Genomic DNA, 134239 nt, shown 5'->3' with positions numbered 1-134239 from the left:
CAAGACACATGAATTAGTAAAGTTATCAAATGGTAGGAAAGCACTAAACGACAAGTAGGTATTCATGTTGAAGATTGAAGCTGAACCAAGTAAGATATGAGGCAAGAGTGGTGATGAAAGGTTTTGACCAGAAAGGACACTGATTTCAATGAGATCTTTTCTCCCGTGGTTAATCATCAGATATAATGACGACGACAGTACCAAAGGAGAAGCTTGAGCTATGTAGAGACTTGGCAATCATGGGTCCTATGTGAGCACTAAGTATGGGAGAGCCCTCCTCATGGTTTGAGGGCGTGGTTGTTGTGGGGTCCATCCCATGATGTGAACCCCACACCCACACACATAGCCCTAGAAATCCTATATCTAGAATAGGAAACAAAAAAATGAGATCTCCTAATTGAAAATGAAAAAGAGAGAATTTTGTGTGTAGGGGGAGAAGGAGAGAAGAAGAAAAACAAAAAAGTTTGTTTCCTTTTGTGTGTTCTCATGAGATTTGAAGACTCTTGATGCAGTTGCATATTAGACATCTATAACTTGTTGGAAGGCATATTTTGGGATTTTTAACAGAGAAAAATGATTTGTGAGATAACTATGCATCTCTCTATTCTTTGGTAGTTTCTCCATAGTTGTGATACCTTAAGTTTTGAGCAAGGAACATGAGAAGAAAAACAGTGTAATACTCTATTATTTTAGTGGGTCTCTCTTAGATTCATCTCGTAGCTTTTCCCTTCACACTAAAGGGTTTTTCATGCCAATTTGGTGTTGTGGTTTGATTTGTGGTTGATGCTTATTATCGTTTTTGCTTTCCAATTTTGATTCACACAAATACGAAAATGCCTTGCTTCCCAATGTAATCCCAGATGCAACCCAAGAGTGGGGTGAATTAAGGTTTTTACTCTTTAATCAAAGCTATTCTTTTCCAATTAAGGCTTTCGGGAGCCGCTTCTCCCCCTTGGCGACTTGTGCCTTTCTTTGAGGAGATAGAGGATAGAGCAAAAGGCTACTCCATGGTCTTTCAGCATATCCGGAGATCGGCCAATGGGGCAGCCGACTCCCTGGCTAAGAGCGGTGTTTCTCGGGCCGCTCTGGAGTGTTTTGACTACCTCCCCCCTTGAGTTATTGTCTTGCTATTTTCTTTTCTCATTGTTTCTACAGGACCATCTCGGTTATGCTTATTCATCTATATATACATATTCTGTTGCCCTCTTCAAAAAAAATAAAATAAAAGCAATAAGTAAATCAAAGTAAATATTACCGAGCACCACGAAGAAGCAGATGAGAAGAGATGGAGAGATACTGCACACATGATTTATAGTGGTTCGGTCTAAACCTAGGCATACATTCACTTTCACAAGGAATCCCCTCCCTGAGTCTCCACTAATCTTCTGACCTCTTTGTGGGTAGAGATCAAACCACTACAAGTCACCGACTATCTGCACACTGTTCTCTGCCCATCCTTTTTATCCAAGGGTTGATCCAGTGTCCCTCTCACAATACAAAGAATAGATGACACAAAGAGTAATATGCCTCTTCACAAGCAGATGAACGATCAAGATTTTTCTCAAAGATATACACATGAAACCCTATTCCAACCTGTCATATAATATGCAAGATTAATGGCACTTGAGAGAATATGAATATTCAAGCCTTCTTCAAAGATTTTCAGATGATGAGCATAATAACTTGAAGATAAGCAAATGGAGTCCCTCAAAGTGTTCTGAATGTATAATAAAGTTCAATTCTTGAACGTTATTGTGGGTGAGCTGAGAGTCCAATGCTCTAATTTATAGAGAAGTTAAGAATATCTTATTTTGCAAGGCCCAACGGGCAGAATATGAGATCTTTGGAAAGTGTAATTGCCATAATCATAAGGTCTTTGGTCGACCAAGTAGTGGCCGAACTTGCTTTGGGAAGCCTATCAAATAGAATCAATTTTTATATGTCATGGTAGACCAAGCATTTCTCTGGGTTGACCGACCACAAGAAGTTCAATCGATTTCTATGCTTTGCTTTGGTCGAGTAAGCATATATCTTGGTAGACCAAGCAAAGTTTCTAGAAGTTTAGTTAATAGATATAACTTCAATGTCATGGTCTACCAAACAGGCATATGGTTGACTAAGTAAAGTTTCTATAAATTTATTAATTAAGCTTCACATTCCTTTCCTTAGGTCTTTAGGGCACACCTTTGGTTGGCCAACCAAAGAGTTCTATGAGTTCCAATGAACACCACACCTAGCCCTAGGGTCAGCTTGAGTCTCTAGGTCCATTTAAATAAGATTAACCATTTAAAGTGTCATGGACTTGCTGATTATTGAGGGAATTGGTTTAACATTCTATTTAATTAAACCACTTACAATCTAAAGTGCTACAAGATCAATTCTTCATGGATCTGGCCTCAGGTTCAAGTTGTCTTCAAGTTTGATACTGGCTTTGGCTTTTCATCCAATTTCTAAGTAGTGAGCACCTTCTTTGACTTGTGTCTTTTGATCCTTTGAATTTGATATGCCATGAAATAACCATGACCATCACTATGGACTTAAACAAATTCACTTTGCAGATTAAAAGCATTAGTCCAACAATATAACATAGAAAATCAAATTTGGGTTGTTGATCAAGACATAGCTTTTCAGAGTACTTCTTGAACCCTGCTAACACCCAACATGTCGAATAGAAACAAGAAATAACTAATGACCAAAATGACTAGTTTTGCCATGGGAGATAAATGAATAGTAGTTTCTATTAGAACTATTCATTTTCCCATAGCCCCATAGCTTTTCAGAGTACTTCTTGAACCCTGCTAACACCCAAAGTGTCTCTAGTCTGCCGACTAGAGATCATTCTCTAGTCCGCCGACAAAAACACATGGGTCCCACATTTTTACGGTGATCTAAAGCATTCATTTAATAGGCCCCATCATAAATAGGGTGTCCACAAAAAATAAGCTTCATAGGATCATCTTAACCCTTCGATTTGTGGAGCTAAAAAATGGACAGATTTGTTGCGATTTATAGTCATCCATTTTAAGCTTCACAAATCGTAAGGTTGGGATGATCCTATGGAGCTGATTTTTTGTGGACACCTCTCTATGTCAGGGCTCATCAAATGAATGCTTTGCATCACCCAAATATGATGGGGTCCATGTGTTTTGAGTCGGTGGACTAGAGAATGATCTCTTCGGTACTAGAGACACTTTCCTCATTATTTTAATAATTTCTTTTTAAAATGACTAATTTTGCCCCCAATAATTTTGGGTGAAATTTTACTTTGTCTTGCCAATTTTTCTGATAGCCGCATCTTGAAAAAATCAGAGGGGTAATAGTCATGTTAATCATCCAAAGTTAAGGACAGGGTGAAAATTGCAACATATGTTGCTCTGTTTGGTTGCTGGGTTTTTTTTGTTCCCAGGATTTATGTGGGTAAAGGTTTAGTGGTCACATCAGCTTTTCTTGCTGACATCAGCAAAATCTTGTCTTGAAAAAGGTGTTCTCTCTTTCTCTCTCTACCCTCTCTCTCCACTCATCATAATATATTTCTCTAATTAATGCTTGTCGCCTCTTTTGTCTCCTACCTTTACCCACATAAATCCCAGGAAAAAAAAAAACCCGGCATCCAAACAGAGCAAGGAAACACCTCTCTCTGTCTCCCTCTCTCATCTGAATCCTTTACATAATCTAGAAAACCTTGGGGACTTTGAAAAAACAGTTTCTCTGCAGAGACAGCAACAGACACAATCCATCCACCACATCCCATTCAGCAGAGGAGAGACAATTGGTGAAGAGAGAAAGAGGGAAAGGAAAAAAAAAAAAAAAGACACCAAAACAACACAAAACAAAACCCAATTGAATACATAAAACAAGTAGATGAAGACGAATAACGTGGTTTCCAAGAATAGCTGAAAAAGCGCAGGGCGAAGATACTATCTTTGCACAATATTCCAAGAAAATCCCTGCACGGGTTCGTTGACTGCCTCTTAAGGCAAACGAAGTCTCCCACGTGAAAAGTCTCCCACACCAACGCATTTTGGAAACTCCGAGGCTTTGAAGAAAGAATACCAAGTTTCACAACTCGCATATTCAGACCCTTCTCTTCATTTTTTATTCCTTTCTACCTTCTAGGTAAATTTGAATAGGTCGTCGTCTATCTCAAGAAATTTCAAAGGGTCTGGTTTTTTATTAGTTAAGGATTGATGGGTTGTCCTCCTTTTTATACATTGACTCCATAGTCTTGTATTTTTTGGAGCCATTTGAATGTTATTGTCATTGGGTTCTAGTTTCACTTCATGAACACTGTTTCTTTTCTTCACAACGTTATTTCCCTTCATCTTAGGTATATTCTATTTGGGTTGAAGTCCATGTTGAGAAATATATTGTATTTTTTTGGGTATTTTTTTTGTATGGCTTGATGGGCTGTTTCTCCATTTTTATTTTCTGGATGCATTACAGGTTCTATAAAGGTTGTATTTACAATGATTAAGTGAACCATAATCTTTTGGGTTCTCTTTATTTCATTCTGAGGACAGGAAAAAAGAAAGAGGAATTTTAGACGACATTGGTAATGTCAGAATAAAGAAGGTAAGTTTCTTGCTTTTCCCCTCTCATTTTCATCGTTATATTCGTTGTATACCTCAACTTTTCTCTTGGGTTCTTTTCCCTTTTCTTTCTTCGAAGCTCTTTATGCGTGGATTACAGGTTCAGCGTAAAATCATTGGATTTTAGATTTTAGATTCTCATTTTATTTAGGAGAGGAAACAGAGGTCTTAGGGATGACAATGAATGACACAAAAAAGAAGGTATGTAATGTTTATGGCTAATTGGTTTCTAATTCTTGAAAAGTACTCATTACTTTTCTTTCTTTTCGACGAATTTTGGGGACCATTTCTTGCTTTGGTGGAAAGAGACATGTTGTTTATTACCTTATTGTCATAAATGTGTGATGTTATTTTCTAGCTAAAGAGAGTTTTCTATTGCTTTGTTTGATGCTGATTTCAGTGTTTTATTCCAAAAATCTTTGCCTCGAAAGCGAGGTGGAGAAAGGAAGCAGATGAAGATTCCACAGACTCCTCTGGTGAGTAATTAGCTACCTCATCTTCTTATTTATACATTTTGTATCCAAGAAAATTTCTATGGTATTTGGATACATGACAGTTTTTTATAGCTTTTGATCAAACCAGAGAAACCATTCTACTTATTTTCTTAATTTTACTGCGTGCCTGATTTCTGAAAAACTATTTATAGACATCGTTTTCTATTCATCGTGGAAAAGAAAATACTTCCTCTCATTTTTCTGAAAAGTAATCTAATGGATCATCATTTCTCATCATTTTTCTAAGAGTATTTAACAACAGACCTGTCTTCTAGAAGATAAGGACCCCTTTATATCTTTATCAATTTAGACAGAAAAAATAATAGCTTACCAAACTCATACGGACTTAATCAAATGACAAATGAAGAATGTTTTCCATATTGTCATACAAATGTAGCTGTGTTGTTGGTTTGTGGAATTGGTCCCAAGATCCTTCTTGAAGGGAAATTGCAGCCTATTTCCTCTACTCATATGCGTTGAGAGTAAAGAAACCAAACAAAAAAGGAACATACAGGTTGAAATAAAACAACCCATTTATAAAGAAAACAAAAAAGATTAAAAAATAAAGTAGAAGAAGACAATTTTAGGAATTTTCTTTAACTCAGACAGATTTATGGTTACCCTTTTAGTCTGTAACTTAGAATGCAAGAATGGTATTTTCTGTTTTGTTCATTTCACAAAAGTTAGATGAATTTCCTCTGTTTTTTTCCTTCTTTCTTATATATACAGCTAATTTCTTGGCGTTCGTTTCCTGTTAGAAATAGCAGTGGAATTTGAGAAAAGCCTTGCCATTGCAGCTTCCCTTAGAGAAAAATTTTTAGGTATAAGTTGAGAAATATCCTTCCATTCTTCTCTTTGTATTTTCTTCTTCGGTTTTTTCCCCTTGTTCTTAAAGCCTTTCGAAAATCTTATTTGCAGAAACACAGTCCACTTCAAGGCTTGAGAGTCTTAATTTCAGTGGCTTCAGATCTCCAATGACAAACATGTCGGACACGCAGGACTTCAGGTACCCTTTTTATGTTTCTATTGTTTAATACATCCTTGTTTAGTTTCTCCATTCATCAACCGTTCTTTTAATACCTATGTTTCATATGTGGGTTTCTTCTCTTTAATTTCCTTTCTCTAGGATATTTGTGGCCACATGGAATGTAGGAGGAAAGCCACCTCACAATCAGCTGAATCTTGGTGATTTTCTTAATGTTGAAGATCGATCAGACATTTATGTTTTAGGGTATGGATTTTTTCCTCAGATTTACTTCAGCTCATATCCACTTCGGTTTTTGAGTTTTAACATATATATAGTAGTCAATTCTGCAAATTATCAACCATCATTTTTTTTTTTGAAAGACGACTTTATTGAATTTTCCATCATTATTGGTTCATCATATTTTAAGTTTGTTGGTTTTCAATAAGTAGCTGTTCCTTTGAACTCATGTAAATAAAATTATTATTTCAATGAATTTGATACTGTAGCCTGGGTTTTTCTATGAAATGATTTTCTTCGCATTTTTCTTTTGGGTGAATTGCATCAGGTTTCAGGAAATAGTCCCTCTGAATGCTGGAAATGTGCTTGTTATAGAAGACAATGAACCAGCAGCAAAATGGCTCTCTCTAATCAATGAGGCCCTGAACCAACCGGTCGTGGTTGACACCCCTAACAACCTGAGTACCCCATCTGACTACAGCACCACTTTTTGCTCCCAAGCATCCAGCACAAACAAAATGGTTTCTAGAGACTCAAAGAATGTTACCAGTAAAATTTTCTCTCAGAAACCTTCTCTCAAGACTGTCAGTAAGAATTTCAGGACGGAGAAGGGAAGGCATCTCAAAACCTGTAACTGCACTTCTGAGGTGGAGAAGAAATATGGTAAGGACTCGTGTTTCAGATGCCAACATGTATGTGTCAGGGAAGAGGACTCTTCATCTGAGGAGAAAGAGGGTTCGAGCAGTTTAATGTTGACAGATATAGCTGCAGTTTCTAGTTCTAACCAGCTCAACTATAGTCTTATTGCCAGCAAACAGATGGTGGGGATATTTCTTACCATTTGGGTGAGGAAGGAGCTTGTTCAGCACATAGGCCATTTGAGGCTCTCTTGTGTTGGGCGTGGGATCATGGGTTATCTCGGAAACAAGGTGAGAATTTAATTGATCCATGCAATGATATAGGTTTAAAGCCAAAGAAGATGGGAACTTAATTTCACCCAGGCCATGTCTGGTTGCCTGGAAATTTTTTTTCATGATTAATCGGTGTCTCCAAGGGGTGAGAGAGGGGTAGGGCAGTGGGAGAAAGAGAGAAATTTGAGAGTGCATGATTGAAATGAGCCTGAGAAGTGGCTACAAATCAGGAAAAAGTCTATCTGATTTTGAGTAGAGTTTTTTGTTTCCTAATTTTTTGCCACTTCTCATCCCCAGAGACTAGTTTCCTGTTTTTTATTTCCTGATTTTTAGCCACTCCACCCTGATCTTCAATTCGAGACACCGATTTATCATGGAAAAAATCCATGGTAGCCTAACGTGCACCTACTCTGAAAGGGCTGAGTTGGCCCCCATGGTTTTCCCCAAAGATTGAATTTCTTGTGTCTCTAAGAATCACGGGGAACAGATTAGTTGTTTTTTGTTCAATGGTGAGGTTTAAGCTCCATCACCTCGCTGATGATTTATGGATTGTAGTCTTTTGGGCCTAAACCTGTCCATGCCTTCCGTTCCCTTTTCTTTCTCAAATATCCCATTGTCTATGCTTTGTCACCCTTGGATGCAAGAGGACCTAGGCACCTATATTTTGTTTGCTCCACGTACACAGAATTAAATTATACAAATCAAACTGTGATAGCATTTCTGCTATGGACATATCCATCATCTCAAAATGAGATATCAGTGCACCCCTAAACCCTTCAGTTGTTCTAATGGTTTTCCACCTTTAAAGTATATTCTTTGGACAATGCTTTCTTTTGTTGCAGGGTTGTATCTCCGTGAGCATGTCTTTGCATCAAACAAGCTTCTGCTTTGTATGCAGTCATCTGGCTTCAGGGGAGAAGGAAGGAGATGAGCTTAGGAGAAATTCTGATGTTACAGAGATTTTGAAGAACACTCAATTCCCAAAGATCTGCAAGATTCCTGGTGGGCGAATTCCGGAAAAAATTCTTGAACATGAGTGAGCATCTACATATGCATACATTAGAATTTCAAATGTCTAATTAATCTATATTTGAAGCCTTCAACTCTTTCTTAGCATCTGTCCCAATTTCTGTTTGTTTTTTTTTGTTTGATGCACCAGCCGGGTCATTTGGTTAGGGGACTTGAATTACCGTATCGCATTGAGCTACTCAGAAACGCGGAATCTTTTGGAGGACAATGACTGGGATACCCTGCTTGAAAAGGATCAGGTAACTGCTCTAGGTAGCTTTAGAAAATCATGGATTCTCAATGTTTGATGCGGCTAAAGCAAAATATTCTGCATAATTTTTTTTCTAGATTTCCACAAGTAGGCCTTAGTTACTATTCTCGAGCCCTCCTATAAATGATTTTTCAAAAATAAGGTGTCACAATTTCTATATCATACAAATCTCTGATATACTAATGATGATCACTTATCTGACACCTGTCCCCTTGTTTGAGTACTGCTCATGAGTTGGGACTTCCTATTCTAATCTACTATCAAATGAATCTCTAAAAACTAAAATAGAAGCAAAATGTTTACCATAGGGCTTTTATCTTTTCATAGCTAAAGATTGAAAGGGAAGCTGGGCGAGTCTTTAAGGGATGGAATGAGGGGAAGATCTACTTTGCACCGACATACAAGTACTCAAACAACTCAGATGCTTATGCTGGAGAGAATATAACATCTAAGAAGAAAAGAAGAACTCCAGCTTGGTATGTAGGCACTCTGTTTATTTTTGAAGACCCAAGAGACAATTTTACCCACACAATCTAGTGGTTGAACATTTACTACTACTTAAAGAAAAAATCTATTGCATTGTCAGGTGTGACAGAATACTGTGGCATGGCAATGGGATTTCCCAATTGTCTTACATCCGTGGCGAGTCGAGATTTTCTGATCACCGGCCAGTTTGTTCAGTTTTTGTAGTGGAGGTTGTAGTGCTTGATGGCAGATCAAGAAAGGGATTATCTCGCACCAACATGAAAGTTGAAGTGGAAGAGCTCCTACATACAACAAGTAGCTCTATGCCCTTAAAAGGCATGTATGTACATATATATACTTTTAGCATAGGGCACATTTGGCTACGAGGAATTCTTTTTCATGATAAATCGGTGTCTCCAAGTTGGAGCTTAGGGTGAAGTGGCTAAAAATCAGGAAACAGTAGATCCTATTTTGAGTAGAGTTTTCTGTTTCCTGATTTATAGCCACTTCCCACACTAGGAGACATTAGTTTCCTGTTTTTTGTTTCCTAAGTTTTAGCCACTTCACCCGCCCGACTCCTCTCTGACCACTTGTAGACACTGATTTTTCACGAAAAAAAAATAAATTCTTGCTAGCCAAACATGCCCATAATGTAGTTTCCTTTCTGTCTCTTTTTTCTGTTTTCTCCATCTATATTTACAAATGGACTGGCTCAAGAAATAATTTTCATTCTTTTACCTTGATTCAGGTATTAAAACCAATGAAATACGGACATGTGAAGGATATATCTGGAATTTTGTCAATTACGAACATCATTGCCTGCAGAGAAAGCTGTACATTTAAATTTCTCACATTGCTCACCAATGCCAGTATCACTAACAAATTATAAGTAAGCTTTCCTCTTCTGGAACCTTGATTTTCTTCGAATACTGAGAGGAATTATGAAATGCTTCTCATGTGATGCAACAAAGAAAAATGTGTATCTCTCCATCCCCGCCATCCATTTATGATTGAACAGCGGTTAGGTGTGAATCCAGCCACTCATTAAAGTAAAAATCTTTTATGTCATGTGCAATCAGCTGGTGGAACCCACATGTCACCATTGTTTGAGCATGACGGGAGGTGGGGATCAGTAAATTACACTGATTTTCAATTTGTTGATGAAATTGTGCTTCATATTTCTCATTTTCTAACCCATATTTATTTATTTCATTTGAGTAATTATCTTTAAATTTGTTCTTATGTATGCTGTTTCGCAGCTTGTCAAGGAAGACTCTAGAAGTGACACATTTTTTCCATTTTTTGAATTCGGCCATTGAGGGAGGACAAGCTGTAAGAGGAAATGATCTCATGAAATTTTCATTGCATCGAATGTAAATTTTCCTAGGGGATGTGTGTTTAAATGCCCAACATTGCTACCCAAAAATGTGAATGAATGCTCTATTGAACTTGAGAAGGCAGACATCTTTGATATTAACAAATGAGTAAAGAATCACTTGAAATACAATCATATGAATTGGAAGAGAAGGAGAACAAGTTAAGAGGCTTGGAGTTGGAAATAAAAAATAGTAAATCACTCTAACATTCTTCTCATTATTTCAAACACACAAACAAACCTACTGGCTTGAGTACATTTTAGTTACTGCACCAGTCATTGATACGTAAGTAAATATAATATGACTATTGAGTGGAGCATACCCGTGGATTTAGTGTCTTCTGTTTTTTTTCTTATTCTTCTTCAACACTTTTACATTGTATTAAAGTATGGTTCGACACAATCTGAATTTCTTACTAACCATTTGGAAGCTATGATGCGAATTATTTGATTTTGCTTCTTCCCTCCCTAATTATATGCTATACCAATCGAAACTTCCAAAATCTGACTTATCTCGTCCCCTTGCACTCGAATGCAAATCCCCTTTCCTTAAATTCAAATCTAAAATTTTATTACTGCATTTGAAACACTAAAACTTGGTCTTTTCTTTGTCAGAGCTCAAAATCTCTTCTACCATTTGACACCCTCAATTTTCACCCCATCACTTCTTTACTTCAAATATTTAAATCAGTTATTCCTCTCTTTTTCCCTCCATGCTTCTCACTCAACAAGTGCAAGTTTTCTTCTTTTTCAAAATCCAAGAAAAACCCAACTCTCTTTCCCAACCCTTTTATTTGAAAATTCATACAATCTCTTCTTGATCCATGTCTGTTTTTTCATGCCTTCCTTTGTCAATTCTTCATTCCCTTCTTCTTTCCCTATCATATCCCAAGTTGTACCTATATAGCTTAACAATGAAAACTTCCTCCTATGGAAAAGTTTGATTATACATATTTCTTGTGCTTTGGACCAATCCCTCACTGATGTGTCTGTGGTAAGGGTACATGAAAATGTCTCAGTGTTCAATTCCCACTGGAAGAGGTACCAAACATTCACCTCTATTGCTTTGGGCATATTTTCTCACTCTGAGGGACTATCTTGATATCTATGTGAAGAGGTTAGACTCCAAGAAAGTGGAATGAAAGAAAAAGCTAAGGCATTTGCTAGGGACCATGGCATTTCGCAGACCGGCTGTTGCATGAGAGAGCAGACGTGGCTGTTGCATGAGAGAGCAGACGTGTAGGAACACTTTTCAACAGATTTTGTTTTATTCATCTAATTCATCTGATGTGACTGCTCTATGATGCAACAGCCAGTCCGCAAGATGCCTTATGTGATGGGCTCTAGCAAGTATGAGACCTGATGTATCAAGGATTAGTTGATTATTACCTAAAGGGCAGCAATTGCACAATGGACAAATCACCCCAAGAAACACCCAATTTAGTAAGTTTGTTAGCTAAATCGTTAGTGCTTCTCAGAGAGTAAGAAAACCCATCTCCATATCTTTACACAAATCCACCACTAAATTGATAAAAGAGCAAGTCTCTACATACCCGGAGAAGAACCATCGCCCTCTCAATTTTCCATCCCTATGTGCAATTCCATCAGTAGCCATCACCTCAACATCTAACGAATCATACGATTAATTTAACCTAAATATGAAGCAATGATCCTAAAAAAGGCCCCTAGCAACCACTTGCTTGGGGCTACAAAAGGAGCAACCATCTGTAAGGTACCTAACCGATACGTCAAAGGGAGTAACCCTCTGTTAGGTACCTAACCAATACGTCAGATGCTTCTTTGCTGATGCATGCTATGCCAGGTCCTTTAAACCTGTCCTGTATAAGGTTGGGTCCCACCTAGTCCCATACTTAGGCAGGCCCCCACTGAAGGTTGTAGCATTCCACCAAGTTTATGCATCTGCCATCCTCAACGGCTACTCTCTGGTAACTTCACTTCGGCGGTAACTTCACTTCGGTGGATTTCACTCTGGCTTATTTACGAGGTAACCCTTTGCAAGTAATCCTCTCCACAAGTCGCCCATTCCGTGACTCTAACACGTGATGTTGTGTTAGGTACCTCACCAGTATATCAAAAGCTCCATGGAACGTGTTAGGCATAGCCCTTTAAACCTGTCCCACACCATGCTGAGTCCCACTTCCCCCCTAATCTTATACCTACACAGGCTCCCACTTAGGACCGTAACACCATCGGAGTTGAGCTTAATGACATTTGGAGAAGGAACCCATCTTACGAAAGTTTTTTTTTTTTGCTTGGGAGATCCTCCAAACACTAGGTTGTACCAATTACAAAGACTAGTATTAATTTAATATTCCCAAAACTCCTTCCTTAACATCACCCAACCGGCCATCCAAGACAATGATAAATGTTTCCCCTCCTCAAAAGTATGAGCATTCCTCAGCATTTCTCAGTCCATTGAAATGCCCACATAACCATTGGAGTGCCCATAACCGCAAAGGTAGCTATAACCCACACAAACTTGCCTAATGTGCCAAGACAACCACATCTCTATAATTCCATTAAACCACAAATCGAAGCTGGATGTATCCTACCATATCAAACCAGCTAAATCCAAGTTTCCATTTTGTAGTGGATAGTAAGATTCACCACCATTTCTTCCTTCAAACACATAACACAATGATTTGCAATGTTGAAATATCGGTGCGTCAGCCTCTCTCCACAAGTTCTCTAGTAGGTCCTAGATGTTACCTCGCTTGGAGAACTCTAAAAGGCTCTCAAGGATTCATATTCTCAACCACCTAAAGCACGCATTCTGCAAATTTAGAATTAGGTTTAGTGCAGCGGAATGTTATGGTCCTAAGTGGGGCCCATCTAAGTATGGGAGTAGGTGGGATTCTACCCAGTATGTGACAGGTATAAAGTGTCTTGCTTGATGCGGTCCATCAGCTTTAGAGCTTTTGGCGTATTGGTTATAAGGTACTTAACATTTGGTATCGGAGTAGCCACCACGTCCCGTGTTTGAGCCAAGGAAGGGGCGACCTGTGGAGAAGATTACCTGGTAAAAGCGCCAGAGTCAAAGCTGCAAGAGTGAAGTTGCCATAGAGAGAGCCGCCACGGAGCAGCCACCACGTCCTGGTAAAAGCGCCAGGATCAAAGCTGCAAGAGTGAAGTTGCCATAGAGAGAGCCGCCACGGAAGGGGCGGTATGTGAAAAGGGCTACCTAGAAAAAGGCAAGAGTGAGAGCCCTCACAGAGTGGGCCAGTAGGGGACAAGGTTAAAGGGCCTTGCCTAATTCATTCCATCAACTCTGAAGCTTTTGGCGTATTGGTAAGGTACCTAGCAAGTGCGATTAGCATTTCGTGATTTTTAAAATGCATCAACACACATTTTAAGATCACGTAATGGAGAAATTGTAGGGTGCTTGAGCATGAAGTCCACTGTAGGCAGTACGACAGAAGTGCTACTCTTGATATTTGATCCAATAACAGCCTCTTAAAAGTGGGCTGCTGTTGGATCAAATCTCAAGGGCGGTAACGCCCACATCGAGCTTCATGTTCAGCACCATATAAAATTTCCACATAATAAAGAAAAAACTATTTCATGATTTTTAGACTAAGAACTTTTGACATTCAAGATGGTTTGTGTATCAACCCTAGCCCTAAAATGAGTTGGAATATCTTGGAGTGCGTAATGTGTTTATTGTTTATTGTAGACCTAAAAGTTCCTGGTAGGGGTTAACACTGGACATCTCTTCCTGTACACAACCAGCATCAAACCTTTTCTTCATATATGAATTCAGGTGGCGTATCTTCGTCACTAGGGTAGTGAACCCTAAGCAAGCAGCATGGGTGCGACAAAAGGAGATGCACGTGTATCTTGCAAGATCACCAAGATCAACGGTCAAGTTCCTCGGACTACTCGGACCTCAGATCACCAATCTGACAATCAAGATCATTGATCAAGCTTACATTGAAGTAATAGATCTTTCGTACACCGATCATCCTAGATCACCCTGAGATCAGAAGATATCAGACAACGTCCAGATCAATAGCCCACATTGATCACTACCCTTCAAGGGTCCTAAATTAGTTTTATTTTCTTTATTAATTATTTTACTTGTTCGAAATTTCCTAATTTACTATTGATCCATAGAAGTCCTAGTTTTAGTAGGAGAGTTTTTGTTTTTGTGTTTGAGTTCCAATTAGAGTAGGACTTAGAGTTGAGTTATATTCGGAAAGAAGTTCACTTTGAATAGGATTCCTTTGCAAAGTCTATAAATAGACTTCATTGTAAATTTTACTTACAAGCTTTGATTAATAAAATTCAGTTTTTACTCGGTCCCTTGGAATCGTCCCGCCCGTATAACAAGCCACCTTCTGCTTGTAAATGTCCGCTCACGCACGCCATCTGCTGCTTGCCACGTTGCCACATTGCAAAAGTCTCGTTCTAGGTAAGTACTTTAGATCCCCTTCAATTATTATCAGCCCTATAGAATCCACCTTTGCCTAGTTTAGACGCTCAAAGGCCTACCCAGATAAGCCCTCCTTTCCCATCTTTTAAGTCAAAGCCCAGATCCTCTGCAACCGATAGCCTAAACCACAATAATCTGCCACCCTATTGTCAGTCATAAAACCTATTCTTTTACACTTTGTTTGAGCTGCTAACAGCCAACTTTACTCTTCTAGGTGTTCGTTCAGTTATAACCGAACCGAATAGACCGAAATTTGATAACCGAAATAATTTTGGTTATTTCGGTTATCAAATTTTAAAACCGAAACCGAACCGAAATTTCCATAAACCGAACCGATTAAATATTCGGTTAGTCGGTTATAACCGAATAACCGAATAACCGAATAGTGGGAGAAAAAGAGGAAAAAAAAAGCAAAATCTCGGTTCAGATCGGAGGGCTAGGATCATCCTATCGAAATGATTTTTTGAGCACAACCTAATTAAGTTGTTATCAATCAAATGGACGGTTTTGATCATCCTACGGAGTGACCATATAGCACTTTTTTTTGGAAAAATAATGGTTTTTATCCATAATTTCGGTTATTCGGTTAACCAATTTTTTTTTTGAGATAACCGAACCCGAACCCGAATAACCGAATTTCCAAAAAAAAAAAAACCGAAACCGAACCGAAAAGGGAAAAAACCGAACCAAACCGACCAAACCAATTCGGTTTGGTTCGGTTATTCGGTTATAACCGAATAATGAACACCCCTACTTCTACTCAGAGGTTGTTTTCTATTTACATTCCTGTCTCTTAGAAAGAGTCGAAAACTCCCAACAGTTTATCCTCTGTCGATTCTTCCTCTAAACTAAGCCACCCAAACATCCTTCCATTATTAACTCAAACCCCTTTTCCCACATTATATAGGCCTATAGAACCTATCAATTTTAATGCAAATTGCATCCATTAGCAGCCACCTCTTCCCCTTAGAATACCCTCTCTTCCCATGGCAAAACCCCCAACCCACAACCACTTAATCTAATCTTTAGGCAACCAAATCCCCTTCAACCCAAATCTTTCATTCCTTTAAACCCTAACAACTCTTCTTCAATAACCTAGTGACCAACTTCTTGAACTCATTCCCTCCCTTTTCCTTAGCTTTACCTTTCAATTTCCCTTTACTTCCATATCATATTCTGATGCATCTACGCTACAAGAATTTGGAATTCGAGCTCCCACAGCGCATATCCGCCCCTATGTCATTTGGTATCAGTGCCCAGGAAAACACGAATTTCTTCTTGTAATCTTGTGTTAGAAAAATAATCATCATCGAGCTATAGAGAAAGATCAAATCGCCAAGTTGTTGAAGATCATAAGTCATATGCAGGAACGACAACAGGCTAGTGATGAAAAACAAGGGGCTCGAGATGAAGAACAATGGGCTCAATATCAGCGGTTCGAAGTTCAAATCAACGCCCCTACTGAGCAAGTCAAGGCAAGGATTGACGGATTAGACCGGCATATTGAGAAACATAGTTTGAGGGAAGCTTTGTCTCTAGCTGTCATTGAAGATTTATAGATGCCAAAAGATCTCCTTGAGGATTCCCTCGATAAAGAAGATGAAATTGATGAGGATGCTGATGATGAGTTAAATAGAAGCCTGCTCACTCGTGAGGAAGATCTTACTCGAAAATGAACAAAGATCTGCCCAGCCTCGATGAATGCAAAATCGATTGATCCCGATCAAAGCGAAAGCTACTGCCTACCTTCGCCACCCAAGTTTGAAGAATACATTGATGGTACGAGTTCCAACATATTCAAGTGCCACCGCCTACTCACCCAAGCCTTAGTTAATGCCAGGTGGAAATATCTAATTTGTTGGTAAGCCCTCCAATTCGAAGTTGGAGTGAGAACGAACCACATTCGTCGTGCCAATTTTTACTCTCCCTACGATATTATCGAACTTGATCTGAACTAGTGGACAAGTTCTTTTCAAGAAGGGGGCATGATGCCAGTGCATCTTGCAAGATCACAAAGATCAATGGTCAAGATCGTCAGAACCTTGATCGGACTGCCCAGAACATTAGATCACAATTATGACAATCCAGATCATCAATCGGGCTTACATTGAAGTAAAAGAAGATCTTCTGCGCATTGGTCATCCCAGATCACCCTGAGATCAGAAGATATAAGACGACATCCAGATCAGTGGCCCACGTTGGTCACTACGCTTCAAGAGTCCTAAATTAATTTTATTTTCTTTATTAGTTATTTTATTTGTTAGAAATTTCCTAATTTACTATTGCTCTATAGAAGTGCCAGTTTTAGTAGGATAGTTTTTGTTTTTGTGCTTGAGTTGTAACTGGAGTAGGACTAAGCGTTTAAGTTGAATAAGGAAAGAAGCTTCACTTTGAATAGGATTCCTTTGCAAAGTCTATAAATAGAATTCATCGTAACTTTATTTTAACAAGCTTTGATTAACATAATTCAGTTTTTACTCAGTCCATTGGAATCGCCCCACCTGTAGAACAAGCCACCTGGTGCTAGTAATCGTCCGTTCACGCAAGCCATTTGCTGCTTGCCACGGTGCTGCGCCCCAAAAATCCCGTTTTACGTAAGTACTTAAGATTCCCTTCAATTCCTATCAGCCCTCTAGAATTGCACCCTTGCCTAGTTTAGCCGCTCAAAGGCCTACCCAAACACCCCCTCCTTTCCCACCTTTTAAGCTATAGCCCAGATCCTCTTTGCCTGAGTTGCTAACACCCAACATCACTCTTTTACTTGAGTCGCTAACTCCCAACAGTTTAGCTCCTTCGATTCATCCTCTAAACTAAGTCACCCAAACATCCTTCCATTATTATCTCAAACCATTTTCCTCCATTATATAGGCCCGTAGCACCTATTAATTTTAACGCAAATTGCATCCGTTAGCTCTTCCCCATAGAATAGCCTCTCATCCTATAGCTACCAGATCCTCTTCAACCCAAATGTTTCATTCCTTTAAACCCTAATAACTTTTTAACAGTGTAGTAACCAACTTCTTGGACCCATTCCATCCCTTTTCCTTAGCTTTACCTTCCAATTTTTCTTTACTTCCACATCCATATTTCGCTGCGTCTACCCTACAAGAATTTGGTATCCGAGCTCCTGTTTTCGCATACCCAGCCCGGGCTAAAAGGGTTGCGCATTGAACAGATCACAACGAGAGTTGGAGTAAATCTCTAGAAGGCTCATGAAAACAAAATAAAGCACATGCCCAAATAGTGTTTAACCGCAAGAATAAGTTTATGTATGAATTTGTTATATTTGTGTTATATTGTCTCAGTTTTTTAAAGAAAGTTCTTGGTTCAAGAATTAAGTTCACCGAGTAATAAACACGATACATCTACATTAAGTATAAGTTCAAGTCCAAAAGAAACACATGATGATGAATGGAATATTCCTCTGTCTTGATCAAAACAATCACTCCGTAATTTATTCACTTTCTTATAATTTTAAATTTATGGAGGATGGTTGACCTTTCTTGATTCTTAATAGAAAATTCATATTTTGAACTCAAAATTGGTATTTTGTCTTATCGTGGTATACAACCAATCTTGTTCCTTACGTTTTCCATTAGTGGATTACAATCACAAAATTTTGAACCTACCCTCTTTTGTATTTTTTTGATGAAATTTTAGTCCTGTATTGGAATGTAAGTGCCGTACCCTTGATCCAAAGGCGAGACAGGTGTCGAAGACCTGCAAGGCTAACCTTAAAAGCAGGGAAGGGATTCAATATCACATACCACTTGGCCATTTATCCAAAATAAATTTAGGCATTTAACAGAGTAACTAAATTCACTTCGTAAATAAGTAACTTAACCAATCACCACTCTCATGCTAGTAAAGTACTGTTCAACCATTATAGTCCTCCAAAATAAACCAAAACGAATTGTACTCAGGAAGAAATAAATTAGAACTCTGAATGAACTAATGTTTCTTCGAAGCTAGACTAGGGGGTGCTCTTTCAGGCCCCAGGCAAGTTAGGATTACAGATCCAAGAAAATATAAAATAACCACAGTGGTCTCGAAAGCAAGCAAGTAATATGATACTGCCCTAGTTGGGTCTGAGCATATGAAAAGAATGGTGGGATAAATTAAAATGTTGGAAGTGAAATCGAATTATAAAGTGTTGAGCATAAAAGCACATGTTCAGGAATCATATCTCTGCCTACTAAAGGTAATCAAAGCAAGGTTTAACAGAAATATAAATGTAGAAAACCATCATTATGCTTGGACAGAGAACAAAATATTGGAAGTTCATATTTGCTACGCATTAGATGAAACCAAAGCAGAGTTTTTCATCAGTATCTACTAAAAGGAATAGTCTCATGGGCATAGGCTTGAATCGCATCACAGAATTCACTGGGCACTGAAGTGCCAATTGACGCTCTTCAGGTCACCGGCAGCCATTGGTGTCGAAACTCATTCCTACACATTCAAGTCGATAAGGCCAACGTGTAAACCACATTGGTACGATCCACAGTTCCAACATTTATTCCTCATTTGTGGGGTCCAAATCAAATCTTAGCCTCGACGAGATGTTCCCAAATATCACACATCATTGTATTCCTAGACAGTCATAAAGAGATTGCAAATCACAACATATTAGCAATTGTCAGAAAAACACATGCTTAGAGGCTTATTAAAAATCGGTTTGTCACAAAACATAATTCCATGTATTCCTCACAATAATTGACCGGAGTTCACAAAACAAGTGGTATCAGTGAATCAAAGATTCTTGTAGGACAAGGAGTTAGAAACAATTTGGTGGAGCATGAATCACGGTGGATGAAATCTCAAAGCATGCTAGGACTAAGTTTATTGAATAATAGGCTACTGACAAAATTTCAGAAGAACAATTCTCAATACACAATACCATAAATCTGAAAAATCACCTCAGGTAGCTTTTGAGTAAAAACACTAAGGCAGTACTGCATTACTTACCTTGCACAATGTCCTAGGTCCCCACTTCAACTACATATCAAACGATCACTCCCATCATCAACATCATGTGTAGGAGATACGAATTGTAAATACCCAAAAATATCACCCTTATTAAAATTCGTCTCCCCCTTCAGTGAGGGGCGTTTTTGTCTTTGAGAGATTGACTTTGATTAGGGATCTAAAACATTTTATTCAGACCCAAGAGAAGAGTTTCATGGGGAAGGAGAGAGAGATCGTGTTTTGGGATCGGAAAGCGGGAATCGAGGTAAGAACTATGTTCTTGGTTGAATTTGTGTTCTTGGAAACTCTAAAACGAGGATTAAGAGATTAAAAAGATGTGATTGATGGTCAATATGATTTAGAATAAGAATTCTTTGACTGATCTCATGTTCCTTAGGATTTATATCGTTCTCAAACCTATCACTCGCCGATTCCGCGTTCTTCCCCAACTCGGTTGTGCTTGGTTATTTCGAGGTCATGGAACTGTCTTACCAAGTCTCACCGGAATGGAAATCCTGGTTCTCAGGGAGCGCGCTCAATTCTATTTCTCTGATTCCGGTTCCTGGCTCACATTCTCCTCAAATCTCATTTCCAGGAGTCCTATTCTGATAGGTGATTCCGTCTTCGCACTCTTTCATCATGCACTTTGGCATTGCCATTGGAAGCTTTATTACGCGGAATTTGGTAAGCCCAAGGGTTGGAATTGGTTGGGGAAGGAAGAGTGGGAAGGGGTGTTTGATATGTTGAATAGGCCGAGGCTGATTCGTGGAAGGAGGAATCAAATTCTAATGGTTGGGGGGATCAAGTCAAATTATTTTAATGATTTGGGCTCTGGGTTCTTGATTCTGAGGCTGGATTTGGATACTTTGGAATGGGATGAGATGGGGCAGATGCCGCAGGAAATGTTTAGGATTTTTCAGGGGTCTAGTAAGTTTAAGGTGTTTGGAGGAGACGGGCGGGTTTGTATTTCGGCGATGGGGGTGGGAAGATTGGCAATGTGGGAATGTTTGGAGGAGGGGAAAGGAGGGTGGAGATTGGTTTTTTCATTAACTGACCACAAGTAAAATTAGTTGATTACTTAAATTTATAGAAGGAAAGAAATATCTGTACCAATGCTATAGAGGCTTCCCCAATGGTTTTCATTGGTTTTGAACACGTTAAGCAAGTTTCGTTGGGCCATTTTTTGTTGTGTGTGTGCGCGCGCGCGCACGCGTGGGGTGGGTGGGGGGGGGGGGGGGGGGGGCGGCGGCGGACGGACGGACTCACACACTGGTCGAGCTGTGCGGTATCTATTTATGATAACTTATAACTTAGTTTTTAGAGGAATTCTAGACTCACAGGCGCCCTTGCAGAAAAAGGAGTGAAAGGGAAACCCCATTGGTCAATAGCTGTTTATGACAGTTATGATTGTGATATTCTGTGCCATCCTAAATGGCTATTGGCCAATAGGGGCGCCCTTCCACTTCTTTTTTTTGCAAGGGCGCGCCTGTGAGTCTAGCAGTCCTCTAGTTTTTATTTTTTTTACTACCCCTAAAAAGTCCCTTCACTTTATAGATAGTATCGATATGCAGTAGGTTCTGTTCTGAGAGCGGGTTTTCGATGATTTGAAATGCATTATGGTATCTCTTTGTTCCTTGCGTGCATGTGTGATATCAATCATCTCTTTCACCTTTAGTACTGCTTCATAAGTATTGTCTATGCAGGGAAGTTGCCATTCATAAAGCAAATGGCTTTGAAAATTTAATATTCTTTAGAATTGCTGCAATATTTTCAGTAGTCATTGATCAAAATTGAGTCACAAGACTGTCTGTCTTCTTTAGAAAGGCCAGTCATATCTATACTGCTATATATTCAAACTGGAAGTGTCTTTACCCCCTTTAGCTAGATTTTTGATGAAAGGAACGTTCTCAAGATCATTGAAAACCAGATCCCCAATATGTGGTTCAAATAAGTTCTTACTAATCAGGTTTTTTTTTTTTTTATCAATTTTACAGGATGAATTAACAATATTTGACCTGGAGGCATGCTTGCGGAGGCTCGATCGAGCTTGTTCTCAGTAATTATGGAATGACATGAGCCTGTACTCGTCATTTGCATTTATTAACTTAAAGTAAACTTGCCTTATTTTTATTTTGTTATTCAAAGAGGCCCTAAACTTTTATAAGAAAGCAAGGTAAAGGAATCTTTTGATAACGAAGGCCCTATTTGGACAATTTTTGATGAAAAATAATTCTTGGGGAAAATTTTCTTTCCATGATTTAGAGGGAAATGATATAATTTTGGTTAATTTAGAGGGATATTATCATAAATTGAAGGTCCCTCTAAGTAAAGATTGAATAGCGTTGGTTTAAGTTAATCTTTTTTGTATGCAATAGAAGTAGTGCCTAATATGATGTAGTGTTCAATTAAATAAATCATTGAAATTAGCATGGTTAGTTTATCTTATATGGTGTATTAGGTGGACATGCAAGTGTAGGGCCCACATATTTGGATGATCTAAATCATTGATCTGTTAGGCATTGATGTTGATAAGCAAAAGCATTCTCCAGAGGATGGTCATAACCCTCGGATCATGGGACGGTTTTATATTCTAATTTAAAGCTACACTATTCGAGGATATTTTTGGGGTACGGCTTATCTACACTGGGGTCCAATTTTAAAATGATCACATAACTAAGAAGTTACTTAATTAAACTGTTTCAATTGAGGGGTTATGAATGAGTACTTGATTCAAAATGCACATGCTTTTGTGAAAAAGTGTTATCATGCCTTTTCACTTTCCATTAAAGAAGGCCCAGAATTGTGTAGGATATACAGAGTTACTCTTTCTTGTTTCTTCAGGTTCCATCTAAGCTTGGCTTGGGCATGCTTGTTTGCTATTGGAATTGGGGTGCAAGAGTAGATAAATGGCTTGTGGTATTGTATCTTCGGGTCTTTATTTCTATGCAGCCACATGCATAAGTGGAGAAATAAGTCTTAAGAGATCAAACCTTAATTGGCTAAATCTTAAAACTTCAAACCTTAATTGGCTTGTCCTGCCCAATTTTCTCATATTATATTTTAATTTTCTTTCTTTCATCCAATCTATACTTCTGAGATTCCTAAAAACGACTATTTCTTAAAGGAAAAAAAACTCATCTTTGAGCAGTTATGATTTTATATCAAGACCTCTAATGACCCATTTATTGGATTGATCAGACGATTTCATGTGTCTCTTTCAAAAGGGCAGTAAGGCTCCCTTCAGATGCTTCACTTGACTGAGAAAGGAAACAAAAATGGTATGGCAAATGCAAAAGGAAATGAAATGAAAAAACTATGAGTGTTTTTTTTTATAGGAAAGTGTAGAGAAAATAAACATAAAATAGAAATAATGTGTTTAGTTGGGTCGAAAAGAAACATAAAAGTACACATACTTGACACAGCCATCATGTGGAGCCCACATATGATTATTTACTTATGATTCATTTCCGTATCAATCATGATATATGTAATAACTAGGACATCTATATGGGACCTACATATAATATAAACCCTAATGTTCCCAAAATCAGTGGGCACAACATATATTTTGCAACCAATATTTAAAGTGCGAAATGTACAACCACAAAAATAGCAAAAAAAGGATAGTATCAGCGACCCATGGTAGAAGCCATGCAATAAGTTTAGGTTGGTTACACACTTGTGCATGAAGGGGATCTACCGTTATGGCCCAACTCATTTAAGCATTAAGTTGTTTTTCTGCCTCTAGAATTTCAATGCTACAGCCCAAATATTTTGTTTTCCTTCCAGTGTTTTCAGTTCCATGAAAAATTCATTTGTACATTGCATGGCTACTACAACCATTCAAAAATAAAAATAAATAAAGATTGCATGGCTACTATTTGTAAAACTATTTCACTCTGCTTGCAAGGCTTTATCAACTCAATGAAATTTTCATGTACAACGTCCATTCACCATTTCAATTGTAGTTTTGTGTTTCTCCATAAACTGTGAAGGGTGGCACTTCTATAACTCAAAATCACCCATAAAAGAAGAAAAGAATAGCTTCATGACAAGCTATTAAGCTAGGGAAACTGACCAGAATCAGCAAAGTACATATTCATTTCCATCTTTGTGACACAACCAGCATATAAAGAGCCTCACAGTTCAGTATCTCTCATTCCCAATCACCTACTCAACCATACTAAGCTTGGTCAAGACTGAGAATTGCCAAACACCTGCAGGGTAGCTACACATTAGAGTCTGAAATAGTCTAAGAGGAACCATAATTTGATGGGATAAATAGTAGGTGCACACTCACCCCAGCTAAAATGTCTTTTGAAAGCTTAGGTTTGAGCTGGGCGGCATTCCCAACAACTGGTTGTGTCTGTGGAAAATGGCGAATTACTTTGGGTTGCTGCATAACAATCGTAGCACTGGGGTTGGAGTCGGAACCTGCGAAAGCTTTCTGCTTCTGCAGAATAATATAAGAGAGCCAAAATAGTACATGATTAACAAATGAAAAATTAGATCCTTATCTTGTGCGCATTTAGATGTATCGAATAATAATGTCAACAATTTCGATCTAATTAACATCCAAATCTCAAACCTCAAAAAAAATTATAGGAATCTGACAAATATCTTCTGAGGGCCTACAATTTAAAAGAATGGGATTTGTGGAGCTGTGGATTGTGTTAGCAAAACTTAATTAACAACAGACGCCCATGCAATAAAATGCACATTGCCGAAGAAAAGATAGAAGCAACTAACATCTAAAGAAAACTAAAGTTGGCTAGCTGCTATTCAAATGTTGCATTTATGCACTAAGATTGCAATGGAAAAGTTTAATTTGTGAGAGCAAAGACCCTGGGGATAGTTTTCTCGTGTCATGAGAAACAAACATCAAATTCAGGAGTAGCTATATAATCACATTAGATCCCTAAAAAGAACTAGAACTCATTATGGATAGAAACGGATGGGATATAATGAATGTCAATTTAAAATTTAAATTCATTCACTTGTTCTATAAGTTACATAGTGATAAATCACAAAACTCCATATAAATTGGAACATCCTTGAATATATAGGATGCTTCGAATTGCCTCCAATGATCAACAGGCAGACTTGCATGAACTGACAATGTTTACAGAGAAGGTAATGTCACGACATGTAATAGTCTGGTAGATAAGCCTTCCAACACGGTGAGAATATCCAGCAGGGTCCTCAAATAATTCTCCCTTGTCCTTTAATAATTTAATATTGGGATCCATAGGGGTGGCGATAGGCTTTGCCCCTAGCATACTTGTCTCTGAGATCAATAACATACTACATTTGTGATAAACTTATATCAAGCTTCGATCTCGCAACTTCAATACAAAGAAAGTAATATAATTCTCCCACATTTTTGGTTTGTACATGTTCTTGCAAGTACTTAATTGCATCCATTTTTCTTTGATTATTCATTGTAACTACAATGACATCCACATATAGCTAGGATCACAACATGACTTTCCTATTTCCATAGAAATAGTGACTTACATGAATACAATGAAACTCGTACTTGGTAATGACATGGCTAAATTTATCAAACCAAGCTTGAGGAAACTTTTTTAGATGATATATTGCCTTTCTTAGTTTACAAACCTTGCTTGATTATCCCTTAGTAATATACAAAGTAGATTGCTCAGTAAAACTTCTTTGTGTAAGTTACCATGACGAAAGATAATCTTGACGCCAAGTTATCAAGAGTGGCCAATCTTTATTCATTGCAATAAAGATAGAATTTAGCTTTGTAATTGGTGCAAAGGTCAATGAGTAGTCAATACCAAAGGTAAGTGAATAGCCTTTGCAACCAATCTGGCTTTCAGCCACTCAATTGTGCCATTTGATAAATACTCCTGTATAAATCCATCGATAACTAATTGCACGCTTCCAAGCAGGTAATTCAGAGAGTTCCCATGTATGATTTTAGGCTGGGTGTATTGTTGGCTTAGTCCCAAAATTGGATATTAGTGAAGAGTAAGGCTCCTATATAAAAGGGATTAGGAGACCACTGACAAGGATACTCTTTTATCTGCCAAATTGTTGTTCTCTTGTATTTTCACTTCAGAAAAAGTGAAAAACCATAAGCATTATTCCAAAATAAACAGTATGTTTAAGAATCACAGGTATCCATTATCTATAGCAAAATTACGTTGCGGCATTAAGTTGCAGTCATCTCCAAGGTGTGATTTGACCATTTAAATATCAATCCTCTGCACCATTGAAGAGCTCCCAATTCGTCCAAGTAATATCAGCCGAAGCATCTTCAACAAATAGAATATTCAGCTACACGTGCATACAATATTCATACTTTAGGGACACTTATGATATTTTTGCTTTATGTGCCCTACATTCTCTGGGATCAGGTTCTCTTTTGTCTAGACCAAATTCTCCATATGGCATGACCCAACAACATCCGAATACTTCTTTAGATTCTATCAGCACGAAGAATTCTTTTTAATGAAACACAAACTATTTGTATATATGATATTTATGAAGATTCACCAGCATGTTTACACAAAATCAGAGAGGATGACTTTGTATAACATTGTGTCGATGAAAAATTAATTGACAGCAATCATGCCTAATAACACTGTGTCGATGAAAAATTATACTCATACTAGAGTCTTTTCAATCTATACGAGTATAGTAATCTACTTTACATATCAGAAAGCCATCAAGACACAAGTTGTTGGCAATTAAGAGTTTCAACTAATTAATCTTCTAAAGTTTTGAAAAACTCAAATGCTCCGACTTTTTTGTAATCGATGATCTAAAACATGATTTCTAATCATAAGTTCTTATGAAGCATGAACTTATGACCTGTGTAGAGATAAATTCAAGGTCTAACAATTGCATACAAAATCCACTGACAAAAGCAAATATTTAACCCAAGAAAAAGTAGGCAAACATATACCTTTTTTGCTCGTTCTTTCATTGAACTCAGAGCACGAGACTGATCCACCTTCGAAAGGTAGAAATCACGCTCCCTCTTGGCAGGAGATATCTCTAGAGCCAGCTTTTGGTCTCGAGTGGCATTCTTGTAAGCTGAATTAGCAGTAACACAACTCAAAAAACAAGTGATTCTGCACTAAAGCATCACTGTCACTTGAAAATAAGAAATTTAGCATGTTGAAGTACCATTTCCTCAGTAAGATTGTCCCACTTGAATTTACTTAGGTACTTGATATTCCAAAGATCATAATAGAAAGATGATCTCTTCTTCCCACCTAACCATGAACAAAGCAGGCAAAGAACGTTCAGGTGATAATGAAACTTGAACTCCGTTCAAAATTAAAAAAAAAATGAAATAGAACGAGATAGCAAGTTTCAATCAGATATATCCCAGTCTCAAATGATAGTAATATATTCAGGGTGAACTCTGGCAATAACCAGAAAAGTAGAATGTTACATTAAGCAAACATAAAAACTGAAGAATCAATTATTAAAAGAAACAGCCAAGGTAATTATCAGAGTGCATGGAAATGTACTTATCACAGAAATAGCCTTTTGAATAATATAATAAGTTGATCAACAAGCATAGGATAATCTCTAAGAGTGCATTAGCAATCACATGAAAAGAGAAAGAGAGTAGAATGAAAAGGCGCATCATGAATAAATTGATTCACTCAAAGAAACAATCATTTCAAGATAGGAAAATAAAAAATGTACAAAATGAAAATGCAGAAAAGCACACATCCAAAACACAAATATCTTGTAAATAATATGGAGCAAATGGGGCCTACAGAAATGTAAAATAACCAAAAGGAAAATACAAGAAAAAAAAAATTAGGTCGGAAGTTTTTGCTGTGATCGGAGGTAGCTTGAATCATTGGCTTTGATACGAAATTGATGCAGCACCGTGAAGAAAAGTTGAGGAAAGGGGAGAGAAATAGATGAAAGTGGATAGAATTAGAAGAATAGGGGAAGAAGAGACGAAAACAACTAGAGGAATAAACGAATTTAGGGAGAGAAGAGAAGAAATCAGAAGAGAGAAGAAGAAAACCAGAATTAGAGGGAGAATAATCTTTATTCAATATCAATAATCATGAAAAAGTTACAAAATAAGATGTAAAGAGGCCTATAAATAGGCAATTAGCAACCTAAAGATAGAAACATACTAAAATAGGAATTCCTAAAAGACTAAACTTCCTAATTCTAAATAACATGGAAAATAAAATCCTAGAAAATCTAAAGGGCAAATATGCCTCTTATTTAGGCCTAAAATCAGCATCAGCCTATGATTCTTTCTAATCCATCTCTTCCCGGGACATCAACAAGCGACGTCTTCTTCTGCAATATACATTCAGCGACAACATGGATATTTTTCATCAAATTTCGGGAGTGCGCTTTAAATCATGGGATTCTATTTTCTTATGGGGAAAATTTTTTATTTTCTTAATGGGGAATTTCATTGTAATCAAACGTATGTTGATTTCAATCCACATACGTTTGAGGGGGCATGTTAGAATATGTAAGTTCCAACCATTGAATTTGGTGTAGATCTCACCGTTGGATCATCTTAATATACTAGGCAAGTTGGCTAGTAGAGGTAACCTAGATAGATTAGGAAACTAGATTTTATTAGTAATTAGGTTAGAATAATCTACACATATCTCCTTCCATAGTTATCTTAATTTATTTCTATATTTATCATATAAGTGCTCTTTATAAGCACACCTTGAGATTATTGTAGTGTACCCAAGAATAATATAAATTCTGTCAAATTTTACATGTACAACTGGAATCTATTTAGTATAAAAGGAAAGAAGTAAGTAATATTAACATAACAAATAACAACTTTCCAACAATGAAACTTATTTAAGCATTTCAAAGCAGGACTAAATCATATTCTCACCATGTGTCGATAAGATCCTGTACCTCCAATGAATGCGAACCTATAAAAATCCTAGACCTAAGACATTGAAACTGCAAACAGTTCCTTTTTTTTCCTATCCCCTAATCATGTACTCCTTCGGAACAGAATTTTAAAATAAAGTTTTAATATGAAGAGTATGAACCTGAAGAATCAATGCGCCCAAAGATCGACTCATAGCCCCTTATGTTCAGAATTACCACTAGGAAGTTTCCTACTCCGGCGGCATGCCCACCACTTTGTGCAATTCAGAATTCCAAGGGTGGTAGGTTCCAAGGAGACCCAAGTCTGAAATCTGCGTTGATGTCCAATGGTTGATCCATCATATTAGACTGATTGAAGATTTCATCTTGCAGCAGAGTATTATTGTTGATGAAGAAGTTGTCTTCTCCCAAGAAACTACCACCGATCAGGTTCCCTTAGCCGAAAAAGTTATCCATTTCAATAGTTGGCTGCATAGGAATTGGATCATTGATGAAATTTATGCTTTCAAAAGTGGAGCCCATACCTGACTGAAAATTATTGTCATTGAATGGGATGAGATTATTAATGGGTTCTTGCCCATTTGCTTGAATCCCCAATCCATCGAGATTTGTAGTAGGTTGATTCATGGGAGGCAGCGGCTGATACGCTTGAACCCTTGGATTGGGCTGGCCGAAAGGCATATTGAAAGTTGGCTGGTCTTCATGATTGATATTGAAGCTCGAAATTTCGATCCCCATAGAGTTGGAACCATACGGGCTTCTGAATTGATGGTTATTTCTTCAAATAACGTCATGAAAACCGACATTGTTGTTGTTGTAAGGGCATTGATCATACCCACGAGTATATTTTGTCTGATCAAGCATCATCTCCAGCCTATCCGACAGATTCCTCTTCCGACTGAAATCAGTTCCAGCTGCCAATTCAGCATTGGATATAGTAGGTGGAACAAGCCCAGTTCCCAAGTTTATAAGCGCACCATAAACAGTTGAGTTATCTTCAACATCGTATTCACTGCCACTGCTCAAAGTGTGAGTTCCATTGCTTGTATGGAGGAGGAGGAGGACAAAAATCTGGGTTGAGGTTGTTACACAACAATTCCTCTTGATTTACGACGGCCAACCATGTGGCGTTTTCCTTCGCTGACATCTTATCCTGCAGGCTTCTCGACTGCATCACCACATTGCGAATCTTCGCAATATCTGGCGCCAGATGCTTGAACATTGCCTTCAAGACACCTATCTTCCATGACTTTTTCAAGTCATGTGGCTTCCTGTAAGGTGGAGGACCTTGGTCTTCTTTAAGATCCAATTCTTGTCACCACTCCTCATTGCCTATTGGCAACCATGGAGGAGGAACCCCCCTCTCCATTGGAAACCTTCTCTGAGGAGGGTCGCAATGCTGCATCAGTGCTGATAAAAGAGAACCCAAAGTTTTGTCTGGCAAGCTCTACAAAGTTTGAGGAAAAACAGTAACCAATTTACTTTCTTCATTCATTCGGGGTATGCCAATCTTCGCAAGATACTTAGCAACTGCCGTAAGACCATTTTGATCAAACTTCACCTTTTCCTTCCACCATGCCCGTAGATTGTCCGAAGAACCACCCATTGGCTTTCCTTTCTGGGGGATGATTCCATATACAAAGCCTTGAGCTTTGCAAACATCCATCATTTTAAGCATATGTTTTAGTACTATGTCCTGAGCCCGGGACATCATCTTTCGGCGCGCCCTTTCTTGAGATTTCTCGTGGTTAGTTGAATCCACAATAACCTTCTTCCCTTTATTCTGATACTTGAGGCGTTGTAGTAGAATTTGATCTTTCTCAATTCTCTTCTCAAGTTCTTCTACTTCAATATCTTCTTCACTACTTTCGTTATCGCTCGCACGTGAGATGTCAACCTCATTCTCTGGTGACTTCTCGGAGTCCTCGGAAGGAAGAGATTCATTTTCAAGTAAGTGGTCAGGCTCCTCAGAAGGAAGAGATAGAAAATCATTATTCACAATATTCACAATTTCTTCGGTCATCTCCTTGATCCTACAAATTAAGATTTCAATCCCAAGTTCTCACTTTTGGGGTCTTTCGTTCTGTGAATCCACCTACAAGAAAAAGGCTCTTTAGTGGCGAAAATAGTCGTCACTAAATATCTCAATGTCGACACTAAAAGGTTTTAGCGGCGACAAAACCGTTGCCACTGAGTGGCCACTATAGATGTGTCACTAAAGGTAATAGTGATGACTTCAAAATATCACCACTAAATAGATATCTTTTAGTGATGACATTATTGTTGTCACTAAAAGTATATATATAATAGTGACAAAACTTGTCGCCACAAAATTGTGAAGAAGTCGTCACTAAAAACCTCTAGTCGCCACAAAAAAATGGTTGAAGAATATCTAAAACTCGCTTTTAGTGATGAGAATGGTAGTCACTAATTATTTACTATTAGTGACAACAAAATTGTAAAGCAGTTGTCATTAAAAGTCATACTGTCGCCACTAAAATAATGGCTTAAGAATCTAAAACATGTATTTAGTAACGATAAATGTTGTCACAAATTATTCAATATTAGTGACAACTTAAAGTTTGCCACTAATATTACAACACTTCAGTGACTGACTATTTCTATGCCACTAAAGCCTTTAATAATAATAACAATAATAATAATTTATCTATATTTATTAAATCTTTTTGTAAAACCTGTGAAATAGTTGTCACTCAACTAAAATATATACAAATTTTTGATTGAAATCACAAACAATTCAAAGCACACTAAATATTAATTGACATTAAAATATGTCTTCACATAACAGAAATATTCATTAAACAAAACAAGTTGTCCAGTACCAACACAAAAAAACAAAGTTCATACATAAACCTAAAAAAAAAAAAAATAGAAGCCCAAGTCCAAATTGCATGCAGTGAATCTCCACCCTCTAGGAAAGCTTTTTAACATAGGGACAAAGTAGCTCTATCAACTCCATCAATCAAAGTTCAACAAGTAGTCCTTTGGCATCCTCTTGAAATTCTGGTTGAACTATATAATTGCTTCAAGAGCAGCATCTATTCCTTTACTCATCTGTTACCAAGTAAAAAATAATATGATTACAAATGGAGCGAAAATTGTAAACAGTGATATTAGAACTCCAAAGAGACCTAACCAGCCAAAATTGTAAAAACTGATGTTCTTTCTTACAAAGTAAAGTTCGTAGGAATACAAACAGGTCTTTAAGAAATGTGCACATATTCATTCCGGAAAGTTATCAATGTTGGCAAGACAAATATGCACACATCATCATTATCAATGTAATTTAAAGATGGTAGCATTCGCATGAAAACACCACCAAAAGGTAATAATTTTGTAGCGGAGACCATCAGGATCTGATTTTCCACCTATGTTTTAAAGAAGAGCTGTTATTACTCTCACTACAGTTCAACTGGAAAAAATAATGTGATGCTAGTAGTCGTATTGCCCGTCTCTTTGGAGGCATCTAGTGAGGTTAAAGTTGTATGTCCCTGGTATATAATACTAGAAAGAGACCCCGTGATCTGCACGGGCCAACAAAGAAGAAGAAAAATACAGAGCAGAATCTATCTTCACGTCTGAAAAGCATAAAAACAGAAACACAAAGCAGACAAATAGCAAAAGAAAGGTAAACAACACTATAAGGGCTTCACACCAAGAGATTGGAAGGACTCCTGGCGTTATGATTTCTTATAAATTGAATGTCTCTAATTGAAGTTGTAGTAAGATGCCACCAGAGGACCTCCAAAAGCATCCATTAAAATTCCAAAACATTGTTACAGAATGTAAAGTCATTAGTGTTCCAAACATGAAGTCATTTGTGGCTAGAATCTGAAAATTTTTGCTTCTTGTAAGGCAATATATAATCCTTCCAATCATAAACATAAGGTAATAACAGTTATATATAATGCTTCCGATCATAAAAAGAGAAGAAGGTAAGAACAGTCATATTGTATCATAATCACATTCATATTATTTTCCCCTATCTTCTTAGAGTATCTGACAAAGACTAAACTCAATGAACATCAAAGAAGGTAGTCTCTTCAAAAAATTTGCCGCCCCATGTCATTTTGAATCTGGATCAACCCCACAGCATTTCACCTCCTACAACTAATGGTCTTTCTTCCTTTGAGAAATCAATCAACAAAGTAACCAAAAAGGCAGTGTATGAAAAAATCCTTTTCTACTGTATCGGTGCAAGAAATTTGGCCACAATGAAACCATATGCAAGCTAAATATCCCTCTTGATCGAGGTACACTGGAGAAGACAGATCAGCCCCCTAGAAACCCAGAAGAACCAATCCAAACACAAGATCATCAGAAGAATTCAAAGGAAGGTAGTCTCTTTAGAAACAAAACCTCAAATCCAGGCAAGAGTGTTGCCTCAACTCCTATTGTCACTATACCACAATCAACTTCAGAGAACCCGAGCCAGAGCCATCCAAATATCACCCCATTCCCCACCGCCTCAGCTAGAACCCCCTCCTCCTATGCTGGAACATGAGGGGAGTCAGAAACAGCCCCACGAGAAGGAGATTAAAAGCCATCTCCAAAATGCATCACCTCAGCTTCATTGTACTCATGGAGCCCTTCCTCAATGATCAAGAGATACAAGGATTATCAAGAATGCTCAAGCTAGAGAACACAAGGGCAAATCTAAATGGCTACTAAAATATCTGGCTCATGTGGAACAATATACTCTCAAAATAACCCAGATCTCTACAATTCCCCAAGCAATGTCAGTCGAGCTAATTCATGAGCAATCGGGGATCGGGGTTTATGCTACATTAGTCTATGCAAGTTGTTCCCTACAATTGTGAAAGAAGCTTGGTCCATGCAAGTGGTAGGCAACCCTCTCGAAGCTCTATCACTCAAATTGAAAAATACAAAAAAAATAAAATCCTGAAACCGTCGATCTTTCCAATCCAAGACAACCCAACTCAGATTCCCTTTCTGAAGCTAAGAACAGATTGAATGAACCTATCCTCTTCGAAGAAATTTTTTTGAGGCAAAAATCCAAAGAGAAATGGCTCTGGGAGGATGACCGAAATAGTAAATTCTTTCATGCCTCGATCCAACATCAAAGGAAAGTTGGTGGAATCAACAAAATAAGGCACAAAGGGATATGGATTACAGACAGAGACAAAATCAAAAACCTAGCTAGGGATTTCATACATATATATACACTGCGGTCTGCCCCAGGGCTGCTATACTTTCCGGGATAAAAAAATCAACAAAGTAACCAATCCAACAGGAATCAATATCCAAGTCGACAGATGACTAAAGCCCTAGACATTCCAGATATTTTTGTCATTTAAGATTGCTTCTTGGATGTAAAACATAAAAAGCATTAACTAATTCAAGGTAAATAAAACAAAACAAAAACCTTTGGGCACTTGGAAGTTGGCTCTGAACTGAAGGGTATATGTAATGGCTACTTTAAGTCAACATTTTCATTAAGTTAGTCTATTTTTGTCAATGTGGTTAGTAGTTCTCTCATTTTTGTAGGTGAAAAGATGCCAACTTTATCAATACTTAATATCTGTAAAAGGTAATGACGTTAGTGGTAAGAGAGAAAACCGATCAGAAGCTTCTTTCCATTCATAGTTGGATAGTAATATGTCTATTCAGAAATAAATGAAGGAATCCAGAGGTCGCTGAAATAAATATCTATTTGCGGGGTAAGAAACCTCGTGTGAGGCATGGGGCGACAAAGAAACTGCAAATGGAATAAAAACTATTTAGAGGGAAGACACTAATATAAGTACTGTTATAAAATTAAATTATAGAATTTTAAACAGGGGGGCTTTGAGAAACCAAGAGTGGATAGGCTTTGATAGTCATTGACAGCAAACTAATGTCCTCATTCGAGAACTCTTAACTGATCACTGATCCCCTGGCTGATGTAAAACACACAAGTGATGCTCATGTTATGCATTTTATGACTACTATACAAGTAAATTCATGCAAGGGGCACCAAGGAAGCATTTGTATATGTCTGTAATAATATGAAAGTGATTGTATTTATAAAAACAAACACATCTGGAGTTAAAAAAAATTGAATTCTAACTAATCACAAATTTTAACTTACCGCGAAGAAGGAGGTGCAGACTCAAACTTGAGCAGGACTGTGATGACAAAGAACACGAACTATTAACCCCCTGCAAAAAGAAATTTCACTCAGAAAATTTATAAAATGATGGAGCTTTTGCACATTTTTTGCTCAAGTGTTGACATTACAAGAGGCAACAAGACTTGAACAAATATTTTTCCTATAGATTGAAGAAAGAAAACGAGAATTCTCATGAATAAATTACTCATTTATTAATGTTGAATGCAGGACTTTAAAATGTTGCATGTGCTCTGCTTTATGATGTACTGCTGAATAAAAATATATTATTTGTAAATGGAAGGTTCTGATGAAGGCAATAGAAAATCAACGTTCCATCGCAATGTTCAAAAAACTAATAGTGACGGACTAGATTCTCTGCAAAAAGGTAGCCTTCAAAAAAATAAAAGCAATAAATCATCTACTCTCTTGTTTCTTGGATCTCTGAGAATGAGTAAAGAGAAACAGAATGTAAAGCCCTAAAATCAGTCCATCTAAGTCCATCATGCTGAGTCACCTGAACTTTATAACATTTGATTCAACAAACATTTATCAGGGCATAAAGGGCTAATGTACTATCAGTACACTGCCTAAATAATAAAGAATTTTATGTGTCTATTGAGAGTGACATCATGATCATACAATCTGAATAATTGGGGTTTAAATCGAGGTTGAATCGAGTTTACTAGCAAAACCTAACGCGACAACTCAGGGTCAACTTTTGGATCTTTTAAACCACTTGATAGACCTCCCATGATTTTAAAGGAGACAAACCGATATGGTATCGTCCAGATCACATGAAACAATGTAGACTTATCACTTTTATCACAAAATTGACTTCAATGAAGGAAATTCAATGCTGAATATGTGTTCCATTTCAATAAAATATTAGATATTGATTGGCATGTTCCTCGTAACAAACAATTTTGGATGGAGTGCAATAGATACCCCCTATGATGATTAACTTTCCAGTGGGGAGGTGATGCAGCTGGGAGCAAAAATTACAAAGTTGACAAGGGCTCGGAAGACCAAATTGGATGTGCTATTAATAGCTCAAGAACCAGAAAACTCAATCTAGGCTACTCAAGCAAAACTCTATTAATTCAGCTTGAGTAGCACGATTTGGGCACTAGTAGTCAAGCTTCCAAGATTTCAAGCACTAACAGCAACAAGGAAGACATGAAACAATTGTAACAATAGGCAAATTTGAGCAACAAAAATGAACCAGTGCAATAGCCAACTGGATAAGAGAGGATCAGAGTTACCCAAGTGAAGAGGTTGTGGGATGTCTGAACTAGCATCAAAGCAAATGCATCTCCTATAATCTCCCAAATGTATTCAAGCATGGGTATGCTTGAAGAATTTTGTCCCCTTTCAAATATTGTAGTTCAATCTTAGAATTATTTGACAAACAGTCACTCAAATTTGCTCATTTATCCCAACCATAGTAGCAGCAACAATAGGATGAAATTATGACTTTACAAACCACTGGCTTTGTGTTGACACCTTAATAATACCAACGACTTCTAGAAAATTCAGTTGCACATGGACTTCATTACAAGAGCAATATCTGATCCATCCCAACAACTCAAAGTGCTACTGCAACTGGTCTTTTTAGGACTAATATTATTTCATTAGTAGAGGCCTTCTCGATCAACTTAAGCTCTTGGATCTCCCTTTGCTGGTAGTAGTTGCTATTCCTGTTTGTGAGTGAAGATGTTGTCACGCCCTGAACCCATAATTTGAGGTAAGGCGCACGTGACAGCCGCCACACGCCCAAGGGGTCGCCCCTACAAGCATGCAAGGCTCCTTTACAATCAACTATTCTCAACATTCAAAGCGACTAATAATTGCGGAAATTTTAGTCTCAATTAAGGCTCAAAGGAAATACATATATAGGTCCATAAGTCTAAATCCAACAATACTTATTCGATAACAGTCACCTTAATAAAATAACAAAAGTCTCTAACTGGATTAATGAAAGAAAGCAAGAATCTCCTAAGCTCCAATCCAAGTGCCTGATCTCAGCAAGTCTACTGCCGCTCCTCTGTATCTGAAAATTATTAAACCATATAATGAGCTAACAGCCCAGCCGGTTTTCCAAATCTAAGCCAGCTAATAGGAAAACGAAAACAATGTTGTTGCGGAAAAGAAGTAACATTCCATAAAATTTAGCCAATGCAGAAATTGATAAGAAGCAAGAAAATCATTTCTACATAAGTTATATAAGAAAAATACATGCTTTTACAAAAACGGTTCCAACCACTCGGTTATGCAGTTTTCCATTTAGAAAAAAATACTTAACAGTCTTCTCTGTGGCCAATTTCCAACCTTATTGGCAAGTAGCGTAACCCAAGGCGAACACTCGTTCGCAGGACTCACAGGTCCTAAAGCGCGCAATGTCACAATATCAATAGCCAGAGGACTCCCTACTGGCCGCCCGAGATCAACCTTACAGGCAAATAAACTCGACCGGTCTACGTGATCACGTCCAGTGTACTCACCCACTGGCAGGTTGGGCACTAGATCCCCATCAGAGATCAACCTTACTGGCGGAATCCATTCCATACCAAGACTGTATACAAATATAGAGAGAAGCAATTTAATGTTTGCAATATCGTGCCATAAATTTTGTAGACGTTTCAAACCATGGGGGGCTCCCCCATTCAAATCCATTGAAACCATGTCATAAATAGAATGCTTTTCAATAGTGTTTCATGAATTTGAGTTTCCAAAATCATGTTAGTCACAAAGCTCTTTTTTTTTGTATAAATAAGAAAGCATGTTAAGACTAAAGCATTTCATGGATAATGACAATTCAACCATTTAGTATGACATGCTAAAAGATATCAGTGAGAAACCTTTCCAAAACAAGTTCCATATAATGGACTGTAATAAAAGCTTGCAACAAATCTAAGTATATGAAATATACGTAATACACTGACATAGGGTAGGATCACCTACCTTAAGCGCAATCTCCAAGAATTACTTTGCAAGGTCAAGATTGATGCAGGTCTAACCACTAGCTCAGTTAATACCCAAGTCTAGGGAAGGATCAACTTCTTTAAGGAATTCCGTCGAACACCCTATGTAGCATCAAATTCCAGTAAGGATTTTATTCTAGAAGATATCAACTAGTAAAAGTCATTTAGGCCTCGGATATGGTTCAAATATGATCACCGAAACCACTAAGCCCCATAGTTTATGATAAAAACCAAAGGTCAGACTAAGGAATTCAACTTCCTGGACATTTTAGTACCCATAGCTCAATTGGAGACATCATAACCAATGTTGGTTCTATTATTAGAGAACAGCCATAAGGCATAGCATGATGATCTGAACCGTCCAATTCATGCCTCGGGTAGCCAAATGCCTTATGGAGTGAAATTAATTCACTTTTGGTTCCATTTATGAAAACTTAATGATCAGCTATAGTGGAAATTGAGAGGGCTTTTACAATCAATTTGTATTGTCCAAAGAAGACATGTAAATTAAAATGCCGCCTTTAAACAATGGCTAGGGATTTGTTAATTTTTAAGACAAATTACATTTTTTGAAGCTAAGTCTCAAGATTAACAAAAAGATCCCCCCTAAAGCATAGAGAGATGAGAAAGAGGTTGGTGGATGAAATGAAACCTAGAGTTATCGGACTGTTGAGGTGGAATGTTACTCACCTCTCGCTGCAAAGACCAAGCAATAGTAGGCTTTTTCCCGGTTGAGAAGGGACGGTGACGACCAATTGTGGTCGTGATAAAGGTGACTACAGGTATGAGATAGAGGGTCCAAAGAAAGCAAGCTTCCTCTTGCAATTCCCACCAAAGAGAACACAGAACTGCCAAGGTATTTCAGAACCCCAAGAGAGGAGGCTAAACAATGCAAATGAATGGCGGACGGGGCTGAAACAACTAGCAATAGGGGCTGCTCGTATTGGATTAGAATCCAATAGCATTAAACTATAGGTGATGTTGTAGATGAGGGCACAACACAAGGTGGTTGCTGTCATTCAAGGAAGAGGGGAAAAATGATGCCTTGAAAGAGAACTAATCTAGTCTCTGATATTATCTTCAATTGAGAGAAAAGACCAACAATGGTCTCTTGTCCAAAGTCAATCCTCTTCATACATGCTAGGTGACTCATTTTTCCATAAGGCTTGATTTGTAAGAAAGGCAACTGCCTTGATCGACCATGCAACAATTAAATTTGATTTGGCAAAATTTCCTTCCTTGCATATGACAAAAAGGTAAGCAATTTAATTGGGTTAGGTAACTTGCCTTCCTTGCCCATGGCCAACCCAACACACCAATCCAAATTGCCTTGCTTGCCCACCATGCTATATTTAGTTAAGAAATTAATTGGCTATTCTTATGGCAACAAATCATGGCCATCCAAATTTCAAAGAAGGTACTAACGGATTTGGTCATCTCTCCTACTTTCCCTTTATAAACAAGATTGATATGGGAATATCATTCTTTACACTTTCCTTTAAGAACTTCTATTTAGGATCCTACAGTACCATACTAGTCCAATAATCATCATGGCCTTTAAAAATTACAACACTTCTAATTCAATTTCTAGTCACCGAAATTGAAATCCCTAATGAGCACACAAAAATCTTGTCCTTACTTTATTTATGGCATTTGTTTAAAAGCATAGCTACTTTTAATAAAACATGAGATACACGATTTGATAGTGACACCCATTAGAAAGCAAATAGCTAATTTGATAAGGACAACTATATATAAAAAAAAAATATTACTTGGAACCGGGTATTACAGATGTGACCCAGAAATTCAATGAATGAGGGCCAAACCTAAGCTGTATTGGTCATCAATTTCAGCACTAACATGCCAACAGGTCTCGGTTGTTGTTCAATAAGTCACCCAGACATCCAATTCTCACAAGCATTTAAGCAAGCACACATCACCAATACAACATGCAAATAGAGATTTCAAACTGAATTTCCAACCTAAATCAGAATTAGAAATCCCAATCAACCGTTCAGAGAAAGGCACAACTCACGGTTCATCTATTGTTGAACATGTAAAGCTCATACTCTCTTTCAATTGATGAAGATTGTTTCAACAAAAGTCAATCTAGATGAGCCAAAGTTATTTCCATGCACAAAATCTGAGCATTCTTCTTACAGATTGAGCTAAAACAAAAAGGAAGAACTCATTCAACCAAGAATATGGCAGCAAAGTATACGGTTGGAATTTGCTACCCTATATTTCCAAATGCTATCTACCTCAAAATAGAAATGAAGGTCTAAACAATAGGAACCCACCTTGAAATAGATCAAATGAGGACGAGGGTACATCATTTGTACTTTATCAAACTCTATTGAGCATTATATGCCAATGCGCATGTCCAAGGTAGAAGACACAAACCTAATAGTAGTTTAGACCTTAAAACAAACAGTCTTTGGCCATTTTGAAGTAAAACAGAGCTGAATAAAAGAGTCACAAGTTTTAATGGAGTGATGATCAATCCTCATTGACGAAGATGGAAATGGCTTTTATCCATGTTTAAAGGTTTCTCTAAGAGGTCTAACATTGTAAATGGAGGAGGGTTTTAAAATTATGCCAAAATCAATGAGATATCACCATCTTAGCTTTTGTGATGCAACATCTATTTTGACTACGATTTGTGAAGTTGATATCTCAGGAAGAAAATCAAACCAACTTCCCATAAATTCACATGACTCGAGTCCTTCTCTCATCTCCTTCCCCCGAGAGTAAGGTATGCGAGAAAACCGGCTATCTTAATTAGGACCTTGATCAATAAGAAGAGTTGAAGAGAGCAGCCAAAAAAGCAGCTTAATCAACACAATTTTGAGTCCAATAATCAGTTTTTTTTACTCAAAATCAATTTTCAAGAACGAACATGAACATGCAGCTCACCTAATGAAAGATCATGCTAGACTATGGGTCAATAGATTACATATGCATTATATGGAAGAAAAGAGACAAAGCATAAATTATTAGCTGAGAAAAAAAGAAGAAAAAATCAGAAGAAAAGTAAACAAACACAAATTCTTAACAGATGTGCAAAAGAAACGTTAAGATCACGGAGACCATGACCCAGAAACTAAAAAACTGTTTTCTAAGAAATCAACAAAGAAAGGCATAAACATATATAAAATCCACCTACATGGGCATTTGTTATCTCTTTTTCTTATTACTATTCCTCTATTTTCTTAACCCTTCAACTATGAAAAAACAGCTAAAGTTAAAAAATATATATATAGATCGAACCAGAAACCTAAGATAGACATTAATATCACAATCTACTAAAGTTTATCTTAGGAAGATATCTATGAAAAATATCAGAGAGATAAACCGAAAAAGAAAAAAAGGCCAAATGGGAAACTATTAATGTCTATCTTAGGTTTTGACGTAAATAGGTTGTGCGCAAAAATCATTTCAATAGGATGATCCCAACACTCTGACCTATAGATAAACTCATACAATGGAAACTTCTATAGATGGGAAGGCTAGGATCATCCTATGGAAATGATTCTTTGGGCATAAACTATTTTATTTTATGACCCATCACAGGACGGTTTGGATCATCCTATGGTGTGGTCCGTACCTTACCTTTTGAAAAATAAGGGACTGTAAGGGCTTACACCGTATAAAATCTCGTCATTCCCTATTTTTTATAGTCATATAACAGCCGTATACATTTGACCGCATCTAATGCGCCATATTTAGAAGTGGTTCTGAAGACAATTGCTGAATGTCCGCTGCTAATAGGTAGTTTTCTTGTGGTGTGGCCATATGAATGGACTGCCAGGCTATATGGTTTAACGATGCACCCAATGAATTCCAAAAATCATGAATGATATTTTCAACCATTATACTAGTTTTCCTATAGTTTATATTGGTCATGTATTGACCTTTTTTAACAAATATTGACAAGCATTTTAAACACCTTAACATGATTTTACAAAGGGCAGTGATAAATTCACCCCCTTCTATGATGAATTCACCCTGTATTTTTCAAAATGGGCTGTACAGCCTGTACCATAGGATCATACGGTCTACAGAAGTTTCCATAAAGTGAGTCACTCTTTAGTCTTTAGATCGGAGGGTTAGAATCATCTTATGGTAATATTTTTGGGACACAACCTATTTACGTTGTGGCTCATCAAATGAAGGTTTGGATCATCCTACGGTGTGGGCAAAAAATTAAAAATAAAAACAGCCAAAAAATGGGTGACCTGCGGGTCCAATCGGCCCGTACGGGTGGGGTCCAGGTTCAACAAATTGTGACCCCTAAAATTCCGGGTCTTTTTTTTTTACCCAAACCCCGTACGGATTGGGTGAAACTTGGCCTGGCCGACCCGTTTGCCAGGTCTATCTAATAAGATCTACTTAGTCTACTAATCTACAAATATACACTAAGTTTGCAAATGAAGATCGGTCTCTCCTAATAGATCTTGTACCTTTTCTTTCTTTTTTTCTTAAAGATGTCCATTTGGAATGGAATCAAGACAATATGTGTCACCTAGTGAGGGTCTACAAGACCAACATTTTTGTTTGTACATACATGCCCTGGTCTGAGACGTTAAAGTCATAGTCTTTCTCTTGTAATTGAACACACTACGCCACTGACATTGTTGAATGTAATCAATTGGTGATTCTTGTCTTAACCGTCCATTCATAGGCAATTTGATGATGGCTAGAATTTTCCAACTTATGAGATTTTGGGATTGTATGATATCCACGGTGGGGTCTATCATATTATTTAATCAAAATTGCAAGCCATTGCATAGGATTAGTGACACTGTATAAAGTGGCCACTAAATTAAATCTTTAGCGGCGACTAAAAAGTCTTGTCACTAATATCTAATTATTAGTGGCGAGCTATATTTCGCCACTGAAGAAAGACTTTTCATTAGTGGCGACTTATGAAAAGTCGTCACTGATACTAAACACGCCAACCTTTCCCATAAAAAAATTCCCCACCAACGACAAGATAGGAAGTCACCACTAATGTTTTAATTTTAGTGATGATTTTTATTTGTCGTCACTACGAACTTGTTATTTGTGGCAAACACCTCGTCGCCACTAAATTAAATCTTTAGTGGCGACTAAAAACTCTTGTCACTAAAATCTAATTATCAGTGGCGACTTATATTTCGTCACTGAAGAAAGACCATTATAGTGGCGACTTCTGAAAAGTCGTCACTGATACTATTGCCTCCAACATCTCCCGCAAAAATATTTCCCCGCCAATGGATAAAGTGACGAGATGTTTAGTGACAAGACAAATGTTGTCGCTATACTTAGGTAATTACGTAGGATTAGTGATGGGACATAAAGTCGCCAATAACGTATAAGCTTTTGTGGCAAAAACTTTTTAATTAGCAACAATATATGAAGTCGCCACTAATGTTTTAATTTTAGTGGCGACTTTTATTTGTCGTCACTAAAAACTTGTCATTACTGGCGAAATGCAGGTCGCCACTAATAATATTGCCACTAATGGCCCAATTTCTTGTAGATAGAGAGAGAGAGAGAGAATGAGATGGGGTGGACTGAGAGAGAATCTAGAGAGAGAAAGAAAGATGAATTTTCTCCCTTTTTTTAGATTTTTTGTTATTTTTTTCTTTTTGATTTTTTTTGTGGGGGGTGGCTGGGGAAAAGAGGGGGCTAATTAGTCTTTGCTAAATGGAAAGGGGTGCCTAGGGGAAGTAGGGGCTGTGATAAAAGTTCCTCTTCTTTTTTTTGTTGCTACTCACTCACGTGATAGATTGTCACGTCAAAATTAAACAAGAAAAAGAGGGGTGTCCAAGAAGGAAAGAGGGGGTGGGGGAATATACTTTTGCCTTCTACTTTGAGTAACTTGCTGAGCAAGTCACCTTTATTGTTAAAAGACTACAAATACAGCATCGTGTCCCCCTTTTTAGTAAGGGTTTTGTAACTTGCAGAGCTCCAACTGATATTGTAACTTCGTGGCTGAGACTTGGCTTGATGGCAATTCGCAGCTTGGTTGGAAGTTTTTGCTGTGATCGGAGGTTGTTTGAATCTTTTGGCTTTGATACCAAATTGATGCAGCACCATGAAGAAAAAATGAGGAAAGGGGATATAATTAGAAGCATAGGGGAAGAAGAGACGAAAATAAATAGAGGAATAAACGAATTAGAGGGAGGATAATCTTTATTCAATATCAATAATCATCAAAAAGTTACAAAATAAGATGTAAAGAGCCTTATAAATAGGCAATTAACAACCTAAAGATAAAAACGTACTAAAATAAAAATTCCAAAAAAACTACACTTCATAATTCTAAATAACATGGAAAATAAAATCCTAGAAAATCTAAAGGGCAAATATGCCTCTTATTTAGGCCTAAAATCTGCATTTGGCTATGATTCTTTCTGATCCATCTCTTCCCGGCACATCAACAAGCGACGTCTTCTTTGAGAATATACATTCAGCAACAACATGGATATTTGTCATCAAATTTCGCAAGTGCGCTTTAAATCATGGGATTCTATTTTCTTATGGGGAGAAAATTTTATTTTCTTATTGGGGAATTTCATTGTAATCAAATGTAAGTTGATTTTCAATCCGCATATGTTTGGGGGGGAATGTTAGAATATGTAAGTTCCAACCATTGAATTTGGTGTAGATCTCACCGTTGGATCATCTTATTATACTAGGCAAGTTAGCTAGTAGAGGTAACCTAGATAGATTAGGAAGCTAGATTTTATTAGTAATTAGGTTAGAATATTCTACACATATCTCCTTCCATAGTTATCTTAATTTATTTCTATATTTATCATATAAGTACTCTTTATAAGCACAGCTTGAGATTATTGTAGTGTATCCAAGAATAATAGAAATTCTCTTAAATTTTACATGTACAACTGGAATCTGTTCAGTATAAAAGGAAAAAAGTAACAGCTTTCCAACAATGAAACTTATTTATGCAATTCAAAGCAGGACTAAATCATATTCTCACCATGTGTCGATAAGATCCTGTACCTCCAATGAACGTGAACCTATAAAAATCCTAGTCCTAAGACATTGAAACTGCAAACAGTTCCTTTTTTTTTCCTATCCCCTAATCATGTACTCCTTCAGAACAAAAAATTAAAATAATGTTTTAATCTGAAGAGTATGCAACTGAATAATCAATGCGCCCAAAGATCGACTCATAGCCCCTTATATTCAGAATTACCACTAGGAAGTTTCCTACTCGGGCGGCATGCCCACCACTTTGTGCAAGTCAGAAAGTTCCAAGGGTTGAAGTTTTAAAGGAGACCCAAGTCTGAAGTCTGTGTTGATGTCCAATGGTTGATCCATCATATTAGACTGATTGAAGATTTCATCTGGCAGCAGAGAATTATTGTTGATGAAGAAGTTGTCTTCTCCCAAGAAACTACCATCGATCAGGTTCCCTTGGCCGAAAAAGTTATCCATTTCAATAGTTGGTTGCATAGGAATTGGATCATTGATGAAATTTATGCTTCCAGAAGTGGAGCCCATACCTGAGCAAAGATTATTGTCATTGAATGGGATGAGATTATCAATGGGTTCTTGCCCATTTGCTTGAATCCCCAATCCATCGAGATTTGTAGTAGGTTGATTCATGGGAGGCAGCGGCTGATACGCTTGAACCCTTGGATTGGGCTGGCCGAAAGGCATATTGAAAGTTGGCTGGTCTTCATGATTGATATTGAAGCTCGAAATTTCGATCCCCATAGAGTTGGAACCATACGGGCTTCTGAATTGATGGTTATTTCTTCAAATAACGTCATGAAAACCGACATTGTTGTTGTTGTAAGGGCATTGATCATACCCACGAGTATATTTTGTCTGATCAAGCATCATCTCCAGCCTATCCGACAGATTCCTCTTCCAACTGAAATCAGTTCCAGCTGCCAATTCAGCATTGGATATAGTAGGTGGAACAAGCCCAGTTCCCAAGTTTATAAGCCCACCATCAACAGTTGAGTTATCTTCAACATCGTATTCACCAACACTGCTCAAAGTGTGAGTTCCAGTGCTTGCAATGTATGGAGGAGGAGGAGGAGGACAAAAATATGGGTTGAGGTTATTACACAACAATTCCTCTTGATTTACGACGGCCAACCATGTGGCGTTTTCCTTCGCCGACATCTTATCCTGCAGGCTTCTCGACTGCATCACCACATTGCGAATCTTCGCCATGTTTGACGCCATATGCTTGAACACTGCCTTCAAGACACCTATCTTCCATGACTTTTTCAAGTCATGGGGCTTCCTGTAAGGTGGAGGGACTTGGTATTCTTTAAGATCCAATTCTTCCCACCACTCCTCATTGCCTGTTGGCAACCATGGAGGAGGAACCCCCCTCTCCAATGGAAACCTCCTCTGAGGAGGGTCGCAATGCTGCATCAGAGCTGATAAAAGAGAACCCAAAGTTTTGTCTGGCAAGCTCGGTAGAGTTTGAGGAAAAATAGTAACCAATTTATTTTCTTTATTCATTCGGGGTATGCCGATCTGTGCAAGATACTTAGCAACTGCCGCAGGACCGTTTTGATCAAACTTCACCTTTTCCTTCCACCATGCCCGTAGATTGTCCGAAGAAACACCCACTGGCTTTCCTTTCTGAGGGAAGATCCCATATACAAAGCCTTAAGCTTTGCAAACATCCATCATTTTAAGCATATATTTTAGTACTCTGTCCTGAGCCCGGGACATCTTCTTTCGGCGCGCCCTTTCTTGAGATTTCTCCTGGTTAGTTGAATCCACAATAACCTTCTTCCCTTTATTCTAATACTTGAGGCGTTGTAGCTTTATTTGATCTTTCTCAATTCTCTTCTCGAGTTCTACTTCGATATCTTCTTCACTACTTTCGTTATCGCTCGCACGTGAGATGTCAACCTCATTCTCTGGTGACTTCTCGGAGTCCTCGGAAGGAAGAGATTCATTTTTAAGTAAGTGCTCAAGCTCCTCAGAAGGAAGAGATAGAAAATCATTATTCACAATTTCTTCCTTCATCTCCATGATCCTACAAATTAAGGTTTCAATTAGGAGTGTTCACTATTCGGTAAAAACCGAAATAACCGACCAAACCGAATTTGGTCGGTTATTTCGGTTTTAGTTTTTTATGATTCGGTTCGGTTTCGGTTTATAATTTGTACCAATTTCGGTTTTCGGTTTCGGCTTCGGTGTTTGTCAAGAAAATTCGGTTCTACCCGATTAACCGAATAGTGGCTTTTGGTAAGATTCCATTTGCTCTTTTATTTGTCCTCTTTGGTCTTTGCACATTTGTTTTTAGTGAATTTAGAAATGCTTTTGCCTCTTGACAGCTTTTGACTTCTTGAGCACTAATGCCATTTTTTGAAAACCATGGGCTGGTTTTCACATCCTCCAACAAACTTATAACAATCCACTTGACTTGTAGTCTTTACCTCCATTACACTCCTCCATGGCTTCATTACAAAATTTTAACAAAATTATTTTGGGTGAAATTTCACTATGGTGCAGAGAAGGGATCTGAGCCACCTTCGCCTCCATGGTTTTGGGTGAGATATCACTATGGCTTGGGGCCACCTTCGTATTAGTGTAGAGAAGGGATATGAGCCACCTTTGTCTCCACCCGAGTGCTACCACCACTACCCCTTGCAAATCGGGCGCAATCCCACCTTCTCTGCACATTTTCCGACCACCATCTCCATTTTTCAGCCACTTTTGCGACCTTCTTCCCCGGGAACCCTTACCAGAATCCGACAAAATCCTCCACAGCCGCCATATTCCCTAGCCTCCATCTCCACTTCTGATTTTAATCTCCACCAAACCATCTTCTTCTCCATTCACCCTCCATCAAACCCACTTTGATTTTCAGTAAGAAGAAATACCCAATGACACAATCTAATGATTTTCAGTGATTTCGGTTTTCGGTTTCAGTTCGGTTCCTCACCTATCTGGTTTTGGTTTCAGTTCCAATTTTGGGTAACCGAAATATATTTGGTTTCAACTTTTTGGTTTTTTCGGTTCGGTTTTAACCGAATACGCAGCCCTAGTTTCAATCCCAAGTTCTCACTTTTGGGGTCTTTCGTTCTATGAATCCACCTCAATTCAGGTTCCCTCCTGCATACAGAAAACAAATTGTTTGGTAACCGCATTAATGTTTGGTAACCGCATTTGTGTTCCGAAGGACTCTATTTTGAAAAGAATGAAATTTTGAAGGAAGCGCACAGTTCGTGTTATTCTGTACACCTTGGAGGTACGAAAATATATAAGGATTTGAAATGAAACTTTTGGTGGAATAATATGAAAAGAGAAATAGCTCAGTATGTATCTCAGTGCCTAACTTGTTAGGTGATTAAGGAAGAACATCAGAGACCACCCGGAACACTGCAACCACTGCCCATCCCAGAATGGAAGTGGGAGGAGATTACGATGGACTTCTTGTCAGCTTTACCTCGTACTTCCTCACGCAATGATTCCGCTTGGGTAATTGTGGACAGATTGACAAAGACAACCATTTTATACTCCTCAGAACTGGCATGACACCAGAAAGGTTGGCCAGATTGTATGTTGATCAGATAGTGAAGTATCATGGTGTGCCTAAAGTCATTGTATCTGATAGAAACACCCGGTTTATGTCTCAGTTTTGGAATAGCTTACATTCGACAATGGGATCTTCCCTTAAGTTCAGTACAACTTTTCATCCTCAAACATATGGACAATCTGAAAGAACCATTCAAATTTTAAAAGATATGCTCAGGGCTTGTGTTATGAATTTGAAAGGATCTTGGGATGATCATTTTTCCTTGATTGAATTCTCTTACAATAATAGTTATCAGGCCAGTATCCATATGGTGCCTTTTGAGGCCCTCTTTGGGAGGAGATGTAGATCACCTATATGTTGGGATGATGTGGGTGAGAGAAGACTCTTAGGACCGGATTTGGTTCAACAAGCAGTGGATAAAATCCAATTGATTAGAGAGCATCTTTGCGAGGCACAAAGCAGACAAAAGAGTTATGCAGATGTCAAACGAAGATAATTAGAATTTCAGATCAGAGATAAGGAGCTTTTGAAAGTATCACCCACCAAGGGAGTGAAGAGGTTTAGGATTAGAGTAAAACTCACCCCAAGGTTTGTAGGACCTTATGAAATATTAGAAAAGATTGAAAATGTAGCTTATCGAGTGGCTATATCTCCATCATGATCTGGAGTGCACAATGTGTTTCATGTGTCTATGTTATGAAAGTATATATCAGATCCGAACCATGTGATTGAATTAGAACCTTTGAATCTAAGAGAAGATCTGTCATTTGAAGAACAACCTATCCGTATTGTGGATCGTAAGGACCAAGTTCTCAGGTGAAGGACTATTCCATATGTGAAAGTTCAGTCGCAGAATCACTCTGAACGTGAAGCCACCTCGGAGCTGGAGGAGAAAATGAGATCGAAATATCCGTTCCTATTTGAAAATTCAGGTACGTGATAAGTAAATTTCGAGGACAAAATTTTTGTAAGGAGGGTGGAATGTAAATACCCAAAATACCCTTCACAAAATTTCATTCCCCTTTATTTAAAAAGGGGCATTTTTTTCAGTTGCAATTTGGCTTTGATTAGGGCTTCTTAAGAAAGCCTATAAATATATCGTTTTCTGGCTAAAACAAACCTTAAACGTTTTGTTCAGCCCTAAAGAAAAAAATCAGAGAAAGAGAAGAAGACCGAGGAGATCGCGATTTCAAAGTCGAAGCCGCGAACCAAGGTAAGATCTATGTTCTTCGTAAGCTTCTGTATATTAGGAACCCTAACCGAAGGATTTTAGGGTTTATAAGAATTGATTTGGATGTTTGATTCCGCTAAGAAGATAAGGACTGATTTTGAATTCATTGGGATTAGTATCGTTCTCAATTCCAACGAACTCAAGATCAGGAAATTAGAGTTTTGGAGATTTGACTTAGAATCTTTAGCGATATTTTCCTAAATTGTATGTTTGAATTCGGAGAGTGAAATAGGGTTTGGCGGATTCCTCTTGTCGATACAAATCCATCGAATCCGACCTCGCGCAATTTGGAGTCCGAACGAATAAGATATGAAAATTTGAAGTTTTGATAAAATCAGAATAAATCTGGATTTTTTTGTCAAAAACCTAGCCACACTTCGGACGCCCGACTTAGGGTGTTCGGGCGCCAGAAGGGGCCATTCGGGCGTCCGGTCCGAGCGTCTGAATGTGAAGGGAATTGAAACCGAGAGTTGGATTTTTGGGAAAAGTCTCAGAGACGCCCGAAGGGGGCGTCCCAATGGGGTGTCCGAGAGTCCGAACCCTCCTGGAATTTGAAAATTTGTAGTTTTGGACTTCGATCCTTTGGCTTTTGGGTGACCTTTAGGGACCCTTATTTGTCATCTATGCTATGTTCAGATCAGGATATTTAAACCTAAAAGAATTAGGGAAGGAAACGAACATCATTGAGGTACGTAATAACGTACTACTTTGGGTATTTCATAAACCCTATATATTTGAATTGATACCGATTTTGGAACCCTGTATTGATACCTTTGAACTTCTAAAATAGCCTTAGGTCTAGCATGCCTATTTTTGCTTCACCTATTTAGTGTACCGTTACTATTCTGAACATTTGAAATAACTATTCTGAACTCTGAACCTTTTAAACTATCGGTTTGAACTTTGAATATTTAGAACTACTTGAATATGAATCTTTAGACCTATTTCTAGACACTTCTGTGGAGGCTTGGGTATTTTTGAAACCCTGCCATTTGGGGGTAGTACAATTGGCGATTCTGAAACCCACTGTGGGGGTAGTACACTGGAACTTTTGGCCCGTCAGTGGGATAAAACGTTGGCCCTGTCGACTTGTATCTGAACTTTGAAGAACTAGTTCTGACACCGTGGACTGTCGGTATTAGCAATAACATGTCTTCTGGCCAATGCCGATGATTCTGAAGTGTATTTGAATTTTGAAAACCTTTGACTTTGATCAGAACTTAGATATTGAATTGCTTTACTGCACCTTTAATTCAGAACCATATTTGACATGCACTTATATCTACTTTGTGCCTATTATTTCAGTTAAAACCTTAGTATTAAGTTTTGATTATGTTTATCTTACCCCTGTTGAGCCTTGGCATGCTTAGACATGTACTTAGAGTAGTGCTTTATTATGTACTGAGCTTTTCAGCTGACTGTGGTTATATAATATTTTTCAGGTCTTAACCCATGTGAGGTTTACGAGGAATAGGACGCTTAGCATTTGAACAGGATTTTGGCTTGGGGATCAGATTAGCTATTTTCAATTTATTAGGAGGTGAGTACTTTGATTAAGATGTAAAGACCTTCTTCTTTTTTTTGTTCTGACTAAGGGAGAGCTGAGATTTGATTTGATTTTATTGGGTCCGCATTAATTTAGACTTTAATATTTTAGTTACGAAATGCCAGGTTATTTCTGCTATTGCTATGTAGCCTTGTACATTTGCGGGGAATTGTCTTGCAAGTGTACGACGTTGTCATGTCCTACGCCCCAGGGTGGGGGTTTGGGGCGTGACATTTAGGTTATGGAAGAAGAAGGCTAAGTCAAAGAGATAAAGTTAATCAAATCAAAGAACAAAGCAGCAGAAATGTCAACAAGTTCCAATAGAAACAAACACATTTACAGAGATTTTCTGATTAGGGAGAGTAATTCATCTCTCACACTCAAGAAGCAAACATGTATGTATTGTTAGAATATGTAAGTTCCAACCATTGAATTTGGTGTAGATCTCACCGTTTGATCATCTTATTATACTAGGCAAGTTGGCTAGTTGACATAACCTAGATAGATTAGGAAACTAGATTTTATTAGTAATTAGGTTAGAATATTCTACACATATCCCCTTCCATAGTTATCTTAATTTGTTTCTATGGTTATCATGTAAGTGCTCTTTATAAGCACACCATGAGATTATTGTAGAGTATCCAAGAATAATAGAAATTTTCTCAAAATTTACATGGTATTAGAGCGGGTCGATCGGACCTAGCCTTGGTTACAACAAGAAGTAGCTTCATTCTACGGCGGGCGGCCGTGGCCGTCCGCCCGTTCTTAATCTCTATTTTTTTTTCTTGTTTTTTATTCGCGTACCACCTTGCCCTAGATCTAGTAGAAACCTCAAACCCATCTTCAGTTTCCTATTATTTGGGCCCCTAGAACTGCTCCAACCATAGCCTCTTGTTTTTTATCTCTTCTGAAAGAAGCAACAGACAATATATTCACCGTGGTCCATCCCCATCATCTTGCCATCTTGCTGAAGCAGCTGTTATCCCTTGTTCTCCTAATGGGTTCATGTTTTGTCACCCTTGGTGCCGGGTTTCTTTGTCCCGTCTTTCGACAACCTGCTCAACCGCTGCCTCTCCTCCCCGCAGATGAGACCTTGATGATATTTCTTCTATGTTTATCACCCACGTTGTTTGTGTAGTATTCCCGATCCTCGACATTGTTGCGGTCCTTGACGTCCTCGCTGCTTCGTCAAACCCTCTTCACCGAGAACCAATTAAGTGAGCCCATTTAGTGCCATTGAGAACCAGAGAATACCTTTGGGTTTGCCAAAGTAAAAGTGGCACTCCACTTACCAACCTTACCTTTTCAATGAAGCATTCATTCTCTTTAAACATGGGAAATGGTAATTGTGGACAAGGCAATAATGGCATGGCAAAGGATTGTAAAGAAAGGACAAATTTGAAACCCCTCATTTTCCTGCATGCACCACATCAACTTGTCCTAAGTTTTTCACATTGAGCTGTTGATATTGGCACCCCATTCATTTGATCCCCCAAATTTTAATATTCGCACCTCTTGAATAAAAATTCACAGTTCCTAATATTTTTCTCTTATTCTTGGATTTTTTCTTGTGTTATTTCAGTTGAGGTGCCTTAGGTTTTCCTTTAAAGTGCCCCTGGAAGAGTTTCATTTCCATGAGGAACGGTATGTAAAGCCGACCCATGATTTCTTGCCCATCGCTTGAGTCTTGTCTAGCCCATTGAGGCTATGATTTTTTCTGATCCATCTCTTCCCGGCACATCAACAAGCGACGTCTTCTTCGGCAATATACGTTCAGCAACAACATGGATATTTGTCATCAAATTCGGGAGTGCGCTTTAAATCATGGGATTCTATTTTCTTATGGGGAGAAAATTTTATTTTCTTATTGGGGAATTTCATTGTAATCAAACGTATATTGATTTTTAATGCACATACGTTTGAGGGGGCATGTTAGAATATGTAAGTCCCAACCATTGAATTTGGTGTAGATCTCACTGTTGGATCATCTTATTATACTAGGCAAGTTGGCTAGTAGAGGTAACCTAGATAGATTAGGAAACTAGATTTTATTTGTAATTAGGTTAGAATATTCTACACATATTTCCTTCCATAGTTATCTTAATTTATTTCTATGTTTATCATATAATTGCTCTTTATAAGCACACCTTGAGATTATTGTAGTGTATGTTGGGACAAATTGGTATTTTGGATGAACAAAATTGTTTAGAACAAAGGAAGAGAATAAGAGAGGAAGAGAAGTAGGCAAGACAAGCAAAAGGCTCTCTTAAAGACTTTATTTTCCCCAACTTTCTACTTTCGCAACGTATGGTGAGGTTGAATTTTTAATTCTTAACAGACTTATAGATCTAGTGGGGGTGGATAAAGTTGTTGCACCCTTGATAAGTCTGCCTATTCAAGTGTGGAAGTCAGGGTCGCTTCCTATGAACTAGACTGGTATAGTTCTAAAGTACTTGCGAAACGAGGTGAGCACATGACCTAAGTAAATAGAACGTGCGACCGCCACGTGAACCAATGCCCATGATATATTGCATTGTAACTGACCTATTATACTCCTATTGAGAAGATTAAGGTAATCATCCTCTTATCATATGGAGTGGTAGCAGTTCTGCTCGATATATTATTTTATTTTACATATTTTTTATATTTTAAAAATAGTGGGGGATTGTTGGATATTTTTAAAATATTTTATTTTGTAAAATAGAAAAATGAGATTTTACAAAGGGACACTTCTTTTTATGTGAAAAGGTATTTCTAATCAAAAGACACTTATGTTATGGAACGGTGTTGTTTTAAATGAAGGGGTTCATTTGAAAGGGTGCTTTGGTGTCTTTTTACCTTCTATAAAAGAAGACTTGGGATCTCATTTTTAATGAGTCTTTCTCCTCTTTATTCTTCCTATTTTCTTGTTATTTAAGGGCATACTGGTTGCTTTGAACTTGGGGTGCAACCCTTGTTCTTAGTGTAGGCATTGTATCCTCGGGACCTCAGAAATGAGATTTTGATAATAGTCATCTCAAATACTCTTATGAAATTTAATGCACCGAAAAGTATAGCCTCTCGCTAAACTTCTAACAAGACGTCACTTAGTAATCTCCTTTGAACTCTTAATGTGAAGAGTGATTGCATACCATTATGTATTTGAAAACTATCACCATTAGAGAGTAGGCTTTCACTCGGATATCTTAGTTACTGGTAATAATCCCACTTCCCTCGAGGTTTTCCATATTCTATCACTTGATTATTTCATCACTGAACAACACTTTAGTAAGAGGGTATATGGCCACTCCCCTTTCCTTACTAGTTTTTCGGATATGGATATGTATTTTAATTTTCTCATAGATAATATTGAATATTGATTTCACCAGCTTCTTGAGAAGATAAAACATTTCTTAAGAAATACAATTATCCAAGTTAAAACTTTACCTGTTTAGTAGCAATATATTGCCACTTACTCTGATTTCATGGATAATATAAGCCTATTGTTCATATTACAAATTTATCTTTTAGAGACACTAATTGTCACTACTATAATCTTATGAATAATAGCACAATAACTCATTGTTTCTTGAAATAAAATATCAAAGAAACTCATCCAGTCATACAACTAGACTCAAATTTATGCTCTTGGATATACTTGAATCCGAATCACATCTCTCATTTAGGATTTTGAACCTAGATCTCATCTTCTAGCATACAGATTTGCTCAAATCTATAGTCTCGCTTGCAATCTCGGATTTACTTCAAATCCAAAAAAAATAATCTCACAAAATAATTTCTCATTTCTGCATGCTATCTTCTCATAGTAGATATCTACTTAATAATATATTAAAGAAAGATTTTCTATATAGCATGCTATATTCATGATACACTATAATAATGTATTTCCAAAGAATTTAAATATTCACTTTATGATTGTATCAATCATATATTCACAATATAATTATCAAGTCAGGATAATCAAATCAAATCGCAATATCAAGAATATCAAGTATGAAGCATTATATCGACATTTTTTTTATCATATTCCATTATTTAAGTTGTATGGCATGCTTATAAATTAAAATTATAAAATAATCTTAATTACCCCCACATTTATGAGCGCTTAGTGGAAATGATTGATTAATCAATACTACCCCCCCACAATTAACGGAAAAAAATGTGTATTTAATGTCACACGATATAATTCGCAAATTATATTGTTTACTTAATCTCAAATTCATTGAGCATATTTAATTTATCACATAGATATCAGAGATATTTATTCATGAATTGAAATATCTAGTAATGCCCATGTTAAATAAAATGTTGAACAAGCTTAAAGACATGTGGGCTAAAATCTCAATATTCTTGGACCCATCATAATTCAATGAGTTAATGATCTCCTTATTCTAGATGAGTACACATGCATTCACAAATTAGTTATTTATACAAATTGTGAGTATTTATTTCTCGAAATAAATTACACAGTAAATAAGTGATTAGTTGTCATCCTAATATGTCAAAGATATTCAATTCTAGACTTGTGACCTTTGTTCAGATCACCGGATCCGATCATTTACACATGGCTTTCAATGTCACTCATACTTTAGGGTATGCATCAATATTTTACCATGGAAAAGTAAAAAAATTTATTCGTACCAAGCGAGGAAGGTAGCCAACAGTTTCACATAGAATGACTAAGCATATTAGAAAATAATTAAAGTGAACTAAGTAGTACACGATTACGCGTATGGGAGATCAAGGTCGTTGATCTACAGGCCAACAAAAGCCAACTCATAGTCTAGTTCCCATGTGTAAACCAGAAACGAATGTCTTTTCTGTAGGACAAAAAACAATGGTATAACTCAACGGATTTGAACCATTTACACATAACACCAATTGGGCCCAAAGGAAGTAGTAAATATCATATCAACCACCGTTACTTAGCATTTTTTTTTTAACTCTAAAGTGCAATGGGTATCCATGCATGGCTTTTAATCTTTAGTTGGGGCATACGTCTTAGTCCAAGTAATTATTCTATTTGGTTTGTCTAATATGGTTTATTCTCCTCCTTGAACGGCTGAACAAAAGTAGTTTTTTTTTTTTTTTTTAAAGAATAAGTAACTGTATAACTCCCTAATACACGGTTGGTACCTTTTCACACAGAGATTGATTTTCAACATTCACCTTTTTTTTTTAAGCTATTCTCTAACCGTTCCCTTTACTAGGTGCGACTGTTGGAGATAAAGAGGGAAATGTAATATCATCTTGGACGGTTTAAAATTCGGTTACGATCTCACAAGACAAGATTACTAACGTTTTTTTTTGCAAGTTTAATAATTTCACCCAGACAATTGTAGCCTACTCTGTTTGAAAGTAATCTCAACTTTCCTTGGTTTTTCTTCATCCTAATGAGGCCCACTATTCCACACTTCCACCTTGGGATCCCTGCAATTCAGCAAATCAATGGCTTCACTCCGACCATGGCAAAGCACGGCATCTATCAATGTCCCGGGATCCAAATTTTTTCTTCAAGCTATAAGGTTTTAGGCACCCTTTTAGAGCCATGGTTAACCAATGGATGGGAAAACAAATGTATGAAAGCATTCTACTCTCATTTGACAGAACTTTCTATATGATTTCAATCTTTAAAAACAATAACTGAAACGATGCTTCTCATAACTGTTCCTCGTATTTAAAAGACGCAATTCTTTTAGAAACAGGTTGATCTTAAACATCGGATTCTTCCAAACTTGGTTGAGAAACCCAATCAATTCCATATGTCACACTCTTTGCATGGACCATTGATCTGACGGGCCACAACTCGATCATGCGATCCACCTAGGCCGAATGAATGACCAACATCATCTCTGTTTTTGGAATGGGACCGACAAAAATTAAACTATTTTGTAGGATTATCTTTGTGAAACTCCTTGGTTAATCTCTTGGCATTATTTTACTTTTCTGAAATTATAATGACAGAGACTAAATTAAAAAAATTCTTTTGTTGTGTAGATCAGTTACACACATATCATCAAGATTCTGAAACACACCCCATGGGATATCTATCCATGCCTTTTTCTCTCTTGTTCTACAATTTCAGTTCATAGACAAGTGACACCTTGATATCAGAATAGGACAAACAGAGGAAAGCTATGGTTGAGAATGAGACAAGGGTCAGGAACTTCAATTTTATACAGTTAACTTTGTAACTGATTGTTAGTTTGAATGATTTAAACGAAAGGGTTACACAAGGATCACTATATAACTGACCCAAACTACCGTTATTAAACTACCATAAAGTGGTTGAAATGCCCCTTCCTAAAAGAGACAAGTTGTTCCTCATTTTTCACTGATCTCAACCATGCCATATATTGTATAGATCAGACACTAAATAGGTAAACTATGGAGAGAGATTTAAGAAGCCACTGAAACAATGGGCTTACAGGTATATTAATTTCAATGAAATTATTATGACTAATTGATGGGTTTGTCACTAACACTGTCAGGGAAATATTCTTCCACCAACTCCATTAGGAATTGAATCTCTTCCCTCTTTCTCGTTGATATAAGGGTTGCAAATTCTGAATTTCAAAAAACTATACGCATGCTAAAGTACAAATAGTATGTGTAAGAATGTATGCGTATCTCTTTCTTTGAATCCTACCAAAACAGAATTTGCCTTACTGTTTGACTTACTGTTTGGTCCTCATCAAACTAAATTTTGTAGCCGATCAAATCGATCTGCCTAATCACCTACTTGATCACGTTTGATGACGCCCACTTTACATTGATACTGACGATAGTACCCACCATATGGAGAAGAATTTAAAGTCTTTAAATTGTTGGGACAAATTGTTATTTTGGATGAACAAAATTGTTTAGAACAAAGGAAGAGAATAAGAGAGGAAGAGAAGTAGGAAAGGCAAGCAAAAGGCGTTCTCTTAAAGACTATTATTTCCCCACTTATGCAGGTGGCTACCATGGAGATAAGTCCTGAGGATACAATGCCTACACTAAGAACAAGGGCTGCACCGCAAGTTCAAAGCAACTAGTATGTGTAAGTGTTCGATACAATATGAACACCGGCAACAGATCTTAGCGATTCAACATTGAGAAAATCACATGTAACAATATGGAATAAATTGAAATGAGAAAAAGACATATCGGAAGCCATGAATCTTATTTTTCTTTCTCTTAAGGTTTCTCTTTGCTACACAATAGTCGGTGATGGGGACCGGTTTCCTTTCTCTTCAAGCGTGGATTCTCAAAGTTTGGAAACAAATTCGTTGTGTGCAAATAGGACCCAAGAGTACTTTTTATAAGCGTTTGTGGGAAGAGATGCGACTCCTCATCGCGCCGATCCCTCTCCCCAAACGTCTCTTTACGTTTATACCTTTTCACATAAAGTCTTTTCATTAATGACTTTTCACAAAAGTAATTAACTAACCAAATGATCTTGACCGTCGATCTTGCAAAAGCCACATCCACCGTTAGGATTATTTCCTAACATTCTCCCACTTGGCTAGCAAGATCTTTGAGCCAAACATAAGGATCATAACTTTAAATTAGTTTGATAATAAACCCAACATTCCGTTTAGCAAAAACTACCAACAATAAACCATGTAACCATTGGGTCACCAACTCTACCCAATAGCCTACCCCATGATTATATTATTAGTAATTCTTACTAACATGAATGTAAAAGCATACATGCATAAGATGTAAACATGGTCCAAAATAGTCTACAGACATTCTACCTCTTACTCACAATCCATTTACGTAATGTGCACAAAATGGAGCGGTAGAAAATAATATATATCAGAATCATAAAATAAAATGTGATCACAACAGTGTATCTCAATACCTAATGCAGACTCCCACTGTCATAGGCTATCAAAAGTGTCAACCAACCTTATGCGCGCTACATGCTCTCTGAAGAGCTTTGGTGACAAGCCCTCAGTCAAAGGATCTGCCAACATAAGTGCGGTGCTTATGTAATCTTCAGATACACACTGATTCTGAACTTCCTCACGACAATATGTCAATACATTGACCACATTACTTGATTTGTCGTTCTTGGAATTGTAAAACCGCAGCGGAATTGTCACAATACATTCCCAGTAACTTGTCGACTATCAACAAGATAAAACCCTGAGATAAAATTTCGCGACTTCAAGGCATAATACAAGGCCTTGAAGTACACAATAAACTCCGTACCCAAGGTGGAAGCAACTGAGTGTCAATTTGACATTCTTCCACGATTTAGGACTTTCTGCAAAATATATTAGAGCAGAACTCTAGGTGTTCCGACAACAGTCGGAATTAGATTAACCAATCACACTAGGGTTATCTCATTGACTTTATGTGAGCATTAAACCTTTAGTCCCTTACAGACAATATATAACCTTTTGGCAAATTTTCAATGATCCATACATAAATAACATTGGTACTTTCTAAATTTGCCCACCATATAGGTTATACACAGATAGGTGCAGATTTAAATATTCAATAGACCCCAATTGCGGAACTATTAGGGAACCTCTTTATCTACTCCTATAATAAATCGATCCTGGGACCTTGGAACTGACTGAATATATCACCCTTAACTATAGGAACACTACAAATTGAGTAATTTATCCATGTTCAATACTTAGGACTTTACCAAGATAGACTTTCTGCAATCTCAGCAATCCTCGAGTCCCAACTAGGTGAATCTAAACTCCTATTATGTAGGATGCTTCACCTGAATTCTTTTGTATGAATATCATTGAACATGGCTAAGTACTACTAGCAAGTAGTATACCATCAACACATAATACGAGGAAAATAATATTACTCCTCCGACCTTAAGATATATCCATTATCCTGTGACAATTCCTTAAAACTTAACATAGAGAATACTTGATGAAACTTTATGTACAATTGTCGAGAAGTCTGCTCTAAACCTTAAGCAGAATCTCTAAGTCTACAGACTATGTGCCTCTTTCCTTAGCCTCAAGGATTGTTCGGTAGTTGTCACCACCAAAACATCTATAATGTGGGTTGTTAACTTATATGTGTCTTTTAATGTTCCAATGAGCATTGGTACCACCTTATCTTGGATCACCAGTACCGGTACTACAATCTGGTTCTCCTTAAAGGTGATTTTACTAAAGACACTACACTCCCACTAAGGTCACCATCCTTTAGAAGTCTTGGCACATTTAATCCCGACAATATACGTACTATGGGTCAATCAACAGAACCTAAAACCCTTAAATACTTTAAGATAATCTATGAAATTGCAACTTATGGTCATAGAGCTTAATCACTATATTCGTGGGTTATAAACTTTTGCCTCATGTAAACAACCCAAAGTTGCATGTTTCCCAATTTCAGCTTCCTTATGACCTATAAATCTTAAAGGGTCTTAGGCACAGCCTTACTTGGATCACAAAATACATGGGTGTTTTAAGAGTTTTAACCCACAATCTTAGGCAACAGAGAGTTGCATAAATGACCCTTATTGTTTTGATCGTTTATGTCAAGTTAATTCTCGACTCTTACCTTATAGATCACAAACAAAAATAAGGCCTCTATTTCTGATTAGAGAGACACATTTAAATATGGCTAGAAAATTTAACCAAAAGGGTAACACCTTCCGCCACCAACTGTCAGAGTCCAAAGATCCAAGATGTCATTGTGAATGACCTTTAGTAGATCAATACTCTTGGTAACACCCTAAACCGATTAATCTTTGTATATTTCTCTTTCAATGTACCCCGTATCATTGTTTAAATCGGTAAAATCAAGTGAATCTAGAATTCTTCTTTTACCCAACTATCCTTAGATATGTGGTTAAAAAACCTAACCTACTGATTGGATAAATTCTTGTTCACGCGATTTCATTTATTTCTAACAATACTGATTATCTTATTCTAATGCAAGGTAGGCCAAGTCTGACCTTGAGAGAAGTGCAATCCAAGTCAATAAGGATTGCCCTGAAGAGAACCAAAATCACTAAATGGGAAATGGAAAACTAGAGAGAATCCATTATACTTCCAAACCTTGATTCATAGCCAAAGGAATCAAGTTTTTCTAGAATAAGATTTCTAGTTCATATGAAACCAAAATTTCAGAAAAGAGTGGCGAGTAATAATGGATTCAACAGCCACCTTTATTCTATTTCCCGATATAATGGTATACTCTCCTCTACTAAGCACCTAACTCGCACCAAGACCTCACATAGAATTCTAAATGTACAAATCTTTTTCCGGAGTACTTACGAAATAGAAATCATAATATACAAAGATATGGTATTAATTCCAGGCCATATCGAACTTAAGGGATCCATACTTTAAGTATGTGTCATTTATTATTCAAGATAATGGCACTTGATACAAAGTTCACTCTCTTTAATTGATAATGCTAAGACTAGTCTATATCTTCATGACTCTAATGCTGCCATTTAAAATAACCAAGAGGTGTGTCGAAAGTGAGCACAACCAAGGTTCTGAATCTAAAGCCTTTCAAAGTGTGCTCAAAACTACAACTTTGGTGAATATACTTTTGTGGATCCCTACCCGAGGGGGGTGGTCCCACTAGGGTGTGTGTTTTTATGATGATAGCGCCTTTGTCCATTGGATTTGAATATGATTGCTTTTTTCATAAATTTAAGATAAAAGTCCTAACTTCACGAAAGAAGCAACTGACCAGAGTCGCCACCTAGATTAGGGATCTAGGACCCATGATTAACTCTGTTAATTTGGTCTACGTTTTGAGTTCTGGGTAAGTTACCTGGTTACGAAGTCGGAAGGTGTACCGCACGAGGTGTACAGCACCGACCTTGCCTAACTTTTGAAAGCTTTAATTATTCAGGTTTAACTAAGGGGGTGAATGTGAATTTTATTTTAGAAATCTAAACATTACTAATGATTTAGCCGTTCACAGTTTAGACTCATGCGGGCCAGGAGTGCATCCTACATGCAACTACATGCCTATGTGCCTATGTGAATGTTTTTGACATTTTATGAGATTGGTGAGATTCGGTTTGAGTTGAATTAGATTGGTTGATTTGAGGTGAAGTGACCTATGCTATATGAACCTAGATCTAATGCAATGGACCTAAGTTGCATCTTAGTATTTCTGTGAGAATTTGGATCCAAGAATTCTATTGGGGAACCTAGAGTGCCATTTCTAAGTTTTTCAAGCCTAGAACCTAAAACTTAAGAATTTGGAGGTTTAGATTTTGAATTGAAGTTTTCCAATTTGATATAAGTTCTTAGATTCTTTTAAGATTCTTTTTTTTATTCCAAAGAGTTCCAAATTTAACAAAGTAATTAAGCATGCAAAAACCAAAGCAACACAACTAGCAAGATGGCTAAACATGTGATTTCTAAGCATATGATGAGGACAAATAATAAATAAAGAAATCTAAACATGCAATTAATCATGCGACTAAACAGAAGGAAACATCTAACATGCAAAACGGTTTAAGGAAAAGGAAAGGGTGAGAAGAGAATGGAAGAGATGAAGAAGGGTGTTGAAAATGAAAGAGACAGAAGAAAGGAGAGGAAAGGTACAGAAAGGTGCGGAAAGGTACGGAAAGGTGCGGAAAGGTGCGACTGAACTTGGGAGTGCCAAGTTGCCTACGTACCCCATGGTGAGGATCAAGCCACACGTAGTTCCGATGGAGTTTGGATCATGACTGGGATTGGGAATTGGGAATCAGGTTCAGGAATGAGATTTTTGAAAGAGATTTTTGAATTGGGAACGAGCCTCGAAGGAGCTAATCGCAGAGGAATCATCAATGAGTCAATAAAAAGGGATGAAGTTTTGGCTAATGGGTTTGGACATAAGGATGCAACTCGGTTGGGTTAAAGAAGAGGTAACTCAGTTAGGAAGGGTTGATTGGGTTAATGGTTAGGCTCAAGTGAGTTGGGGTTGAACAGGTTTAGGGGTTTAAGGCTGAACCGGGTTGGGCTGGGTTGAACCGATTCGTGGCTGAACTGGGTTGGGGTCGGGTTGCGGGTCCGAGTTGGGGCCGAACCGGGTTGGGTTTGGGTAAGCTTGGATTAGGCTGAATCGGGTAGTTCGGGTTGAGTGCGGATTGGGGTGCGGGTTGAGGCTTGGGTGAGGCGAACTAGATTGGGCGTGTCAACTTGGTTAAAGAGCTGCACCTTGATTGGATAGAGGATTGACTCACTTAAGTTGACTCAGTTGAGTTTGAGGGTTGGGTTTGCGGTTGAAATGGGTTTGGGTTCTGTTGGATAAAAAAATTAAGTGGAGATGGGATGGGGTATGTGCTGTATGGGCGGGAATGTGAATGTGAAGTCAAACGTGGTAACCGAATGGATTGTTAGGAGGATGGATTAGATGAATGCTTTTCTATGTAGGCTAAGGGTATGATAGCTATGAGACGTGAGATGGAGTAAATAACATGGATGGGGGAAGAGGTATATTATAGTCTATTGGGGATGGAATCATGTGAATGGGCATGGCACATGGTTAGCGGCTATGGGCATGATAACAAGGGTAGTGACTGTGTGTTAAAAGTATATGAGATGTGAGAGGATGGTATATGGGGTCTGATGCATGTAGAAATGGGGTGAGATGTGATGATGTAATGGATGGGGAAGGGATTGGGTTTAGCTAGCTGAGTGGACTATTAAGGCTTTGGGTCAGGGCCAAGTAGGCCATGGGTTTGGATCAAGGCCGATTTGTCCGTGGGTTTGGGTTAAGGATTGGGCTAGAGCTGGGCAGCTTGGGGTGCGGCTTGGATGCGGCTTTAGGGGTGTGGCTTTAGGCTACGGGTGGGGATGCGACCTTGGGTTACCGGATCCGGGTTGGATTGAGTTGGGTCCGGGTAAGGGCTGAACCTGGTCGGGTTGGGTTGAACCGGGTGAGTTGGGGCTGAACCGGATTGGGTTGAGTCGAACCGGGTAAAGGCTGATCCGGGTGGGTCGGAGCTGACCCTGGTTGAGTCGGGTGGGGTCCGGGCTGAACCAGAATGAGTCGGATTAGGTTTGGGTTAGATCCAGGTTGGGCCGGTTGGAGTGGAATCCGGTTTGGGTTGAATGAACTGTATGGGTTAAGGTCATGAGTTTGGGTCGGGTTGAGTTGGGTTGGACCGGGCTGGTCCGGGTGGTACGGTTCGGGTTGGATTGGTTAGGGGTGAACCCAAGTTGTGCTTGGGAGTGGGGCTGTTGGGCGATGAGGGAGGGGTAGAGCGCTGTTTGTGTGGGTGGGAGAGGGTGCGAGGGCTGTAGGTGTGAGGGTATAGGTAGGGGTAAGGGTTGGGCTGCGTGGGTAAGGGTCCAACTTGGGTTGTAAATTGGGGTGCGGCTTTGAGATATGGGTGCCGATATGGGTTGGGCAACATGGGTTTAAGCATTTATGGTTTGGACATGGCTGTTTCGGTGGGATAGGCTGGGATTGATTGACATGGCTGAATGAGCCATGAGTTAGGGAAGAGCACATAAGGCCGAGCGGGTCCTGGGAATCGAATGGGCCATAGGATGGTTGGAGGCAGAATCGGAAATTAGGCTATTGATCCGATTAGCTATGGGATGGTGGTGGGGTCGGGTTGTGGGTTTTGGGTTCGACTCAAGTTGCGCGTGGGTGAGTTGGGTTCGGGTTGGATTGGTTAGGGGTGAACCCAAGTTGTGTTTGGGAGTGGGGCTGTTGGGCGGTGAGGGAGGGGTAGAGCGCTGTTCGTATGGGTGGGAGAGGGTGAAAAGGGCTGTAGGTGTGAGGGTATAGGTGGGGGTAAGGGTTGGGCTGCATGGGTAAGGGTCTAACTTGGGTTGTAAATTGGGGTGCGGCTTTGAGATATGGGTGCCGATTTGGGTTGGGATAGCTAGGAGTACAAGTTGGGTTGGGTTTGATTAGGTTGGGTGGGGTTGGGTTGGGTTGAGTTGATTCGGTTGAGCCGGGTGTGGCTGGGTTTGACCAGACAAGTCTAGATGTGCTACATAGCACATGGGGCCTTTGGAGGGATACACACAGGGAACCGAATTGATATGTGCAGCAGCATGGTATGCATTTTGAAATAGATTTGGGTGACTCATAACCATGCCAAGCACATAGTTCAATTAATCATATATGCATCAGGGGTTTAGATCTTTCGGTTTTTAGCTGAGAGTGAGGATAAAAAAAGAATGACACTTTGATAAATGCTCCAAGTTCACCTTTTAATTACTTATGCTAATCTCTTCTTTTCCAATCAAATCTAGCAAGTCTTTTCAATTTTTCAATTATGAAAGTTTCGATTTTGGTTTTATAATCCTATATCGAAAATTCCAATATTGAAATCTAAGAGAAGGGCATGATTATCTTTTCTTCTTTTTTTAGGGACGAGACAAAAAACTAAATTTGGCCTACCTCTTCCGAAGTTTGATGGCGATCGTTTCTTTATTGGATTCCTTTGAAGACGATGATTCCTTGCTTTCGAAGTACTGTTCCGAAAATGAAGAAATGGAGAGATGGGGGCGGAGGTTTGGATGAATTTTAAGAGAGAGGGGGTATTGAGTTGAGGGAGAGGAGGGCGAATTTCTTAGGGAGAAAGAGAGAGGGAGTCTTGAGTTGTCTTGAGATGGAGCAATGGAGGGGTATTTATAGGTGAATGGGTGACCAAGGTTACTAAGTTAGGAGGAGAGGGAAAGGTAGGGTGGAGATTAGAACTTGAAGGTGAGAGACAATTTGATGGTATGGATGAAAAGCTCCTAGAATATTCCAACCCAATCTTTTGGAAACACCCATATATGAAGGAAAGAACGTCCAATTTTGGTGGGCTTGTGAAGAATAGAAAGAGTTTTAAATAGTGAAGATTGATTGCATTATTAAAGAAACAATTCATTGCATGCCATGTGTCATTGCAAATTTAGAATGAGAAAAGAAACGTCCAAATTTTAGAATATTTGGTTTCCAATAAAGTGTGGACATGTCCCCTTCTCAATTTTGGGCAATTACTTGAACTAGTAATATTATGACACTTGTTCTATTCCTAATTTGCAAAGATTTTCACCAAATCTTAAGGTATCCACACAATATTCAAAAATAGGGGAGAGGAAAATAATATACGTTTTCCCAAGCTTGGGAAAACGTGTGGTGAGAGGAGAGAGAATGTGAGGAGAGAGAACACTCGCGGAAACAGAAAAATATCGTTTTCCGGAGATTTTGGCATCCGATTTCGATAATTTTTTCACCTTTTGAATCCTTGATTTTTACTCTTTCGTTTAAGCCCAATATTGCCATACAAATTACAAATTTAAAATTTTCATCCAATGAGAGCCGTCGGTTTTTAACGGCGGACCATTTTTCCACCGTTTGATCAAATTGTCGATTCGATTGGACCAACCAACTCGATCAGCTTTGGATCGATGATCCCAGCCGTTAAACCACCAATTAATGAGTTTAAAATCTGTTGTTGATCATAGGATTGAATAATTTCTACGGCTCTCATTTTTTCGTATTGATCCGTGGTTTTCCGTATGTTTTTCCTCAATTGAGCTACTTAATGTCCGATCGGGATTGGGGCTGACCCCGATTAATTTAATTTTGACCAAATGATCTTAATTTATTGAGAAAACACCCAAATTAATCTCAACCCTTGATTTGATGACTCGATAAAAATCGGATCTCGGAGCAGAATTAGGGTTCGGCCTGTGAAGCGACCCTACCTAATTTAACCCCGATTGACGATCCATTGGGTTGGATTAGGGTTTCGGCAACTTCAAGTATATAAATACATAAGAGAGGGTCTCTTACAATATTCACTATACTCGGGCCACTAAACAAGGTATTTTTCCAATTTTTCGGGCCATATTTTGGACATTTCGGACATTTCGGACATTAGGAGGGAGATTGAGAGATTTAGAGAGAAAATTCCACGGATCAATATTTTAGACTATTGTTGGTTAATGTGTAGCAAAATGAGGGTGTCTACAGATGCCCCTCTTTGGCAAAGGTTAATTAGTAACCGCCTGCCAAAGCTAAGGAGACATTCTTATTTTGCGAAACTTTAACTGACAATAGTCACATTCAGATGGACGATGTGATGCAGCAATTTGTATTTCTATGGCAATTTTAATGAAACATTCCAAACAAAACAACCCGATACCCCCCCAATGTAATGCAATCCTAAATGCAGACTAATGCAGAATTTTGTGATTGTTTTTTTTTTTTTTTAATGCAACATGCTTTTCTATCCTAATGATGCAAGAAGCGTGGCTGAAGATTACGGATGATCGAAGAGATGATGATAGGTGTTGGTGGGTGTGAGTACAACTCAGGTCAGATTATGAGGTGCAGGTGGGTGCGGGCGCAACTCAGGTCAGATTTTGAGGTGCAGGTAGATGCAAGTGCAACTCAGGTCAGATTTTGAGATGCAGCTGGGTGCGGGTGCAACTCAGGTCAGATTTTGAGGTGCAGGTAGATGCAACTCAGGTCAGATTTTGAGGTGCAGCTGGGTGCGGGTGCAACTCAGGTCAGATTTTGAGGTGCAGGCGGGTGCGGGTGCAACTCAGTTCAGATTTTGGGGTGCAGGCGGGTGCGGGTGCAACTCAGGTCAAATTTTGAGGTGCAGGTAGATGCAAGTGCAACTCAGGTCAGATTTTGAAGTGCAGCTGGGTGTGGGTGCAACTCAGGTCAGATTTTGAGGTGCAGGTAGATGCAAGTGCAACTCAGGTCAGATTTTGAGGTGCAGGTAGGTGCAAGTGCAACTCAGGTCAGATTCTGAGGTGCAGCTGGGTGCGGGTGCAACTCAGGTCAGATTTTGAGGTGCAGGCGGGTGCGGGTGCAACTCAGGTCAGATTTTGAGGTGCAGCTGAATTAGTGAGATGGGAGTTAACGAAAATTTGATTTTCCTGTGAAATCGACCTATCTGCGGAAAAGGCCTGTCTGTTAATGAGACGAGGGCCAGCGGAACTGGGGGTCAACGAAACGGGAACCAAAGAGGATTGGCTTAGATGGCCTGGTGAAAATAGCTTGGATGTACTAAATCCTGAGAGTTCTTGCAATGACTGATTGTTTCTTGTTACTGCGGAAAAATGCACAAACGGATTTTACAAAAATTTTCGAAACAAACTTGGATTTTATTGAATTCTCTGTTGATGCAGGGGTACATTATTTCCAAGGAAACTACATCTAGAGTTCATTAAGTGAACCGGTATCATTTTTGGTTCTGCTGAATTGCTTGACTGTGAACTGCCCTGTCTGGATTGGGCTTTGATGGCCTTGCTGATTCTTCTTTCATGTATCTACCCTGTCTGGATTAGCTATTTTTAATTTCTTCTGAGACTCCCTCTCTTGGGTTGTAATGACTTATTGCATTGATTGGAGAAGATTGGTTCTTTTCTTCTTTTGTCGCAGCTTTGGGGGAAGAAGAATAAGGAAATAGATGTGCAAGTGCACTGAAGATGATTTTTAGAATTTTTTTACTGGAGTGCAACAAAAAAGGGGAGATGATTCGTGCTTCTGAGAATGATTTATACCTTTTTATTTGGCAGGTCAAGCCTTTCAAAGAAGAATTTATCCATAGATAAATATGTGTACTTAATTTGCTAGTTCAGTAATACCCCTCGGATTATTACTAACTCCTTTTGGATTGTTTGGTTTTGTTTCCCCTAGTTACAAGAATGCAGAGTTGGCTTGTTTGACCTATTTGGATTGGAGAGCTGTTTTGAGGTTTTGTCTTCTTCGATCTTATCTTACCATGACCAAATCGCCCTTCTGGGTTTTCGATTCGGCGGACCTCATGCCCTAGCTTTTGCCTGAACCGCCCTTTCGGGTTTTCGATTCAGCGGGCTTGCACCTTAATTTTTGCCTAAGCTGCCCTTTCGGGTTTTCAACTTAGCAGGTGAATGACCTTAATTTTTGCCTAGACTGCCCTTGCGGGTTTTCAATCTAGCAGGTCTGCAGACTCTCTTTTCTTTTTCTTTTTTTTTTTCTTTTTTTTTTTTTTTTTTTTTTTTTTTTTTAAGAACCTTAAGCTGTTCACCGGAAGGACTTTATGGGTTGGATGAGGTTTAACAAAGAAATGGCTTGAGGTTTGCAAATTTCGACCGAACCCGAACGAGCAGGTTGCCTACGTATCCTAGTGTAGGAATCAGGTCGCGCGTAGTTCAGGGCAGATGCCCCCCTAGTTTCAGGGTGTGAACGGAATTTTTTTAGGCTCAAATAGTTTGCAAAATGGGGTTTTTCTTTTGTTTTTTGGGGTCATAATTTCTGGGTTTTTGTTCGGCCAAAGGAGGCCTTCCGGTGTTCAAACGTAAAACCTTTTTAATTGATCAAGGTTTGTTGGTTCTACCATTATATCACCATTCTTATCTCGGAGTCTGACGGCTTTTCCAGGTAAGATTTAATCCACAATGTATGGTCCTGACCAATTCGGTTTGAACTTGCCCCTAGGGTCAGAGGTAGGTGCCCGGTTTGCTTTCAACACCAAATCCCCTTCCTCTAATTCTCTGATTTTAACTTTCTTGTTAAAGGCTCTTGCTATTCTGCGCTGGTAGCCTTGGGTGTGGTATAAGGCTTTGAGTCGCTTTTCATCCAACATGTTTAGCTCTTGATATCTGGCATTTACCCATTCTGTCTCGGGTAATTGACTTTCCATTAGTACTCGCAACGATGGTATGTGGATTTCAACTGGCAACACAGCTTCCATCCCATAGACCAGGGAATAAGGAGTAACTCCAGTAGAGGTTCGAATTGATGTTCTGTAGGCCCACAGAGCATATGGAAGCTTGTTAGACCAATCCTTGTAAGTTTCTGACATCTTGCTGATGATGGCCTTAATATTTTTATTTGCGGCTTCGACAGCTCCATTGGTTTGTGGCCTATAGGGTGAGGATTTGTGGTGCTTGATTTTGAACTCCTGGCAGAGAGTAATCACTTCTTTCTTAAAATGGGAGCCGTTATCTGAGATCAGCTCGTGTGGAACCCCATATCTGCAAATAATATTGGTTCTGATGAATTTGGCAACCGATGCTGATGACAGTGAAGCATATGAGGATGCCTCGACCCATTTAGTAAAGTAATCGATGGCTACAAGAATGTACTCGTGCCCATTTGAGGATTTCGGTGAAATTTTTCCAATAATATCAATGCCCCACATCGAGAATGGCCAAGGTGATGTGAGAGAATGTAATTCTGAGGGTGGTACATGGATAAGATTGGCATGTACTTGACATTTATAGCATTTCTTAACAAATGCAAAACAATCTGATTCCATTGTGGGCCAATAGTATCCAAGGCGCAAGATTTTTCTAGCAAGCATTTTTCCATTCATGTGCGGGCCACAAACACCTTCATGGGTTTCCTCAAGGATCTTAGCAGCTTGATCTTCTGTGATACACAAGAGTTGAATGCCATCAAAAGACCGACGATACAATTCATTTCCGCATATGACAAAATTGGAGGCTAATTTCTGTAGGGTTCTCCGTTCTTTGCTGGAGGCTTCGGCGGGATGCCCCTGGCCTGAGATAAAGTTTTTGATATCCGTAAACCAGGGTTGGCCATCCGGACATCTCGCCGCTATTTCTATAACATCACAATGAGCAGGAACCCACTGTTCTTGGATTGTTATCGGCCTCATCTTCTTTCCATCGGGTATGTCTATCATGGAGGCTAATGTGGCCAAAGCATCTGCAAATCGATTCTTTGTTCTTGGTAAGAAAGTAAATGTGATGTTTTTGAATTGATCCACAAGAACATCTAGGTATTCATGGTATGGGATGAGCCTATCCTCTCTGGTTTTCCACTTCCCTTTGGTTTGACAAATGATCAGCATCGAATCACCATATGCATCAAGCTCATCAATGCCAAGGGCTAACGCTGCTTCCAATCCCACGATACATGCCTCATACTCTGCCATGTTGTTGGTGCATTCGAATTGCAGCTTGACAGCGAGAGGGATATGTTCATTCCGGGGTGAAATGAGCAATGCCCCTACTCCTTGCCCCTTTTGGTTGGAAGCACCATCAAAGTATAAGGTCCACCTAGGTTCATAGCTCTCCTCCTCCATTGTCATAATTTGCTCATCTGGGAAGTCTGTTCTCAAGATACCAGTTTCCTTTATTGGGATCTTTGCTAATTGTTCAGCCACAGCCCTGCCTTTAATAGATTTCTGAGTGACATAGGTAATATCGAATTCCGAGAGCAACAATAACCATCTAGCGGTTCTCCCTGTTAGAGCAGGCTTTTCAAAAAGGTATTTCAAAGGATCCATTCGAGACAAAAGTATCACTCTCTGAGAGAGCAGGTAATGCCTAAGCCTTTGGGTGGCCCAGACAAGTGCTAGACATGTTTTTTCTAAAGAAGTGTACTTTTGCTCGTATTCCAACATTTTCTTGCTCAAATAATAGACGGCTCTTTCATGCTTGGTTTCAGGATCTTGTTGAGCAAGCATACAACCCATAGCTGTATCAGTGATTGACAGATATAGTAGCAAAGGTTGCCCTGAAATTACTGGTGCAAGCACAGGTGGTTCAGATAGGCATTGTTTAATTTTGTTAAAGGCCTCTTGACATTCTTCTGTCCATTCCTTAGATGCATTCTTCTTCAGCAACTTGAATATGGGTTCACAGGTGGAGGTTAGGTGAGCTACAAATCGGCTCAGAAATTGGATCCTTCCCAGAAAACCTCTAATTTCCTTTTCTGTCCTTGGAGGAGCCATTTCTTGGATTGCCTTAATCTTTTGAGGATCAACTTCTATCCCCCTCTGGCTGACTAGGAACCCCAACAATTTGCCGGACGTAACACCAAAAACACATTTACTTGGGTTGAGGCGAAGCCGGTATTTCAAGATTCTTTGGAAGAATTTTCTCAAATTCCCGAGGTGATCTTCCCTTTCTTTTGCTTTGACAATCATGTCATCCACATATACTTCCACCTCTTTATGAATCATATCATGCAACAGAGTGGTGGCGGCTCTTTGGTAAGTAGCTCCTGCATTTTTCAAGCCAAATGGCATCACCTTATAGCAGTAAGTGCCCCATTGTGTGATGAACGAGGTTTTGATCATGTCTTCGGGTGCCATCTTGATTTGATTATAGCCGGAAAAACCATCCATGAAGGAGAGTAAGGCATGGCCAGCAGTATTGTCGATCAAGACGTCGATATGGGGTAAGGGAAAGTCATCTTTAGGGCTTGCTTTGTTCAAATCCCTGAAGTCCACACACATTCGCACTCGGCCATCTTTCTTAGGGACTGGTACAATGTTTGCTAACCATTCAGGGTACTCCACCACTTGTAAGAATCCTGCGTCGAGCTGTTTTGTTACTTCTTCCTTAATTTTTAGAACCTATTCTGGCTTCATTCTCCTTAGTTTCTGCTTTTTTGGTTTTACCCCTGGTACCAATGGAAGCTTATGTTGGACGATTTCCTCGCTTATTCCTGGCATGTCCTCATAGGACCAAGCAAAGACTTCTTTGAACTCTTGCAGAAGGTTCACTAGTTCCTCACGCTCCATGGAAGTTAGTGTTTTCCCGATTCGTATTTCCTTAACTAGTGTTTCGGTACCAATATTTATCACTTCAGTTTCTTCTTTTAAAGGCTGGGCTCGGCGTTCCTCCTCTTGTTTAAGCAGTTGCTGTAACTCAAGGGGAGGTTCGTCGGCCTCCTCATCCGAGGAAGGTTGTTCACTTTGATTATTATCATTATCAGAAGCACAAATATCAGAAGAGGACACAAGAGGATACTGAGAAATAGATTTCATTGAAGCGAAAGCAAGTACATTCTTACTGAAATTATCCTGAACAGGCTCAGGATTCACAATGGAAGTAAAAGCAGAAATAGAAACATCAGAATTTTCAGAAATGACAAATGGATAAGGGAGAGGATCTGCACTCCAGTTGGAAAGGACACAATTAGCTGCGGCAATGAAGCTTTGAGGATTAGCATATGCAGAATCTTCTCCAATTGCTGCAATAATAAGACAATCTCCTGGGAAGAGAGAGTTCAGAAGGTTTGGAGCCAAGCAATCCTGCCAATCTTCCTGTGTATCTGTGGTCTTAGTTGGTTCTGCAAAGAGGGACCCCAAGAGTCCTGGAGTAAGGTAGTCCTGCCAATCGATAAGGGGTTCTGCAATGGTACTGATGAGAGGCTCTTTTGGTATTTCCAAGTCATAGAAGATTTCGATCCCACAAAGAATCCTTCCCGTGTCTGGCTCAAACCACGGCTCTGCAAACCCGTGGTATGGAGTGGTTTCTCCTTTTCTGGTAAAGTACCCGTTTAGAGACAATGAGTACGAAGGTATCGAGATCACACCCCCATTTCTGCGAATTTCATTTCTTCTCATCATTTTAGCTTTCATCTGGTTCTTCTCTTTGTTTGTAGGTTTATATCCCAAGCCAAAAGTTCCTTCCATAGGCTCAACATCAGGCCACGACACCATGCCCTGTTGGTGCCATCCCAATCCCATTCCAGGGAAAAATCCCTGCCTCTTCATCATTTTGGCGACTGAGGGGTTGAGGGTGCAAATGATCATGGGAAAAATTTCTTTTGCTGCTTCTTCACAAGTGATCTGTGCAATTTCCAAGGAAAAACCATTCAGCATGACATCTTTTCTGGTGATAAGGAGTGACTTTTCTTTTGAAATTTGGGTGACTTCCAAATCTTCATCACCTCTGACGGTGATTATCTTGTTGTTCTTGATGAATTTTAGCTTCTGGTGAAGGCTTGAAGCAATGACCCCCTCTTTGTGCAACCAAGGGCGGCCTAACAGCAGATTGAATGAGGTTTTTATATCAAGGACCATGAAGTCTACTTCGAAATTCTCACCCCCAACAAGGATTTCTGCGGTAAGAATCCCAATGACATTTCTTCGGGTGTTATCATAAGCCAGGATTCTTTGTTGGGAAGGAGTGAAATTCTCGGGTCCAAAACCCAACATGGTAGCTGTCTGGAGAGGGCAAACATTTAAGGCTGATCCATTATCAACTAGAACAGAGGGAATTCTCATGCCCTGGCAGACAATGGTAACATGGAGGGCATGAATGTGATCACGACCTTGAGGTGGCAAATCCTGATCGGTGAAGGTTATAGACTTGGGGGCACTAACCATGGCCACTAGGTCAGCCAATTGATCCGGAGATGTTTCAGTTGATACTTGTACCGCATTCAATTCTTTGAGCACTGCCTCTCTATGCTGACGGGAAACCGTCAGTAGGCCCCACACTGTGATGTGGGCCTGAGTTTTCTTCAATTGTTTGACAATCTCATCATTCTCTTCAGCAATTCTCTTTTGAACGTGATCCTCTACTACCTCCCTGGCCAAGGCTGCTGGGTTTTCATCTCGGAGCTCAGGCGGCTTGAATACCCTACCTCCCCTCGTAAAATGCTGGACCTCATCACATTGAAGCGCAAAAGGATCAAGGTTATCATATTGAAAGATCAGAGGGGATGGAGGTTCAGTTTTATGGGTTAGGACTATGGGTGCGACTTCTGGTTCATCGACTTCTTCCCAACGAAAGTAGTAAGGCTCAGGATTGGTATCAATGGCACATATTAGAGTTGATGGATCAAATTTAGGAACATCAAGGGTGATCATTCCCACTTGCGCGGGTGGGGGTAATGCATGGTTTGGGAGAGGGTTGTTGGTGATATTGGGTTTAGGAGGAAAAACTAGAAGATCATTTTCAAGCAAGTCTTGAATAACATGTTTAAGGGCTATACAACGATCTGTAGTGTGTCCGGGACCTTGGTGGTATTCGCAATGTTCACGGGGATTGTAGTTTTTTGGCAAAGGGTCGGGGGGAGGGCGAGGGGCGGGTAATGTGATTTTTTTCGCGGCCATGCATTGTTTTAGAACCGCGGAGGGGGGGGGCAGGTAAGGGAGTAAATTCTCTTTTTTGCCGAATAGGAGGTTTAGGAGGATCCTGGCTGTAATCGAAAACCATCGCTTTCTGGGTTTGGTTGGATGAGGAAACATTATTGACTTCTTTATTGGGAGGGAAGGGCTTCTTGAAGTCACTTTTTGCTTGAACAGTCCTGGCCAGAATTCCTTTGTTCATAGCATCGTCAATCTGGGTCCCAGCATTGATGAAGAGATCAAAAGTAGGGCAATACTGTAGTGTCATGTGTTGAAGCATTGAGGGGAGGAGGTTATTCAGCATGATCTTGCACTGCTCCTTTTCGGTAGGGCGGTCCATCATTGAGGCTGCCAACTTCCTCCATCTTTTCACAAAGGCGATAAATGTTTCCTTAGGCTCCTGCTTAGTTGCTTCCAGATCCCGGATAGTCACCTCAGACCCATCATCATATGAAAAGTGCTTAATGAATTGCTCGGTGATCTCATTCCAGCTCTTAACTTTCATCTTGTCTAAACCCAAATACCATTTACGTGCAACATCGGTTAGCGAGATAGGAAAGAGCTGGGCCATCTGTTCTGAATTCAAACCTTGGGACTGCGATCGTATGATGAACATTTGCACATGAGCAGTAGGAGAACCAGTACCATTGTATTTGTCAAAATCTGGAATTTGGAAATTCGGAGGTAGACGGACATGAGGGAACAATGTAAGATCATCTGGGTTGAAAGTGCTTAATTCTCGGCTCTTGATCCCTTTGACTTCTTGAAGTAGCAACTCAAATTTCTCAGCAAGGGACTTGTCTTCTGGGGTAGGGACTTGAGTGCGATCTCCCTCATCATATTGTTCTTGATCTTCGATAATCAGAGGAGACAGATTGGGTTGAGGGGAGACCTCAGATGCGGTTGCTGTAGACTTTCCTTTTGTTGTGGGAGTACCAAATTTTTCCTTCCATTGGTCTTTCATGATCTTATTCTCTTCACGAAGTAAGCTCATCTGACGGGTGAGTTCGATCAGCAATTCCTCAACACGAGGAGTCGGAAGGTTTCCAGTAGGTTCAGACATTGAGACAAGAGTGGGAGAAGATGGTGGTGAAATTCTCAAGAGACGAGCGGAAACTCGGGTCCAAGTTACTTTTGGATGATCAATGGTGAATGTAAGAACTCCTGACAAAGAAAATGTTGGAAGTTTAGACACGATAGTATTCCTTACTAAAACATGCATCGGCTAGAAGGACTAATTTTTACACACACATTTGAGGTTGAGAAATTTTCCATTGAAAAGATGGTCTTATTTATTTGAACATTGAAAGAATGTGACCAATAGATTGGTGAGGCATGATCTTCAAAGGGGATGCCCCTTGAAGGTAATGGCATTTTAGGGGTTTTAAGGATGTACTTGAAGAAGATGCCCCTAGTTCAGGGGAGATAAAAATCCTAAGCCAGAGTTATGAGATGAGTCCTTGAAATGGAATCCTGGTCTAAAGGATATCAATCTATGATCAATGCATCATTGATCAGTGAGAGATGGGACTTCCTAGATCTAAGAGCAATGAGATTATTATCCCAACCTCAAAGGCATTTTCTTTTTGTGCTTTACTTGGAGGGCACAATTCCTAACCCTTAATCTAGCGGAACCAAGTGGTTTGGTTCATGACTTTGTTCGTGTTCCTGAGACCGATCGTAGCCATTGGAAGATGGACTACGGCCTAATCTAGATACAGAAGGGTAGGATATCCTAATCTAGGCTCACACACACGTGAGGTACGCATGTTCGTGCTATATGCATGTGTGGGGTAATCTAGGGGTAAGGCCAAGAGTTCCCTTAGCGCGAATCCGTGTTCGATATACTCTACCGGTGTCCAGAGTAGTAGTACGTGAACCAACAGATCCGTTTACGCACCATAAAGGTACTAGGCTAAGGGTGGAATGCTTCTCTAACACAGAGGCACCGGGTCATGACCTCCCAGTCAACCATGCTAGATAACACTCCGGGTTCCTAAATAGGACGTGTGTGAATGTGATATGCAAGGGTATAGATGTAAGTGATGTAAGTGTGTGCAATTTGGGGATTCGTATCTAATGCCCTTAAGTCCTTTAATTAATTTTTGAAAGTTTAGGTGATGGATTATTTAAGTAAGCAAACAACCATTTTTTTGTTCTTTTTGTTTTTTGAATTTTTGAGTTTTTGAATTTTTTTTGTGTGTTTTGGTTCACATTTTCCCCCTTTAGTGATAACCTAAATGACTAAAGCTTTTAAAAGTTATGAAGTTAGGTAATTTCATCCCCAGCAGAGTCGCCAATCTGTGGATCCCTTCCCGAGGGGGGTGGTCCCACTAGGGTGTGTGTTTTTATGATGATAGCGCCTTTGTCCATTGGATTTGAATATGATTGCTTTTTTCATAAATTTAAGATAAAAGTCCTAACTTCACGAAAGAAGCAACTGACCAGAGTCGCCACCTAGATTAGGGATCTAGGACCCATGATTAACTCTGTTAATTTGGTCTACGTTTTGAGTTCTGGGTAAGTTACCTGGTTACGAAGTCGGAAGGTGTACCGCACGAGGTGTACAGCACCGACCTTGCCTAACTTTTGAAAGCTTTAATTATTCAGGTTTAACTAAGGGGGTGAATGTGAATTTTATTTTAGAAATCTAAACATTACTAATGATTTAGCCGTTCACAGTTTAGACTCATGCGGGCCAGGAGTGCATCCTACATGCAACTACATGCCTATGTGCCTATGTGAATGTTTTTGACATTTTATGAGATTGGTGAGATTCGGTTTGAGTTGAATTAGATTGGTTGATTTGAGGTGAAGTGACCTATGCTATATGAACCTAGATCTAATGCAATGGACCTAAGTTGCATCTTAGTATTTCTGTGAGAATTTGGATCCAAGAATTCTATTGGGGAACCTAGAGTGCCATTTCTAAGTTTTTCAAGCCTAGAACCTAAAACTTAAGAATTTGGAGGTTTAGATTTTGAATTGAAGTTTTCCAATTTGATATAAGTTCTTAGATTCTTTTAAGATTCTTTTTTTATTCCAAAGAGTTCCAAATTTAACAAAGTAATTAAGCATGCAAAAACCAAAGCAACACAACTAGCAAGATGGCTAAACATGTGATTTCTAAGCATATGATGAGGACAAATAATAAATAAAGAAATCTAAACATGCAATTAATCATGCGACTAAACAGAAGGAAACATCTAACATGCAAAACGGTTTAAGGAAAAGGAAAGGGTGAGAAGAGAATGGAAGAGATGAAGAAGGGTGTTGAAAATGAAAGAGACAGAAGAAAGGAGAGGAAAGGTACAGAAAGGTGCGGAAAGGTACGGAAAGGTGCGGAAAGGTGCGACTGAACTTGGGAGTGCCAAGTTGCCTACGTACCCCATGGTGAGGATCAAGCCACACGTAGTTCCGATGGAGTTTGGATCATGACTGGGATTGGGAATTGGGAATCAGGTTCAGGAATGAGATTTTTGAAAGAGATTTTTTAATTGGGAACGAGCCTCGAAGGAGCTAATCGCAGAGGAATCATCAATGAGTCAATAAAAAGGGATGAAGTTTTGGCTAATGGGTTTGGACATAAGGATGCAACTCGGTTGGGTTAAAGAAGAGGTAACTCAGTTAGGAAGGGTTGATTGGGTTAATGGTTAGGCTCAAGTGAGTTGGGGTTGAACAGGTTTAGGGGTTTAAGGCTGAACCGGGTTGGGCTGGGTTGAACCGATTCGTGGCTGAACTGGGTTGGGGTCGGGTTGCGGGTCCGAGTTGGGGCCGAACCGGGTTGGGTTTGGGTAAGCTTGGATTAGGCTGAATCGGGTAGTTCGGGTTGAGTGCGGATTGGGGTGCGGGTTGAGGCTTGGGTGAGGCGAACTAGATTGGGCGTGTCAACTTGGTTAAAGAGCTGCACCTTGATTGGATAGAGGATTGACTCACTTAAGTTGACTCAGTTGAGTTTGAGGGTTGGGTTTGCGGTTGAAATGGGTTTGGGTTCTGTTGGATAAAAAAATTAAGTGGAGATGGGATGGGGTATGTGCTGTATGGGCGGGAATGTGAATGTGAAGTCAAACGTGGTAACCGAATGGATTGTTAGGAGGATGGATTAGATGAATGCTTTTCTATGTAGGCTAAGGGTATGATAGCTATGAGACGTGAGATGGAGTAAATAACATGGATGGGGGAAGAGGTATATTATAGTCTATTGGGGATGGAATCATGTGAATGGGCATGGCACATGGTTAGCGGCTATGGGCATGATAACAAGGGTAGTGACTGTGTGTTAAAAGTATATGAGATGTGAGAGGATGGTATATGGGGTCTGATGCATGTAGAAATGGGGTGAGATGTGATGATGTAATGGATGGGGAAGGGATTGGGTTTAGCTAGCTGAGTGGACTATTAAGGCTTTGGGTCAGGGCCAAGTAGGCCATGGGTTTGGATCAAGGCCGATTTGTCCGTGGGTTTGGGTTAAGGATTGGGCTAGAGCTGGGCAGCTTGGGGTGCGGCTTGGATGCGGCTTTAGGGGTGTGGCTTTAGGCTACGGGTGGGGATGCGACCTTGGGTTACCGGATCCGGGTTGGATTGAGTTGGGTCCGGGTAAGGGCTGAACCTGGTCGGGTTGGGTTGAACCGGGTGAGTTGGGGCTGAACCGGATTGGGTTGAGTCGAACCGGGTAAAGGCTGATCCGGGTGGGTCGGAGCTGACCCTGGTTGAGTCGGGTGGGGTCCGGGCTGAACCAGAATGAGTCGGATTAGGTTTGGGTTAGATCCAGGTTGGGCCGGTTGGAGTGGAATCCGGTTTGGGTTGAATGAACTGTATGGGTTAAGGTCATGAGTTTGGGTCGGGTTGAGTTGGGTTGGACCGGGCTGGTCCGGGTGGTACGGTTCGGGTTGGATTGGTTAGGGGTGAACCCAAGTTGTGCTTGGGAGTGGGGCTGTTGGGCGATGAGGGAGGGGTAGAGCGCTGTTTGTGTGGGTGGGAGAGGGTGCGAGGGCTGTAGGTGTGAGGGTATAGGTAGGGGTAAGGGTTGGGCTGCGTGGGTAAGGGTCCAACTTGGGTTGTAAATTGGGGTGCGGCTTTGAGATATGGGTGCCGATATGGGTTGGGCAACATGGGTTTAAGCATTTATGGTTTGGACATGGCTGTTTCGGTGGGATAGGCTGGGATTGATTGACATGGCTGAATGAGCCATGAGTTAGGGAAGAGCACATAAGGCCGAGCGGGTCCTGGGAATCGAATGGGCCATAGGATGGTTGGAGGCAGAATCGGAAATTAGGCTATTGATCCGATTAGCTATGGGATGGTGGTGGGGTCGGGTTGTGGGTTTTGGGTTCGACTCAAGTTGCGCGTGGGTGAGTTGGGTTCGGGTTGGATTGGTTAGGGGTGAACCCAAGTTGTGTTTGGGAGTGGGGCTGTTGGGCGGTGAGGGAGGGGTAGAGCGCTGTTCGTATGGGTGGGAGAGGGTGAAAAGGGCTGTAGGTGTGAGGGTATAGGTGGGGGTAAGGGTTGGGCTGCATGGGTAAGGGTCTAACTTGGGTTGTAAATTGGGGTGCGGCTTTGAGATATGGGTGCCGATTTGGGTTGGGATAGCTAGGAGTACAAGTTGGGTTGGGTTTGATTAGGTTGGGTGGGGTTGGGTTGGGTTGAGTTGATTCGGTTGAGCCGGGTGTGGCTGGGTTTGACCAGACAAGTCTAGATGTGCTACATAGCACATGGGGCCTTTGGAGGGATACACACAGGGAACCGAATTGATATGTGCAGCAGCATGGTATGCATTTTGAAATAGATTTGGGTGACTCATAACCATGCCAAGCACATAGTTCAATTAATCATATATGCATCAGGGGTTTAGATCTTTCGGTTTTTAGCTGAGAGTGAGGATAAAAAAAGAATGACACTTTGATAAATGCTCCAAGTTCACCTTTTAATTACTTATGCTAATCTCTTCTTTTCCAATCAAATCTAGCAAGTCTTTTCAATTTTTCAATTATGAAAGTTTCGATTTTGGTTTTATAATCCTATATCGAAAATTCCAATATTGAAATCTAAGAGAAGGGCATGATTATCTTTTCTTCTTTTTTTAGGGACGAGACAAAAAACTAAATTTGGCCTACCTCTTCCGAAGTTTGATGGCGATCGTTTCTTTATTGGATTCCTTTGAAGACGATGATTCCTTGCTTTCGAAGTACTGTTCCGAAAATGAAGAAATGGAGAGATGGGGGCGGAGGTTTGGATGAATTTTAAGAGAGAGGGGGTATTGAGTTGAGGGAGAGGAGGGCGAATTTCTTAGGGAGAAAGAGAGAGGGAGTCTTGAGTTGTCTTGAGATGGAGCAATGGAGGGGTATTTATAGGTGAATGGGTGACCAAGGTTACTAAGTTAGGAGGAGAGGGAAAGGTAGGGTGGAGATTAGAACTTGAAGGTGAGAGACAATTTGATGGTATGGATGAAAAGCTCCTAGAATATTCCAACCCAATCTTTTGGAAACACCCATATATGAAGGAAAGAACGTCCAATTTTGGTGGGCTTGTGAAGAATAGAAAGAGTTTTAAATAGTGAAGATTGATTGCATTATTAAAGAAACAATTCATTGCATGCCATGTGTCATTGCAAATTTAGAATGAGAAAAGAAACGTCCAAATTTTAGAATATTTGGTTTCCAATAAAGTGTGGACATGTCCCCTTCTCAATTTTGGGCAATTACTTGAACTAGTAATATTATGACACTTGTTCTATTCCTAATTTGCAAAGATTTCCACCAAATCTTAAGGTATCCACACAATATTCAAAAATAGGGGAGAGGAAAATAATATACGTTTTCCCAAGCTTGGGAAAACGTGTGGTGAGAGGAGAGAGAATGTGAGGAGAGAGAACACTCGCGGAAACAGAAAAATATCGTTTTCCGGAGATTTTGGCATCCGATTTCGATAATTTTTTCACCTTTTGAATCCTTGATTTTTACTCTTTCGTTTAAGCCCAATATTGCCATACAAATTACAAATTTAAAATTTTCATCCAATGAGAGCCGTCGGTTTTTAACGGCGGACCATTTTTCCACCGTTTGATCAAATTGTCGATTCGATTGGACCAACCAACTCGATCAGCTTTGGATCGATGATCCCAGCCGTTAAACCACCAATTAATGAGTTTAAAATCTGTTGTTGATCATAGGATTGAATAATTTCTACGGCTCTCATTTTTTCGTATTGATCCGTGGTTTTCCGTATGTTTTTCCTCAATTGAGCTACTTAATGTCCGATCGGGATTGGGGCTGACCCCGATTAATTTAATTTTGACCAAATGATCTTAATTTATTGAGAAAACACCCAAATTAATCTCAACCCTTGATTTGATGACTCGATAAAAATCGGATCTCGGAGCAGAATTAGGGTTCGGCCTGTGAAGCGACCCTACCTAATTTAACCCCGATTGACGATCCATTGGGTTGGATTAGGGTTTCGGCAACTTCAAGTATATAAATACATAAGAGAGGGTCTCTTACAATATTCACTATACTCGGGCCACTAAACAAGGTATTTTTCCAATTTTTCGGGCCATATTTTGGACATTTCGGACATTTCGGACATTAGGAGGGAGATTGAGAGATTTAGAGAGAAAATTCCACGGATCAATATTTTAGACTATTGTTGGTTAATGTGTAGCAAAATGAGGGTGTCTACAACTTTAAGGTTATCAAAACACATCATAAGGGTATTTACAAGTGCTTCCAATGATCCTCTAAAATATTCACTAACTACATTCAAGAACTCCTTGGCATTTTCGAGTCTTAAAAATATCTCGAATTGCATAAAAAATGGATGTCTACCATTACTACTAGAGTGATACTAACATTGAACTCCCACTATTCATAAGCATCTTTTAGATGTGGGTTTAGTGAGCCTGTCATTCAATGATACATAGTCTAGACTTTTGTAGTCTTGAATTATGCAGATCTATTCCATCACTTGCTAAGGTTTCTGACCCACTAAAGTACTCAACATAATCGGTATCTAGAAAAGACACTAAGATACCAACAACTTCAATACAGACACAGACTTGCAGTTCCAAACATGCTCACTTCTTATAACACCTATTCAGTCCAGAAATGGAGTTTAATTAACTCAATCCACGATTTTAATCAATCCAACTGAAAAGAATGACTAAAATGTATAAAATCATGATGATAAATAAGTGTGCTTCTAATTAGATACCATATGTGCCATCGTGGGTCGTCCATTGGACCGTGCCATGATGCATAATTGGTTTCTAGTTTAGAAAACACAATACCATGATTATGAAGAGACACCGGTGTATCACCGTGGTCGTCCGTTGGGCCGTGCCACGGCACACAATTGGTTCTCACATACAATACTCAATCAATCTATCTTAAGGGAAAATTAGTTAGATTGCCCATAATCACAAAAAAAACAAAAAAATGTGACCCCGACGAAACATCAGACGTGTCATTGTGGGTCGTCCGTTGGGCCGTGCCACAACACACAAACGATTTTCAATTCAGGAAATCACAATACTGTGATTCTGGCGAGACACCAGGCGTGTCACCGTGGGCCATCCGTTGGGCCGTGCCACAGCACACAATTGGCTCTCCCATGAGACCAACTAGGGCCTGATAACCCTATACTTGAGGCGCACATCACCGTTGGGCAGAAGTATAACCCCAAACCAGATTACCCAGGCCTAGCCCTCTCACACCGCCTATTTGTGCAAAACAACAGTCATCCGTTGGGCTAAGTGTTGCTCTTGGACAAATAGTCGCAATTGAAAGTGGTTCATAGTCCATAAATGTGTCATTGTATGCGACACTGTTCTCAAAATTAACCACGTAACCTTAAGCGATTTCGTTTCACAGTTGGAATCGCAGTTCTTTGTTCATTCATTTAGTGACCAATCATAACAAGATATAGTTCAATTTCAACTAAAAATAATGAACAACGTAATAAACTTGTGTATACAAAACCAACTTTCAAGTTCCATGATCAAACATAGTTCAATGTTTTAGGATTTGAAAATACATACTATCAGTTTATTATAACCATAAGCTTGGATTTTAAGCATATCTGGCATGAATTACTGTGCATTCAAGTTAAAAGTTTAGTCCCATATATGATTTCAACTAATCATTTTAACCCTTAAGTTATATGCAAAACATAAAGCATATAAACAACATATAGGGGTGCTTAAGTTAAGAATTAGAAACCAAAGGTGTTCATTGACTGAGTTTTAATCATTAAACAACATCAAAACTTTACATAACTGGGTCTCCATGGCATTTAGTTAATTCTTCAAGAGTTTGAAATCAAAATTAAACTCAAGGCCCACTTTAAAAAACCCAAAAGTTATAAAATTATACTGGAATTTTAAAATCCAGACTCCGAACACCAAAATAGACCTTGGAAACGGGTTCATAATGGTCTAAAACCATAGGAATGGTCTAACCCAAGTCCAAAACCCCAAAATATTTGACTTAAAATCAAACTTACAAAACCAAAAGTCTTGATTTTACACTGTAACTATATCATACAGTGCTTAAATACCAAAAATGACCTCAAAAATAGGTCCAGAACGGTCTGTAACCTTAGGAACCAATCTAATCCGAGCCCAAAACTCCAAAACTTTTGACTCAAAACCAAATTTATAAAGTCAAAAGTGTTAAAAATACACTATAAGTGTATTATACAGTGCTCAAATGGCAAAATGGATAGCAAAAATAGTTTCAAAGGGTTGCAAAACGTTCGGAACCAGTTTTACTTGGGCTAAAACCCTAAAATATTTGACTCAAAAACCAACTTGAAAAATCAAAAGTTTTTGAATTTACACTATACCTATATGATACAGATGCCAAATGCCAAAACTGACCCAAAAAATGGATTCAAAATGGTGCAAAACCTCCAGAACCACTATAATCTGGCCAAAAATCTCACAAAAATGGGCCAAACCGAGTCAAATACAGATTTGGGCCGTTTAGGCCTATGGGCCGGTTCAGGTCAGGTTGGGCCATGCGGTCTGGTGGGCTTAGAGGGTCTACTGGGCCCTTTTTAATTGAAAAGCCCGTCTCGGATCCTTGATGGGCCCGCGCGGCCCGGTTCGGCCAGCCAAGCCCAACACTATTCATCGTCTTCTTCATTAAAATAGTGAAAATTCCAGCAAAATCCGAAAAAACACTCAAAGTTCGATTTATTATTGCGGCTTCGTTTGAAGTCTGATTGAGGCTCACAATACGCCGTTGGACTCGTCTCTCGACGAACTTCGTAACCACGCCGGAAAATCTCCGGTCGGACAAGCTGGTCGCCGGCGGCACACTGTTTTCCGGCAAGGTCCAAAACTTCCCCAAAAGTTAAAATTTTCATCTTTAAATCGCCGCCAAACGCAATCCAGACATCGGATCAACGAACCGTTTGTTGCGTTGGATTCATGGGAACACAAGCAACGTTTCAGTGCCAATTAATAATCGATCTGACTCCAAAATTGATGGCGGCACTCAAAATACAAGTTTTCACAAACCCTATTTCAATTACTTTTAATGCGATTTTCTCGCCATTTTCTCGCCGGAACCGTGGCTCTGATACCACATGTAAGTGTTCGATACAATATGAACACCGGCAACGGATCTTAGCGATTCAACATTGAGAAAATCACATGTAACAATATGGAATAAATTGAAATGAGAAAAAGACATATCGGAAGCCATGAATCTTATTTTTCTTTCTCTTAAGGTTTCTCTTTGCTACACAATAGTCGGTGATGGGGACCGGTTTCCTTTCTCTTCAAGCGTGGATTCTCAAAGTTTGGAAACAAATTCGTTGTGTGCAAATAGGACCCAAGAGTACTTTTTATAAGCGTTTGTGGGAAGAGATGCGACTCCTCATCGCGCCGATCCCTCTCCCCAAACGTCTCTTTACGTTTATATCTTTTCACATAAAGTCTTTTCATTAATGACTTTTCACAAAAGTAATTAACTAACCAAATGATCTTGACCGTCGATCTTGCAAAAGCCACATCCACCGTTAGGATTATTTCCTAACAGTATGCCCTTAAATAACAAGAAAATAGAAAGAATAAAGAGGAGAAAGACTCATTAAAAATGAGATCCCAAGTCTTCTTTTATAGAAGGTAAAAAGACACAAAGCACCCTTTCAAATGAACCCTTTCATTTAAAACAACACCTTTCCATAACATAAGTGTCTTTTGATTACAAATACATTTTCACATAAAAAGAAGTGTCCCTTTTGTAAAATCTCATTTCTTTATTTTACAAAATAAAATATTTTAAAAATATCCAACAGTATATCCAAGAATAATAGAAATTCTCTCAAATTTTACATGTATAACTGGAATCTGTTCAGTATAAAAGGACAGAAGTAAGTAATATAAACATAACAAATAACAGCTTTCCAACAATGAAACTTATCTAAGCATTTCAAAGTAGGACTAAATCATATTCTCACCATGTCTCACCTCCAATGAATGCGAAACTATAAAAATCCTAGACGTAAGACATTGAAACTGCAAACAGTTCCTTTTCTTCCTATCCCCTAATCATTTACTCCTTCAGAATAAAATTTTAAAATAAAGTTTTAATCTGAAGAGTATGCAATTGAATAATCAATGCGCCCAAAGATCGACTCATAGCCCCTTATTTTCAGAATTACCACTAGGAAGTTTCCTACTCTGCATGCCCACCACTTTGTGCAAGTCAGAGAATTCCAAGGGTGGCAGGTTCAAAGGAGACCCAAGTCTGAAATCTGTGTTGCTGTCCAATGGTTGATCCATCTTATTAGACTGACTGAAGATTTTATCTTGCAGCAGAGTATTATTGTTGATGAAGAAGTTGTCTTCTCCCAAGAAACTACCACCGATCAGGTTCCCTTGGTCGAAAAAGTTATCTATTTCAATAGTTGGTTGCATAGGAATTGGATCATTGACCAAATTTATGCTTCCAGAAATGGAGCCCATACCTGACTGAAGATTATTGTCATAGAATGGCATTAGATTATTAATGGGTTCTTGCCCATTTGCTGGAATCCCCAATCCATCGAGATTTGTAGTAGGTTGATTCATGGGAGGCTGCGTCAGATATGCTTGAACCCTTGGATTGGGCTGGCCAATAGGCATATTGAAAGTTGGCTGGTTTTCATGATTGATATTGAAGCTCGAAATTTCTATCCCCATAGAGTTGGAACCATATGGGCTTCTGAATTGATGGTTATTTCTTGAAATAACATCATGAAAGCTGACATTCTTGTTGTTGTTATTGTTGTAAGGGCGTTGATCATACCCACGAATATATTTTGTCTGATCCAGCATCATCTCCAGCCCGTCCGACAGATTCCTCTTCCGACTGAAATCAGTTCGAGCTGCCAATTCAGCATTGAATATAGTAGATGGAACAACCCCAGTTCCCAAGTTTTTAAGCCCACCATCAACAGTTGAGTTATCTTCAACATTGTATTCACCGCCACTGCTCAAAGTGTGAGTTCCATTGCTTACAATGTATGGAGGAGGAGGAGGAGGAGGACAAAAATCTGGGTTGAGGTTGTTACACAGCAATTCCTCTTGATTTACGATGGCCAACCATGTGGCGTTTTCCTTCGCCGACATCTTATCCTGCAGGCTTCTCGACTGCATCACCACATTGCGAATCTTCGCCATGTTTGGCACCATATGCTTGAACACTGCCTTCAAGACGCCTATCTTCCATGACTTTTTCAAGTCATGTGGCTTCCTGTAAGGTGGAGGACCTTGGTCTTCTTTAAGATCCAATTCTTGCCACCACTCCTCATTGCCTTTTGGCCACCATGGAGGAGGAACCCCCCCCTCCAATGGAAACCTCCTCTGAGGAGGGTCGCAATGTTGCATCAGAGCTGATAGAAGAGAACCCAAAGTTTGGTCTGGCAAGCTCTGCAGAGTTTGAGGAAAAACAGTAACAAACTTACTTTTGTCATTCATTTGGGGTATGCCGATCTGTGCAAGATACTTAGCAACTGCCGCAGGACCGTTTTGATCAAACTTCACCTTTTCTTTCCACCATGCCCGTAGATTGTCTGAAGAACCACCCACTGGCTTTCCTTTCTGAGGGATGATTCCATATACAAAGCCTTGAGCGTTGCAAACATCCATCATTTTAAGCATATATTTTAGTACTCTGTCTTGAGCCCGGGACATCTTCTTTCGGCGCGCCCTTTCTTGAGATTTCTCCTGGTTAGTTGAATCCACAATAACCTTCTTCCCTTTATTCTGATACTTGAGGCGTTGTAGCAGAATCTGATCTTTCTCAATTCTCTTCTCGAGTTCTTCGACTTCAATATCGTCTTCACTACTTTCATTATCGCTCGCATGTGAGATGTCAACTTCATTCTCTGGTGACTTCTCAGAGTCCTCGGAAGGAAGAGATTCGTTTTCAAGTAAGTGCTCAGGCTCCTCAGAAGGAAGAGATAGAAAATCATTATTCACAATTTCTTCATTCATCTCCATGATCCTACAAAGGTTTCAATCCCAAGTTGTTACTTTTGGGGTTTTTTGTTCTGTGAATCCCCCTCAATTCAGGTTCGCTCCTGCATACAGAAAAGAAATTGTCTCAGATTTTGTATTCAATAAAAAACGAGATATTTTCTGTTTAGTTCAGTTCAATCATCTAAAGAAATGAAAATCAATTTCCTCTCCATACAAATATAAATCTAACAATGAGAATTCATTGTACATAGCATTTACTGCATGAGGGAGAATGTTATAAATAGCAAGAGAATAAAATATAAATGTGACAAAAAAGAGTAAGGCCAAAAAAGATTGTAAAAGGGAATAAAAACCTCACAGGCATAATAAAAAATGAAGTTCATATCTCACACAGAATTCCATGAATGGAATAAATTTTTTGAAATAAATCTCATTCCTACCGGCCTTTGCATGTATCCAACAAATAAGAAAGAGGGCTGATAAATTCACACCCATTCAAGGTTAAATTCACCCCGTTGTAAAGCCACAACCTCTCTCTCAACCCTTGGTGGGGCCTAACAACTGACTAATTTATATCTTCGAAAATTTAAGGCCCCACCTATACTTAGTCTCTCAACCAGTATTCTCTCTTCTCTCTTTGAACGGAAACCCTTAATGGTGCCCGACAATGAATGGTTTAGATCATTGAAGAAGGTGGACACCGTAAAAAGTATATATTTTTTAAAGAAAAAATCGCTTGTTCATTTAAAGTAGGTGGGGCCAACCAATGGATGGTTTAGATCCCAACCATTCATTTGCTGAGATCCAAAGTTAATATGCCTTGCCCTAAAACTCATCTCCATAGCATGATATTAGCTCTTCAATCTGTAGAGATTTTTACATTGTGTCTTGTATAAGATCAGATGTCTAGGATCATCCAATGGAGTTGATCATTTTTGGGGCACGTCCTCTTTACACTGAGGATCGGCAAATGAATGCTTTGGATATCCCAAATCGTTATTTGATTGGCCGTAATGTAAATAGGTCTTCCCTAAAAATCATCTCCATATGGCAATCCTAACACTCCAATCTGTAGAGGTAGATCAGAGGGTTTGGATCATCGTATGGAGAAGATTTTATAGGCAAGCCTGATTAATGTTGGGCCCCAAGGAATGAACGGTTTGGATATTCGAACAAGGTTGGCCAAGTGATTTTTTTTTAAAATAAAATACAATTGGGAAAAAAGAGAACCATTAGCATCAGAAATCTAAAATCAACAACAGAGAAATAATAGCATAAAAAGCATGCATAGTACCACATGCATATTAATAGTATAAACAGCATGCATATAATAAAAGTGAACATTTTTTTAACACATGCAGGGATTCAATAACTGGACTATATAAAAGAAGCGCCCATAGCATTAATCAAACATGAAAATAGATCTGAAGAAAAAAAAAATGGAAGAGGTAGAAATCTCAACAAAGAATGACAAAAGAAGACAGATTTTTGTCATCGATTCGCTGAAAACCCGCTGTAAAATCGGAGCCAAGAAAACAGATCGCCTCAGAAGCAACATTCCTATGGAAAATCGAAAGCCACGAAGTCTAAGCTTTGCAAAATTTAAAAGCAGCCAAATATTCCAATAGTAAAAAATGGTCAGAAAATGAAATCTAAGAGCAAAGATTAAAGGTGAAAAGACAAAGAACGTAGTAAAGCATAAAAAAGAAAAACATATATACAGATAAAAATATTAAAAGAAACTCCGATTAATTAAATCAAGCTTTATTGAGCTTTAATCTCTCCGAAAACTGAAACAACCGCTACAAGGAACGGAGAGATTAAAATCCACTTGAGGAGAGATAGAGAAATGGATAAAGAACTTCACATAAGGACCCAGAGAAGAAATAATGGAAAGAAAGTAAGAAAACAAAAAACAAAAGTAAAAATAAAACAAAATAAGAACAAACTAAGAAGCTAGGGAGGATTTACATGGGACCTTTTTCTAAGGTAGAGTTTCTTCCAATAAAGCTTTATCTCCGAGCTAATCAGCTCTAAACACTAGAGGTAATAGAGCTGAACTTCTCACGAGAGAGAAAAATAAGATGAAAAAGACCAGGAAGAGTGGGGGTGGAGGGACTACTCTTTCCTATCCAATGAGGAACTGGTGATTGTATAGCTTCTGGGTTACTAACAGGCGTGGTATTTATGGGTAAGGTAGAGTGGGAAATTATTAAATCTAATTAATTTGCAGCTTTCGATTCCGTAGCTGGCTCATAATTTTACGACTGCTACTTAGATTCTTGTGGGTCCCATTCTTTTAAAAGTTTTTGGCTACGTCTTCTCTTGAATTATATTCGGTAACGTAAATTGCAGAAGTATATACCATATTTAACAAAACCAGACAGAAGAAAACCACTGGCATAACAAATATGGAAGACTTTCCTAAAAAGAGTAATGAAAAATGATTATGTTTTAAGGAGATTGGTCGGTGAAAAATAAGATAAAAAATCGGGAAAAGACCAAAAAAAAAAATAAAAAATCCATCTATTTTCTTTTCTTATTAATTCATTTTGAGGATGAAGAAAGTAATGCAAATTTGACGGAGAAAGAAGAAAAGAAAATTAAATTACGAATTTTTATATTTTGTTTTTTTATTGCTAATTCAGAAAACATTTATCTGCAGAGACAATTTGTGTACTCTTTGTCTCAATATTCCTCGGATGTAGGGCCCAACTAAGCCGTCTAAAGAATCTTAGTGGTCTATGGGCATATACGACCAATGATGACTGATCGTCTTGTCTGTGTTACGCTAATGATTAGAATTTGGAAGCTAGTGCTTCCGGTTGTCGTGTACTGAATTGACCTCGTATCCAACAAAAGACAAACGTACGCTTTCGCCCACGTAAGAGCATTCTAATATGATGTTTGAAAGAAATCGAAACACCCATTTTTTGCTCTTTTATCGAGATAGCGACTGACCATAAATAGTATAAAGTTGAAAAATGAACTCGATGTTCATTTATTGTAATTTTATGATGAAAGTTATTCCCTGGTCTAATGAGTAATTTGCGGAGAAGATTAAATGATATTTCGATCGAAATTCTATTTGTGATCGATATGACCACATGAGACCATTCGGATGAGTCGGAGTATTCTGTCAATTCTGAGCATTATTTATTTGTCAGAGATATTGCAAAAAATATATAGAAATGTTTAAATAAAAGAACAAGAAGAAGAAGAAGAAGAAGATGGTGTGTCGGCTATTATATCGGTATGAAGTTAGACTCTGATAATATTCCGATCAAAATTCTATTTGTGATCGATATGAGTAAATGAGGATCAGAATAAGCCAAAGTATAAGGACATTGATCCCAAGCGTTTGTTATTTGTCAGATCTCTATCGAAAAATGTTCGACTAAGAAAATAAAAGGGAGACATATCTATTTTTAGGGAAATCAAAATCACTTTAAGAATCGTGTTCAAGTAACATTCGGATTAGATGTAAATTATTGTTGTCGAAAATATCACTAAATGATAAACATAGGTTGAGCTACGGAATAAGGATATAGTACCACAACCATTAAAATTTTGTGGCCGCGTCCCGATTTTATTGGTATCTGATGAATATCCCTGGGTGATACTTTGTCAGCAACAGAATCAAATTTAAAACACGTGCTAAATAGAAAAGAATGACATATCTTTTGAATATTTAAAAAAAAAGTATGAATTACAAATTCACAGAGATTCCTATAATATTATGTTTGAGGCAATCCCAATGTAGTAAAATGAATAAAATAAGGTGTGGGGATCTGGAAAGGAGTTACAAGTATTGATTGTTGTAAGCATCATTGTTTGATGAATAATGATACGGTAACCGGGTTGGGAACCGAGCACTGAACCCGCAAATACCCTCTATACACATCAACAACTACTTGTATTTATCTTAATTTTTCTTTTTTACTTAAAATGGCAAAACTACCCCTTCCTATGCCATGTAGTGCCTAGGGGTTTGTTTGGTTTTGTTGGGCAAGTTGCCGTGTTTGCCAAATTTATAAGGAAACAGAAATATGAAAGAATTTATATAAAAAGAGATCGTTTTTCTCTTGTGGAGGTGGCAAAACAAGAGAGGGAGAGGGAAAAGAGAGAACAGAGAGAAAGCAAGAGAGAGGGAGAGAAAAAGTGAGAAGGAGAAAGTGGGTTTCTTCTTGGATTCGTCTTGGGGTATTCTTCACGGGGTTTTCTCTCTAGTTACTCTCAGTGTACGGTCTAGGGTTGAGAAGCAGGGAAAGGGTGAAAGACTATTAGTTTTCACCCACGTAAGGGAATTCTAATGTGATGTTTGAAACTAATCGAAATCCTCATGTTTTGCTCTTTTTTCAAAAGAGTGATGAAGCATAAATAGTTGTGGGACCGAATATGATATGTTTGGAAATGTCTAAAATACCCCCGAAGTGCAAGACTAAGAGAAAATCTTGAGAGATCTAAATTTAGCAGGTTTTCCAAATCTTATGAAATTACTCCTAATCCATCAGCTGTACCCCCGAGATGGTTTTTAACATATGAGAAATGATTGAAATATCCATAAGATGATGAATATGTGGAAGCCTCATGAGTTTCTAAAAATAGCAGCTTTTTCAAAATTTGTAAAATCACTCAAGATTTCTCAAATATAACTCGGGGGTCAAACAAGACACATCGGGAATGACCAAAATATCCCTCTAGTGCAAAATAGGCAAAAATGAGGGAAACCCTGAAAATTCTAAAAATAGCAGGTTTTTTTCATTTGTTTGGAAACTTGAACTTTCATCTTTCAGAGGCCAAAGGAACCCCCTAGAGACCTTCAGGATCGCGAATCAACTTCAAAACTCCAATAATGAAATGAAATCTACCCTAAAATGCATGGATGCCTAATCTAATGCTGAATACAGATTCAAAACTCGATGATACTACCGAATCTTTTGCTTTTTAAAGCGTAGCAAAATGGGGGTGTCTTCAGATGCTCCTCTTTGGTAGAGGCGACGTAGTCATCGAATACCAAAACAAAATGTGACAGAACCGTTTTCCGTAGCTTTAATCAACAATGGATTCACTAGACAATGCAACCTAACCTAATGCAAGACCCTGGATGAAGTCCTAGAACATATTCAAGATCATTTATTCTAAACACCGTGACTTGGTGGTTCAGAATAATGGAGAAATGGATCTAATCTGATTTGCAAAAATTTTGCAACTCAGAATGAAAGATAATTATGAGGTAGCGCCGTTTTCAAACGGGCAATGAGGAAATGAGAGATCATTTTCAAATGGATACTACTTTCAAACAGGCTCAACAAAAATGAGGTACTGTATTTGTACAGGCCAAAGGGAAATAAGAGATAGATCATTTTCGAATGGACTCAGATAAAATGAAATGCCATATTTATATAGATTCTAAGGAAATGAGACATCATATGGATCTCAAAGAGAAACAAGAGACCATTTTTAAATGGACTCAGATAGAATGAAATACCGTATTTTTACTGATTCCAAGGAAATGAGATATCGTATTTGTATGATGTTCAAAGAGAATTAAGAGATCATTTTTTAATGGACTCAGAAAAAATGAAATACCGTATTTTTAGGGATTCCAAGAAAACGAGACATCATAATTGTATGATGTTCAAAGATAATTAAGAGACCATTTTTTAATGGACTCAGAGAGAACGAAATATTGTATTTATACGAATTCCAAGGAAATGAGACGTCATATTTGTATGATGCTCAAGGAGAATAAGGGACCATTTTTTAATGGACTCAGAGATAATGAAATACCGTATTTATACGGATTCCAAGGAAATGAGACATCACATTTGTATGATGCTCAAAGAGAATAAGAGACCATAGTTATATGGACTCGAAGAGAATGAGAAATAATTTTCAAATGGGCTTGGAAATAATGAAGTACCGTATGTATACAGGTTCAAAAGGGATGAAAGACCATAATTGTATAGACTCAGAGAGAATGAAATACCGTATTTATACGGATTCCAAGGAAATGAGACATCATATTAATATGATGTTCAAAGATAATAAGAGACCATATTTGAATGGACTCAAAAAGAATGAAATACTGTATTTTTATGAATTCCAGGAAAATAAAACATCCTAATTGTATGGTGTTCAAAGAGAAACAAGAGACCATTTTTGAACAGACATCAGATAAAATGAAATACCGTATTTTTACGGATTCCAAGGAGATGAGACATCATATTTGTATGATGTTCAAAGAGATACCATAATTTGAGTTTTGACTGAGGTTATCAGAAAAAGGAAATTGAAATCTCCATTTAACAACTTTAGAAGTAAATGATCATATGATAAAGGACTTTCAAGGCCTGAATTTGAGTCGCCACTTCATTAGCAACCAGCCCCAGCTTGAGGCATTCTGACCTCCTTCTATTCTTTCTTCAGAGGTCAATCTTCAAAGATCTTTCGCCATTCATGACAGTTCTGCTTTTTTCAAGTTTCTCAGAACCTGTTGATGAACCCGTTTTCAGAATGAATCCACCCTACAACAATTCTTAAAATAGAATTTGTAAAAATATTTTTTTTAAAAAAAATAAAAAAATAAAACCACAGACATTTGTAATGAAATGACAAAATAAGAAAGATTACTCAAGTAATTCCGTGATGCTTCTGACTTATCAGTATTTTCTTTTGGGTTAGGCTTAGCCTCTTTTAAAGAATGTTTCTCCATTGATAAACATCTTCACTTATTATTTAATACAGTATGTATTTTTCTGTGAACCTTCTGATTACTAGAAATTAATGCTCCTAGTTTCAAGAATCATTGCTATTTTTGCCTGACCTATTGTGATTTCAGAGATCAATGTAATTCTTCTGGCTTGAACCTAATCTTACCACGACCAAGTTCCCTTTTTGGATTTTCGACTTGGCGGACCGCTCGGCCTTAACTTTTGCCTGAATCGCATTTTCAGGTTTTCGACTCAGCAGGCCACCCCCTTAACTTTTGCCTAAGCCGCTCTTTCAGGTTTTCAACTTAGCAGGGGAATGATCCTAAATTTTGCCTAGATAGCCTTTTCAGGTTTTCAATCTAGCGGATCTTCAAGCTCCATTTCTTCTTATTTTCTCTTTTTTTGTTTTTCATCATCATATATATATATATATATATTTACTTGAACACCAAAAGGACTTTATAGGTGAGGTAGGGCTTTTCAAAGAATGGCTTAAGGTTTTGCAAGAATTTCGACCGAACCTGTGAACAGGTTGCCTACGTATCCCAGGGTAGGAATCAGGCCGTGCGTAGTTCAGGGCGAGTGCCCCTAGTTTGAAGGTAAATTATTCTTCTTTTTGTTCTTTCTCTCTTTTTTGTTTCTTTTTGTCTTTTATCATGACCGAACTCGTTTTGACCGAACTGCCTACATACCCCAGTGTAGGGATCAGGTCTTGCGTAGTTTAGGGCGGATGCCCCTAGTATATTGGTTTTTGAAGGAAAATATTACTTAGGCTCAAAAGGGTTTGCAAAAGGTCATATATATATTTTTATCTTGGGTTATGAATTTGGGATTTATTCGGCCAAAAGACGGCCTTCTGGTGTTCAAGCATAGAACCTCTTGAGTTGATCAAGGTTTGTTGGTTCTGGTAATATTTCTCCATTTAAATTATGGAGCTTGACGGCTTTTCCGGGTAAGATTTGGTCTACCATGTATGGTCCTGACCAATTAGGTTTGAACTTGCCCCTTGGGTCAAATACTGGTGCTCAGTTCTCTTTCAGAACAAGATTGCATTTTTCTAAATCTCTGACCTTAACCTTTTTATTAAAAGCCCGGGCTATTCTGCGCTGGTAACCCTGCACATGGTAAAGCGCCTTTAACCTCTTCTCGTCTAGCATGTTCAACTCTTTATATCTGGCATCTGCCCATTCATTTTCTGGCAACTTCGCCTCAGTCAATACTCGGAGCGAGGGTACACGGATCTCAACAGGTAGCACTGCTTCCATCCCATAAACAAGAGAATAAGGGGTTGCCCCAGTTGAAGTTCTAATTGATGTTTTGTAAGCTCACAAGGCGTACGGTAGCTTATTCGACCAATCCTTATAAGTTTCTGACATTTTGCTAATGATAGTCTTGACATTTTTGTTTGCAGCTTCTACCGCTCTATTTGTCTGTGGTGGATAAGGTGAGGATTTATGATGCTTAATCTTGAACTCTTGGCAAAGAGTGATTACTTCCTTCTTGAAATGGGATCCATTATCTGAGATAAGTTCATGGGAAATTCCATATCTGCATATGATATTGGTGCGTATGAATTTAGCAACTGATGCGGATGTTTGCGTAAGAAGCGCCCTCAACCCACTTGGTGAAGTAGTCAATCGCAACGAGTATGTACTCATGACCATTAGACAATTTGGGAGAAATCTTGCCAATAATGTCAATTCCTCACACCGAAAACGGCCAAGGAGAAGTAAGAGAATGCAATTCGGTGGGTGGTACATGGATAAGATTTGCATGTATTTGACAATTATAGCATTTCTTCACAAACGTGTGACAATCTGCTTCCAACGTTGGCCAATAGTACCCTAGATGTAAGATCTTCCTTGCCAACATCTTTCCATTCATATGAGGTCCACACACCCCTTCATGAATATCTGCGAGAATTTCTTCTGCTTGATCTTCAGTGACACATAAGAGTTGAATTCCGTCGAAAGACCGTCGATATAACTCTCCTCCACAAATGACAAAATTAGCTGCCAATCTCTGCAAAGTCCTCCTTTCTTTATTCGAGGCCTTGTCGGGATGCTCGTGGCCTGAGATGTAATTCTTTATGTCTGTGTACCATGGCTTACCATCAGGACATCTTGCAGCTATTTCTATAGCATCAACATATGCAGGAGCCCATTGCTCCTGAACCGTGATGGGTCTCATCTTCATATTGTGAGGTATGTCAATCATAGAAGCTAACGTCGCTAAGGCATCGGCGAATCTATTCTTCAATCTTGGTAAATAACTGAAAGTGATGCATCAGAATTGTTGAACAAGAACGTCCAAGTATTCATGATATGGCTGTAGCTTTTCTTCTCTGGTTCTCCACTCTCCTTGAGTTTGGCAAATGATTAACTTCGAATCTCCATATACGTCAAGATTCTCTATGCCTAAGGCCAATGCGGCCTCAAGCCCAACAATGCATGCTTCATACTCTGCCATATTGTTGGTGCAATTAAATTGTAACTTAACGGCAAGGGGAACATGCTCATTTCGGGGTGACACAAGCAATGCCCCTACTCCTTGCCTTGTTTGGTTTGCTGCACCATCAAAATAGAGGGTCCAACCAGTTTTCGGATATTCATCTTCTACCGTCATGATCTCTTCATCTGGGAACATTGGCTTGAAAGGCTGAGTTTCTTCTCTGGGTGCTTCTGCCAATTGTTCAGCAATTGCTTGACCCTTTACTGATTTTTGGGTTACATGGCTGATGTCAAACTCAGATAACAACAATAACCATCTGGCGGTCCTGCCTGTTAGGGCTGGTTTTTCAAAGAGATACTTCAGAGGATCCATCCTTGACAAAAGCAGAACCTTATGTGATAAAAGATAATGTCTGAGTCATTGAGTAGCCCAAACTAAGGCTAAACAGGTTTTTTCTAGGACAGTGTACTTCTGTTCATACTCCAACATCTTTACTAAGATAATATACAGCCCTTTCATGCTTGGTTTCTGGATCTTGCTGTGCTAACATACAACCCATGGTGGTTTCTGTTACTGACAAGTAAAGCAGCAATGGATGTCCCGGTATTACTGGTGCTACTATCGGTGGTTCAGACAAACTTTGCTTTATCTTCTCAAAGGCCTGTTGACATTCCTCTGTCCATTCTTTGGAAGTATTTTTCTTTAAGAGCTTAAAGATAGGTTCGCAAGTTGATGTAAGATGAGCAATGAATCGTCTTAGAAACTGTATCCTTCCCAGGAATCCTCGAATTTCCTTCTCGGTTTTAGGCGGCGGCATCTCTGGATAGCCTTAATCTTCTGAGGATCTACCTCTATGCCCCTTTGGCTCACCATGAATCCTAGCAACTTACCATAGGTAACCCCGAATACACACTTACTCGGATTCAGACGCAACTGATATTTGAGTATTCTTTCAAAGAACTTCTTAAGGTTCGAGATATGATCGGTCCTTTCTTTGGCTGTCACAATCATATCATCAAAATAGACTTCAACTTCCCTGTGTATCATGACATGGAGTAAGGCTGTAGCTGCTCTTTGATATGTCCAACCGGCATTCTTAAGACCAAATGGCATTACCCGATAGCAATAGGTCCCCCATTGTGTAATGAACGAGGTCTTAGTCATGTCCGCAGGTGCCATTTTAATTTGATTGTAACCAGAGAAACCATCCATGAAAGATAGTAATTCATGCCCGGCCGTATTGTCCACCAGGATATCGATATGTGGTAGAGGAAATTCATCTTTTGGACTTGCCTTGTTCAAATCCCTGAAATCTACACACATTTTCACCTTTCCATCTTTCTTTGGTACATGTACTATATTTGCGAGCCATTCTGGATATTCCACTACTTGCAGAAACCCAGCATTCAACTGCTTAGTAACCTCTTCCTCTATTTTCAAGACCCACTCGGGCTTCATTCTCCTTAGCTTCTGCTTTTTAGGTTTAATTCCTGGTAACAAAGGTAGCTTGTGCTGAACAATGTCTTCGCTCAACCCAAGCATATCTTTGTAGGACCAGGCAAAAACTTCTTTATATTCCCTAAGTAGGTTTATTAATTCATCGCGCTCTTCAGGAGATAGAGTATTTCTAATTCGTATTTTCTGTATTAAATCTTCTATTCCGATGTCTATAATATCGATTTCATCTTTAAGAGGCTGGGCTCGGCGCTCCTCCTCTTGTTTGAGCATATGCTGCAATTCAAGGGGAGTTTCGTCGATCTTTTCTTCCTCGTCTGAGGAGGGAGTGTTATTATTATTAAAGTTAGAAGCAAACACAGAGACATACTGAGAATCAGATTTCATTGGATTAAAAGAAATTACATCATCATCATCGAACTCATCCTGAACAGGCTCAAGATTCACATTGAAAATAAAATCAGAAAATGACTCGCCTGGACTAGGCATCGACACAGACTTAACAGATTTGACTGGACTCGACTTAGTAATAAGATAAGTAGGAAAAACATAAGAACTCTAGTTTGAAAGATTTTCTGTTGCAGGTGCAATCTGACTCTGAGGTTCAGAAAAGGTAGCATCGCTCTGAATAACCGCTACTAGCACATCTTCACGGTCTGTCTCTTCTTGTTCTTCAGAATGGTATAAAACTGGCAACTCCTGCCAAGCAACATCAGGCTCATCTTCTTCAAACAAGGACCCCAACATATCTTGCTCAAGGTAGACTAACCAGTCGTCAACAGTTTTCTCAACATAATGCACCTGCGGTTCTGTTTCTGGGAGAGCAAGGCCATTAAATATTTCAAAACCAGGTATCATGATTCCTGTCACCAAGTCATACCATGGTTCGGAAAACCCATAGTATGGTGAAGTCTCGCCTTCTTTGACAAAGTGACCGTTCATCGATAAGGAGTATGGAGCCATTGGGATTACCCCTCCGGTGCGGTGGATTTCTTCCCTCAATTTCAACAATTCTTCCATGACTTCTTCCTCTTCCTCAATAGGTATATATTCGAGACCGAAAGTTCCATGGTTTGCTTTGATTGGGTGCCAGTGAGACGCCTTGCTTGGATCGTGGCCCAAATTCATGCCAGGAAAGTAATTCATTTTTCTCATTATTTTGGCAACCACAGGACTGATGGCAAAAGGTAAACACAACTCCTCCTGAGAGGCCTCTTCATAGGAAATAGTAGCAACGTCGAATGCGAAACCATTCAAGTTGTAGTCTTCTGCTTTTGCAAGTGGGAGGATCATAGTTTCTCCTGTTATTTGTCCTATTTCTGGTTCTTCGTCACCTCTGACAGTGATCAACTTTCCATCTTTGATGAACTTCAATTTTTGATGAAGGGTTGAAGCAACAGTGCATTCCTTATGCAACCAGGGACGTCCCAGAAGCATATTAAATGAGGCCTTGATGTCAATAACCTGAAACTCAACTTCAAATTCTTGACCACCTACAACAATCTTGGTGGTAAGGACCCCGACTACATTTCTGCGGGTGTTGTCATATGCTAGGATTCCAAGGGTTGATACGGCAAAATCAGTGGGGCCGAAACCCAAGGTAATAACAGTTTTCAATGGACACACATTCAACGCAGATTCGTTATCTACAAACACAGATGGTACTTTCTTGCCTTCACAGACAATAGTGACATGAAGAGCTCTAGCATGATTCCGACCTTGAGGAGGCAACTCCTGATCTGAGAAACTAATGACTCTGGTGGCCTGGGTTAGAGCAACAACTTCAGCCAGTTGCTCTGGAGATATTTCTGAGGATACCTGTGTAGTATTCAATTCTTTTAACACGGCTTCTCTGTGTTTCTTTGACGCTATCAACAATCCCCAAACAGATATAACAGCCTGAGTTTTCTTCAACTGCTGCACAACCTCATCATCTGGGTCTTTCACATACTGCACTTCTGCTCCTCGAGCTAATGCCCCTCGATTTTCAACTCTCAATTCAGCAGGCTTAAAAATTCTTCTGCCCCTAGTAACATGTCTGACCTCATCTAGCTCCGGCTCGTCATAAGTAATAACTTGAGGAACTTGTGGCTCATAGGTGATCACCAAGGGAGATACAGACTCTCTTAGGTATGACTCATCACAGAAGATGATTTGAGGTTTATAAACGGGTTCTAAAGCACAGATGAGGGTGAGAGGGTCAAACTCAGAATCTCCTATGGTTAGGGCATTAATGACAGCAAGAGGATTGGCATGACTAGGTAGCGAGTTTTGGGTAACATTGGGTCTTGGTTGGAATGCAATGCCTTTCTCATCATTGAGTTTTTGGATTCTAAATTTCAAGGCAATGCAGCTGTCAGTAAGATGACCAGGACCCCTGTGGTACTCACAATGTTGGTCAGCTCGCCAATTTGCAGGTAGAGGATTGGGGGGAGGCCGGATGGCGGGTAGAGTTATGCGACCGAGGCAAGACATTGCTTAAGTACCTCCGAAGGTGGAATAGGAAGATGGGTAAATTCTACCTGGGTCCGTTGTTGAGGTGTAGCCGCGGGTTGGGCATAGTCCATCACTAGAGGTTCCTAGGACCTAGAGGACTGAGCATTGGAACGAGAAATATTACTAACTTGGGCTGGGGGAGACCTTTTGAAATCCCTGGTGTTTGGATTACTATGGTTGAATACATCTTGAGCCATAGCCTCCTCTATTTGGGTGCCTGCCACGATGAAATGTTTGAAATTCGGATAATACTGTAGAGACATGTGATACTTGAGTTGGGGGGAAATATTCTTCATAATTATTTGGACCTGCTCTTCCTCAGAAGGGCGCTCCATCATTTGCGTTGCTAGTTTCCTCCATCTTTTCACAAAGGTTAGAAAAGCTTCCTTCAAGTCTTGCTTGGTTCTCTCTAAATCCTTTCTAGTGATTTCTGTCCCATCATCATACTTGAATTGCTTGATGAATTGTTCGCCAATGTCCTTCCATGTCCTATAACGGGTTTTGTCTAGGACCATGAACCATCTCCTAGCAACTTTAGTGAGCGAAACGGGGAATAGTTGGGCCATTTGCTCAGGAGATAAGCCTTGAGGCTGACACATAATGGTAAACATCTGCAAGTGAGTGATGGGACAACCAACCCCGTCATACTTATCGAAATCCGGCATTTGAAAATTGGCAGGGAGACGGATTTCGGGAAACAATGTAAGATCACTTGGGTTGAAACCACCCTGGTCTTGAAGCTGGATGTCTTGAACTTTCCTGATAAGACTTTCTAATTTCTCCATAACCGTCTTATCAACCGTTGACTGAAAAGGCTTACTGTGATCTTCGTTGTACTCCTCTTTTTACAATTCTTCTTCGATTTTATCCGGGATAGGGATGAACACTGGCTGGGCAGGTGCTGCTGAAGTAGCTGTATGATGTATAGGCCCTTTATCTTTGGAAGACGATGGCGCCAACTTCTCGAAAAGCTGGGCCTTGATAACTCAGTTCTCCTCTTTGAGCTCTTGAAGTTGCTGGAGAATTAAGCTGGGAGTATCGGTAATAGCAGCGGGTGGAAGATTATCTTGGTTTTCTGTCATTGGTGAGGATGAGGATGAGAAAGAAGGAGATACTGAGGTTCTCAGAGAAGGTGGCGAAGAGATAGATTTCCTCTCCAATCGTGAAGAGATCCGAACCCAAGGAGTAGTAGGCTTAGCTATGGTGTTACTTCCCTGAAATATTTGAAAGACATATTTTAAAATCACAGAGAAAAATAGATGATGATACATACATAGACCAGGATAATGAGAGAGAAATATGAACTTTATTGATCAATCATTAAAGCTTGAGTACATGGTTCACTCTTATTAAATCACAGATAAACTAACAGGACTAAAAAGACTAAACATTCTTTCTAGACTTTTTCTTCGGACGATAATCTTCCTCAACTGACTTCTTTAAAGGTTTGATGATTTTGACATCCCAAGCAGATGAAACTGTTCTGACGATCTTGGGCTTGAGATCCTCAGGCGGATAAAAATGATGAAAGGGGGGCACAATAGATTGCTCCCTTCCATACTGACGCAGAATCCTGGCAGAAACATAAAAGGAAGTCTTTTTAAGACCAAGAAGGCGAACGTAGTTAGGTTCTCCAGTGTTGAAGACAGCTTCTTGGATTCCAGGGATTTGCCAACGAATCTGATCTTGTTGGCGAGAACTTAACCAATTAGCCCAATCTCTTTTATGATCGAAGGAAACATCATGACGCCACTCGCTAAAGGTATACGATGTATGATCAAAACGGACAGGAGCTACAATTTTTAGCTTGTGGCACAACCACACCTGGAGTAATGCAGGACATCCTAAGAAGGACCCATTGAAAGAGCGAACATAACGACCTGGATCTGAGCTAGCACGAAGGCGAGCCATATCATCTAACCCATTGAAGGTTTCTGCAAGTATAGTAGGAATTGGATTGGCGCCATGATCCATTTGATCAACGAGATCCAAAAGAACAGCTGACGCCAAGCGAGAAGGCTGGACAGTGAGGAACCTAGCGAAGGAGCAGAATCTCAGAGCGCGACGTCGGGCTTTTTGAACATCGACTTAGCCACAGTGTCCACCAGGAGGGTAAATGTCGATCAGTTGCTGCATGGATACTTCTTGGCCTTTTATGAAAGAGTCCATGGATTCATCTGGATTATTCATTAAGCGAAGGAACAAATGACGATAATCCGGCACACAGGATGGCTTCACCAGAGGGCCACCCAGAGGATATTCCAACAAGGCACACCATTCTTCAAAAGTGGGACATATTTATTGGTCGCCAAAACGGAAGACATGATGATTGGGATCCCAACACTCTGATGCGGCATAGAGTAATCCCCAATCGAGCTTAATGGTTGGCACGTAGCCGAAGAGATTTTTCTCTTGCTCACTTATGGCATAGATGTGTGATTCCTTTAATGTACCACGAATCCAATCAAGAATTTTACGAGTAGACATGGTGCCTGTAAGCCAAGAGGAAGGATACAAGAAGGATCAAGATTACATAAACATGAGATTGGGATAAGTTCCTGCCAGTTTAAAGAAAGTATGAAGACATGATCGAATCACATGATAGAAGAATGAAAGGCATACGATCAAAAGATTAGATGAGATTGCATAGGGTTGCTTTTAACGGATAGATCAAGAATAAATAATCCTATGAGATCTGAGGAAAGATGGGATTTATATCCTAATCCCAAAGGGAAAGTTTTTTAATCTTCATACATTTTAACAGTGTTACCTGAAGGCATCAAACCCTAATTCTAATCTAGCGGAGTGGAGAGAGCATCTCGACTCAAGACTTTTTTAGTGTTCTTAAGAACCGATCGTAGCCATTGGAACATGGACTACGGCTTAATCTAGACACCATTGGATAAGATATCCTAATCTAAGCTCACACACGTGATGCACGTGTGTTCATATCCGATATGCATGTGTGGGGTAATCTAGGGGTAAGGCCAAGAGTTCCCTTAGCGCGAATCCGTGCTCAATATACTGTACCAGTGTCCGACGTATCAGTACGTGAACAAGAGATCCGTTTACGCACCATAAAGGTACTAGGCTAAGAGTGGAATGCTTTTCTAGCATAGAATCTCACGTACGTTTCTGGAACGGAGATTCTTTGAATAGAATGAACGACCGTAACGGATGTCAGCTCAATCCGAAGGAAATTATGCGGAAGCTTCATTTTTCAGCGGAGAATAGAATAGAAATAGAGATATTTTTTTAGACCATGCATGGCACTTCTCAACCGTGTCTCCGAGGGACAGTTGAACGAGCGACTCATGAATGCTGCCGGGAGGCATCAGGTGATGAAATCCCAGTCAACCATGCTAGATAACACTCCGGGTTCCTAAAATAGGACGTGTGTGCATGTGAGATGCAAGGGTTTAGATGCAAGTGATGTAAGTGTGTGCAATAAGTTTGCGCAATCTATGATGCCTTCAGGTTTTGTTAGATTAAGTTTGAGTAAAATGTGATGAGAAAATAAAACATACAAATTAATCTAACAAGTATAAGATATAAGATAGAGTTTTTTATGAGCCAGTTAAAATAAATTCAAACGAATTATTTTTTGAAATTTTAATGAAGTTACGTGATCCTCAGCAAAATCGCCAAACTGTGGGACCAAATATGATATCTTTGGAAATGTCTAAAATATCCCCGAAGTGCAAGACTAAGAGAAAATCTTGAGAGATCTAAATTTAGCAGGTTTTTCAAATCTTACGAAATTACTCCTAATCCATCAGCCGTACCCTCGAGATGGTTTGGACATATGAGAAATGATTGAAATATCCATAAGATGATGAATATGTGGAAGCCCCATGAGTTACTAAAAATAGCAGCTTTTTCAAAATTTGTAAAATCACTCAAGATTTCTCAAATATAATTCGGGGGTCAAACGAGACACATTGGGAATGACCAAAATACCCCTGCAGTGCAAAATAGGCAAAAATGAGGGAAACCCTGAAAATTCTAAAAATAGCAGTTTTTTTTTCATTTGCTTGGAAACTTGAACTTTCATCTTCCAGAGGCCAAAGGAACCCCCTAGAGACCTTCAGGATCGCGAATCAACTTCAAAACTCCCATAATGAAATGAAATATACCCTAAAATGCATGGATGCATAATCTAATGCTGAATACGGATTCAAAACTCGATGATACTACCGAATCTTTTGCTTTTTAAAGCGTAGCAAAATGGGGGTGTCTACAATAGTATAAAGTGAAAAATGAATTTCGTGCTTTATTTATTATAATTTTATGATGAAAGATGGTCCCCGGTCTAATGAGTAATTTGTGAAGAAGTTTAAATGATATTTCGACCGAATTTCTATTTGTGATCGATATGATCACATGAGACAATTCAAATTAGTCGGAAATACTGATCTCAATCCCAAGCATTATTTATTTGTTAGAGATATTGCAAAAAAAATATAAAAATGTTTAAATAGAAGAAGAAGAAGAAGAATAAGATGGAGTGTCAACATATTACCAGACCAAAACTACTTTGAAGTTACTCTAATAATATCCAATCAAAATTCTATTTGTGATTGATATGACTAAATGTAAATACCCGAAATAGTCACCCCTTTAAAATTCTTCGTCCTTGTGAATCAAGGGCAATTTTGTCATTAGAGTTGGAATTAGAACTAGGGCTTCTTTAGAAAAGCCTATAAATACAACTTTAAGAGAGATTAAGAAACCCTAAACCATTTTTGAAGCCCTAAGAGAAGATCTACGTGGAGAAAGAGATGAAGAGCACGATTTAGAAGGAGAGAATGCAAATCAAGGTAAGATCTATGTTCTGTATAAGATTTAGCATGTTAAGAATACTAAAATGAGGATTAAAGTATTTAAAAGGTATGATTTGTGATCGATAAGACTTAGAATAAGAACCCTTTGACTGATCATGGATTCCTTGGGTTTAGTATCGCCCTTTGATCCCCAATGAACCCAAGATCTGGCTATTGTGTCATAGAATTTTAGTTTTAGGAATCTTAACCTAAAAGATTAGATTATTTTACAATAATTATTCCTACCGATTCAGAGTGTGAAATTAATTTAGATGGATTCCTCTCGTCATTATGAGTCCAACGGATACGACCACGCACGAATCGGAGCTAAAACGGAAAAGTTATGGTCCGTTAAAGTTTTAGAAAAATTGGGACGAATCTTGAATTTTCGTAGAAAACCAGTCGATGAATAGTGTCGGGCGTCCGATGAATAGTGATCCGAGAACCCGAGAGTGTGATTTTCCTTCAGAAGTCTAGAAGACGCCCGAATGAATAGTGTCGGGCGTCCGATGAATAGTGTCCGACTTCCGAACCCAGTGAAAAATTATTTTTCTTAATTTTGGGAGGTTTTAACCACTGCTTTGGCCACTATCCTAGGCCTATTTATTGATATGAATGCCATTGTTTGGAATGTGCATTGTACACTAGAACTTTTTGAAGGGATATATATTCGTCATTCAAGGTACGTAATTTCGTACTACTTTAGTGTTGCGATTTACCATTCGATATCATGACTTTTGACCACAGTGCCTAACTTCTTTGAATATATGAACTTTTGAACAAAATTTCAGATCTTTATTTGGGTCTTGCATGCTGATTGGACTCTATGGAACCTTGTTAACTGATATACTCAAAGGATGTATCTCTCCTAACTTAGAACTTTTGTGAAAAACCCTCACAATTTTCTCAGAATTATGCACCTTTGGACTGACATCCTCTACTATATGAATCCATTGCGGAACTAATGTGAAATACTCACTTTGAACTTTGAACACCTTCTTTCGAACTATGTGAACTTTGAACACCTATTGAGAGGCTTACGTTATGTGAACTCAGAAAAGACCCCCGTCAGTGGGGCGTGGGCATTAGCCTAAATATGAACACAAGAGCTATGATCCCTCCAATAGGGGATAAATGTTGGCCCTGTCGACAGAAATGTGAACCTAGGAACTAGTTCTGACACCATGGGCTGTCGGTGTAAGCAATAACACACTTTTTTGGACCCGTGGGGCAGTCGGGGTAAAAATAACTTGCTTTTTGGACTAAGCCGATGATCTTGAGGTGGAATCGTACCCATATTGATTACCTACAGTGACCCTTTGAATATTGTGACATTTGATGTGATACTTGACTTGTGCCCTTATGAACCTTTGTCCCCTCCTTATTGAAATTGTGTTAATCACTTCACTTGTGGGTTATACCCTTTTTATTCAGTTATGAACCTTTCCTTTGTAGCATGCATGACCCCACTTTTGTAGTCCGTTATTATGTACTGAGCTTTTCAGCTGACTGTGGTTTAATGTTTTCAGATTTTGATCCTCGTGGAGCCAACGAGGGAGCGGAGACGTGATATTTGATTTCCTCTTATCGTTATCTTTTCAGTACCTTTACATTCTTTAGACAGTGAGTATTGTTTAGGATTATTGAGACTATTTCATTTAATTATTATTATTATTATGGGTTTTGGGATTGATGAGAGATTTGGAAAAGAATTGAGATTTGATTATTGGATTTTTGTAAGACATTTAAATTTAGATATTTAGATTATTGCAGAAGGTTTTGATATTGCTTCGTTAGCCTTGTATGCTTGTGGAGCTTGCTTTGCAGGTATACAGTGTTGTCGCACCCTTAAGCCTTGTGTTGTGAATATGTATGTATGTGTGTGGCTTGGGGGTGTGGCGGAAAAGTGGTATTAGAGTTTAGGCTTTAGGTCCTAGGTGAAAGATTGATTGAAGTATTTCAGAATGAGATTGGGAACTTAGGCAAGGAGCAATTTAGGAAGCACTTGACGAATTTGGGTGTTCCAAGGACGCTAGACAACACATAAGTCAGTCGCGCGACCATGGCCCAATTATAAATTCAAATGCACCTGGGGACTCTTGAGAAGCATGCGAGTTTGCAATTGGGGAAGAATTGTAAGAAGCTCAAGTGATAGATAATAGCTCCATGGGTATTTTGATATATAGTATGGATATTTATGAATTGTGAAACATGTGACAATGACTAATTAAGTGTTATATGGAATTGAAGAATGTCAAGACGAGGAGCTCGTAGGGATCACACTCGATCCATAAATGAGATTGTTGTTGGAAATCAGAATGAAGTTTTTAATGAACCCGTTAACCCAGAACCACAAAATTCAGGGGATCAAGTCCCGAACGAGAATAAAGAACAGAATGTGAATCAAGCTCAGGATGTGAATTTGGCCCAGAATGTGAATCCTCAAGTTCCCCCACCCGTGGCCCCTAAAAATGACATAGAACAAGAATGGACTGAAATGAGAAACTTTATGAGAGCCTTTGTTGGGATGGCAAACCAGTATCAGCAACAACCCCAGGTACAACAGCCATAGGGGGCAGGGGAACCACATCCAATGCATGGCATATCGGAATTTATGAGACTGGCGCCGAGATACTTCAAGGAATCCACTTCGGCGGATGACACCGAGTCGTGGTTAGAAAGTGCAGAGAAGGCTTTTATGGCAATGAGATGCAACCGAGATGAAGATAAGGTTGATTTTACAGCATACATTCTAGAAGGGAGATCCCTTCATTGGTGGAAGGGAATCAAGCGTAAGTATGAGACTCATGAGGGCCCTTTTACTTGGGCTATGTTCCGTACTGAATTCCTTACTAAGTATTTCCCTAGGAGTACCTTATATAGAATGCAAAGAGACTTCTCTATGAGGCAGAATTTGATAGACTCGCTCGTCATATCCCGACGATGGTACCCGATGAAGATGATAAGAGGGACAAGTTTGAGCATGGGTTAGCCATGTATATTCAGAAGGGCATTCCTGGATCTAATGCCCCAGAAACCTATGCTGAGTTAGTGGATCGAGCTAAGAAGCTCGAAGCAGTTTGTGCTGAAGCTCGAGAGCTCACCCAAATGAATCAAAGAAGAGAGGTACAAACAATTATTTTAGAGGAGGACAAACCTCCAAGGGATCAACCCCATACTAGCAATCAGATGTGAACGTTGTGGGAAGAAGTACTATTACTATTTCGGTCGGATCCAAAACCGAAATGAATGAAGAAATAGGATTTTAGAGATAAGGAATAAATCATGGATAAATCCAAGCGACCCTTTCGTAAATCCTATCACCCTACTGAAATATGTAGGTGGACATTAGGTGCATGTTTTAAGTGTGGCAAGATAGGCCACAGGATTGCGGAGTGCTCTATGATGGCATGCGACTCGCAGTCAGTCCAGAGAACTTCTTCAGCTCGGACCAAACCCATTCAGTCTCAGACCATCCAGAATCGTACCACTCTAACTTTCCGTCCAGCACAATAGAGGACTGATCGACCTCGCATTCCAGGACGCTTAGATGCTCTCACTCACTAGGATGCCTAGACAGTCGACACCGTGGTTTCAGGTACCCTACATGTTGCCTCTTCGTATGGTTATGTGTTATTTGACTCCGGAGCTACCCATTCATTTATTTCTTCCTCATTTTCTATGCTACATTCATTACCTGTTATGCCTTTGGACTATGATTTGTGTGTCAGTACACCAGTAGGAAGTGACCTTGTAGCCAATAGTGTCAGCAAGATGTGTCCTATCAGGATTTGTGATAGGGAGTTAGTGGCAGACTTGATACTTTTAGACATCTATGATTTTGATGTGATTCTAGGTATGGATTGGCTGTCAGCCTATCATGCCCTTGTGGACTGCAATAAGAAAATAGTAAATTTTGAAATTCCTGGAGAGGAAAAATTTTGTTTTGAAGGGAGTGGAGCTCGCTCTACCCATGTGATCTTGTCTGGCATGCATGCATGTCGTTTGCTTAGACAAGGCTGTGAAGCCTTTCTAGCATTAGTAGTGGAAGTTGAAAGTAATGATGTAATAGTTAAAGATATCCCTCTGGTCAATGAATTTGTAGATATTTTTTCTGAAGACCTTCCGGGTCTACCCCCAGACAGAGAGGTGGAGTTCACTGTGGATTTGGCACTGGGTACGACACCTATCTGTAAGACCCCATATCGGATGGTTCCTGTGGAAATGAGGGAGTTGAAGGAACAGTTAGGAGAGCTTCTAGAGAAAGGCTTTGTATGACCCAGTATTTCGCCATGGGGAGCACCAGTCTTGTTTGTGAAAAAGAAGGATGGCGGTATGAGACTTTGCATAGATTACCAAAAACTGAATAAGGTAACGGTGAAGAATAAGTACCTCTACCCCGGATAGATGACCTGTTCGATCAGTTGCAAGGGGCGTGTGTATTCTCAAAGATTGATCTCCGATCAGGATATCACCAGTTGCGAATTAAACCTGAAGATGTACCCAAGATGACTTTTCGTACCTGATATGGGCACTATGAGTTTTCGGTTATGCCATTAGGCTTAACTAATGCCCCAGCAGCCTTCATGGACCTTATGAATCGAGTGTTCTGACCATTCTTTTATGAGTTTGCAGTAGTCTTCATTAATGACATATTGGTATATTCTAGTAGTCGTGAGGATCATGAAAATCATTGAGAATTGTGTTAGAAATCCTAAGAAGGAGAAACTTTTTGCAAAGTTTAAGAATTGTGAGTTTTGGTTGAATTCAATTTCTTTCCTTGGGCATGTAATCTCTAAGGAAGGAGTTTCTATAGACCCCAAGAAAATAGAAGCAGTGGTAGATTGGAATAGACCGAATAATGTGGCTGAAGTTCTAAGTTTCTTGGGTTTAGCGGGCTACTACCGAAGATTTGTGGAGGAATTTTCGCGCATTGCGACGCCTCTAACCTGCTTGACCTGAAAAGGGATCAGATTTGTGTGGTCAGAAGAATGTGAGAAGAGTTTCCTTGATTTGAAGCGTCAACTTGTTTAAGCTCCTATCCTAACTCTGCTCGTTAACAGAGTAGGATTTACCATTTACAGTGATGCTTGAAAGAAGGGACTCGGATGTGTATTGGTGCAGAATGGGAAGGTTATAGCTTATGCCTCCCATCAGTTGAGGCTGTATGAAGAAAAATACCCGACGCATGATTTGGAATTAGCAGTTGTGATATTTGCACTAAAAATCTGGAGACACTATTTTGATGGAGAATTGTGTGAGATATTTACCGATCATAAAAGTCTGAAGTATATTTTCGCACAAAAAGAACTGAAAATGAGGCAAAGGTGTTGGTTGGAACTTTTGAAGGACTATGACCAGACTAGAATCTATCACCCTCGTAAAGCCAATGTGGTGGCCGATGCACTTAGTCGGAAGTCGTCAATTAATTTGGCGTCTTTGATTACATCACAAAAGAATATTTTAGAAGATTTGCGAAAAACAGAAATTGAGATTTATGTACAAAATATTGGAGCCTAGATTACTGCACTACAACTTCAACCTACGTTGCAAGAAAAGATAAGAATCGCTCAAGAATCTGATGATGAGCTGTGCAAGATCAGAAAGAAGTTGGATGAGGGAAAGGAATCAGAGTTTCGTATTCATCAGAATGGTACTTTGAGATTTGGCAATCGTCTTTGTGTTCCAGATAATGCAGAATTAAAAAGAGAAATTATGAAAGAGGATCACAGTACAAGTTATTCGGTGCACCCTGGAAATACAAAGATGTATAAGGATTTGAAGGGAAATTTTTGGTGGAATAACTTGAAGAGAGAAATAGCCCAATATGTATCGAAGTGTTTAACCTACCAAGTGATAAAGACCGACTATCAGAGACTCGCATGAACGTTGCAACCTCTTCCTATTCCTGAGTGGAAGTGGGAGGAGATTACAATGGACTTTGTGACAGCCTTACCCCGTACCCCCTCAAGCAATGACACCGTGTGGGTAATAGTTGATCAATTGACCAAGTGGGCTCATTTCATACCTATTAGAACAGGCTTGGCTTCGGAAGGACTAGCTAAGTTGTATGTCGATCAAACAATTAAGTATCATGGAGTGCCAAAGACAATTGTGTCTGACAAAGATACTCGATTTGTATCTAGATTCTGGAATAGTGTGCACTCAGCAATGGGAACTTCACTTAAATTTAGTACGGCATTTCAGCCTCAGACGGATGGACAGTCTGAAAGGACAATTCAGGTATTGGAAGACATGCTTCGAGCATGTGTGATGGATTTCAAAGGCTCTTGGGACAACCATATCCCTTTAGTGGAATTCTCTGGTAACAACAGTTACCAAGCGAGTATCAAGATGGCACCCTTCGAGGCCTTGTATGGGAGAAAGTGTAGATCGCCCCTATGTTGGGACGATGTGGGTGAGAAGAAGCTTTTGAATACTGAGTTAGTACAACAAGCTGTAGACATCGTATAGATAATTTGTGAGCGCCTTCGTGCAGCGCAAAGTTGACAGAAAAGTTATGCAGACAATAGGCGAAGAGAGTTGAAATTTGAAGTTGGTGATAATGTACTTTTAAAAGTGTCACCTACGAAAGGGGTGATGCGATTTGGAGTCAGAGGACAGTTGAGTCCAAGATTTGTGGGACCTTATGAGATACTCGAAAAGATTGGGAAGGTGGCTTACAGACTTGCCCTGCCACCATCGTTGTCTGGAGTTCATAATGTGTTTCACATATTGATGTTACGAAAGTACATTCCAGATCCTAGTCATGTCATTGATATAGCACTGTTGGAATTGAGGGAAGACCTATCCTTCGAAGAGCAGCCAATTTGTATTGTTGACCGCAAAGACCAAGTTCACAAACGTTGGACTATACCGTACGTGAAAATTCAGTGGCAGAATCACTCAGGAGATGTAAGTGAAACTGATGTTATGAAAACACTTTGTTAGGCTAGTAAGGTATGTGTGATACGGAATCAAGCTATCTTCTTTGGTGATCCATTTTCCATTTGTTTGACAAATGATTAGCAAGGAGTCTCCGTACACGTCAAGGTCTTGTACCTCCAATGATAGAGCTGCATCCAAACCGACTATGCAAGCTTCGTACTCAACCATGTTGTTAGTGCCGTCAAATTTTAGTTAGATAGAAATTGGTATTTGCTCATCCCAAGGTGAGACAAGAACAACTCCAATTCCTCTTCCTCTCGAGTTTGACGCTCCGTCAAAGTACATGGTCCATGTAATGTTACTGGGTGCATCGCTGATAGTCATGATCCCTTCATCTGAAAATTCACGGTTCAATTCTGTATCTTCAATAGGTGCATCAGCTAACTGTTCTGCAATGATTCTACCTTTGATAGACTTTTGAGGGACGTAAGTGATGTCGAATTCTGACAACAACAACAAGCAACGAGCGGTTTAGCCAATCAGGGCTTGTTTCTCTAACAAATACGTCATCGGATCCATACGAGATATGAGAAAGACTCTGTGATAGCAAGTAGTGCCTGAGTCTTTGGGTGGCTATACTAATGCTAGATAGGTTTTATCCAGCTGAGTGTAGTTCAGTTCATATTCCAATATTTTCTTGCTGAGATAATAAACTAGCATTTCCTTCTTTGTTTCAGGATCTTCTTGTCCCAACATACATCCGAGAGACGTGTTCGTGGTTGAAAGATACAGAAGAAAGGGTCGTCCGTCGACTGCTGGTGATAACACTGGCGGTGCTGACAGACACTCTTTGATTTTCTCAAAAGCTAGCTGACATTGGGGGTTCCACTACTTGGAAGCATCTTTCTTCAAAAGCTTGAAGATCGGTTCGCATGTACTGGTTAGTTGAGTTATGAAACGGCTTAAGTACTGAACTTTTTCTAAGAATTCTCTAATTTCTTCTTCTGTTTGCGGAGACAGCATCTCCTGAATTGCTTTGACTTTGACGGGGTCTACCTCGATTCCTCTATGGCTGACCAAGAAGCCAAGCAATTTTTCAAAAACCATTACGAAAACGCACTTGTTTGGATTAAGTCGGAGCTTGTACTTTTTGATTCTTTCGAAGAATCTCCAGAGAGTTAGAATATGATCTACGTGATCTTTGGCTTTGACAATCATGTCATCAACGTATACCTCTACTTCCTTGTGGATCAAGTAATGTAAGAGGGTAGTTGCAACCCTTTGATAAGTTACACTAGCATTCTTGAGACCGAACTCCATCACCCTGTAGCAGTAGGTTCCCCATTGTATAGTAAATGCTGTCTTGGTTTTGTCTTCTGGAGCCATTTTTATCTGATTGTACCCTGAGAAGCCATCCATGAATAAGAGCAAGGCATGACCTGCCGTGTTATCAACAAGGATGTCGATATGGGGCAAAGAAAAGTCACCCTTAGGACTGGCTTTGTTCAGATCTCTGAAATCGACACAACAACACACTCTTCTATCCTTCTTAGGCACTGGAACAATGTTTACCAACCAATCAGGATATGCGATGACCTCTAGAAATCCTGCTTTCAGTTGGTTCTTCACTTCATCTTTGATCTTGAGGAGCCACTCAGGCATCATTCTTCTGAGCTTCTGCTTCTTCGGCTTAGCTTCTGAGTAGAGAGGGATATGATGCTGGACAATCTCCTCACTTAATCCTGCATGTCTTTGTATGACCATGCAAAGACTTCTTTGAATTCTTCAATTTGATTAATTCCGCACGCACTTCAGGGGATAAGATTTTGCCAATCTTTATTTCCTGAAGCAGGGATTCAGTGCCTATGTTAATAGTTTCAAAATCATCTTCTAATAGTTTTGCTCGAAGCTGCTCCCTTCGTTCGATTAAATTTTTAATCTCGAGGGGAGTTTCGCTGTATCCTCGTCTGAGGAGGTTTGTTCAATGTTATTTAAAGCATTAATTTCAATAGCATCAAGAGACAAAGGCGAGTACAAAGAAAGTTCTTTGATTGATTCATAAGATACATTGGAAGAACTAACTGCTGTGCCTTCTTCAAACTTAGTTATATTTGAATCATTTTCAGAGGATGAGTTAGAATCGGAAAGGGAATCTGACTCAGAGGATGAGAAGTCTGTATCCGAAGGAATAGCTGCAGTGAGGAGTAGGACAAAGGTATCTGTCCAATTGGAGAGCTCTGAATTGCCAACAGTGGTAATCATACTCTGAGGGGAGAACATTAGAGCGGATTCCCTGATCATACAAACTGTCAAAGGAGCTTCTTGCAACATTGATCGCATCAGTACCGGTTCAAGGTAGCCTGCCAAATTGAACTTCAAAGTCTCTGCACACCTGCACTGCTTTCTCCGCCAAATGTCAATTTCCTCACGTGGACAACCCATAGGGAAGAAGATCTGAAACTCAGGAACTCTCTCTCCTGTGATAGGATGTGTAGACCATTCCGGGAAAGCATAGTAGGGGAAGTCTTCTCTTTCCCGGCAGAAATGACCATTGAGGGTCAGCTTGATATCAGGAATTGGCGTGACCTCACCAGCTTCTCTGTATAACCTTGTTTGGGTTAGGCTGCGGTACATATCCTGCTCCTCTCGATGTGTGTTGCAGTAGCGATGTGTGTTGCAGTAGCCGAGACCAGTTGTCCCAACATTAGAAGAAAACTGTAGATGATCAAATTGAACTACTCCTTGTTGATATCGGCCTAATCCCATTCCGGGGATTATCCATTGATTTTGAGCATCATGGATACAACATGATTGATATCATGAGGGAGTGGAAGCAACTCTTTCTTGGCTTGTTGCTAACTGATATGAGTGGCATTTAGATGGAAATCATTGAGGTAGACACTGCCTGCTGCAGACGTCCCATGAGGATCTGACAAAAATGGCGCCAACTTCTAAGTCTTCGTCGCCGCAGATAGTGATAACTGTAAGCCCAAGGGTGCACATGGGTTCAATCATTCACCTTACCTTCTTGTTTTGATGCTAGCAAACACAAATTGATTAGCATTGTCAGACTAATGTGTTGCTTTGAGATGTTGTGTTGTATACAGAACTTTCATATCATAATCACCATTACACAACTCTTCACAACACATGACTTGTGGATCAATGATCAAAGGAACCAAGAGCTTCCGCCTACAGTGAAGACATCCTCATTTGAAGATGTTCAAGTAAAGAAGCTCATCATTAAGAAGATCCCACAAGTTCCCTAAGCAAGTGTTAAGAAGAAGCTTGGTGTTGAACAAGTCATTGGTGACACCTCATGCACCTCACAATATGCAGTGAAGATTGGAGGATGTCACAAGAGCCAAGACAAAGTCAAGATGTTCACCCAAGCCGAAGAAGTCTAAGAAAGTGCAAAGGAGCCAAGACATTCCAAGAAGACTCAAGGTTTTTATATTTAGAATGTATTTGGAGTCCTCTTGATTTTATATAAAATGCACCTTCAAAAGGTTTTCAAAATGGTTTTTATACTTAACATTTTACATCTTTAAAAACCATCAACACACCCAAAAATGTGTTTGAAAATCTTAGACTAAAGCTCAAAGACAATAGCCCAAAAGCCCATGGATTTTAAAGTTAAAATGGAATTTTACTCAGGGCTAGGCCGGGCGACCGCGGGATGGAACCTGGAAATCCAGGCCATCTCGAATTCTATCGGGCCGGTCGACCGGTGCAGACGCCCTGTTTTGACCGTGCCCTAATCCCTTCATTTTTGTGTAAAAACCTATCAAATCAGTGAGGTAGGACTCCAAATTTCACCCCATGGTAGGTTAGAGTCCCACCAAGGTTTCTGCAAACTTTCATCAAAATCCGAGCACGTTTGCCTAATGAACAAACCAAAGAGGTGTCCGTAGTGTAAACCAGAAAGGGGGGGGGGGTGAATTTATCCTGAGCAGTGCCGATCCAAATCCGAATGGGACACGATTCGTTTGTGCGCCTATCAGGTTTCACGCAATTGCACGCCTTATCCACTAATAGTGCCGATATCAACACCCAAAAATGTCTTTAAATATGAAATCAAGCTTCATTTCTTCGGGATCCAAGGTTTTCATTTGCAAATTTAGAGAGAGAAAGAGAAGGGAAATCGAGAGAGAAACTAGATCTCATCATTTAAACCCTAATATCTTCTTCTCCGGCAAGCTCCGGCGAGCTCTGGTTACTTTTCCGGTTATCCTTTACCGGCGGAAATCTCTCTCATCACATCTCTACCTTATCTATCATTTCAACCCTAGCAGAGAGAGGGATTTTCTTTTTCCCCCAATTTTTCTCAACCGAAACCCTAGCTCCCAAATTTTCCAATTTGATTTTTCTTCTCCGGTCATTACCTCTGATCAACTCACCAGAGCTCCGACGAGTCTGTGCATTTGATTCAATCAAAGTTCGTTAAGTGTAAAAAGGAAAGAAGGTCTGCAAGCTCTGAGAGGATCTGATTCTCTCAGAAAAGATCCAAGGTAATCTAAAAAAAAAAAAGAGGAAAGGAGAAAGTCAAGAGTAAAGAGGTATGGTTCTTCTTTGAGTTGAAAATCAAAATAAACTTATAAAAGATATTTTGATTTCCTGGTCAGATGTGAAATTCATGTTTAAAACTACTATTATAAGTACGATTTTAGCTTCGTAATTAAAGGTTTGTGCAATTTTTTCTAGAAATTCATGCTCGAAAGTTAGGTTTAACAGTTTTGGATTCAAACTTTGCCTTAAGATCAGAATTTATATGTGTTCCTCTGGATTTATCTCATATTCTTGACTAGTTTTTTTTTTTTTTTTTTCCATCATCTCTCATTTCATCATCACATAATTAGAAATAAAAATGAGAAATCTGAGTTGTAGAGATCTCAAAGAGAGAGAATTGGATTAGTTTTTTTTCCTTTTGATTTGTGTTCATATGTATTTTAAATGATGGAATTTGAATTTGGATGACTTATATTTGAGTTTCGGTATATCTTGTGTTCATCTGTTCAAATTGATTTGCTAAGATCTGTTGATATACCCGTGACTTTCTTAGTCTATACATTTATATGCCTGTGTGATTGTGGCATAGGCTTATTGTATTCTTAGGGAATAACTTTTCCTGTCACCATAAACCATATGATTTATTCATAAGATAAGTAGAGTGAGATACGACCCTCATTTTTAGAAAAGGACGATTGAAAAAAAGAAGGTTTTATTCAGTTTTTATTATATATATATATATATATATATAAGGAATATGATTGTGAGCTTGAGGGCCCAAACACATGGGTCCCACAATTTTTGTGGTGATCCAAACCATTCATTTGCAAGGCCCCATCATAGATAGAGTGTGTACCAAAAGTAAGCTCCATTAGATCATCCTAACCCCTCGAAAAGAGGAGGGAAAAAATGGGCAGATTTGTGGCAAACGGTGTCTGTCCATTTTGCCATCCACTTTTGGATGGGTTAGGATGATCCAATGGAGCTGATTTTTTGTACACACCCTATCTATGTAAGGGCCTGTCAAATGAATGCTTTGGATCATCATAACAATGTGGGCCCACATGTATTTGGCCCTCAACCTCATACAAGCTATATGAGCTTCAAGCTCACAATCATTTTCCTCTATATATATATATATATATATATATATATATATATATATACGTTTTAGCTTATTGTCCTCTTATAATTTGGCTAATAATGGCTAAGGTAGATAAGTCTGTTTTTTTTTGTGTGTGCTTTGGTTATTATTTTTACGTATATAATTTTTGTCATGTAGTAACTCACAGTTTAGGTAGTCAAGAAATTTAAAGTGAATATAAATATACTATTCTAGATATTCTACTCAGGTTAGAAATCCATGGACCTAAGGAAAGGTTCAAGAAAAATGCATATAGTTGAGCTCATGGTCTGAAGAAATATGTAAGTCTTATTATTTGAGGACATCTCATCATTGGTGAATTATAGAAACTTATTAATTCTGTTAACCAAAAGCATTAGTGTTATTCATTATTTTTACCTTGAAATGCCATCAGTTGCCAATATTAATATCATTGATACCTGCTCATGCATTTTGGATCTGTTTGTGTCAATTAATATACTTGAAGGTCATGTGTAGCTCTTGAAGTAAACGATTCTCTATTCTATAGGTTATATTCAGCTCTTTAATGTTGACAATAGAAAGTTTTGACAAGTGATTTTTACTATTTAAGGCAAACACTTTTAGGTAGTAAGCTGGATTGGAGTCCTTTTAGAGAGTAGGAAAATACACCTTGTTTTTGCGTACCTGTATTGTATACCTTTGATATGTAGTTCATTTTCTTTGGTTATATTTTACGTTTTTAGTATGTATAATATTAGTCGAGATTTTATTCTGTAGTTTAGGCAGGACATTGTTACTTTAACCTGTCTTCTATTTCTGTTTAGATATTTAGAATCATTTTTGTTGTGGCTATTCATGTTCCAAAACAGAATATATGATCAAAGATCAGTATACTTGTGCCAAAACCAAATAGTAATAACTATCAGCTAAAGTTGTTAGGTGTTATCTTCTATTGTGTCTTTTAGATAACCTGAAGGCTCTGCTTGTTAGATTAATTCTTCGGTGGATTTGATAGGATATGTGTCATACGATTGGTTATAATTTTTAATTAGGGTCATGCTTTTACTCGATTTTATAGAGGAGTTTATCTCAGTAAATAATTTTTGTGACATTAGCACAAAAATTGATTCCCTGTAATGGTAAAGGCTTGTGATTTTGAATCTGTCATATAATTTTCAAAGGGAATTTTTCAACTTGTCAATTGATTTTCCATTGTGTTTTTCCTGTTAAGTGACCTTTGTCAGGATTTCCATTTGTGATTTTGAACTGACCAAGTGTGTTATCGTGAAGTATTGGATAAACATGAAGTTAGCTGGAATCTAATTTTTAGAATGCGGCCTTGTGTTTACTTATTAGAGGACTGTTTGGATTTAGAGCATGGTATAAATTCAGCATTGACTTCAAGGTTTTTCTAAGAAACCAAACATCACTAACTCATAGACCTGTTATGTGCTACCATTCTAGTCTCCTTGTGTCCCAGACGGTTTTGGTTTGACATACTATAGTTGGTGCGATTTGATTATTGTTTTGCGGGAATGCTTGAGAATAATCTTGCAATTATTGTCTAGCTTTTGTTACTCTACAGGGGTGTAATCTGATCCTAAATATTAATTGCATGATAATTAAGGCTCTTGTCGCTTGTGAAAGATGTGTAGGGGGTTATTTACTTTAGGAAAGCCTTGTTACTTGTCTAGATGTTAAGGCCTTACCCAGTTGAATTAGATATATTTTCAGAAGTTGATTTTCATGTGTGGTCTTTGTGTTAACCCTTTTTTTTCTCTTTGGAAGACTTTCCAAGTCTTTCAGACATGTACGATAGAATCTTTCCTTCATTGCAAGGGTGATGAAGGCGATAGCCCAAGCCCATCCATAGGGGACTCACTTAGTCAAAGTAGCACTCCCCTCGTTTATTTTAAAGACTTGGCTAGTCTTTTGGGTACCCTTAAACATTAGGAGCCTTATCATTGCAAGGGTAATGAAAGAGTCATCTAGAGCCCCCATTTAGGGAGACAAGCTATGTCTCGTATAAATAAAGTCACACCATTTTAGAGAGACATGCTTTGTTTAGTAGAAAAGTTTACTCTCAGGGAGACAGGCTATGTCTTATGCAGAGAAAGTTGTATCTTTTAGAGACAAGCTTTGTCTCATTAGTGAGTCCATCCCTAGGAGACATGCCATGTCTCGTTAGCACCTAACATAGGAGTTTGTCCTTAGCCACAAAGTCTTTTCCATTAGCATAGAAGTCTGTCCTTAGCTAGAGAGTCAGTCCTTCTTTCAGGAATCTGTCCTATCATCATAGGGGATAGGATTCTGTCCAACCTCTCATCAAGATATGTGATTTTTATCCACTCCTGCAAGGTATAGGATGTTGTCCAACCCTTGCAGAGGAGTGATTCTGTCCAATTTTCCCGCAAAGCATAGGATGCTGTCCAACCTTTGCGGGAATTTTAGAAGTCTGTCTTACCCTTGTGATGATAGGATTCTGTCCTCTTGAGTCAAAAACATCTGAAAAATATCTGAAAAATCAAAAATCTCAAAAGTCTTGAGTCATTAGGAGTAGTTAAGAAAGTCTGTTCCGAACTACGTTGGCTTGATCCTCTTCCACGAAGTACGTAGGCTGCTTGGGATTCTTATCCCAAGTTCAGTCAAACCTTTCAAAATAAACATTTCGAACCTTCCAAAAATATAAAAATTCTTCAAAACCTTTTAAAAAAAAAAAATCTTCCCCTAGAGTTAGGAGTCTGTCCTGATTGTGTTGATATGCTGTGTCTTGTCGTGTGAGTGTCCCTAGAGTTAGGAGACCTCGAGTCATGGTCGGTTAGACAATTAGTGGAACCGATGGCTAGACTAGGAAACATTTAGTTAGCCCATGGTTTTCCTTAGGACACACAGCCTAGTTACACATAGGATATAGGAACCACCTGTATTAGCTTAAGGCTAACCAACTTGCATTAGTTAGGGCATATAGAGAGTCCTAAAAATTACAATTCACTTGAACTTAAGCAATTGTACAAGAAGCTTTAAAAACTAGTCTGGTCTAGTTGATAGAGTCGAGGATAGTGGTCTAGATGGTTAGGCATTGTAGTTTAGAATAGGTCATCGAACTACGTTGATTCTGATTCTTCCCGAGGCCGGGATACGTAGAGCAGCCAGGATAGACGGCCATCTTGGTCAGAGTCAAGTATCACCTTAGAGTCTAGGATTTGTTGTGTTGAGTCGTGTGTGGAGTCAAGTTGTGATATGTGTTTTGTTGTGTTTTCTTACTTTCTTGTACAGACCTTATAGCTTTAGCTGTAGCATGCATGTGTTTGCCCATCATAACTTAGACACTAATTAGGCATGACACTCATAACCCAGCTACTCTTAGGTGACACTTCTTTCTTTTATTTTGTGTGTGCTTATTATTCATCTCCGAGACATGCATGATTAAGTAAACGTCTTCTTGGAGATATGTGTTCCCATTTCATATGACTTTCACCCAAAACTCTTCAAAATTAATAAGTAAATGGCATAAGAGACCAGGTGTTTGCACTTGGGCGTATGAGGTGCTCTTCGGACCTTCCAAATTCGTAACCAGGCACGAACCTTCTTTCATATCTCTGGTTATCCATTGCAACAGAGCATAGTATGGGATCCAGGGCCCATTTCCTTGGATGGCGACTCTTCTTTGTTTAAGGTACGTCTCGAATGTGGGCTAGTGCCCGAATCGAGAGGTATCTCCCTTTACATCGTCACTCATGCTGTGAGAGGCACCTTTTTGAGAGTTCCTTGGTAGAGCTCTCCTTTACGTGGATGATCTAGAGACACTCGGGGGCTCGTCCCCCGCCTCTCTCTGATCGGGGTCCACAACCGGGGCAAGCCAGGCAACCGCAGATACGTTTCTGTTTCAAACAGAAACAATCCAGTATGGTGTGGGCGGTCGACCTCCATGGGTCCGGTCGACCGCGATAGTGTTTTGAGCAAAAAATTAATTCAAACAGTAAGCCCTTGCAGGGCGACAGCCATTGGGCAGGTCGACCGCGCCGGTATGAATTTTGAATTTTAAAACAAGAGCCCGATAAGGGCGGGCGACCACTGGGCCTCGGTCGACTGCCGCGACTTGGAAATAGATCCGTTTGGGCTTTCACAGGTTGACTTTTTCAACCTTGTAAATTACAGTTTTACCCCCAAATGGTCATATTTCCTTGTGGGCAATATATACACTATCAAAAACCTTTCTACACAACCTTTTGCAAGATCAAATCCCATCTTCTTGAACCTAAACTTTTGTATGAAAGGTTAAACCTCTTTGAACTTGTAATTTTACATTCTATCAAGAGGATCTCCATAGGCTTTACATTTTTATATATTCCTTTGAGAGTTTCTGAGCTTTAAATGTTGTAATCAGCCTATCAAGAGGCATTGAGAGTTTCTTTCTTTTTATTTCTTCATTCTATGTTTGAGGGTCTCCGATTTGGCCCGGAAAGAAAGGTAAATCAATTGTACGAGGAAGGTGTCCTCGGAAAGGGCACCCTTTGAAGAAGGAGTTGGTGTAAGGCTTTGAGATTCGCCCTTTGAAGAATCTTATTGGTTAGTGAAGAATCCCAAGGAGGAAAACTTGGAAGAGTGGAGTAGGTCAAGTTGTGACCGAATCACTATAAATCTCGTGCCTTGTGGATGCTTTCTTCTTCTCCTTCTCATTTGCACATTGTGGTGATTGATAATCTCTAACCCAACTTATGTCTATGTTTTAATTGAACAAGGGTTAGTGAATGCATATTTAAAGTAACATCCAAACCCTAGCTCTTAATATCCTTATTGATTGATCAAGGGTTAACTTATTAAGGCTTAATGTGTAAATTGATTTTAGTAACTCAATTAATTAAGCCCCAGATTTTTAAGTAGCCAATTCACCCCCCCTCTTGGGTTGTCACCTTGTATTTCACTTGGTATCAGAGCTAAGGCTCTTAAAGAGATTTTTAAATTCAATATCTACATGAGATAAAGATCTGTGACAATCCAATGGATTTTGAGCTAGGCCATTCCGCTATAATTCCTTTATTTTTTTGTGGAACAAATTTTAGTGGTTGAAAAATTAGAATGCTTGCCTATCTCAAATCCATAGTATTTGACATCTTAGATGTCATTGAAATAGGATTTTCTATTCTAAGGAAATGCACTAAAAATGATGCAAAATTATTTTCATTAAATTCAGAAGCTATTATTATAATATGTTGTGGACTATGTCCCAATGCTTTTGAGAAGATTTAATCATGTTCCAATGCAAAAGATATTTGGTCCAATCTTGAAAATGTTTATAAGAAAAATGATACTCTCTCTTTAAATGATAAAAATACTGTTGTTGAACAAAAAGAGAATCAACAAAAATCTTTTGCAAAGGAGAATTCTTTCAAACATTCAATTTTCGATTTAGAAAAACAAATTGAAAATTTGAAATCGGAAGTTAATGATTGCTTGAAAAGAAATGAAAAATTAAGTCATTTGAGCAAAATCTTGATAAACAAGAATGATGACTTAATTAAACAGTGCAATATCCTTGGAAAAGAAAATGAAAGACTTGAAACCACAAACAAGAATTTAAATGACGAATATAAACTTGTTTGTAAGAATGAAAAAAAATTAAAAGCTAATTTATCTCAACAAACAAATTGCCTTGAAAATCAATTGAATGAGATCAAATTAGTTAATAAAGAACTCTTTATGAAGAACGAAAGAATACAATAAGAAAATGACAAATATGTTTGTCATCATATGTATTCTTGTGGTTCTAGTTGCTCTTCATCTACCCACACTTATTCATGTTCATATTGTGGTAGATTATGGCATCACAAATCTAGGTGTAGGCTTAGATTTGTGAAATCAAGCAAGTTTGTGTGGATAAGAAAAGATACACTCGCACACACAAACTTGTTTGGAACTAAATGGATTTGGGTTCCAAAATTCCCCACTCAACTCATTATTTAAAATTATTAATATATGGGGTTGTGCTTTCATTGTTATATCATATGAATTCTTTCTAGATACTATTTCAATGTTGCATTCATTGTATCTAGATGATTCGTGCTTAAATGACATATCATTTTATAATCAAGCATAGATACATATTATTAGTCATGTATTTAATAGAATGTATCGTTGCTTATTGAGCTTCATGATCACATCACATTCATCTTATAGTCTATGTAGAAAACAAGAAACTTCTCTTCTAGACTATGCTTGTACTTTATTGAAAATCTTTTAAAAAAATCCATCTAACTGCAAAAAATACACAAATATGCACTTAGCATCCAAATCTAGATGAGCTAACATGTCAAATATTGCAAGACATTGATCAAACATAATATTTTGATATTTAGCAAAATTCACCTAGATCATCCACAAAGAACTTCATTGAAAACATATGTCAATTCATCCATTTGAGCTTAAATGATAGGAAAATAGAAATGAATTTTTTAGGAGGCCTCACATTGTCTTGGGATCGAGTATACACGTTCATTAGAATCCCATAAATGTAAGAAAATAGGAGAAAATTGATTTGTCCACAAAATTCCTTGAAAAATATTAAGAAATTGAAAACAGGGGTGTGGCGGTCGACCGAGCCTCGGAGGGCGACCGCTGAAAGCAATTTGGACAAAACTAAAAAGAAAAACGGATTTGTCTTAGCGGATGACCGCAGTAACCCGGACGACTGCGGATGGTCGCGAGTGAAAAATAAAAATGGACAGTAGCATCACGGCGGGCGACCGTGATAGCCCGGTTGACCGCGACGATCGATAATTGCTTTTAAAAAGGCTTCCGCCGTTTCTTTTTTTCACTCCTGCCATTTGTTTTTCTCTCAGATTTTTTGCTCATTTTCATCTCTAAATCAATTCCCAGTGCCAAAGCTTCAAGATTAAAGGGTTCTAGTGAGTTATCTTCCATTTCCTTATCTTATTCTCTCACTTTCTCTTTCCATTTCTCATTCCCTTTCCCTCTTCTTCATTTCTCTCCCTTGAATCTCTCAATTGTTCTTGTTCGTTATTTTCTTTACCATATCTCCTTTAATCTCTCATCTTCTTTTCATTGTTCATCATCCCTCTATTTTCCCTTATTTTTCTCTTATTTTTCTCGTCCCTCTCAAAACCCTAGCTCTCTAAAATGTCGGCATCAAGGAAAACCACCGCACAAAAGGGCAAAAAGGCACAAACCAAACCTGAAGAACAAGTATTCCCCACAGAACGCTTCTTCAACAAAAGAGCAATGGACCGCTATGAAGAATATTCAAAGCGAGTTCTCATTTCTGGAAAAAAGGGTAATGTTTAGAGACTTAGACAAATTCCAACTCAGGCCGCTCTTCGCTCATCAAGGTTGGAAATTCTTTCTTGAATAAAATGCTATAATCTATCTCGAATTGATCAAATATTTCTATGCTAATCTTGAGATTTCTCAAAACGGTGTTGTGATGAACACATACCTCAAAAAGGTGGTTGGGCTAAGTTTACCTGATTTTTGTAGAATCATTGAGGTACACAATGGTGGTCAAAGAATTTTCTTCTGGAATAAGAATGAGATTGACAATCACTTCGACATGACAGAGGTTTATAGAACCTTAGGAACTGTACCTCCTCAAAGGGAAAAATTAAATATAGTTGTCAGCTCCATGAATGACATTGCTAGATTGAATCACAAAATAGTCGCTTACAATATCACACCACGGGCTGAAAATTTTGATGCCGTGAAGCCCTTTGAAGCCTTAGTAATCCACTGCATTATGCAGAAGATTAAACTGAATTTGGGATATATTATTTTTGGGTATATGGATGAGGCGGTTAAGAGAGGACAGGGAGGACTACCTTTTTGGGATGCTCATTACTAAGCTTGTAAGATATTGAAAAATTGATATATCAAATGAGCCCTACAAAAACCCTGATCCCATGCTCAACCAAACCACCATTATGCTTATGAAAATCCCTATACCTGGTCAAGAAGGTCCTAGTGCAGTTTCACGAGATGAGATTGATGAAGCAGAACGAGTGGCCCAGGTGCAGCAGCAGAGGAGAACACATGAGAGATCACAGCATCAGGCTCCTACCGCTGGCTCATATGAGGATTTTGCCAGAAATATCTCATCCTTGAGGTCTAGATTAGATACCATCTCGATTAGACTAGAAACTCTCACGACTGGGTTTGATACCCTATCTACTGCCTTTACGACTGCAGAGAGCCAGCGAGACTCTGATCATGAGAGACTTATGCAGCTTATGGCGAGGCAAGATAGAGAGATGATGCAAGCTTATCAGAAGAGTCAGTCCACCAGATATTACACCTCACGGTCTCCATCTCGTGAGCATCAGCCTCCTTCCTCTCAAGAATGATAGATAGATAGCACCTTCTTCGGCAGCAGTTGCCGTTGGTCACATCTTTTAGCTGCTTGATCATATTTTTTGTATTCCCTCTTCTCGCCTAGGTGGGGCTTTTGGATTATGTTTTATTTTCTTCATGGATGATGGTTATGCCCGATGTGGGCTTTTATTTTGGTTCATGATGTGAAGGGGGTGTGTCTCTTCCATCATTTTTTTCATGTATATGGGATCTATTCCTGTCTCATCTTATATATACATGAGTTCTTTTGGTTGCCATGGATATGTTCTCCTGGGATTGTTTATTATTTTGGTATCCATGTGTTTATTAGACTATAGTTATTTCAACTTTATAATCCTATGTCTAATAATCATCCATTCTAATTCAAAGTGTACTTCTCATTTGAATGGAGCAAAAATTGAACTGGGTAAGGTGATTAAAAATCATGGGCTTATGTGCTAGAGTCAATTACATTTAGATTAATTGCACATAATCAGGAGGAGCCTGTCACTTATAAATGTATAATAATTTAGGGTCAAACAAACTTAAACTCAAAAGTTATGTTATAGTTCTGAGCATGTTCATGCTCAGGAAGAGACTTCTCTGCCCTATAACAAGAAATCCCCATCAAAATGCAACTTGTAAACTTAAATGATTAAGTCATAGATCTGAGCATATCTTTGTTCAGGTAGATACTTATCTGCCTTCAAAAGTTGTAAATAAAGCCCAAGTGTTCAAATTATTCACCTTGCATCATTGTACCTTGTCATGCCGTCCAACTCAGGTTTCTCCTAGGGCCTATCACAAATTCATAGGGGGAGAACTCAATAGTTATATATTCATGATTATATAGATCAATGTGATGTGCTCACATGGTTTATTGCCCCTATTATTGTGCTTAACTTCCAAATCATTTGATAAAAAATAATAATTTTGGCTTATCATGCATTTCAATTTTATTTTTCTTTGATAAGCATCATTTTAGAGCTTAAATGTATTATCATGTACAAGGCACAGAGCATAGCAAAGCTATTATTCATCTTGACACCCCACTTGCACTTTCACTTGCTGATTCCTACCTTTTTGCTGTTGCCAAAAGGGAGATAATTTTGGGAATTGATTAGGTAGTCCAATTGTATATGCACCATATGTTTTACAGTTATTAATTATACTTGTGCATATAGTGAGGGGGAGTTATGCTCTATTGTGTATATCATATCATGCTTATTCATCTATTGGTTGATATCTCCTTCCTCCATAATCAATTTGTTTACCATCATAAAAAAGGGGGAGAATGTAAGCCCAATGGTGCACATGGGTTCAATCATTCACCTTACCTTCTTATTTTGATGCTAGCAAACACAAATTGATTAACATTGACAGACTAATGTGTTGCTTTGAGATGTTGTGTTGTATACAGAACTTTCATATCATAATCGTCATTACACAACTCTTCACAACACATGACTTGTGGATCAAGGATCAAAGGAACCAAGAGCTTGCACCTGCAGTGAAGACATCCTCATTTGAAGATGTTCAAGTAAAGAAGCTCATCATGAAGAAGATCCCACAAGTTTCCTAAGCAAGTGTCAAGAAGAAGCTTGGTGTTGAACAAGTCATTGGTGACACCTCATGCACCTCACAACATGCAGTGAAGATTGGAGGATGTCACAAGAGCCAAGACGAAGTCAAGATGTTCACCCAAGCCGAAGAAGTCCAAGAAAGTGCAAAGGAGCCAAGACATTCTAAGAAGACTCAAGGTTCTTATTTTTAGAATGTATTTGGAGTCCTCTTGATTTTATATAAAATGCACCTTCAAAAGGTTTTCAAAATGGTTTTTATACTTAACATTTTACATCTTTGAAAACCATCAACACACCCAAAAATGTGTTTGAAAACATTGGACTAAAGCCCAAAGACCATAGCTCAGAAACCCCTGGATTTAAAGCTAAAATGGAATTTTACTCAGGGCCCAGGCGACGCGGGATGGAACCTGGAAATCCAAGCCATCTCGAATTCTACCGGGCCAGTCGACCGGGGCAAGCCGGGTGACCGCAGATACGTTTCTTTTTCAAACAGAAACAATTCAGTATGGTGTGGGCGGTCGACCTCAATGGGTCTGGTCGACCGCGATAGTGTTTTGAGCAAAAAATTAATTCAAAGAGTAAGCCCTCGCCGGGCGATTGCCATTGGGCCGGTCGACCGCGCCGGTATGAATTTTGAATTTCAAAAGAAGAGTCCGATAAGGGCGGGCGACTGCCGTGCCTCTATTGACCGCGCGACTGGGAAATAGATCCATTGGGGCTTCGCAGGTTGACTTTTTCAACCCTGTAAATTACAGTTTTACTCCCAAACGGTCATATTTCCTTGTGGGCTATATATACACCATCAAAAACCTTTCTACACAACCTTTTGCAAGATCAAATCCCATCTTCTTGAACATAAAATTTTATATGAAAGGTTAAACATCTTTGAACTTGTAATTTTACATTCTATCAAGAGGGTCTCTATAGGCTTTACATTTGTATATATTCCTTGGAGAGTTTATGAGCTTTAAATGTTGTAATCAGCCTATTAAGAGGCATTGAGAGTTTCTTTCTTTTTATTTCTTCATTCTATGTTTGAGGGTCTCCGATTTGGCCTGGAAAGAAGGGTAAATCAATTGTACGAGGAAGGTGTCCTCGAAAAGGCTTCGTGCAGAAAAAGGTGTGATCCCTTTGAAGAAGGAGTTGGTGTAAGGCTTTGAGATTCGCCCTTTGAAGAATCTTATTGGTTAGTGAAGAATCCCAAGGAGGAAAACTTGGAAGAGTGGAGTAGGTCAAGTTGTGACCGAACCACTATAAATCTTATGCCTTGTGGATGCTTTCTTTTTCTCCTTCTCATTTGCACATTGTGGTGATTGGTAATCTCTAACCCAACTTATGTCTATGTTTTAATTGAACAAGGGTTAGTGAATGCATATTTAAAGTAACATCCAAACACTAGCTCTTATTATCCTTATTGATTGATCAAGGGTTAAACTTGTTAAGGCTTAATGTGTAAATTGATTTTAGTAACTCAATTAATTAAGCCCCAAATTTTTAAGTAGCCAATTCACCCGCCCCTCTTGGGTTGTCACCTTGTATTTCAATAACTTTGTTACCTTTCATAAACTTGAGTTTTTGATGCAAAGATGAGGGTAGAACTCCAACTTTGTGAAGCCAAGGTCGTCCTAACAATAGATTGAAGGAGGACTTGATGTTAAGTACTTGGAACTCAACATCAAAGGTATCACCAGCCATGAAGATGGCAGTAGACAAGGTTCCGACTACATCTCGCCAGGAGTTGTCGTAGGCCATGATGCCTTGATCAGACGGGGTGAAGTCAATGGGACCAAAATCGATAGCTGTAGCTGTGCTCAGCGGACAGATGTTCAAGGTTGAACCATTGTCCACGAGTATAGCAGGCACCTTCTTCTGATTACATAGCATACTAACGAGGAGAGGTTTGGAATCCTCCTTTCCTTCAGAGGTGAGATCCTGATCTGAAAATCAAAGGGCTGTAGAGGCCCTGACTGCTGCAACCAGATTTTTAAGCTGCTCGGGTGTAGTGTCATTCGACACTTGAGAAGTCTACAAACTTTTGATGAGAACCTCTCTGTGTTTAAGGGATACCATCAGTAATCCCCAAAGTGAGATGTTTGCCCAAGTCTTGCTAAGCTGCCTGATGATGTTCAGATCTTCTTAATCAACTTTTGTGTTAACGACCTTCCGTTTAACAGCGTCAATCTGCTTGTCAGACCTGAGTTTTGGCGGTTTGTAGTTCCTACCAACCCTAATGAGATGTCCTACCTCTGAGGTTCCAGGATCACTAATTCTGAGATCTTCCAATGAAAGGACGAACGGGGTTTCGTCTATTCCTGTCCCTTCTAGGTCTAAAATGTAAGGTTCTTCATCGAGGTCTGCGCAAATGGCAAGAGGGCAGAGTTCATCTTCCCCGATTTCTCGTATGTAATCATTATTATCGGTTCCCCACGGATAGGGTTCGATAGTGCAAATTAGGGATGAGAAGTTGATTCGCGGAGATTCGACGAAGATGGCATTTGTAGTTGTAGACACCCCATTTTGTTTTGTTTTAATCAACAAATAAATTAGTGTGTTAAATCCATGTGAGAACCCCCTCTATCATTGATTTATATGTTTTAGGTCATTAATATCTTGATCTGACTTTACGGATCATCAATCGGGACAAAATAAGCTAGGGTCACTTCATAGCCCGGACCCTGATTCCATTCCGAGACCCGATTTCCGTAAATCGTTAGATCAATGGCAGATCATGACCTGGGTCTAACCATCCAAAACCACCTAACCTCTCCTCTCATCCTAACCATTCAAACCTCACCTAACCTCACCTAACCTCTCCTCCCATCATAACCATCCAAACCTCACCTAACCTCACCTAACCTCACCTAACATCACCTAACCTCACCTAACCTTACCTAACCTCACCTAACCTCACCTAACCTCCTATCCCATTCTCCTATAAATACCCTCTCATCTCACCAAAGAAAAGAAGGAAAAAAAAAAGAAGAAAAAGAACCCCTCTCTTAGAAAATTCATCCCTCTCCCTCATCTCTTCAAGGGTTCGGCCATCCTTGCCGGATCGGGTGATTTTATACGTTGGGTGATATATATCAAAAGCAGTCATTATCAAGCAAGGAATCATCTTCAAGGAATTACCATCAAAGAAAAATCAAACACAAAGTGGGTTTCCAAAGAGGTAGGCATTTATTTCAATTCTATGTAGGGTCTGTTTTCATGCATATCTTTTACTTTAAAAGAAAAACCATGTTAGGAAGCATGTAGGGTCTGTTTTCCCCCTGGTTAGCCTCTGGTTAGACCCTGGTTGCACCCAGGTTCGCTGCTGGTTGCACCCAGGTTCGATGCTGGTTGCACCCTGGTTCCCTACTGATTCGCACCCTGGTTCCCTGCTGGTTGCACCCTGGTTCCCTACTGGTTCGCACCCTGGTTCCCTACTGGTTCGCACCCTGCTTCCCTGCTGGTTGCACCCTGGTTCCCTACTGGTTCGCACCCTGGTTCGATATTGGTTCGCACCCTGGTTCCCTGCTGGTTCGCACTCTGGTTAGACCCTGGTTGCACCCAGGTTCGCTGCTGGTTGCACCCAGGTTCCCTGCTGGTTGCACCCTGGTTCCCCTGCTGGTTCGCACCCTGGTTCCCTGCTGGTTCGCACCCTGGTTCCCTGCTGGTTCGCACCCTGGTGCACCCTGGTCCGCACCCTGGTTTGTACCCTGCTTCCTCCTAGTTAGACCATGGCTAGTCTCGGGTTTGCTCCTAACTTAGACCCGACTCACTTGACCCTAACCATTAACCCAATCCAACCAAGTCATATCCCAACACAATCCGAGTCGCATGTCTGAATCCATTTGGCCGAATCTCATAAGCCCGCCCACTTTGAATTCCGAAAATTCAAACCCTTGATGATTCCAATATGCTCAATTCTTTGATGCAAATTCCCAATTCCAAAATCCCATTGCTATATCAATGTTTTTGAATCTCAAGTCCAATGCTCAAATACAAACCCGATTCCTGATCCAAATACCAAACCTGTTTTCCAAAATCCAAGCAACCTCCCCAGCGGAACTACGTGTGGCTTGATCCCCATCGCGGGGTACGTAGGCAATTTGGCACTCCCAAGTTCAGTCGCACCTTTCTCTATCTTTCTCATTCCCTCACACTATTTCATCATCTCTTCCATCCCTTTTTTCACTAACCTCAAGAACTGAAATCGATTCACCTCGTGTCTCTCGGAACCGTTGGATTACGGTTTCCGTCGTAAGGACCCTTAGAGCCCAATTTAGGAACACCGGTGTCGTGTCGTGTCCTAAGTTTTAGGGAGTCTTAGGTTTTAGGGAGTCCTAGAGTTAGGAGTCCAGCCTCATCACGGACGTTTGCTATGTATAGCAACCGTGCCATAGGTCTAGTTACACTAGTCACCCAATCTTTCCCTAGGACAAGCCTAGTAAACTAGGATGTAGGCAAACCTGCATTAGTCTAAGGGACCATTTGCATTTAGATGAGAATCATATAGCATCTTAGATGAAATCTTAAGATAATAAAATCCTCAACTTGAATTAAATAACTTCTCCTAAAACTGTTGAAACAGTCAATCCCGTCTAGGTCGGTGTCCTAGTTGAGTTAGGCATAAGTAGCTTAGCTTAGGTGCACCGAACTACGTCGACTCTGATCCCAGTGAGGCTTGGGTACGTAGGCAGCTTGGATGTCTGACGGCATACCACCCGCGAGTCGGCACCACAACAAATTGTGGTGTTTTGTATATTAATTTTCTTGTAAATGCTTAATCAAATCACTTAGGACTTTCCATGAAATTAGAATTTTATGAGAACTTTCACTTCGATTGAATCCAGACAAATTAATAAATCAAGATACACATTTAGGATTCACATTGAAATTAGATTCTAGGATGCATGTCACTTAATTCGCACATTAACATAGAGTTGAATGAGCCATTTAAAATAAATTTAAAAGAGTTAGCTTTTGGAATCGAAGACCGATTATCGGACAAGAATGGTGCATGTGGTGGATAACTCCCCATACCTTCCATTCTCGTAACCAGGTAGCGAGTCTAGATTTCTGGTTAATTATGGGTCCTAGATCCCACATCTAGGTGGCGACTCTGTCAGTCTCTTTCGTGTGGAATTCGGATTGCCTTAGTGATCCCAAGTCCACAGGAAAGACGAATTCAAATCAATATTAAAATGCACACGCCAATCGCGTGGGAACGAGAGACCAAAGGAGAGCGCGCGGCGGCTCGCGCCCCACGCCCCTCTCGCGGGATCATGTCCCACAGTCTGGCGACTCTGCTGGGGACCACCTAACTTCATTAAAATTTCAAAAGATAATTCATTTGAATTTAATTTAACTGGCTCATAAAAACTCTATACTTGTTAGATTAGTTTGTCTCGTTTTATTTTCTCATCACATTTTACTTGAACTTAATTTAACAAAACCTGAAGGCATCATAGATTGCGCAAACATATTGCACACACTTACATCACTTGCATCTAAACTCTTGCATCTCACGTGCACACACGTCCTATTTTAGGAACCCGGAGTGTTATCTAGCATGGTTGACTGGGATTTCATCACCTGGTGCCTCTG

The 134239-nt window shown here is 39.1% G+C and overlaps 3 protein-coding genes and 4 pseudogenes across 15 annotated transcripts; 3 read left to right on the top strand and 4 right to left on the bottom strand.

The window, feature by feature from the left end:
• The first annotated feature begins 3644 nt into the window (after positions 1-3644).
• LOC143888397 (type I inositol polyphosphate 5-phosphatase 10-like) lies at positions 3645-10524 on the top strand. 11 transcript variants are annotated; one of them, XM_077392792.1, is made up of 14 exons: positions 3670-4116; positions 4444-4572; positions 4690-4790; positions 4990-5065; positions 5842-5904; positions 6002-6089; positions 6210-6314; positions 6616-7216; positions 8041-8234; positions 8358-8466; positions 8805-8953; positions 9064-9278; positions 9691-9831; positions 10202-10524. In XM_077392792.1, the coding sequence occupies exons 3-13, from the start codon at positions 4764-4766 to the stop codon at positions 9783-9785; spliced, it is 1722 nt and encodes a 573-aa protein (XP_077248907.1). In that variant the 5' UTR covers positions 3670-4116; positions 4444-4572; positions 4690-4763; the 3' UTR covers positions 9786-9831; positions 10202-10524. The 11 variants fall into 11 exon arrangements, 9 of the variants coding, with proteins under 9 accessions (XP_077248911.1, XP_077248909.1, XP_077248907.1 ...); XM_077392791.1 differs by lacking the exon at positions 3670-4116 and adding an exon at positions 4310-4327; XM_077392794.1 differs by having other exon boundaries at positions 3669-4572; positions 5851-5904.
• Positions 10525-19929: 9405 nt separating this feature from the next.
• On the top strand, positions 19930-20908 carry LOC143887429 (SKP1-interacting partner 15 pseudogene; annotated as a pseudogene). The gene is made up of 2 exons (XR_013254175.1): positions 19930-20003; positions 20136-20908. The product of XR_013254175.1 is annotated as an SKP1-interacting partner 15 pseudogene (transcript).
• Positions 20909-23348: 2440 nt separating this feature from the next.
• Positions 23349-31476, bottom strand: LOC143888396 (protein ETHYLENE INSENSITIVE 3-like; annotated as a pseudogene). Its single transcript, XR_013254578.1, has 5 exons — positions 28780-31476; positions 26900-26988; positions 26676-26806; positions 24039-24191; positions 23349-23955 (listed from the first exon to the last, which is right to left on the bottom strand). The product of XR_013254578.1 is annotated as a protein ETHYLENE INSENSITIVE 3-like (transcript).
• Positions 31477-45505: 14029 nt separating this feature from the next.
• Positions 45506-46750, bottom strand: LOC143888904 (ETHYLENE INSENSITIVE 3-like 1 protein; annotated as a pseudogene).
• A 1334-nt stretch (positions 46751-48084) lies between these two features.
• On the bottom strand, positions 48085-76032 carry LOC143888903 (uncharacterized). The gene is made up of 4 exons (XM_077393286.1): positions 74811-76032; positions 72357-74623; positions 69385-72269; positions 48085-48250 (listed from the first exon to the last, which is right to left on the bottom strand). Exons 1-4 carry the CDS (start codon positions 76030-76032, stop codon positions 48085-48087), a joined length of 6540 nt encoding a protein of 2179 aa, XP_077249401.1.
• Positions 76033-86451: 10419 nt separating this feature from the next.
• Positions 86452-88299, bottom strand: LOC143888902 (ETHYLENE INSENSITIVE 3-like 1 protein pseudogene; annotated as a pseudogene).
• A 24520-nt stretch (positions 88300-112819) lies between these two features.
• On the top strand, positions 112820-113170 carry LOC143888901 (uncharacterized). Its single transcript, XM_077393285.1, has one exon. It carries the CDS (start codon positions 112820-112822, stop codon positions 113168-113170), a length of 351 nt encoding a protein of 116 aa, XP_077249400.1.
• Positions 113171-134239: the final 21069 nt, after the last annotated feature.

The sequence above is a fragment of the Tasmannia lanceolata genome, unplaced genomic scaffold (genome assembly GCF_043159265.1).
Source record: "Tasmannia lanceolata isolate RefF3 unplaced genomic scaffold, GAP_Taslan_0.1 ptg000012l, whole genome shotgun sequence".
Taxonomy (NCBI): domain Eukaryota; kingdom Viridiplantae; phylum Streptophyta; class Magnoliopsida; order Canellales; family Winteraceae; genus Tasmannia; species Tasmannia lanceolata.
This window is presented reverse-complemented; position numbering and strand designations above follow the sequence as displayed.

What these genes read in the sequence shown, in the direction of transcription:
- LOC143888397 (XM_077392792.1), top strand. Translation starts at nt 4,764, where the DNA reads ATGACAATGAATGACACAAAAAAGAAG. An exon ending in TCGGACACGCAGGACTTCAG is followed by an intron (nt 6,090 to 6,209) that starts GTACCCTTTTTA and finishes TCCTTTCTCTAG; the next exon opens with GATATTTGTGGCCACATGGA. An exon ending in TAGCTCTATGCCCTTAAAAG is followed by an intron (nt 9,279 to 9,690) that starts GCATGTATGTAC and finishes ACCTTGATTCAG; the next exon opens with GTATTAAAACCAATGAAATA.
- LOC143888903 (XM_077393286.1), bottom strand. Translation starts at nt 76,032, where the DNA reads ATGCATGTTTTAGTAAGGAATACTATCGTGTCTAAACTTCCAACATTT. An exon ending in ACCTGCCCCCCCCCTCCGCG is followed by an intron (nt 74,624 to 74,810) that starts GTTCTAAAACAA and finishes ATGATCTTCTAG; the next exon opens with TTTTTCCTCCTAAACCCAAT. An exon ending in TCCAACATAAGCTTCCATTG is followed by an intron (nt 72,270 to 72,356) that starts GTACCAGGGGTA and finishes GTAACAAAACAG; the next exon opens with CTCGACGCAGGATTCTTACA.
- LOC143888901 (XM_077393285.1), top strand. Translation starts at nt 112,820, where the DNA reads ATGCGATTTGGAGTCAGAGGACAGTTGAGTCCAAGATTTGTGGGACCT.